The sequence below is a fragment of the Brassica napus genome, chromosome A7 (genome assembly GCF_020379485.1).
Source record: "Brassica napus cultivar Da-Ae chromosome A7, Da-Ae, whole genome shotgun sequence".
Taxonomy (NCBI): domain Eukaryota; kingdom Viridiplantae; phylum Streptophyta; class Magnoliopsida; order Brassicales; family Brassicaceae; genus Brassica; species Brassica napus.
This window is the reverse complement of record NC_063440.1, coordinates 10577985-10719853: the sequence shown is the minus strand read 5'-3', so window position 1 is coordinate 10719853 and position 141869 is coordinate 10577985. Positions and strand designations below refer to the sequence as shown.

The 141869-nt window shown below is 31.9% G+C and overlaps 17 protein-coding genes, 1 long non-coding RNA gene, 9 other non-coding genes and 1 pseudogene across 33 annotated transcripts; 18 read left to right on the top strand and 10 right to left on the bottom strand.

Annotated features, from left to right (window-relative positions):
• Positions 1–10514: 10514 nt before the first annotated feature.
• LOC106358060 (receptor-like protein kinase HSL1) lies at positions 10515–14017 on the top strand. The gene is made up of 2 exons (XM_013797800.3): positions 10515–13243; positions 13440–14017. The coding sequence occupies exons 1-2, from the start codon at positions 10651–10653 to the stop codon at positions 13841–13843; spliced, it is 2997 nt and encodes a 998-aa protein (XP_013653254.2). The 5' UTR covers positions 10515–10650; the 3' UTR covers positions 13844–14017.
• Positions 14018–24439: 10422 nt separating this feature from the next.
• Positions 24440–26400, top strand: LOC106356340 (NAC domain-containing protein 10-like). Of its 2 annotated transcripts, XM_013796105.3 has the most exons (4): positions 24440–24815; positions 24945–25137; positions 25537–25982; positions 26099–26400. In XM_013796105.3, exons 1-4 carry the CDS (start codon positions 24615–24617, stop codon positions 26135–26137), a joined length of 879 nt encoding a protein of 292 aa, XP_013651559.2. In that variant the 5' UTR covers positions 24440–24614; the 3' UTR covers positions 26138–26400.
• A 732-nt stretch (positions 26401–27132) lies between these two features.
• Positions 27133–27990, bottom strand: LOC106356341 (kunitz trypsin inhibitor 2-like). The gene has a single exon (XM_013796106.3). It carries the CDS (start codon positions 27924–27926, stop codon positions 27207–27209), a length of 720 nt encoding a protein of 239 aa, XP_013651560.2. The 5' UTR covers positions 27927–27990; the 3' UTR covers positions 27133–27206.
• A 20576-nt stretch (positions 27991–48566) lies between these two features.
• Positions 48567–49093, bottom strand: LOC106356342 (glutaredoxin-C9). The gene has a single exon (XM_013796108.3). The coding sequence runs from the start codon at positions 49045–49047 to the stop codon at positions 48637–48639; it is 411 nt and encodes a 136-aa protein (XP_013651562.2). The 5' UTR covers positions 49048–49093; the 3' UTR covers positions 48567–48636.
• A 2756-nt stretch (positions 49094–51849) lies between these two features.
• On the top strand, positions 51850–53608 carry LOC106358061 (syntaxin-61). 2 transcript variants are annotated; one of them, XM_013797801.3, is made up of 7 exons: positions 51850–52061; positions 52145–52303; positions 52382–52495; positions 52618–52731; positions 52822–53009; positions 53087–53177; positions 53253–53608. In XM_013797801.3, the coding sequence occupies exons 2-7, from the start codon at positions 52250–52252 to the stop codon at positions 53427–53429; spliced, it is 738 nt and encodes a 245-aa protein (XP_013653255.1). In that variant the 5' UTR covers positions 51850–52061; positions 52145–52249; the 3' UTR covers positions 53430–53608. The 2 variants fall into 2 exon arrangements, with proteins under 2 accessions (XP_013653255.1, XP_048592602.1); XM_048736645.1 differs by having other exon boundaries at positions 51914–52061; positions 52614–52731.
• Positions 53609–53804: 196 nt separating this feature from the next.
• On the top strand, positions 53805–55810 carry LOC106356343 (OPA3-like protein). The gene is made up of 4 exons (XM_013796109.3): positions 53805–54042; positions 54221–54355; positions 54441–54527; positions 54819–55810. The coding sequence occupies exons 1-4, from the start codon at positions 53914–53916 to the stop codon at positions 54999–55001; spliced, it is 534 nt and encodes a 177-aa protein (XP_013651563.2). The 5' UTR covers positions 53805–53913; the 3' UTR covers positions 55002–55810.
• A 1349-nt stretch (positions 55811–57159) lies between these two features.
• On the top strand, positions 57160–58703 carry LOC106356344. Of its 3 annotated transcripts, none has more exons than XM_013796112.3 (2): positions 57160–58224; positions 58503–58703. In XM_013796112.3, exon 1 carries the CDS (start codon positions 57737–57739, stop codon positions 58202–58204), a length of 468 nt encoding a protein of 155 aa, XP_013651566.1. In that variant the 5' UTR covers positions 57160–57736; the 3' UTR covers positions 58205–58224; positions 58503–58703. The 3 variants fall into 3 exon arrangements, with proteins under 3 accessions (XP_013651566.1, XP_013651565.1, XP_013651564.1); XM_013796111.3 differs by having other exon boundaries at positions 57161–58224; positions 58500–58703; XM_013796110.3 differs by having other exon boundaries at positions 57163–58224; positions 58489–58703.
• On the bottom strand, positions 58626–59802 carry LOC106356345 (ras-related protein RABA1i-like). Its single transcript, XM_013796113.3, has 2 exons — positions 59252–59802; positions 58626–59176 (listed from the first exon to the last, which is right to left on the bottom strand). The coding sequence occupies exons 1-2, from the start codon at positions 59470–59472 to the stop codon at positions 58741–58743; spliced, it is 657 nt and encodes a 218-aa protein (XP_013651567.2). The 5' UTR covers positions 59473–59802; the 3' UTR covers positions 58626–58740.
• A 173-nt stretch (positions 59803–59975) lies between these two features.
• Positions 59976–62239, bottom strand: LOC106358063 (GDSL esterase/lipase At1g28570-like). 2 transcript variants are annotated; one of them, NM_001315763.1, is given in 6 exon segments: positions 59992–60142; positions 60144–60368; positions 60454–60727; positions 60813–60961; positions 61214–61429; positions 61847–62112. In NM_001315763.1, coding segments are annotated over 6 exon segments (1122 nt in total). In that variant the 5' UTR covers positions 62094–62112; the 3' UTR covers positions 59992–60131.
• A 705-nt stretch (positions 62240–62944) lies between these two features.
• LOC125576480 (GDSL esterase/lipase At1g28580-like) lies at positions 62945–65183 on the bottom strand. The gene is made up of 5 exons (XM_048736644.1): positions 64822–65183; positions 64096–64311; positions 63840–63988; positions 63445–63718; positions 62945–63367 (listed from the first exon to the last, which is right to left on the bottom strand). The coding sequence occupies exons 1-5, from the start codon at positions 65093–65095 to the stop codon at positions 63087–63089; spliced, it is 1194 nt and encodes a 397-aa protein (XP_048592601.1). The 5' UTR covers positions 65096–65183; the 3' UTR covers positions 62945–63086.
• A 4286-nt stretch (positions 65184–69469) lies between these two features.
• LOC106358064 (GDSL esterase/lipase At1g28580-like) lies at positions 69470–71426 on the bottom strand. The gene is made up of 5 exons (XM_013797805.3): positions 71001–71426; positions 70572–70787; positions 70339–70487; positions 69987–70263; positions 69470–69902 (listed from the first exon to the last, which is right to left on the bottom strand). The coding sequence occupies exons 1-5, from the start codon at positions 71254–71256 to the stop codon at positions 69613–69615; spliced, it is 1188 nt and encodes a 395-aa protein (XP_013653259.2). The 5' UTR covers positions 71257–71426; the 3' UTR covers positions 69470–69612.
• Positions 71427–74699: 3273 nt separating this feature from the next.
• LOC106355175 lies at positions 74700–79718 on the bottom strand. Its single transcript, XM_022688741.2, has 14 exons — positions 79027–79718; positions 78754–78924; positions 78514–78642; positions 78121–78249; positions 77869–77997; positions 77678–77787; positions 77448–77594; positions 76712–76780; positions 76223–76291; positions 75981–76098; positions 75712–75876; positions 75562–75620; positions 75233–75324; positions 74700–75097 (listed from the first exon to the last, which is right to left on the bottom strand). The coding sequence occupies exons 1-14, from the start codon at positions 79117–79119 to the stop codon at positions 75009–75011; spliced, it is 1569 nt and encodes a 522-aa protein (XP_022544462.2). The 5' UTR covers positions 79120–79718; the 3' UTR covers positions 74700–75008.
• A 2842-nt stretch (positions 79719–82560) lies between these two features.
• On the top strand, positions 82561–86856 carry LOC125576479. The gene is made up of 3 exons (XR_007314845.1): positions 82561–86021; positions 86307–86352; positions 86505–86856. It is a non-coding gene; the product is annotated as an uncharacterized LOC125576479 (long non-coding RNA).
• A 774-nt stretch (positions 86857–87630) lies between these two features.
• On the bottom strand, positions 87631–90496 carry LOC106355176 (annotated as a pseudogene).
• A 4963-nt stretch (positions 90497–95459) lies between these two features.
• Positions 95460–97386, bottom strand: LOC106358067 (sinapine esterase). Its single transcript, NM_001315789.1, is given in 5 exon segments — positions 95460–95851; positions 95935–96211; positions 96530–96678; positions 96765–96983; positions 97122–97386. Coding segments are annotated over 5 exon segments (1170 nt in total). The 5' UTR covers positions 97384–97386; the 3' UTR covers positions 95460–95588.
• A 15357-nt stretch (positions 97387–112743) lies between these two features.
• On the top strand, positions 112744–112815 carry TRNAP-UGG. Its single transcript has one exon. It is a non-coding gene; the product is annotated as a tRNA-Pro (tRNA).
• A 552-nt stretch (positions 112816–113367) lies between these two features.
• On the top strand, positions 113368–113439 carry TRNAP-UGG. Its single transcript has one exon. It is a non-coding gene; the product is annotated as a tRNA-Pro (tRNA).
• A 524-nt stretch (positions 113440–113963) lies between these two features.
• Positions 113964–114035, top strand: TRNAP-UGG. The gene has a single exon. It is a non-coding gene; the product is annotated as a tRNA-Pro (tRNA).
• Positions 114036–115173: 1138 nt separating this feature from the next.
• TRNAP-UGG lies at positions 115174–115245 on the top strand. Its single transcript has one exon. It is a non-coding gene; the product is annotated as a tRNA-Pro (tRNA).
• A 1714-nt stretch (positions 115246–116959) lies between these two features.
• Positions 116960–117031, top strand: TRNAP-UGG. Its single transcript has one exon. It is a non-coding gene; the product is annotated as a tRNA-Pro (tRNA).
• Positions 117032–118116: 1085 nt separating this feature from the next.
• Positions 118117–118188, top strand: TRNAP-UGG. The gene has a single exon. It is a non-coding gene; the product is annotated as a tRNA-Pro (tRNA).
• Positions 118189–118723: 535 nt separating this feature from the next.
• TRNAP-UGG lies at positions 118724–118795 on the top strand. Its single transcript has one exon. It is a non-coding gene; the product is annotated as a tRNA-Pro (tRNA).
• A 525-nt stretch (positions 118796–119320) lies between these two features.
• On the top strand, positions 119321–119392 carry TRNAP-UGG. Its single transcript has one exon. It is a non-coding gene; the product is annotated as a tRNA-Pro (tRNA).
• Positions 119393–119927: 535 nt separating this feature from the next.
• TRNAP-UGG lies at positions 119928–119999 on the top strand. Its single transcript has one exon. It is a non-coding gene; the product is annotated as a tRNA-Pro (tRNA).
• A 3033-nt stretch (positions 120000–123032) lies between these two features.
• On the top strand, positions 123033–125098 carry LOC106356187 (heavy metal-associated isoprenylated plant protein 4). The gene is made up of 4 exons (XM_013795988.3): positions 123033–123590; positions 124081–124289; positions 124389–124476; positions 124608–125098. Exons 1-4 carry the CDS (start codon positions 123470–123472, stop codon positions 125003–125005), a joined length of 816 nt encoding a protein of 271 aa, XP_013651442.2. The 5' UTR covers positions 123033–123469; the 3' UTR covers positions 125006–125098.
• A 4375-nt stretch (positions 125099–129473) lies between these two features.
• On the top strand, positions 129474–130716 carry LOC106356189. 2 transcript variants are annotated; one of them, XM_022688737.2, is made up of 4 exons: positions 129474–129805; positions 129909–129985; positions 130140–130231; positions 130403–130716. In XM_022688737.2, the coding sequence occupies exons 1-4, from the start codon at positions 129561–129563 to the stop codon at positions 130415–130417; spliced, it is 429 nt and encodes a 142-aa protein (XP_022544458.2). In that variant the 5' UTR covers positions 129474–129560; the 3' UTR covers positions 130418–130716. The 2 variants fall into 2 exon arrangements, with proteins under 2 accessions (XP_022544458.2, XP_013651443.2); XM_013795989.3 differs by having other exon boundaries at positions 129491–129805; positions 130140–130251.
• A 1111-nt stretch (positions 130717–131827) lies between these two features.
• LOC111199221 lies at positions 131828–132148 on the top strand. The gene has a single exon (XM_048735494.1). It carries the CDS (start codon positions 131828–131830, stop codon positions 132146–132148), a length of 321 nt encoding a protein of 106 aa, XP_048591451.1.
• A 529-nt stretch (positions 132149–132677) lies between these two features.
• Positions 132678–135664, bottom strand: LOC106357755 (protein trichome birefringence-like 38). Its single transcript, XM_013797451.2, has 5 exons — positions 135264–135664; positions 134613–134784; positions 133605–133783; positions 133331–133489; positions 132678–133196 (listed from the first exon to the last, which is right to left on the bottom strand). The coding sequence occupies exons 1-5, from the start codon at positions 135599–135601 to the stop codon at positions 132908–132910; spliced, it is 1137 nt and encodes a 378-aa protein (XP_013652905.2). The 5' UTR covers positions 135602–135664; the 3' UTR covers positions 132678–132907.
• Between the last annotated feature and the right edge of the window lie 6205 nt (positions 135665–141869).

Below are 141869 nucleotides of genomic sequence, written 5' to 3'. Positions count from 1 at the left end.
ATTTTATTTTTTTTATGTTGTTTATTTTTTTAAAACCACAATTTCATTTATTTGAAAAATTTCTAACCCATATCAAACATTTTAACATTAAAAATTTTAACAGTCAAACTAAACCTAAAAATATTAACAGCAAAAGTCTTCAAAGTCTCAAACAATCAACCTGATTGTCGCTGACGTCAAAAAAAAAAAGATTGTCTCTTTACGTAAAACTTAAAGCCATAAATTGTTGTTTTTTGAAAATCATTTACATAACAAACTATGGGAAGAGTATTCAGTTATTGTGGTTTTGCGAATTTTAAAGAAGCTTTAAAGATTATAGAAGCTCTAAAGTTTGATTGGTAATAACTTGACTTTGAAGAGTAGATTTAGGGTCTGACTGATTTAACCGCAGCGGTTGCGGTTGCGGTTGCGGGAGTTTGCGGATGCGGGTGGTTGCGGTTTCTAGCGGTTTTAAGAGATTTGTACGACTGGTTATGCGGTTAGAAATTTGTGAGTTTGCGGGATACTTATGACTGGTTAACTACCAAATGCAGCAGCAGTTAAATAATAAATTAACAATATTTACATTTTATACAATTATAAAAATATCAAAAATAATAATATTATAATAAATATAAAATTTATATTTAGAAAGTTATAGTTTAAATTTTTTTAAAATATAGAAAATATTTTTATTTTAAAGTTTTATAATATTAATTAAAATTTAATTGATATATTTTAGCATTTTTATAATTTCAGTTTAATTTTTTTATTGAATTTTTTATTTTTGTATTTATATTGTTTTGGAAAAAAAATAATTTTTTTTATCCTCCCGCAAACGCCCGCAACCGCAAACGCTAGCTGGAACCAGCTTTTGAATTTATGAGGTTCAGAGCGATTTGGAGCGATTTGGAGCGGTTTAGAGCGGTTTGAGCGATTGTTGCAAAACGCCAGCAACCGCTACCAACCGCAAAAGCTGCGTTTGCGGGTGGTAGCGGGAAAACCAGTCATACCCTTAATCTAAAGTTTCAACAGCAAACTCCAATCGGACCCTCAAAATGTCACAAGTACATTATATCTTCAAATCTTTTATGGCACGCAAGTTCTACTAATGTTACAAGCCAGCAAACTCTTTACCGTACAACTTAAACTTCAGTCACCAATCAAATGTTTTATCTGATACCTTTTGTCCATATATACACATGCATATATCTTTTGAAAGATGGAACATCTGTATGAATTTATTCCAACTCGTCCTAATCTCTACACATCTGCTATTTGCACAAGACACATTCGGTAATGATATACAAACGTATAGACATCTATTATATCAATGTAAGCATATGACATGCATCAAAAGAAGATACAAAAGTTGAACTTTAGATTAGACAATAACACATAGAACTTCAAATGGAGATTGAATAAACAGAAAAATAGTTGTTAGAAGGCTCTCTTTTTTATTTTGCCATCCCCGCCAATCGAAAGGAGGATAGGAAAGTGGGAGAAGGTGGGATGTGAAGTATACACAATATATTCTTAAAGATTAATTAAAGTGAATGATTAAGCTTAATGGAATCATTATGATTACAAGATAGGAGAAGATGACCAAAACTTGAGCCGAATAAATTGGACTGCTGACTTTTCTCCCTTCTTCTAGACGCTTTTCTTATATTTTAGCTCTTTTATTTTCATATTTTAACTTATAAAAATAACTAACTTAACCACGTAGAACCCACAACTACTATTGTTTATACAATTAATTATAAGAATCCAGTGGTCTAGATTAAACATTAATATGATCAAGAAGAAACCATCAACTCTACCTCAAAATCTTGCGGAAATTCTACCTATATGATTTTAGAATACAGTATGATACATAATAGGTAATATTATTATTGACGATTCCTCTTTTGTTTTTTTTTTGTACTTCTTGCTACATATATATTTGAAACTTTTTTTACTTATTATTTGAATTTACACACAAACAACTTGTGATTGAGGAGGCACAAAAATTATCCTTGAAAGTTGTTTAGGTACGGGTTTGAGTAAGTCTACTATAGACTAAGATATATGCAACAGACTATGCTTATAGAAACAAAAATAATAAAAAATCTCAGAAGTGCAGTACGGTCAAAAGCCTCTTTGTTATACACCTTTTGTAATTATGCACCGTGCATGGGATATTTAGGGTCTGGATGGTAACCACGATTTTGATCATATAAGCGGTGTGGTATTTAAGTGTGGTACAGTCAAACGGCGGTTCATGCAATTTGTATAATAATTACGGATTTGATAGTAAAAGTAGTACGGTTTTGTTTGAAAAGCAGTGCGGCTCTTCATAGAAAAATAATGATAAAAATAGTGTAAAATAAATATACTAATACAGTTAAAATTTGAGTTTATTTGTTAGTAATGATGTCATAATAAAAATTAATATTTGATAACATAATAATTAAATTATTATTATTACTATTATTTTATTTTCATTTTATGACATCAATTTATTATATTTTTAATTTAATATGTATGTATTACTTAAGCATTTAGTTAAAGTAATTTTAAATTAAAGTATATTTGATTTTTCAAAATTAACGTATTCTTATAATTTATATAAAATTAAGCAAAAAAAATTAACACAAATTAAAATAATCTATTTCTGTTTCATGAAGAAATAAATGTGTTGAAATATCTTTAAATACAATAGGTATAAACATATTTTAATGAAATTAATTAATTTTAAAAAAGTCTTAAACAAGTGCGTCATTTTCAAAAACGCTAGGTAACAACTGATGGACAATAACGAAGCGCGGTCCAATTGTTCGATGAGTTATTTTGCTCATTTGCGGTTTTAATTTTTCGTTTTTATAAGAAATGCGTATTTCGTTTCGATGGATAAATGTGTTTTTCCTAAAATCCGCTTTGAACTCCGTCTTTGTATTGTCTCCATTCATAACCTTATACTACCAGCATCACAAATTTGAATATAGATCGACAAGGTGACACAAAGAGAGTAGGTGCAAGTCTTCAACATATATATGATTAGGAGGTGTATGATTTAGATTCCCTCAAAGTTTGCAAAAGTGTCACTTTGTAATATTTATCAGGTCCCGCAGATCTTATGGCAAGTGGATACTTCGGACAAGTTTGGGTACAACCACAAAAGCTTATTTGAACATTTCACCAAAAGCAAAAGATGCAAAGGAAAAGCAAAAACACCTTTCAGAATAAATAAATATATATAGAGGAAAGTTTTCATTTGGAGTATTAATATTTGTACTTTATAATGCGAAAAAGAAAGATAATCATGGCTCTATTAATATGCCTTAGTTTTGTATATTTGTATAAATGTGTAGCAACAAAAAAACCAGGTCAGAGCAAATACAAGAAGCATGCGATTATAAGCCATAACATTAAAAAAGAATGAGCCATATAATGAAGGATGTCCAACTACTCATGATTACCGTTACCTTTACGGTTACAAATGTTATAATGGTTTCCCACATGAACCATACACACGATGCATTGCCAAATTATCCTCACACAAATCTTGCTAGCATATGAAACTTTCGATCGAGCTTTTTTAATAGAGAAATTCTTTAAGATAGACCTAAAAAATGATTTTATCACAAATATAGATTTTAAAAATAAAAAATGCCCAAAATAGATTTAATTAAATGTTTTATCAAAAGAAATAAATATACATTTATACATCTAAGATTAATTAATCTAGACATTAGGGTTTAGAATTAAGAGGTGAAGTTTAAGGTTTAAGGTTTAGGGTTTAAGGTTTAGAATTTAGGGTTTAGAGTTGAGAGAGAGATTTTGGGATAAGATTTCAAATTTTAAAAATTAAAAATAAATTAAAATTTTCAAAATAAAAAATGCTATTTTGATCATTTTAGTTTTTGGGGTCTATTATTGTAAGACCTATTTAAGTGAATTTCTCATTATGATAACATACCAAATTATAAAACATTGAGTTTATCACCAATGTTAATTGATCTTCTAGAATAGAATGTCGACAACATACCGTACAGCCAGCACATATATATATATATATACATAGAGAGAGAGAAATTATACGGCAGATCCTTTATGTGAAAAAAAAATGTTTGTTGTATCTATTGCATGCACGCATACATTGCTATATATCAAACCCCATAAATGGTTATGACTTATATGCTTTGGGGATAACATATGAAGAAAGGGGCAACTGCCCCACTCAAACTGTACGTAGCGAATCATACACCTACAAGGCGTATATTTCAGAACAATGACAACTTGACAAGACAAATGAATGGAGTATTACTATGACTGAAGACCGAAGAGGAAAACAGCTAACGAAGCCTAGGTATTTAAGTTGAAACTCGTGTTCTTCTGCTTTGGTAAAAAAATAGACATAGAGATTGCAGGCCGTTTATTTTGTTTCAACAGGCCCTATGAATATGAATGATAAGACACCGACGCGATGTTTCCAACTTTGGCTTTGTCTCTGTCTCGGGAATACTTCTTCTTCTGCTTTTCTCTATTTTCATTTTTTATTATTATTTCTCGATATTTACCCCAAAAATAAGGGCATCTGCATCAGTGAACCCCGTGGAAGGGGTTCACAAAGTATTTTTTTATTATTTTTTTTTTCTTTTTCTGTTTGATTTTTGTTTTTTGAAAAAAAAAAAAAATTAATTAACCGGACCAATCGCGGGCCGCCACGTGCCGTGGGACCCGCGCTACAGTGATGACCCGGGTTCAGTGCAGTGAACCTCTAGAAGCTGAGTTCACAAAAATGAGAATATTTTAATATTTTTTTTTTTTGGAAAGGTGTGAACCTCTGCATTGAACCTTCAATGCAGATGCCCTAAATAAACGTAACGGAAGTGAGATCTAGTTTCCAAAAAAGAGTATCTTTTGTGTTTTTAATCTACAAACATACATCATCTCAAACACTAATTTATAAATTAACTAGGATTAAACCCGCCTTACGGGCAGATGAAAAAATTTCAAAAACAGCTAAAAATATTTCAAATTTTAGTATATATTTGAATATAGCTTTTTATATATAACTATTCATAAATTTTTGTATTAATATTTAATGCTGCAAAAAATTATAATAATTAGATATTATGTTTTACATTATGAAAAAATATATTAATGAATATTTGATTGTGATATATCATTTAATCATTTTTCACCTTTCAAAACTGAAAAGTGATTTTATTTTGTTACTTTTAATCTCTAAATGAATACCAAACCAAATGATTATTAAAAAAAAATCAAATGATTATTAAAAGATACAATTAAAATAACTGGGGTTTATAACTCTAATTGTTATTAATAATTAAATTTGATTTCTAAATTATCAATCTCTAATGAATTTACAGAATTGATTTTTTTGTGTGTGGAAATATAATTTTAACTTACATTATTTATATTTAAAATAAGATATTTGAAAAGTGTTATTGTAACTATCATAATTACCATAGTCTAAGAATGAAAAGTTAAACTTAGGAGTTCATTGAGCTTAATGGAAAAATAACATTATACTCATGTTTTACAAATAAATTTTATTGAATAAATTTCTAAATGTGATAAATTTCTTCACTTGGCGATCTGTTTTCATGAGAAATTGTTTTTTACTATATTAGTAGATTTTTTTTAAAAAAATATGTTTTGATTATGTAATAATCACTATAGTGTTTATCTTTCAATTTTTTCATGTGAATATTTTTAAAATTGAGCATGCTAACAAAAAAAATATTCATGATATTTCTTTCGTTTTTATTTCCATTGTCGGGTTTTGATGAAATGTCAAAAATAATATCATAGATGAATTTTCTATTTTTGTTATTAAAATATTTTGTAGTTTTCTCTAGTTTTATATTTTTGATTAGATCATGTAAATTTTTAAATAAACTATTATTTGTAAATTATTTTTCACCAAATTCAAGTTATTCAATGCATTATTTACAAATAAATGTATTGTTTAATTTATTATATCTTACTAAACTTTCAAACTGATTTTTATAAAATATTTGTTTTGATTATTTACTAAAGCCTCATATTATTTCGCCTAATTACTCATACTGCAACTGAAAAATGTATATTCTTCTTACAATTTTTTGTAGGAGAAAGTGATTTTTTGTGTGCAGGAGAAAGTGAATGCATCCGATAATGTTCCACGCCTCTTTGATCTGATTAAAGATAAGAAATGAAACATCCATTCTTCACTTTTGTTAGCTTAACTTCTATGGTTTTGAATTTGTTATTTCTACTTTCCTCTCGGATTCTAAGCCTCTATCTCCTCGTCAATCAAACTCATTCACTTCTATCAAATCCGAATTATGACAGATGTTTAATGTAATATTTGTATTTCTTATATTGTATGTTTATTTATTTTTCTTATGTTGTATGTTTGTTTATATTATATATTTACTTATTGTTTAGTTTTTTTTATATTGTATATTTACTTTTTTTAGTAACAACGCTCACGTGTTTTCTTTCGAAAGAATAATTTTCTGCTGATATGGACACTGAACCTTAAAAAATTCCTTTTGTTAGTATAGATTTTGGCTATGTTAGAGGTTGGAACACCAATAAGCCGACAGATTAAAACAACAACTACGTCCGGTCAATATGTTTTTAATAGAAATAAGAAAAACATACAGTACTCCGGAATAGTTTACATTAATGGAAAGACGTTCATATACATGTATACATATTTTGTAATAGTGTATATATATATATTAACATATGTCCATTAAATTAAAATACTTGAATGTATTGAATCATTATTGATTCAGTCATAGTCATGGGTAGGACATTACATATCTTTTTGCCTTAATATGTAAACATATCTAAAGGAAATGTAAAATATAGTGTTACGTAGTAAATTTATATCAAAGTTAAAATTATGAAACTTCATTTTCCTATATGGCCAAATCCCGTTGTTTTTTGACTGAAACAAAACACAAAACTCTTGTTGTATAACTTATTACTTGTATCGGATTGTTGTTTAGATTTTATTTTCTTTTTCTGCTTCTTATCATTGTTGTGCTTCTGTCAAAAACTTGAAAATTGGTAATAATATTTTAACATTTTCACCCAAATTTTTTTTTTTTACTTATATAACCACTTCAACAAATATACCCGTTTTTAAAAACTAATTTGAGTGCCATAAAAAAATTTGTAAACTAAATAGGTTTGATGTCAAATAACTATATACAAAAACCAAGAATATGAGACACAATTGTTCATTAACGAGATTCATCCCTATGCTTTCAAACTTTGTTGAAAACTTTTTAAACACATATGTACAATCATTGCATAATCTTAGGTATTACACAGTAAGCCTCGGCGTTTGGGTCTTTGGGTCAGGTTCGGGCCGGTTTGGGTTCGGATCCGGATCCTTCAGGTCCTAGAATTTATCCATTATATACTTGTAAATTTTTGGTTCAAGTTCAGATCTGTTCTTTTTGCGTCCGGGTCGGTTTTGATCTATAATTAAAATATTTATAAATTATCCATAATTTTCCGGGTCTATATCAGATCCGTATCAGGTACGAATAGATTCAGATATTTAGGATCTTTAAAAGATATGAAATACTCAAACCTCATCAAATCTAGTCAATATTTATCATATATATCTAAAATTTTAAAAAATAACTTAAATTAAACTATTAATAATTAAAATAATATATTTTTAAACTCTAAGATTTACATTTTAAAATTTCATATTACTTAAAAATGTTACAAAATAATAACAAATATTGCCAAGGTTAAGTACTGGAGTAAACTCTCTATGATAATGATAATAATTAATCTTTGCCACATTTATTATAAGTTGGCTTCGAACACATAGTTTTCCAGTTATACATTTTCAATTTAATTCTTTACTAAACTTTTTTTTTTACCCTTGCTATCTTAAAACTTTTACTTTTAGTATATGAAATAACTAAAATATTTTTTCTAGAAAAATATAATTAGTATTTAATTTATAAAGAGATATATTTTGCTTACGTAAATATTTTATTACTTGGTATTTTACCCGCGATGCGGACTTAAACGTTTTCATAATTTTTGAAAAGTTCTTTGTATACTATATTCATTATACTAAAATAAATTTTAAAATAACTTAATATTATATTTTTAATTATATAATTAAAAATATTATTTTATTAATATTTAATTATGTAATTTTTGTTTTTAACTTTTTACTAAAATACTTTTTCAGATAACAATACAATATATATATATATATATAGAAATTATCTTTTTTAAATTATATTTTTAGATTTTGGATAATTCAATATTCTATTTTTAATTATATAATTAAGAATTTTATTTGATTAATATTTAGTTATATAATTCATGTTTTTAACTTTTTACTAAAAGACTTTTTCAGATAACAATACAATATTTACAGAAATTATCTCTTTTTAAAATTATATTTTCAGATTTTGGATAATTCTTACTATTATTAATTTTAATCAATTATCTAATCAAATAAATTAAAATTTCGTTTTTATTTTTTAATTTAGTTATACCTTTTATTTTATTAATATTTAGTTATATTATTCATGTTTTTAACTTTTTACTAAAAGACTTTTTCAGATAACAATACAGTATATACATAATTTATCTCTTTTTTAAATTATATTTTCAGATTTCAGATAATTCTTACTATTATTAATTTTAGTCAATTATCTAATCAAATAAATTAATTTTTTTTTTATTTTTTAATTTAGTTATATATTTTATTTATTAAGGGTATAAACATTATTAACCAGTCTAACTAATAACGTGAGAGTTCAATTCCAAAAATTTACTTAAATTATCTTTTCAAATTATATTTTTAGATTTTGGATAATTCAATATTCTATTTTTAATTATATAATTAAAAATTTTATTTGATTAATATTTAGTTATATAATTCATGTTTTTAACTTTTAACTAAAAGACTTTTTCGGATAACAATACAATATATACATAAATTATCTCTTTTTAAAATTATTTTTTCAGATTTTGGATAATTATTACTATTATTAATTTTAATCAATTATCTAATCAAATAAATTAAAATTTCATTTTATTCATTAAGGGTATAAACGATATTAACCACTCTAACTTTTAACATGAGAGTTCGATTCCAAAAATTTATTTCGCAAATAATAGTATAGATAATCCAAATTCTGCATCTAGTTCACCATATTAGAAAAACATAATATAATTAGTTTTAAGTTAATATCTAAATTTGAGGACAAAAAACAAATCTAATTGTCCGTTTCTTGCAACTAATTAAAAAGAAATACTTGGAAAATAACAAAGTACCGTACAAATAATGAATGTTCCCCATAGAGTAGTAGATCATTATTTTGTAACATCCCCTATATATTATTTGAGAAGCATTGCAACATTTTTTTGTAGCCACGTGTCATCACTAGAATGATTCTTAGAATCCTTAGAGAAATATGTTGGTCCATCTAAATATATAATAAACTTTTTATTAAATCACAATAAATACATTATTAATGTGCTTCATTATTTCCTTAAATAAAATAACGAAATTGCCTAATGTTGCTAAAGTATATATGACAATTAATGATTTTGAATAATAAAGATTTGATAACATAAGTGTGTATTATAATTATATTTGTTTAATTTTAAGCTATTAAAATAAATTAAACAATCATAGTAACCATATAAAAAAAATTAAAAAAACTTATTTATATATTATATTTTTAATTTTTAAAAACGAGTATAAATTACTAAAACTGTTAAAAGTTTCACATTCAAATTTTGTGATCTATGATTTAAAACTTTTATTATGACATGATACAAATAATTAAAAATTATATAAGTTGAAAGTCTCATTTAATAAGTATCAAAAATTAAAGATATATAAATATATGTATCATTTTAAATTAAACTATATGCCATATAAAAATACATAAATATCTTAATTTTGAAATTTACTTTGAACATTTTTTGATAAAAAAATTGAAAATATTGACAACTTAATTTTTTAAAATACTATAAATTACTTACACCATTAATTCTACAGTGAAAATTTTGTTATCACTAATTTAGACTTTTTGCTATAACATATACAAATGATAAAAAAATATGAGCAAAAAGCATCATCTAATAAATATTAATATTAAAATATACCCCATATATGTTACTATCATTTAAATTTAATTATATATCATTTCAAATAGAAAAAATATTTTTTTGATTTATAAAATTTATTTATATGTTCGTACCAATTTAATTATATAAGTAGTAGACAATGACTTCTTAATTATTCAATATATATTTATTATTTCATAATATGTTATAAACATATAATATATAAAATAATTTATATATATAATGTTTATTCCGCGCAAGGCGCGGATCTTAACCTAGTTTTCTTTAATTATGAGTAATAAAACTTAAAACAGATAAACAACACAATAATTATCATATATGTTGAAAACTAGACATAGATATTACTAATAATTGCAATCGAATTAAAAAAAAAACTCAATGATACTAGAACCAATGATGTTGGCATTCACAGTCAGTGACACGATAACTAAACCGGTCTCCCGGTCAAAGCTTTTTAGACTCTCTTCTTAGTTTCTCTCTTCCTTCAACTCTCTCATCACCGTGTCTCACACCGGCCGTCTAAGGATGTATCTTCTCTTCCTCTTCCTGCTTTTCCCCGCCGTCTTCTCTCTAAACCAAGAAGGCTCTATTCTTCAGCAGGTCAAGCTCTCTCTCGACGACCCAGACTCTTCACTCTCCAACTGGAACCCCCGAGACGACTCACCGTGCCACTGGTCCGGCGTCTCCTGCGGCGGAGCATTCTCCTCCGTCACTTCCGTCGACCTCTCCGACGCCAACCTCGCCGGACCTTTCCCTTCCCTCATCTGCCGTCTCCCCAACTTGTCATCTCTCTCACTCTACAACAACTCCATCAACTCCACGCTCCCCCTCGACATCGGAGCTTGCAAGACTCTCAAGACTCTCGATCTCTCCCAGAACCTCCTCACCGGCGAGCTTCCCCACACACTCGCCGATCTCCCCCTCTTGACTTCCCTTGATCTAACCGGAAACAACTTCTCCGGCGACATTCCGGCGAGTTTCTCCCGGTTTGAAAAGCTCGAGGTTCTTTCTCTCGTCTTCAACCTCCTAGACGGAGCCATCCCGCCGCTTCTAGGCAACATCACCTCCCTCAAGATGCTCAACTTATCCTACAACCCGTTTTCTCCGGGTCGGATCCCGCCGGAGCTCGGAAACTTGACGAATCTCGAAGTCTTGTGGCTCACAGAGTGCAACTTAATCGGACAGATCCCCGACTCGCTGAGTCGACTCACCAGACTCGTTGATCTGGACCTCGCGCTCAACGACCTGGTGGGCCCCATCCCTCGCTCCCTAGGCGGTTTGACGAGCGTCGTTCAGATTGAGTTGTACAACAACTCGTTGACCGGTTCAATCCCGCGGGAGCTAGGGAACTTGAAATCACTGAGGCTTCTCGACGCGTCGATGAATCAGTTAACCGGGTCTATACCGGACGAGCTCTGCCGCGTGCCGTTGGAGAGTTTGAATCTTTACGAGAACAATCTCGAAGGCGAGCTTCCGGCGAGTATAGCTTCGTCGCCGAACTTGTACGAGCTCAGGATCTTCGGAAACCGTCTCTCCGGCGAGTTGCCAAGAGACCTCGGCCTTAACTCGCCGCTGAAATGGTTAGACGTTTCCGATAACGAATTCTCCGGCGAGTTGCCGCCGGATCTCTGTTCAAAAGGGGAGCTGGAGGAGTTGCTGATTATACACAACTCCTTCTCCGGCGCTATACCGGAGAGCTTAGGAGATTGCAGGAGCTTGACGCGCGTCCGGTTAGCGTATAACCGGTTTTCCGGTCAAGTTCCGGCCGGTTTCTGGGGGTTGCCTCACGTTTACTTGCTCGAGCTCATCAACAACTCGTTCTCCGGCGAGATTGCTAAGACCATAGGAGGCGCGGCGAACCTCTCGCTGTTGATTCTGACTAACAATGAGTTCACGGGAGGTTTACCGGAGGAGATTGGTTCCTTGAACAACCTTAATCAGTTGTCGGCAAGTGGAAACAAGCTAAGTGGCTTTTTGCCTGAAAGCTTGATGAATCTTGGGGAGTTAAGTAGTCTTGATCTTCAAGGAAACCGGTTCTCCGGGGAGTTATCTCCTAAAATCAAGTCATGGAAGAAGCTAAACGAGTTGAACTTAGCCGGTAACCAGTTTTCCGGTTCAATCCCTAACGAGATCGGAAGTTTGTCAGTTTTGAACTATCTTGATCTCTCTGGTAACCTTTTCTCCGGCGAGATCCCGGTTTCGTTGCAGGGTTTGAAGCTAAACCAGCTGAATCTTTCGAATAACCGGTTAACCGGTGACATACCACCTTCTTTAGCGAAGGAGATGTACAAGAACAGCTTCTTAGGGAACCCTGGGTTGTGTGGAGATATAAAAGGATTGTGTGGGTACAAGGATGAAGCCAAGAGCAAAGGCTATGTATGGCTTTTGAGATCGATCTTCGTACTAGCTGCTGTGGTGTTTGTTGCGGGTTTGGTTTGGTTCTACTTCAAGTACAGCACTTTCAAGAAAGCAAGAGCTGTGGAGAGATCTAAGTGGACTGTCATGTCGTTCCACAAACTAGGTTTCAGTGAGAACGAGATTCTTGAAAGCTTAGATGAAGACAATGTGATTGGCGCTGGATCTTCGGGTAAAGTTTACAAAGTTGTACTCACCAATGGGGAAACCGTTGCTGTTAAACGTTTATGGACTGGAGGATCAGTTAAAGAGACAGGAGGAGACAGTGATCTAGAGAAAGGAGAGAGATCTGGTCCCAAAGACGAGGCCTTTGAGGCTGAAGTAGAGACATTGGGTAAGATAAGGCATAAGAACATTGTGAAGCTATGGTGTTGCTGCACCACAAGAGATTGCAAGCTATTGGTTTATGAGTACATGCCTAATGGTAGCTTGGGAGATTTGCTTCACAGCAGCAAAGGAGGAACGTTGGGATGGGAAACACGGTTTAAGATTATCTTAGATGCGGCCGAGGGGCTTTCCTATCTTCACCATGATTGTGTTCCTCCCATTGTGCATAGAGATGTTAAGTCCAACAATATTTTGATCGATGGAGATTATGGTGCAAGGGTTGCTGATTTTGGAGTGGCTAAAGTCGTTGACTTGACCGGAAAAGCTCCGAAGTCCATGTCAGTCATCGCTGGCTCATGTGGTTACATTGCACCAGGTTAGTCTTAATGTGGTTATTGATTAGTTGATAACTTATAACCAGTAGTAGATTTAGTACATGTTGCATGAGAGACTTAAATGAGCATTCATTATCTTATTGAGACATGTCTCAATCATGTCTCTCACTTTTTGTTTAGTGGTTTTAAAGTTATTATGGTTTGTTTCTCTAATTTTTATTTCAAACTACTTTGCAGAATATGCATACACGCTCCGTGTGAACGAGAAGAGCGACATCTACAGTTTCGGGGTAGTGATACTTGAGATAGTGACTAGGAAACGACCCATTGCTCCAGAGCTAGGGGAGAAGGATTTGGTTAAATGGGTATGCTCGACGTTGGACCAGAAAGGTCTGGAGCATGTGATAGACCCGAAGCTAGACTCTTGTTTCAAAGAAGAGATAAGCAAGATCCTCAACATTGGGCTTCTCTGCACGAGTCCGTTGCCTATAAACCGACCCTCGATGAGACGTGTGGTCAAGATGTTGCAAGAAATTGGCGGTGTTGAAGACGAAAGCCGAAACAAGACGAGAGAAGATAAGGATGGGAAGTTAACACCTTACTACAATGAAGAAGCCTCGGACCAAGGAAGTGTAGCTTGAGACATGAAAAGGAAAGTGTGTTTTTGCTCAAAAGCTCTTAATTTTTGGTGCTTGAAGATGTTAATTTAGGGCACTGAATCAAGATTCTCCTCCCCCTTATCTCAAGGGTTTTGGTGTAAAAGAGAGAATCAGAGAGTGTAAGGTTTTTATAATATATATGAAAAGATTTCTACATCAGGAAGTGTGTTTCAGTCTACTGAAAATGCTGCCATCTTCTGGCGTTAACATGCATTTGAATAGTTTCCATATTTAGGGACACAGATTCTAGGTTCTTGAAGGGAACATGCCATCTTCTTGAATTCTCAAAACTTTTTCAAATTTATTTTTAACATTTTCATGTTGTGCTATTTCCTTTACTTACTTTCTTTACATATGCTGATATCACCAGATATAATAAGATTTGGAACATGAGATTAGACTCTTTTTTTTTTTGCAAACTGCAGGAGGTTGGACTTCATATCAACTTTCCTGCGAAATGGTCTCTTCTTGTGATACTTTTGGAAATCTGATTGGTTTTTCGTCAACTAATCAGTATTAAAAAACACTTTAAGATACAAAACACACAAATGACATGCAAACAACGTATAGTTTACTAATCTCTTCTTAAAAAATATTAATAGTAGCAAACCCCCTTGACCAACAGAAAAAAAAAACAAATTTTAACGTTGGAGACTTGAAGAGTTGAAGTTCAAAAACTATTTTTCAGTCTCTTATAAAGTATTTAAGACAGCTAAATCAAAAGGTGGTCGTTGGGTAACGTTTAACTTCCTAACTGCAATTATGATCTTAATAGTGACCTTAACAAGGTTATACTAACTTCTACGTTGAGTACAAAACAAAACAAGAACATTGATATCTCACCAGTCACCATTACATGTGTTTATTTTATTTAAGTGGAGAATTAACTTACGCAGGTCATTTTAAGCTACATAAATAGGTAAGTAAATATTCTAAAAATGAGCATTGCTGGGGGAGGAAACTAGAAGTGGGCCCAGTACGCATTGAAGCCCACATTGGTAGAGAGTACCATTCAGTAGGGACATTGACACCTCATCTCCATCTTTGCCTTGCCTCTGTCTCTTTCATTTCGCTTTCTAAACCATTTCTCATTTTTGTTTTCGTTCTCTCCCTTATGCATTTTCTTTTTGTTCTTGTCAACATGTTTCACAATGAAATACAACAGAGATTCTACATAATTTCTGTTTTTTTATATAAATACTATCATCACTCTTCCTTTTTATTTTTGTGAATTTTTTAAATTTTTTTATTAAGATGCAACTGAGCAAGCAAGTTCTTAAAACCAAAACTAAGCAACTTCGCTCAGTTCGAACTGCTAATGATTTTGGTAGGTAATTGAGTAAGAAAAGAAAGAGAATATACTTTGCGGAAAATTTAAATACTACTAATTTATAAGAACAAATATTTTTTTTTTTACATCTAGATATGTCTTAAATATCTGTGCACCAGTAAAAATTCAGTATTTGTTGGTCGGACGTCGTAGGTGCTGTCAAGGTTGATATCTGGGGGTGCGGGGCCACAGGCTCCACGGTTTGGTATGTCTTTTCGGTTTAAGAAATTTATTTTTTTCTTCTTCTAGATATGTATGTATTCTTATAGAGAAAAAAAATCGGGTTTTGAAGCTGGTATAAATAGGAGTTTAAAAATTTGTAAGATTATTCATTCACATAATAATAAAAAACTTTAAACGGGTATTTGACTCAATATGATTTGATCTTCCTTTTTTTTTTTTTTTTTTTTAAGTTGATTCGCGTTTGAACAAGAGGAAAGCATCTAGTAGGGACTTGAGCTCAATAGATAAGGTCCGGAGTCCGGACTGTGAAATAATGGCAGACACATGAGTTATTGAGTATGATGACCCACGGGCACACGGTACACACTCACACCTTGGACCATGTGGCTTTTAAATGGGCATATTGGACCCACATGTTTTCTTCACATTTTGTCAAATCTTATACATGGACTATATCTCGAATAAGCCCATCAAAATAGGAAAATCCAAAGACGATTTGGTATATTATTTTAGAACTCTTCACCATTTTTCTTGAAATAAATCTTAGGGTATGAATAGTGATCGGAGAATGATGGGGACTAATGTATTCCCTAATGTTCTTATTAAAAAATCACCATTCATAAGGAATAATAATTTTTTCTCATTTCCTTTTTTTGTAGAGAATTAAATGACAAAATTATTCCTTGTTAAATTTGAGAAAGAACAACCATTCTTTTTCATTTTTGCTATTTTTTTCCGTATATTCATTTTCTATTTGTTCCTCTTGTTTCCCGAATGGTCACTAATCAGACCCTTAATTGTACACTATATGAAAAAGTATTAAAGAATGTTTTACGACATGAGCGCAAAGTATGAACAATGCATCTATGGTAAAAATCCTATAAATTAATAATCTTGGGACTATAATAACTTATTATTTTATAGAAATATTAACTTACAAAAAAATTTCTTTTTAATTTGTTTCTACTTTCGAGTATATTTTTTTTAAAAATAAAAAAATATTTGATTTAACAGTACATACATTAACTAAATTTAGAAATTTATATTGTTTTTATTATATTGTTTATCATACATATTGTTTTTATTATATTATTTAGTGTATATGAATGTTTTTTTGTAGAAGATACGTGAGATTTTAAGTATACTTTTACTAAATATTATTAAAAATATATTAAAATTGTTAAAGAAAAATAGAAATGAATTCCCTTTTGGATATAAATAAATAATACAATATTTTTTGTACTCATATAAACTATATATAGGTAAATTATTAATTTATAATTTTACTGGAACCACATATCTACTTAAGATTTTTCAAATAATATTATCTTATTATTTTGTTGATTTAGGTCATATTTTGAATATGCTCATGACCTCAGAAATTCAAAAAAAAAACTTCTACCTTTTCAAATGTGAACAAAGTACCAAAAAAGTGAGTTTTCATAAAATTTTATATGTCCCTGATCCAAAAAATCTTAAAAAGAATATATTTAGTGGTACAAAATAGACTAGCTAATATAATATAAGATCCAAGTTAAAATGTCATTCCACTAATGCTAGAAATAGTCTAACTTGTTTTTTTCTAAAACTTAAATAGTCAACTTTTATGTTACCATTAGGGGTGTCAAAATGGGTCAAATGGGTCAACCCAACCCAAAACCCAAATGGGTTTACTGTTAATGAGTCATGGGTCAACCCAACCCATTTATTAAATAGGTTGGGTTGACCCATGACCCATTAAATTAAAAAGGTTAGATGGGTTAATGGTTGATCCATGGACCCAATATCTTTATAATAAATTATTTTTAAGTTAAGACCAAGTTGATCAAAATGATAAAATGTTTTTTGTGGTTTAGGCGGAAAATAACATTTTTGCGGGAAAGTGAATTTTCCCAGTTTTGGCGGGAAAATGCGTTTTTGCGGTTTTGGCGGGAAAACATGTTTTTACGGTTTTGGCGGGAAAATGCGTTTTTGCGGTTTTGGCGGGAAAATGCATTTTTGCGATTTTGGCGGGAAAATGCGTTTTTGCGGTTTTGGCGGGAAAATGGGGTTTTGCGGTTTTGGCGGGAAAATGTGTTTTTGCGGTTTTGGCGGGAAAATGCGTTTTTGCGGTTTTGGCGGGAAAATGCGTTTTTGCGGTTTTGGCGGGAAAATGGATTTTTGCGGTTTTGGCGGGAAAATGCGGTTTTGGCGGGAAAATGCGTTTTTGCGGTTTTGGCTGGAAAATGGGGTTTTGAGGTTTTGGCGGAAAATGCGTTTTTGCAGTTTTGGCGGGAAAATACGTTTTTGGCGGGAAAATTGGTTTTTGCGGGAATAAATGATTGGACTTTAGAGAAATTCATGATTTTCCAATTTTATCAAACCTTAGAATTGAGTTTACTCATGGTTTTTTTTAATTGAAAACAAAATGGGTGAGAGTTGACTCAACCCAATAAACCCATTAACTTGTTAACCCATTAACTTGTTAACCCATTAACTTGTTAACCCATTAACCTGTTAATCCATTAAACTGTTAATCCATTAACCTTTTAACCCATTAACCCATTGGATCAAAAATAAACAGTTCATTTGGGTTAATGGGTCAAATTGGGTTGGGTCAACCCATGGGTCATGACCCATTTTGACACCCCTAGTTACCATTATGTAAATTACATGGGTTGAAGCCCAAATTTAAACTGGTCAAATAACATCAATTTTGTTTTCACCAGGAATCGAAAGCAGAACAGACATATTTATATCTAGGGACGGATACGAATCAAATATCTGGATTTTTGGTTTTTGAAGTTATTCGTGATCCGATCCGTTCAACTGAATAATCAGTTATCTGATCCGATTCAATTCGTAACCATCCGGATATTCATTTTTCTGAATCCAATTCGATCCGCAAAAATAAATAAAACTTTAAAAATAATATAAAACAGTAAAATTAAATTAAAAAAATAAAAATAAATAATTATAAAGCTAATATATAATATATAATATCTAATATAATAAAGTTAGTAAATAAAAATACTGTAAAGCTTATATAAATTATAATAATTATATAACTTATATATATATATTTTAATGTATGTATATATGAATTTAATGGATCAGACAAGATATACATTCCTAAAAATATTAGTATTTATTATTTACTTTGTTTCTTACGGATATTACATATTATTATTTGTTTTTCTTTGTAGAGTTTCGGATATCCAAATTTTTTTGTTTGAATAAAAACGGATAACGAATCAAATCAAAATTTACAAATAATTTGTCCTGCCCGGACCATCCCCAAGACACTAGCTACTTGATTAGTTTCCAAAACATACAATTCAATTTGGGAATAAAAGTTTGAGTATTTTTATATACCAAATTAAATTCATAATCTCTAGATGACAAAAAAGCATAATCTCTCTCTATCACTAATAGTCGACAAAAAAAACATTATTTGAGAATAAAATTTTCTTTCAATATTTTATGCAGTATCAATAGTAAGATGGATTGTTTAATTTGTAGTTCTATTTTGGGGTTTTTAGATTTTATATATGTAGACATATTTATTACTTAATCATAACTTTATACGCTGAACGAAAAGACATAATTTGAGAAGCCTATAATAATTTTGAAAGCTTTCTCGGTAAGCTTATTAATGTTCTCTTCGGTTTAGTTTCGTACGAACGAAGCTTCGCATCTCCAACGACGGTCATGTGTACGACCGACTTATAGATCTTCTTACAATTTTATCTGAAGTAAGAAATTCATACAACAAGAATGAATACAGCATAATATAAATAGGGATTTTTGCCAAAACTAACCCACAACTTGATTTTAATCCCAAACATATACCCAAATTTGAATCAAATGCAAAACTAACCTAAAAGCCTAGTGAAATTACAGCTCAACCCCTTGTGACCAAACAAAAAAACAGAAGCCATTTTTACGAATATAGCCCCAGTAAATCGTCTGAGTCGTCTGAGATGTTGGAAGTCGTCTTGACGACTGAAGTGTAAGTCGTCTGGTACCCGTTTATTTTAAAAATAATTTATAAATCTTGTAAAAAAATATTTTGATGCGTGAAAAATAAAAATCAAGCAATTATAAACAGTTTTAAGTGATATAAATTAAGATATGATAAAATTGATTTGTTTTGAAGATAGATGAGTGGAAGTAGTGAATCATGAAATACTTTGGTTTAGGAGTTTGGCAAACATATGTTGTAGTATTGTATGTATTGTTAGGGTTAGATTTTGGAAAACTAAAATGTTTTTTTCAAAAATTAGTTTTCACCTACATGTGTTTATTTCTGTGTATAGTAAACACTTTTCAAGTTTGATTTGGTTTTATGAAGTATTTAATTAGATAATTAAGTTTAGGGGTTATGTTTAGGGTGTGGACGACTTATATTTCAGTCGTCTGTTGAATAATTTTTCCGGACGACGTATATTTCAGTCGTCCACATCGTACCGAACCTTTAATTTTACCAATGTACGTTTTAACCTAACCAGATCATTTTACTCGGACGACTTACATTTCAGTCGTCTGGTGAAGAAATTAAAACAGACGACTTACATGTAAGTCGTCCAAATATTCCCGCCTAAATTTTTTTAAAAAAATTATTTTCCCGCTTAAATAATTTAAACCAGACGACTTACTTGGACGACTTACATTTCAGTCGTCTTGTAAGTCGTCTGGAAAGTCTTCTATTTTAGTATCCCGCTAAAAATATTTAATTTTCCGCTAAAAATATTAAACTCTTCTGGACGACTTACATGTAAGTCGTCTGTTTTAATTTCTTCACCAGACGACTGAAATGTAAGTCGTCCAGGAAGTCGTCTGAGTCAAAAATATTTAACCTAATTGGATTTTTTGTCTCCCTATATAAAGAAAAATTTACACATTCTCTCTCCTCCTCTCAAATGGCTGCAACAAAAATGTAATGTTCATCATTCTAAAACTCTCCAACCTCTCTCTAATCTCTTTGACTTGAAAACATCAAACATTATATGAATTTTTCAGTTTTGTCTCATGTATTTCTTACTAATCTATCTCTTTTGCAGGTTTTTAATCAAATGGTACTCATCTTCCACTAATTTAAAGGTAGATCTATTAATTTTAGATATGTATTTTTGTGTGTTCTATAAATGTAGATTTATCTAATCTTCCACTCATTTTCTCTATTTTTAAGTCATTTGAACGTTTTTGGATATGCAGGTTTTTCAGATCTGGATTTGTTATGCAGGTTTTTCAGATCTGGAAGACTTCTGAGACGACTTACCTGTTAGTCGTCTGGACTTCTTGGAAGTCTTCTGACAAAGTCGTCTGGACTTCCAGGAAGTCGTCTGGACTTCCAGGAAGTCGTCTGGACTTCCAGGAAATCGTCTGGACTTCCAGGAAGTCGTCTTGATTTTTCTGAGCGTTTTGGTAAGTTTTTATGTCTGATTTTTCTTCATTTGGTAACTTCTTGTTGTATAAAGTTCTTACTTTTTTCCTAAACTAAAACTCTCCAAACCCACTCTAATCTCTTTGACTTGAAAACACCAAACTTTATATGAATTTTTCAGTTTTTGTCTCATGTCTTTCTTACTAATCTATCTTTTTTGCAGGTTTTTAATTAGATGGTACTCATCTTCCACTAATTTAAAGGTAGATCTATTATTTTTAGATATGTATTTTTGTGTGTTCTGTAAAGGTAGATTTATCTAATTTTCCGCTCATTTTTTCTGTTTTTAAGCCATTTGAACGTTTTTGAATATGCAGGTTTTTCAGATCTGGAAGACTTCTGGGACGACTTACTTGTTAGTCATCTGGAAGTCGTCTGAAAGTCGTCTGGAAGTCGTCTGGAAGTCGTCTGGACTTCCTAAAAGTCGTCTGGACTTCCTAAAAGTCGTCTGGACTTCCTAAAAGTCGTCTGGACTTCCTTGTAAAGTCGTCTGGAAGTCGTCTGAACTTCCTAAAAGTCTTCTGACAAAGTCGTCTGAACTTCCTGGAAGTCGTCTGGACTTCTTAGAAGTCGTCTGGACTTCTTAAAAGTCGTCTGGTCTTGTCTACTCAAGTGGAATCCAAGCTTGTCTTTGTAGAGGAATGATCTATAACAGTTTTGTTTGTGGTCTGTTTTGTGAATTGCATGTCTACTCTTTTAGTTATGAATTTTTTGTAAAATCAGTAATAATGTTTTCCAAGATGTATTAAATGTGCTAACAATGTGTTTACACATTTACAAATCAATGAAATAATAGACTTCAGTAACCTTTTTAATATCTTTGGATCTCTTATATGCAATAATAAACTCCAATGGCTTTTTTCTCATCTTAATAAACAAGAATGTTGGTAACTTCATACTGATACAACATTTTAAGAAGCATTTAACCCTTCTTCCAACTCATAACAATAGTCATCATTAATGTCTATAACAATAATACTTAAGAGATGGTAACTAACAATAGTAACTAGTCAAAGCATATCATATTTTTTATAAGTTTGCATTGAAAAACTTAGTCAAATTTAGTAAAACTAAAGGAGAGAACATATTTTGTAAATATGAGTTTTACATATCTTGAAGTTACTTATCACTCTTTAAAATACAAGTTATTCAAAAACTAACGTAGAAGACTTAAAAACTAGCGGAGAAGACGCAGACGACTTCAATCTAAGTTGTCCAGACGACTAAACTATACGTCGTCTGGTCAACGCAGAGGTTATTTTTGCAATTGACTTTGAAATCTGTTATTTCGGACGACTGAAAAATAAGTCGTCTACTATTGTTTGGTTAAAAAAAAAACTCCAAAAAGCTAGACGACTTACATTTCAGTCGTCATAGGTTAGTTTTGTATTTGACTGGATTATTTCAGAAGTTTGACTTTTCTGGACGACTTACATTTCAGTCGTCTAGTGGAAATTAAAATAATAATTTTTTTTTAAAAGTAGACGACTTACAGTTAAGTCGTCATAGGTTAGTTTTACAACTGAAAAAAAAACTTCAAGATTTAATTATATACAGACGACTTATAATTCAGTCGTCCACGAGACGACTAAAATGTAAGTCGTCCAGGATTTACGAGGTTTGACCAGAATATCGGAAAAAAAAATCCTGGACGACTTACAAGTAAGTCGTCTGGTGGACGACTGAATTATAAGTCGTCTGTGTATAATTAAATCTTGAAGTTTTTTTTTCAATTGCAAAACTAACCTATGACTACTTAATTGTAAGTCGTTTACTTTTATAAAAATATTATTATTTTAATTTTCGACAGACGACTGAAACGTATTTCGTCTGGGGAAGTCAAACTTCTGAAATTATCCAGTCAAATGCAAAACTAACCTATGACGACTGAAATGTAAGTCGTCTAGGTTCTTTGGAAATTTTTTTGAAACCAAACAATAGTAAACGACTTAACTTTCAGTCGTCTCAGGTTACAGATTTCAAAGTCAATTGCAAAAATAACCTCTGCGTTGACCAGACGACTTCCAGGTAAGTCGTCTACAACCAGACGACTTCCAGGTAAGTCGTCTACAACCAGACGACTTCCCAAGTAAGTCGTCTGACGAACAGATCTGGAAAAAAACTCGATGTCATACCTTAAATTGGTGAGATAAGTTTCTTAGCATATATAAGGCTTCTCCAAGCACACAGAATCACAAACGAAAGTCACCCACCCAGAATCGTTAGCTTCTATGACTCTATGAACCATAAAAATTTTAGAATCAAAATCTTGGGTTTTTTTAGCTCATTGTGGAGAGAAAGTGAGAGATATGTTGTGTTTAGTTCACAAGAATAGAAAAAGAAGAAGGGTAAATCGATTTTGGGAGCATTAAGAGCTTCAAATTGGTTGTTCATGGTGGTTGTGGTATTGATGATAATGGCAATCTTGTAATTACTTGAAGATGATGAGGGTGAGAGAGTAAAAATATCATTTTCGAAAAAAAAAAAATTGATGGCATTTTCGTAAATTATATGAATTTGTGGGGTGAATAGGGCAAAACCAATTTTCAAAAAAAAGGAAGGTTAGTTTTGTGTTTGACTTTAAGTTGTAGGTCAATTTTGCAAAAAGCCCATATAAATATGTATAAATATATATACACTATTCGAAAGATTTATAGATCTTCTTACAATTTTATTTGAAGTAAGAAATTCATACAACAATAATGAATATAATATATTTATATAACTTTTGGTGAGGAATCTGCTGTCAAGGAGCAAATAAATGAGAATTTTGGGTATAGGTAACTTGCTAAACACGAGAGTTTGTTCTGTGCTTGAAGATATGGTCTTATTTTTGCTACAACAAGTAGGTCCAACACATATAATATATTTACAAGTAGTGATTTCTTCAAAAAGAGAGTTTATGGATAGTCTAGGATCCAAAATTTTCTTTAAACTATATATTATTCTATAAATGAATTCTGCATATACACACGACCTTATTCTTGGCTGATTTTTTTTCTTTTCAAATGTTGGAGGATTATAATAGGGTTTATTTGCTAAATAACCAAAAAAAAATAATTAGATATGTAGTGAAAAGTTGGAGAGAGATAGGAAGAAAAATGACGAGAGAAATGATGTTTTTGGTTAGATAGTGTATTTGTGTTTTTTTTTTTGTATGGGTTATAGGAGCAAATTTTCTATTATAATATTTTTATGGTGTTTCATATCTTTGTGAATACAAAATTATTAGAAAAAGAAAAAAAGTTTCAATAACGACACTCCATCTCGTCACCTTTCTTGTTTGTGAAGATATATACTCTTTTAGTCATATACAAACTGCAATATCCTGATTGAAATTAATATTTTCTTGTACAAGGGTTTTTCTCCTACTTATAGTTGGGTGCCATTTTTAATTATGTTTACATGAATCTTACTACTAATTTGAGCTGTGGAACTAGAAACTAGAAAAGGAAAAAAATGATCAAGAATAGTCATAATCAAAATTTAGAAAACAGCGTTCAATAATTATATGTCACAAATGTATATACATACACCAATAATTAACGTGACGTCCAAGCAACCCCTCAAATATTATTTTAAAACCATTTTAATTTAATTTATATAATTTTATATAATTTTATATAGTTAAGTGTTTGTTTGTTCTTAAAACTTAACAATCACTTGCCCCTCTTTCTATATCACCTCATCATCTTTAGCTCTCTTTCTCTCTCGTTCTCTCGGTTCATCTTTTGATAGTTCTGCTGGTTCTGACTGTAATTAGATTTAGATATTGGTAGGTTATTGTAGAGGGAGAGATCAGTAATAGAAGAAAGATGAGTTGGTGTGATGATTCAGATGATAACTACGATCCCAATCTTGAAAGAGCATCCAACATTGATCATCCATCAATTCAACTCAAAAACCAATCTCAATCATGTGTCACGAGCGCTCCAGATTCCAAGATTATCGTTGATGCTCCCATCGTCATGACTTGTTCTTCTTGTGGACAAAAGATCCATCAACAAGACGAACAGGTTAATATATTTCAAGACTTGATTCACCTACATAACGTATACTTATCATCATTAATATATTAGGTATACATCATTTAATTCATATTTTGACATAACTGTTAATGTGATATAAATGAAATTTGATATAAGGTTGGCAGCATCAAAGATTTACCAAGCTTACCGGCAGGAGTCAAGTTCGACCCGTCGGATAAAGAGATCCTTATGCATTTGGAGGCGAAGGTCTCATCCGATAAAAGAAAACTTCATCCGTTGATCGATGAATTTATACCTACGCTTGAAGGGGAGAATGGAATTTGTTATACGCATCCTGAGAAACTTCCTGGTAAACCCTTCTCTTTGTGTTACTAAATTACGTAAAGAATTTTATTGAAATTAACAATTCTCACTAAATTTTATCGAAACTTTTTTTTTCAAGCTAACACTTGCTTTCATATGGATTTACAAAAATACTTTTGGGTTTACTCATTTGTATTAGGGTTTTAATTTCTTAAAGAGAAAATTGTAGAAACTGCAATCTTCTGAGATAATGATTATATTAGTTTTTGGTGGTACTAATACAGAAACTTATTAGTTTATCTATAAAAACAAATAATCAAATCTAGTAAAGTTTTGTGATTTGTGACAGATAGATTTTCTCTACAATTTTTGTGTAAGATTATAAAGATTAGAATCAAGTCCAAAATGATTGGTGACAAATCATATGCTTAAGTTATGTCAACAGGAGTAAGCAAAGACGGTCAAGTACGGCACTTCTTCCACCGGCCATCTAAGGCTTACACTACCGGAACACGAAAACGTAGAAAAGTGAGCACAGATGAGGAAGGCCACGAGACACGGTGGCACAAAACGGGCAAGACCCGACCCATTTTTTCCCAAGCAGGAGTAGACGGTTTCAAGAAAATCCTAGTGCTCTACACGAACTATGGTCGCCAGAAGAAGCCCGAGAAGACCAATTGGGTGATGCATCAGTATCACTTAGGCCACAGCGAGGATGAAAAAGACGGTGAACCAGTTCTCTCTAAAGTCTTTTACCAAACACAACCTAGGCAATGCGGTGGTTCGACCGAACCTAAACCGAAGAGTCGGGTAAACCTAAACCGATTTAGTTATGAAAATCATGCCGGTTTTGGGTATGAGCATGAAGGAAAAAATGAAGAGAACACGCAGGTGATTCGTTAAGGAGATGTGTCATGTTCATTTCTTAGTTTTACTTGTAACGCAAGTAAAGGTAAAGAAAGTTTTATGAAGAAGATATGAAACAAATAATATACAAATTAATGCAGGTACTTTGTGGAGTGAAGAAGGGGAAACGAATGATGTGAAAGAGTGAGCACATACTCTGTGTGTAGGTGTTGGGTATCTATCGTAGTAAGTTATCTTAAAGTGTTGGTGAGATCTTAGGTTTAACTTCTTTTTTGGGGATAAAATTGGGGAAGTAACTTTAACCTCAACACATATTACTAATGATCCTTGTTCTTATATTTTTGTTTTGCCTGAATAGATTCTGTCGAAAATACTGTAATAGATCTTCTTTTCATATTATTGAAACAAAATTAAGATAATAATAAAATGAAATTTCTTATTTCGCAAGAAGAGCTATTACAGTATTGAAAATAGTTTTGAAAATATTTTATGAAATCCTTTTAAATTTAAGTAATATTACTAAATAAATTTTGGAGGACAGGAGTAATTACTAAAAATTTGGGGTGCTGTTCATAATAAAATAAGTCAAGATCAGAGTGTCTTGTTTTGGACGCTAACTCTAGACTTGAGCTGGAATGTTTGAAGAAAACAAAAAAAATGGGGGGGGGGGGGGGGGGGGGGGGGCTCTGATACATATATAAATGATGCAGTGTTCGTTGAAGCTCACCTAAATTTAAACTGCTTAAACCCATTTTGCCCAAAATAGCTCTTTCTTTTTTGGTAACTAAGCCCAAAATAGCTTGCCTTGGTGGTTAACTTGTGTGATAAGCAAATATGAACTTGCAGGAATATTCAAAACATAGGAATAACTTCATAAGCAAGCATTCTTTCTCCAACTAAAGTTATAGGTGGAACTCGATAAAAAAGCCCGGTTAGGAATTGCTTCATTTCTTCAATTTATTAGCCTAAAAACGCGTTTCTATAGCTTTTTCACCGAAAGATTAATCAACGAATAGAGATATTGTACTTGTGTTAACTGATAAATTGCTTATTAAGTATGAATATATGATCGAGCAATCAAGGATTGAGATATCTGGAATAAGAAGAGGTTATGCGCAGATTTAGCGTATCCACAACACTGGTTTGCTTGAGTTTGGTTTCTAAGAAAAGGACATTTCATAAATGACAAAGACATATTTAACTTTTCATTACATTTAGTTGGTTTAAGTGATATGCTGTTTCCACCCATTATTTTCCATAATACAACTTATTAAATACCAGTCTCAGAAGCATTCTTAGACTAAAATTCTGAAATAAATTATCCGTGGATGTCTCAACCTTACGGAACTTAACTGGAAAGGCATCGGTATCGTCATCATCATCGTTAAGAACAAGTATGGGGTCACCGTAAAAGCTGGTGGTGGTACCAACACTCTTAATACCGTTTATAGCCGAGTAACTCTGGTAATGAACGAGCTTGTAAGTATTTTGTTCGTTTCCATATTTCTGAATCCTAAAAAAGCTATCTTTCCTGCTAGAGCTACCACCAGTCGTTACATAACGCTTGTTGGTACACGACGACGAGGATTCAACTTTCCATATCTTTGAGGAAGGGCATGGCCAGATCAGTGACTCAAAAGCGATTGTTAGGTTCGTGTTTATCCATATATCATTGCCTCTGTCGAAGAATGGAGTAGAGAAAGTAATAGGTAGGCCTGGTTGAAATGGAAGGACTGTTTGGACAATACCTAGTTGACACAAATGGGCTAAGTCAATGCTTGTTGGGACAAGACCGCCTTCTTTCTTGCCTGAAGCTGGTTGGATGAAGTACAGGGTCTGTCTTTGAATGGGGTTTCCGTTTGCGTCTTTGACGTGTTTTACTTCTGCCCCGGTTGTTACCGCAGCAGCCGAGACTAGAAGGAACAAAGAGATTAATAAGAATGGGATTGCTGTCTTATTGTTATTCATAGTGACTCTTGGGTGACTTGAGTCTGAAGCAAACAATTTGGTATGGTATTTATATCAGCAGACATTAATTTTTTTAATTATAAATGTAAAAAATAGCTTCGGAGTTGTGAGTATATTTTATAAAGTATCGGTGGGAAGGTGTTTATGAAATCTATTTTTGTTTGCTTTAATTGGCAACACGAGAAAGATTATTCACATAAATGAAAAAAAAATCATGGAACCTAGCTAAAAGATGAATATGATAAAGACTAAAGCCACCGACAACTCATGGAAACAAGATGTCCAACGACAGCAGCATCAGCATGTGACTCAACAGAGCCGTGCGAGCCATAATAGCATACATAAGCGATTAAAACAAAATATGCCCTCATTCATAAAAAGATGTCTTAACAAATCAGTCACTTAAATCCTTAAAATGAGATATAAGAAAGAAAAAATGAGATGAAGCTACTTTGTTAATATGAAACCTTGAATTTAAATAAAAAAACTCGAATTTGAGAACATGTTCGTAAGTAAGAAGAAGCCGGTCAGCTAAGTTTAAATCTTTTTTATGTTTTAAATAAATTTTAATAGTGAACTAATAATAGATTAATAAATGTATTTATTTGTTGTGGCTCATATCTTGCTTACTAATATGATTTATAAAGTTTTATAACTGAACCCATATCAACATATACTATTACTCTTCTTACACAGATATTTCATTGAGAAAAGGGATTTCAAGTTTCGATTAAAAAAAAATCTCCAAAGTATCACAACTTACAGCTAATAAGAAACAAGAAAAAGTAAAAAGGAAAACAGAGCAAGAAAGTAATATACTATTACTTGAGATTAGTAAGTACTAGTTACATATATGGTATATGGTATTAAGTTTTATTTTAAAAAAAATTGATGCCCTAAGCCAATGTTTCTTTTTGGTGAAAGGAGGCACGGCTCTGTGACTCAATGGTGGTTGTGCCCCTGAATCCTGATATGCTTTTATGGTAAAAAAACTATGATGCACAAGACGTTGAAATTTAGTGATCGTTCATTTCAAGTATTAAACAAGTACATCATTCACCGTTTCTTAGAAAACCCTACAATGACTCAAAGCCCTACAATGACTCAAAGCTCAAGTTTTATCAAAAGAAGGTGTTGAAGTTTCGTCTTTTACTTAATCCTGCACAAGAGAAATTTGAAACTGAAGTGAAGAGCAAAGACAGAGGCGCATATGATAAGTGCAAACGAAGAAGAAGAAGAATACATCTTTGTCTACACATTTTGTTCTCCTAGTGTGAAAAACAAAGGCTATTAGCCTATTACTATACTCGGGCCTAGTTCTACTTTTCGTGACTTAATTACGGGCCTCTCTTTTTGACATTATCTTCCTCTCTTTTTCTTCTTCAAGACTTTATTGTTTTCGTGTCTATAAAGAGTGAAACGTGTTAAGTTTGCTAATCAATTATGATTCTCATGCTACTAAGAGGAATATACATAAAAGATTTCATAGCGTCACTATAATTCAAGGAAAGAATACATTTTTATTTTGTTGTTCCTTGTAGAAATTAACAAATAAATACCTTTATACCCATAACGTGTTTTCCTTAGATTCAAGTCACTCAAGAATCACTATGAAAAAGTCCGTTAGATATTGAAGATCTAAGATGTCCGTCCTGAAGTAGTCGCTGATGTAGTTGATGAAACAGACGTCGTGGTGAGTGGTAAATACCTTGTGGAATCAATGTTTTGAGCTGGAGTCGTGTAGATTTGGAGAACAAGAGAATATCTTGGAGATAAGGAAAGATGAATAAACTTGAGGAACAAGCTTATGACTTAAAGAAAGAGAAATAAGTGCATTCCAAGAAAAAAAAGTTGCACTTATTGTTATGAAAGATGTCCATACATGTTGTCTTGAAGACTAGAGTTTCGGGAACATGGAGAATAACTATAAGATAGCTATGGGGTCGTCTGTATAGATACAGAGACACAGTACTGGCTAATCTTATAGAGAGAGATAAGCTCTTGTAAGTGTTCTGGGGTCGTACTGAAGCAGTGGCTGAAGTACTTGACGGGATAGAAACATAAGCGGGTAGCTTAGGAATCCTTCAGTGTTGTGTGTTAGGGTGTTAACACTAGACGAGTAAAGCTGAATAAACAAGGTCTTGTAATAGAATGTTTAAAGGAGATTCTAATAAAGCAGAGTGTTTGCTTGTATTATTTTGTCTCTTGAGTTATCTTCTGCAATACTATTATAGTGTCATCTTGCACTAACAAGTGGTATCAAAGCGGGGCACTTAAGTTATCGGTGTTATCCTGAAGGGGAAGATAGACACGATTATTTTTATGCAGAAGGCGATCGTGTTGAATGCGGACCAATATGGTCATCGGAAGGCTCGCATGAAGCAAATGATTCGAGGAATCAATGAAGATGCGTGGACAGCTGTGGAGATTGGTTGGGAAGAGCCTACCATAGTCACATGAGGTGAGAAGAAGCCAAAGCCAAAACAGGATTGGTCAGAGGCAGAACACAATGCATCTAAGTTTAAGGCAAAGGCGTTGTCGGTGATTTTTGGAGCGGTTGAAGCAGAACAGTTCCAGCTGATTCAGGGGAGTACTTCAGCTAAAGAGGCGTGGGAGATCCTGATGAATTCGTTTGAAGGAGATGAGAGTGTCAAGAGGACACGTCTGGATCATTTTGGGTCGCAGTTTGAGAATCTCAGGTGCTCTGATAATGATTATGTGGCGAGCTTCAGTGCCAAACTCAGTTGTATGGTGCATGAAGCATTTGTATTTGGGAATAAGTACAAGGAGAAGAAGCTGGTAAAGAAGTTACTACGCTGTCTTCCAACGAATTTTGTAGCTCACAAGGCGATCTTGCAGATGACTACAAACACGGATGAGCTCAAGTTTGACAAGCTTGTGGGTATGCTGAAGGCAGAAGAGATGGAGACAGACAATAGTTCAGTCTCTACATCAAGCAGTGCACCAAAGAGTGTGGCGCTTGTAGCTGACAGAAATGGTGATAGATCTCTGACTATTGAAAATGCCATGGGTATGTTGGCGAGGAATCTGGGTAAGTATATGAATCCCTCGGGTGGAAGAAATCAGTATGGTCGCCAGGGAGGTGATCGTGGCAATGATAGAAGGAGAGAAAGTCTCAGATGCTATGAGTGTGGAGGCGTTGGTAACTGTCCTGTAGCACAACGAAGAGAACTTAAGTGTTCAGAGTGCAGAAGTGTTGGACACACACATCATGAATATCCAAACTCAAAGAAGGAAAAAAGAGTTCCATTGCAGTCGTCTGATGATCCAGAGTCTGAAGAAGATGGAAAGGTGATGAAGAACCTTCTTGCATTTGGTGCACGCAAGAAGGAATCCAGTGAGTCTTCGGATTCAGATGCTACAGATGAGGAGGAGTATCACGTAGTGCTAAATAAGTGGTTGAATCTCAAGAATGAGAATCTGAAGTTGCAACACGAATTGGTGCAGGGCCGAAAGCAGTATGATGATCTTGCTGAAGAACTTGCTGTTGTCATGAAAAGAATGAGTCTATCGAGAAAGAGATTAGCAAGCTGAGTGAAGTTGATACTGGTGAACAAGAGAGAGCAAAGATGCTGGAAAGTGATTTGGCCGAGAATTGCAACATATCAAGATGCTCAACAGTTGATCCAAGGACTTGGATAAGATACTCTCGATGGGACAACCAGCCAAGGTGAAGTGGAGACTGGGATATCGAGGAGCTGAGAGTACTAAGGAAGTACAACAGAAGGGGCTATCACATCTTGTGCATGAGAGCACATCAAAAAGTGGAGCCAAAGAAGCTTGTCAGGAAGTACGTCGGGACGTACGACAGGGAGTAAGACATGAAGTTCTATAGCGCGCAGCTGTGAGTAACAAGCCGAAAGTAGTACATCAGTGCAACAATATGAAGGTCAGACATGAGGTTCTGAAGCATGGTTGTGCACCTGGTACAAGGAAGGAGATAGATCAGTGTATCAGCAACTGTGTCAGACCAAGTAAGAAGCAACATCGGATGTGATGTTGGTTCTGTGGGAAGGTTGAACACAAGAAGATGGAGTGTTTTGCTCATGAGAAGAGCAAAAACATGGCCAAGAAAGTGAACAAGACGTTCACTAAACCCAAGAGGGTTGGAGAAGTTCTCTTAGCCAAGAGTGGCTTACTTGATGAGGTCAATGAAGAGACGTCATGAGAAGGGTACAGCTCTGTTAAGAGTGATCTTGAGGTTGATCAAGAAGCATAAAGTCTGGAGTCAGGACACGAGGTTGTTTGTGGCACAAAGGGAAAGGAGATCGAAATGCATCAGGAAGTGATGCGAGGTGATCTTCAGGAGTGTGATAGTGAAATCACTCCAAGACAATTGCAACGAGTGCAGAGGGCACTCGGTGTGGATGGGAAAGGGATCATGGTCAAGAAGACGACACATGAAGGAAGCCAGATCCTCAACAAAAGCTGGTCGAAGGGTAGCTTGACAGGTGCGTCAGGTCGTGATGCAGTACTTGTTATTCCGCTGCAGCAGGGACTGTGTCATGATTATACATGGAGAACCAGACGGCTGGGTCTGTATGGCTTGACATCTAAGCATCTGTTTTAGCTTAGTATGCAATCAAGCAAGGGGAGTATGGTGATGTTTTGGTATAGAGAATGCATATCTCATGGGGGAGAAAAGCTTGTGTGGTGCACATCGTGTGGGGGAGAAAAGCACATTTGGTGTTGAAGTTTCCAGGTGGGGAACGTGGTTGCTGAAGCAGAAGAATATTGTGCTTGATCGGCACATAAAGCTAAAAGGGGAGATTAAAGATGTAAGATGTCCGCCCTGAAATAGTCACTGACGTAGTTGCTTAAGCAGACGTCGTGTGAGTGGTGAAGACCATGTGGAGTCAAGGTGCTGAGCTGGAGTCGTGTAGACTTGGAAAGCAAGAGAGTATCTTGGAGATAAGGAAAGAAGAAAAAACTTGAAGGGCAAGTTTATGACTTAAAGAAAGAGAAATAAATGCATTCCAATAAAAGGAAAGTTGCACTTATTGTTATGGAAGATGTCCATAATGTTGCCTTGGAGACTAGGGTTTCAGGAACATGGAGAATAATTATAAGATAGCTATGGGGTCATCTGTATAGAGACAGAGACACAAAGGATGATCTTATAGAGAGAGATAAGCTCTTGGAAGTGTTCTGGGATCGTACTGAAGCAGTGACTGAAGTACTTGACGGGAAAGAAACATAAGTAGGTAGCTTAGGAATCCTTCAGTGTCGTGTGTTAGGGTGTTAACACTAGACGAGTAAAACTGAATAAAGAAGATCTTGTAATAGATTGTTTAAAGAAATTCTAATAAAGCAAAGTGTTTGTTTGTATTGTTTTGTTTCTTGAATTATCTTCTGCAGTGCTATTGTAGTGTCATCTTGCACTAACAGATATCTCACCCTCGTTCATCTTTTTTCTCTTCGTCAGGACCGTGCATTGCTTAAGGTGTTGTCAAAAAGAAAGCATTTGTCCCAGATCCTAAATAATTTATCTCTTTGTTTCTTAAAAGCTATCATCTTCAAAGTGCCATTTCAATTTATATTTATTTTAACTTAATGTATTAATTTTAAAAATAATTTATTTATCGAAAATATTATTAGTTAAATAGATATAATTAATAAAAAACACAAATGCATTTATATTACTTTTACGGCAATTCTCTCAAATAGCAATTCTTAAGTTTTTGTCACAAAATAGACTTCAATAAAGAGAAATCACCAAAATAGCTACTTTTATTTTGAAAATTTTAATATGTATTTTTTAAAAAAAATTTGAAGTTCTATCCTCAAACTTTCACATTTTAACTCTAAACCCTAAGTCTAAATTAGTTAACCTTAGGGTATAAATATATTTTTGCTTTTTAATATAAATTTATTTGGTCATTTTCTTCATTGGGAGCTATTTTTGTTACAAAAAATTAAAAAGTGCTATTTTAGAAAATTTCTTTTATTTTTAATATGTGTGAAAGTGTCAAAATGATACTTTTGATAAAACAGGGAAATAATTATTAGAAGGTTTTTAATTTGGAAATTGATTTAATTAAAAAAAAAATTGTGAATATCTGGTTGGGATAATAGTTAAGTGAGTAAAATTACTCTGAGAAGTCTATAGGTTAACTTTTGTTTTAACTTTTTTTTCTTTGAAGTAAGACTTTTTAAAAAGAAAACTAGCTTTTGATCCGTGCGCCTGCGCGGATGTATATTTTTCATAGAATTAATTGTTTATAGAAATTAAATAATACAGATATAAATACATTTTTCCATATTACATATTTGTTTAATATCACATATGTCTGCGCACATCTTTTTGGTTTTTTTATAATATTATTTTCCGACAATTACAAATATATTTCAATACACAACAAATATATGGTTTCAGTTGTGATACTTTAGTTTATTATTCAGACCATTTTTTTATATCGTGCTATATATTTTTCTTATTGGACGTCTGTTGCATCAGTTAGACAGTAATATTTTTTTAATTTAATTATGTATTAATATACAGTGTTAACATAAATTATATATATATGTATGTATTTTATATTATATATATGCATTATTTTTAAACCACATAAATTGAAAAAATCAAATATAAATTTTACAGAAAGTAAAGTATACATAAATTTTGTATCTGAAATTTAATTTGATAAAAATATACACCCACCCAAATCACTTTCTTATTTATTAATTTCATATTTATTAACATTGGGATATATCAATTGATTTTGTCGTGCATTATAAATACATTAACATTATGACCCAAAATATAAGCTGTTAATTAAGCCCAGTTTACAAGTAAAAAACAGAATTCATTTTTACGGATATATCCCCACTAAGTCTTCTGAGATCCTGTTAAGTCTTCTGGACGACGTCCACGGAAGTCGTCTGGTATAGTTGATCTTAAAAATAATTTATAAATTTTGTAAAACATATTTTGATAAGCGAAAAATTAAAATCATGTAATTATAAACAGTTTTAAGTGATTCGCTATAAATTAAGATATAATAAAATTGAATTGTTTTCAACATAGATGAGTAAAAGTAGTGAATCATGATATTCTTTGGTCTAGGATTTGACAACATATGTTGTAGTATTGTATGTATTCTTAGGGTTAAATTTTGGAAAACTTAAATGTTTTTACATGTGATTATTTCTGTATATAGTAAACATTTTTAAGTTTAATTTGATTTTATGAAGTGTTAAGTTAGTTAATTTAGTTTAGGGGTTATGTTTAGGGTCTAGACGACTAACATGTAAGTCGTTTGGGAAGTCTTCTAACTCCCGCTAAAAATATTTTAGTGTCCCTCTAAAAATGTTAAAGACTTCTGGGCAACTTATATTTTTATATTAGAAATATTTTTCACAGACACACATTCAAAAACTTTAAAATTAACACATAATTGTTATTTTTCGTTTGTACTTTAACATGTAAATGTTGTCAACATATATTGATCTATTAGATTTTTTTTATTAACTGAATTATTTATGACACAAATACTGAAATAATAAAACAAACTAATAAAATAGCTTTAAAAATATTTCACAGAAACACACATTTCAAAAACATTAAAAATAACATGTAATTGTTGTTGGCGTTTTGTACTTTAACATGTAATTGCTGTCGAGATCTTATTCTATTAGATTCTCTAAAATTACGTCTTATTCATCTTATTCTATTATATTTTCTTAAAATTATTAACTAAAATTTTTAATTACACAAATAATAAAAGAACAAAATAAATTAATAAATACTTATTTCTCACAAACACACATTTTGAAAACATTAAAATTAACATGTAATGGTTATTGTTGACTTCAACATGTAATTGTTGTCAACATCTTTTTCTATAAGATTCCTTAAAATTATATTTTTCTATAAGATTCCTTACAATTATATTTTTCTATAAGATTCCATAAAGTTATTGATGACATAAAAAATTAAATGACAAAACACACTAATATAATACGTTTATAAATATTTAACACATACACATATTTTGAAAACATTAAAATTAATATGTAAGTGTTGTTGTCATTTTGTATTTCAAAATGTAACTGTTCTCGACATCTTATTCTATTATATTCTTTAAAATTATTAAAAGAAATTATCGATTACAGAAATAATGAAATGAAACAAACACAATAATTGTCAAAACATAAATAACAAAAGGTTGTCGTCCTTCTATTATTATCAGAAGAGTTTCATGGGTGCTCTTAAGAGGTCCAAAGCCAAGTTACTCTTGCTTAAAAGAAAATTGTCTATTCGATTTTTTGGGTAATCTAGCATAATATTTAATTCTTAATCACTGTACTATGCAAACAATTTAGTTAATCATCATCTCCTGCAATGATCAATTTGTCCTTATCTTAGAGTAGTGACTCAAACACCTCGATAATTGATAATATGTCGGTTGTATATGTTGTTCTCATTTTTCTAATTAAAAGGAAAAAAAAAAGACAATTGAGAAAACTGAAAATTCAATTGAAAAAACACTAAATTGATAATTTTTATCGTCATTGCTATAGTCTTGGTTCAGCTCCCTCAACTATTCTCACATACTTTTAGTTATGTGATTAAATTTAGATATTAAAAACACAATTAGCCACCATGAATATGACAAATGGAGAGAAGACTATCTTTAACATTTTTTGTCAAAGGTTTTCACCTTTTCTTCAAAATTTTCATATGTTTTTGCTCAACTTTTTCCTAATTTTTTTAATGAAATTTTCTTGAGAATCCGCCTTGAATAAACTAACACTAATGCTACTTTTATATGTAAATGACTTTTAAACTATTTTACCTCCACCACTCACGCAAAAACCATTGTCTGAAGTCAGTTAAAGTCATTCTTCTTTCATTTAATGTCAATACCAAAACCCTGATTCACATCCCTAAGATCATATACACCAGTCAAAACTGCACAAAACTTGTTCACTAAACGAAAAATTCCCCTCTCTTCCTTATAAAATTTACAATATATATAATTTCTTAAAACGAATTCTCTGCATTCATTATGAGTTCAAAGCAGAAAGGTAAAAACAAAGCGGCGGATTCCACCTCGACCAAAGTCCCATTGGAATTACCGTTGTTTGGGAACACGAAACTCCCTCCCAACTACGATCCCATGAGGGTTACAAGTTGTAGTAACTTGGCACTGAAGCATTACAACTCAAGATATCAAGTGGGGGGAGTTTATTGCTTATGGTCCCAAAAAACCACACGGTATCGAATCCTACGGTAGCACATACTACAAAATCAAGAGAGAAACTGTTAGATGCCAAGGTGCTCCGAACCCAGCTGGATGTTATGAATTTGTTGTGAATGATCCCACTAAGTAAGCGTTACGGTAGGACAAATTTCATTTTAGTATTTTTAAGTTGCATTTTTAGTTTTTCAATTCTGTTAATCTTTCTTTCTTTTTTTTTCTTTCTTTCTTGTTTTTCAAAAAATTGTTATAGATTCATTTTAGTATTTCATGTCATTGTTATTGACATCTTATTCTATTAGATTCTTTAAAATTATTTAATGAAAATATCTATTACAAAAATAATGAAATTAAAAAACACAATAATTGTCAAACAAAAAGGTTCTCCTCTTTTTATCATTATTAGAAGAGTTTAATGAGCCTCTTAAGACGTCCAAAGCGTAGTTGCTCTTGCTTCAAAAGGAAATTGTCTATTCGATTTCTTTTTTTGGGTAATCTAGCATAATATTTAACTCTTAATCACTGTAAAATCTATGCAAACAATTTATAAATATGTACCTGCAATGATCATTATGTCCTTCTTATCTTTGAGTATTGACTCAAACACCTCGATAACCGATAATATATCAATTGTATATGTCAATGTATATGTTGTTCTCATTTTTCTAATCTATCTATTAATAATAGCAATCCCAATTAATTCTAAAGGTTGTGAATCCACTTATGTTGAAAGGCTGTGTCTTTTGAAAAAGAAGTGTAAAGGGTTGTGTCTTTTCTAAAAGTTATATGTTGTAAGGTTGTGTATTTTCCAATTAATTCCTAATGTTGTGTCTTTTCCAATTAATTCCTAAGGTTGTGAACTCCACTTATGTTGAAAGGTTGTGTCTTTTGAAAAAGATGTGTAGAGGGTTGTGTCTTTTCTAAAAGTTCTATGTTGCAAGGTTGTGTCCTTCTAAAAATTGTTAAAAGTTGTGACTATTCATAAGTATCTTTTAAAAAGTGAGAAGTTGTGAGTATTAGAAGAATGCGACTATTCAGATTGAAGGGTTGTGACTATTCAAATAGAGTTTAAAAAATCTATAAATAGTCTCTCCCATGCATTTTTCAAATTTAAATTTTCACTAATCTACGAGACATGGCAACTGACAAGAGAAGCTGGGGAGCTGTGTACTTGGGGGGCTGGTATTTGGTTCTCTCAGGCTACGCCAAAATTCGTTTTCATGGCTTGGCTCGCAATGAGGAACAGGTTAGCGACTATGGATCGTGTTGCTGGTTGGTGTCAAGGTGTAGACACTACGTGCGTTCTATGTAAAAACGCACCAGAATCCAGGAACCACCTCTTCTTTGAATGTCCTTTCTCATCTCAACTTTGGGCACATCTTACAAGAGGTTTTCTGCAGAGATCTTTCTCTATGAATTGGGATGCAGTTGGGAGGCTGATAATTGCTCCAGGCATGGGAAAACAGAAACGGTTCTGTCTCAGATATGCTTTTCAGCTCGCCTTGTACACGCTGTGGAGAGAACGGAACAAGCGGCGTCACGGTGAGAAAGCTATGCCACTGCAAGTGCTGGCCAAACTCACCGAAAAAGCGATCCGAAACAAGCTGAGCTTACTACAATCCAAACGAGCTAAAGGATATGAAGGAGTTTTGCAATACTGGTTTAGCACACGCTTGTAAATATGGTAGACAGTTTTGCTAGGTCATAGATTCCTCTTTGGATTTCTGTAAAGGGGAAGGTAAAGGAGTAGGAGTAGAAGTTATTTCAAACCAAAGAACCACTTGATGTAAAAAGGATTTTTTGATGAATAAATTTAGCATTCATTCAAAAAAAAAAAATTTCACTAATCTACTAATAATAAAATGATGAAAAAAAAGTTCTACGCAGTTACATGGATACAGATTTTTAAAAGACATTCAAATGAAACGTTATAAACAAAAAATATTAGGAAGAGGTTTGTTTTCCACACATACAAATTCATAAAAATCCAAAACGAAATAATGAAATCATTAGTCTTAACTTTCTTATACTAGATGAAAAGGTTTGTTTTCCACACATACAAATTCATGTTATTGCCGTGATTTTCCTGATATTGTTGCTATTGTTAAACCAATCACAATTTGATATTATTTGTTTTTGGTTGCAGAATGAAACAATTGTTGGTTCTATAAATACTAAATACATTCAACAATTTGAAGAATATTTTGCTGAGGGAAACATTTTATTAATCACTGATTTTGAAGTTTGGAAAACAACAGAAAATTATAAAATTTCAAACCATCGGTTTCAATTGCGTTTAATGATCAGTCAACAATTGAGATTATTAATGATGCCGAAGTTTCAATTGAATATGAGAAATTTGAATTTTTCAACTATGACCAATTTCAATTGATAGCCAATTCAAATAAACAATTTAGCGGTTGGTTCTTATACATAAATAACAAAATAGAGACATATATTAACAATTTATGTATAGTTAATGGTTTATTGTATTACAGATGTAATAGGTGTCATAGAACAAGGAGAAATGTTGAATTTAGAAAACATTGATATGAATTCAAAAATAGTTATTGATATAATAATAGAATGGTGAGAATAGTGTTTTTTTAAGTAATATATTTGACAATAAAGACATATAAATTTAATATTTTTTATTTTTTAAAATACAGTGGGAGTAAAGTACGTCTGACTATTTGGGGTAAACAAGTTACTAATTATATAAAGAATAGGCCAAAAAAATCCGAAAGGTTTAATTATTGTAATAACGAGTGTTAATCCAAAACTATACTCAGGTAAATCAAATTAAATTTCTTGAAATTAAAGTATATTCAATTGGAAAGAGTACTAATTACAATGCAGGGTATTTATATTTGAATACAACGTCTGCTTCAAAAAATCTATTTGATGACCCAATAAATGCAATTAATGATTTCAAACATAGGTAAATTTATAAGTTATCAAACAAATACAGATTAATTAAGGGGGTGTTATTCAATCACTGATTTCAAATCAGTTATTAATGTTTTATAATCAATCAAATTTTAAAGTTTTAAGTTGATGGATTCTAAAATCTCTGCAATAGACCTCGGATTTTGAATTCATTCATTTGTTCATAAGAATCCATAAGAGATAATTTGAAATCAATTTAAAATACAAAGAAATTTAAAATCCTTGAAAGTTGAATAACACTAGATTTTAAAAGTTAAATTTAAATCATTCTTTGAATAACACTAGATTTTAAAATAGAATTTAGAATCATCATTTGAATAACAGTGGATTGTGTTTAGATTTAAACTCTATTAAAATACATGATTGAATAACACCACCTAATTGTTTTTTTCTAGAACTAATACATGTATTCAAATTTTAAAAGAACACTCCCGAAAATAGAAGGCAATATTCTTAATGGAAAAGGTTCTGTTAATTTAAGTCAACATTCATTTATCACAATCTCCAAACTTCTTGATATTCTTTCAGAAGAATTCGAGCATGTATTTATATATATAGTAATTAATTTTTACCTTTCACAAAAATACTACTTGTCTTTACATTTTTTGCCAACAACAATTTCACAAATTATTTAAATTATAGGATAAGGTTTTTAGGTGTCATGCCAAAATTATTGAAGTATGTTCTAGAAGTGGCTGGAATTACATTTCATGTGATAAGTGCAAAAAGAAACTAAAGAAAGATGGAAACACACTTGTTTGTGAAACCTGTCCTCATCAAGATATTACTGGTTCACATTTATAAATATATTTTAAACATCCGTATTGCTTATTTTTTTATTTTTTTACTATATAAAATTTATATTATTGAAAAAGTATCGGATAGAGTTAATTGTTGATGATGGTTCAGATACAGCCTCTTTTATAATGTTCAACAAAGATTTAACCAAGATTCTAAATAAATCACCAGTGGAATTAATAGATCATATTGTAAGTTATTTGATGTTCGAAAAATCAATTTATAATTTTAACAATTTTAAGTTAATAAATCAATTTAATATATATGAAACCATCAATAACGTTGAAACGGACGAGAATGCTATAGTGTCTTTTCTAAATGAAAATCTTGTTGGTGAAGAATTTATTTTTACTATAAGAATAAATTCATATAATTTTAGATCCACTTCTTCTGGTATAACAATCATTGAGACTCATAGAAAAGACTCTGCTACCAACAGTGTATTGTAAAATATTTTTATTATTAAGATTATTGATTATTGATTAATTATTAAATTTATGTTTTTGAGACCTTAAAATTTACCATTTTTGTATATATAGGAAAATATAAATAAGAGTGACAGTCATATTAATTATAACTGTAAAAAAGAGGAGGATTCAAATGAGATGTGAGAAAGATGAAGAGTGGACAGAAGAATGAAGGATCAAGTAAAAACTATGTTAGAAGTTATTTGAAAGCAAAGAAAATTAAAACAAAGAAAACTAATTTAGTGAAATCTGGGAAACAAAAAGTTAACTCAAGTACTGATCGACCAACAAGAAACAAAAGAATGAAAGTTGATTCTTATACATGGATGTAAACGAATTTGTAATTTAAACATACATTGTATTAATAATTTATTCACAATATTACCTGTTAAATATTATTTACACATTAATTTTTATTATGTTACCGATTTTAAAATCAATTCCGTCTAAAGAAGTAGGGACATGTACAAAAATTTTCCTTTTCACAAGTCTCCGTGTAAAGAATTAGTGAGAAAAGTTGGTAAAGAAGAAGAATAATTACTTTTTATAAAATCTCAAACGGTTATGGTTTCATTCGAGGATTAAAAGAAGATGATGTTTCAGTGGTTAAAAGTCACGATCTAATAGCGGTTACAGAATACAGACGACGATCACCAGAAGAACACAAATACCTTTTCATGATCTTGAAACCGAGAGGAACAAAACATAACATCCGTTTTCTTACGACATGAAGCATTGCACTTTATACATACAGTAAGGATTTAGAAACGTTGGCTTAAAACATCCAAATAACTATGTCTATGTTTATCAAATACGGAAGTTTTTTATGGATACACGTGTTTTTTAACCTTACATACATTAAAAGAGCAAGAGAACATGTCTTTTCGTTTTGTGCAAGCTAGCCTCCGTTTTACGTTTTGTACAAGCTACCAATAGCCCCACTGCTTGTATAGACAAGAATGGAAACAATTATAACTATTTTATTTAAAAAGTCCAAATGAAATGAATAGTTGTATTTTGAAGGGTCATGTCTTTTCACCAATAGTTATAAGTTATAACTGATTGGTTCCTCTATAAATACAGTTTGACACTATGTTTTAAATTCAACTTTTTTTCATCATTTTAAAAAACGAAATAACGGGTGGACAAAAAATCTTATTGGGTTAAGCAAAATGGACATAGATCCAGGTAATTTTCCACGTAATAAACTATCTTTGTTAAACCAAAACAGTCAGTTTTATAAAAAGTTATTAGTGGAGTATCTTTACGTTTGGTAATAAAAACATATACATTAATGATAATTATAATACATTAATGGTACATATTTATAGGAACCTAGAAATGTTTTTTATATATTTGTTATAATCGTGAGCATGAGGGTTGTAAACACCTAAAAAATATTTTAAACATTCGTGATTGATATTAGTAAGTTCTCATTTAATTAATAGGTAAAATTAACTACTTTAACATTTCGAACTATTTCATTAACATCGATCTCTACATAAGACATGTATCCCCTTCTTATTAATTGAGAAGCATTCTTTAAAATGAACTTATAGTACCAAAGCTGAGGTGTCAGCTCCTCAGCCCTTCTCACATCTCCTTTTAAAATATCCTTTGATTACTAGAGTAATTATTATTTGTACCATTCTAAATTTTTGGACCGACTACCATCATTTAATAAAAAGACAGTTTAAATATAGTGTTTTAGAATTTGGTTAACGAAATACCGGTTTAGATAATTTGTACATATTAATTTAATCAGATCCATGGTACGATACACGAACAAACATCATATTAACAGAACCAAGCACCATAAAATAAGAAGATCATTATTGACTTTAACGAATCATAGGCAACATTAGGTAGAAATCAAACAACAAACTGAGATAGATTCCAGAAGTCTTACCCAGACCCACAACCTAATGTACCACCAGCATTATGTAGACATTAACCAACAAATGAGTTATTACGTAGTTCTCTCACAATCAATAATCAAAAGTAGACTTTTGCATCCAAAACCATACATGTTGGAGAAATTATGGGTGTATACATGTATCAGTTGTCTCAGTAACTCAAAAGGCAAATTTTTGACCCTAACCTGCATCAGTTGATTTTAACCTTAAACCAAAATTTATGACTTTAACCTGCATCAGTTGTCTCAGTAACTCAATGGCAAATTATACATACAAGTGACTCACAATATTGTAGTTCTTCAGACATGAGATTAACATTATGTGTATTTTCTAACTAATTTGGGAATGAAGGTTGTTGTATACCGTTCTATAAATCACTCAAACTGACAATATTTTTGTATATTAAACCAAAAACTATATTGACGGTTATGGTCACAACAGGTGAGATTGCACATTCACATAAACCAGAATGCAAAAAACAGTTCTGGTCAACAGTTATATTAGAAGTGGTAAAACCGGATAAACCTTCCGCCCAGAAAACTTGAACTGTATACCAATACTATTAATTATCATTTAATTTCTTTATATATTTTACTTTGCGCATAATTTAATTCTAAATATTATACATATATTGTACCGTGTTCCTTTCTTAAAAATGAGCACTTATCCAACTATAGCAACTGTTTAAATTAATTATAAGGTAATAAATATTTAATCGTCCGAACTTTTTTTAGTTGTATTAGCTCTATTAATTATAAGGCAATTATATAGATAGCTTAGTTTTTACTTTTTAGTAAAAGATTTATCTCGCGCAGGGCGCGGATTATCACCTAGTTATAAGATATAAGCCCTTCTCATTCCAAACAAGCATGGTAAAGAAGCAGTGAAGAAAAGAGTAGTAGGTTAATTGAAAATTACACGTTTTCAAAACATGTATCTCTACCTATATATAATTAATTAGCATTATGATCTTATATATATATATATATTTGGTTTGTAAATATATTTATAGATATCATTCAAAACTTAACGATTACTAATTAGCTTATAAACCGTAATAGTAAACATTATGTAAATATTAACTGAATCAAATATTAATGATCTGAGTCTATATAATTAGAAATAAACATTACAAAAAATGGTTTTATTTATGTCATCATCCCAGATAAATGTATCTTTACATTGAAAATTACTAAGAGTGCCTTTTCTTTTATTAAACATCTCAATGGGTTTCTCTTTCATTTATGTCATTCTTTTAGCTACAGTTAGATTACTATAAGTAATAATATTTCAATCAATCTTAAGTGTGAGCTTGCTTCTTTTATTTATTTATAAATTACAATTCCTATACAATTAGTATCCAACAAAATTAGAACAGGTGTTAGACAATAAAATGAAAAGCAGCGATTACACCTACTTAAAATGAGTTTGGCAAGTAACCTTTGAAACAACATAACTCTTCATCTTCCTATATGCACTACCAATTTCAACTAATGAGTTCCAACCCTATCTATATCAGCCGTTTAAAAAAATAACAGTGCATCAACAAGAAAAAAGACAAGCTACCACTTTGTCAACTAGAAAAGCCACAGATTATTCTAGTTTTTAACATTTTATTATAGAAATTAATTTAAAATACAAAATTAGTTAAAAGTGTTATATTAGTTTACTTTAAAATAATAGCTATATCTAGAAAGCTTGTATTTCTTATGTTTAATTTTTTTTTATTATAGTAAGTAACTCAGTCCTTCAATATTAAAACTCGAGACAATAAGATAACAACAAATGTAATAAAATCATCTTGCGATTGAAATTGTCTTATGTAATAAACACACATATTTTTAGCACATTATAACAACTATTACTTTACTTACAAGACTACCACATCAATGAAACTTACATCGTAGTTCTATCAATATAATGTAACGAAATTTTTAATTGCACTGAACTGCCGCGCAACATCGCGCGGATATAATTCCTAGTTAAAAAAAAAGAAAGAGACAATTTAGAAAACTAACAATTCAATTAAAAAACACTCAATTAAGATTTTTTTATCGACATTGCTATAGTCTTGGTTCTGCTCCCTCAACTATTTTTACATAATTTTAGTTATTTGATTAAATTTAAATATTAAAAACACAATTACCACTATCTCTCACATTTTTGTCAAAGGTTTTCACTTCTTCTTCAAATTTTTCAATTTTTTTGCTCAACTTTTTCTTATTTTTTTATAAATTTTTCTTGAGAAACTGAATTAAAAACTAACATTAATACTATTAGATGTAAAAGATTATTGATCTGTGCACCCGCACAAGTATATATTATTATTAAAAAAAATGGTGGACACAGCTCATAATATTCCATCCCATAAGCACATTTATTTCTGTTTTGAAAATTCAAAATGGCACGTCATATGTTTTTTTTTGTTCAACTTGTATTGTTTATTAATGATTAACTAGATTTTGACCCGCGCTTAAAAGCGTGGGTTATTTTTCAGTCGATAAAAATATATGATATGAATTAGTATTTTAGTCTTGTTATACATTATTATGTTACAAAATTATATTATATCAAAAAAAATTATTATTTTTATTTAGTTAGTTAATCTAATTATATTTTTAATCGTTTGATTACTTTTTTCAAAAAAATTATATGGATTGATCAGATTCAGTGCGTCTATTATTTTAAAATAAATTATTTTCAATTAGATGAGAATAATACTTTTATATCAAGTTTGGACCCGTCGTCGAACCAGTAAACACGATGACTTGTACATAAGCTGGTTTAGATTTAATGAAAACTAGTTAATTTAAAGCATGCAAACTTCGAAAAAACATGCAATCAAGTGTGACCCGGCATTTGGTTGACATGGTAGAAAAAAATAATCTTCAATAATATTTTAATAGATGAATGAAACTTCTAATATATTAACCTAATAAAAAAATAATTTAACGTAAATATATATAATTTTTTTTTAACAAATGATTTGCTAAAGTGTTTTTTTATTAAATTTGATTTTGTAAATATTTAGAATTATATAATGTTAAATGACATGATATAATATTTTGTATGATATATGCTTTCATTTTAATAATTGATATCTAAATATTATATATCCATCTTTGAGCATAATATATGATGTATATAACGTTATTGAATAACAACAATAACATTGGATTTGGATGATAATAAGAAAAATAATTAGAGAAGTGTATCATACAAAATGAAAACTAATAATAGGATTTATTTAAAATATTTAAATTATTTATAGTTATTGTAGTTAATGGTAGGATAAAAAATAAAGAGTTTTATATAGATGTTATAAATTCTTTTATAATATATTTTTAAAAATATTTTCTTTTAATAATATAAATTTTCAATCGCATCTATAATATATTCTTATCAAAAATCATCATAACAATATATTTAGAATATATATATTTAGAATATATTGTTAAACTAAAGTACACAAAATAATCTCTAACAATATATTTAGAATAAATTATTAAACTGTATGCAAAATAACTTCCTTTAAAATATAGTCAAAATTATTAGAAGTGTTAGTCAAGGAGAATCTATGATGTATAAGTTGTGTAGATAAATATTTTCGAAAGGTCAACATATTCATTTGAAAAATCACATTTCAATCAACGAAAAAATGATAGAGTGAAATCTTTGGTCAAAAAATAAATGATAGTGTAAAATATTGCAAAGTTGGTGGCACCAAGGAACAATATAGTTTTGGTATTTAAATTTACCAGTCATGTTTTGGTTATGGATTCATGAGACATGTTTGTATAAGATGATATTTTAGTATAATAAAGTTATGTATAATTTTTTGGTGTATCATAGTAAGTTGAGTAATAAATAAGAGCATTGATTATTTTATAGTTAGAGAAATATAAGGTAATTGATTATTGCATAGTTAAAGAAATATAAGGTGAGACTAAAAAAATAATTAAGTCTAATGAAATGGTCCAAACAACTTGTATAAGTAGATTTATGTAGACTGCTTCCCTTTTAATAGAATAGATAGGATAAGATATGCACCTTGCGCGGAATGAATATTATATATATATAAATTATTTTATTTATTATATGTTTTTACATTTTATGAAATAATAAATATATATTGAATAATTAAAAGTCAGTAACTATTACATATATAATTACATTAGTGCGAACATATAAATCAATTTTATTAATCTAAACAATAATCTTTTTTCTATTTGATAGAATATGTAATTAAGTTTAAATGATATTAACACACATAATATATTTTTAATATTAATATCTTTTAAATGATGTTTTCTACTCATATGTTTTTTTGATCATTTGTATCTTTAATAACAAAAACTTTAAATTAGTGATAACAAATTTTTTATTGTGAGATTAATAGTTTTAGTAATTTTTATTTTTTTTTAAATAAAGTTGCCAATGTTCGTGTAAAGCTTTATCAAAAAACTTATTCAAAATAAATTTCAAAACTAAAATATTTATGTATTTTATATGGTTTTAGTTTAATTTAAAATGATATATATATATATATATGTATATATGTATATATTAATCTTAATATAGTTGAATTATACTTTTTACTTTTATGATTTTTTAATCATTTATATTTTGTTATAACAAAAAAATTTAAACCATGGATCACAAAATTTGAATGTGAAAATTTTATCAATTTTAATAATTTATAGTCATTTTAAATAATTCAAAATATAACATATACATAAAAATCTAAACTTTTATTATATGGTTGTTGTGTTTGTTTAATTTATTTAATATTTTAAAATTAAATAAATATGATAGAAGATACACTAATATTTATTAAATCTTTATTATTCAAAATCATTAATTATTATATATATATTTTAGCCACATTTGGCAATAGCGTAATATTTATTTAAATAAATAATAAAGAACATTAATAATAAATTTATGGTTAATTTAATAAAAACTTATTATATAATTAGATGAACCAACATATTTCTCTAATGATTACAAAAGAAGTTGTAATGTTTCTCAATTAATATATAAAAGATATATAATTATTATATGTTGTGTTGTCAATTGGACTATATATTAAGCATATATATATATGTATATATGATTCTATGTCTTGGTATATTTTTTAAAAAAACTATCCCAAGTCACAACAGAGAAATACTGACGTTTTTTTTTAATAATTTAATGAATACATATTCTTGTAACTTTCTCAACTTTAGAACTTTTGTTTTTTTTATCCGAGTTATGTAAAGGAAAAACATTAATCCGTTAAAAAAACGTAAAAATGAATTAATTATTTACTGAATCAAGATTTAACATAAGTTTAAGATTTCATTTGATATATTCACAGCCACAAAGCTCCGACCTCCTTAAGAATTGGAACCAACTCACCGGAGATATGAGTTGCCATAACCCTATCTAACCCTCCAAACAACACCCCTCCTATATAAACCGCCGGTAACATCACCGTTTCTCTGCCGTCTTTGGCGCCAATCTTCTCTAGTTCACTCGTAACTTCCACTTCCCTCTTCTCATCGATCTCAAGAACCGCCGGATTTACTCCAAGTCCAAAGAGCAGCCTCTTCACAACGATGCACATACAACATCCTTTCCGTCCAATCACCATAACCGCGTTCTCCTCCACCAACATCCGAACGCTCTCATCGTTTCCCTGCGTTCTAAGCGGCAGCGGCCGCAGAGATTCCGCTGCGGGGATCATAGGATAGTGCCTTGAACAAGAAATTGTTCCTTGCATTTTTTCAAATATGCTTTAAATATGCCAGTAATGGGAAGGTTTAATGTTATATATATAAAGAGAGAAAGGAACATCTTGCGTCAACGATGTTACGTGAGGATGTGCGTCATAGCAAACGTTGGCTGATGCAGATCTACGTCACCGGGTGAGAGTAGACTTAGTCATAGGACCGTGTCTTTATACCGTATCACATGATTCACGCTGACTTTTTGTCATCACTCTATTATTCTAATAAAAATCAGCACGTTTTTTATTTCCTTTCGACGTGTTGTGTTACATAAAATTTAGTAATTTAAATCAATAAAGAAATGGGAAAATATTTGTTTTCTTTTGAGTTATTTTGTGTTAGACGGTTGTATAAAAAAAGTTTAATTACTGGAAATACAGAATTAGCATGTGACAGGTAGTGATAGTGGGTGCTTATTGGGATTACCGAGTACCGACCAACGCACCGGAATCATGGGACTATAAGTAAACATTTGATAATCTAATCATTTTATTTTATTATTTAGAAGTCTCGAGTTTATATCTATCATCTATATATCTCAAAAGTTTCTCTTGGCTATATGGTTCATCCGGGGGAGAGATTTCTTTATCAAAATTTCCAAATAGCCTTTCATAAAGTTATAGTTTCAACAGGAATTAAACGTGTGACCTCTAAATACCTACGTTTTTGTTTATTGGATTCAATTACTAACCCAACTCAATGTTGGTAATCGAATAATATTGTTGTATATACTTAAAAGATAATTTCTAAATTTCCAAACACAATAGAATATAGAGAAGTCTAATGTAATCATGTAATCAGTAATAAATCTTAGCTGGGAGTGGATTATGAGACGTGTTTTTGTGAGAAGTAGTTGAGTCTCTCTTTTAAACCATTAGAAATTTAGAATAATTAAAAGGATTTTCACGTGAATGTCATATTATTTGTAGTCAGAATTTTCCGCATAGTGGAGCCTTGTTAATAATGCACACAAGAAAAAGAAATATTAGAAGATCCCCCACAAAGAACCATCTTCTTCTCATGGACGGTAGAAAAGTCGGTATACGTTAGCACCAAGCCAACAAATTAGCATTATTAGTTAACTTTGACGTCATTGCTTTTTACACACACGTCACCCATTTCATCCTCACCTCTATTATTGGGTCATTTAGGATTTAAAACGTTTTAAAGTTCTTTCAGGACTCAAACGCCCTTTTCCAATTGCTAAATCCTGAAATGGAAGTGTTGACATCCAACGTCCTAAAACGTTTAAAATAAAGGGGTTTAAAATGCATGTCCACCAATAATTGTATATACTTTCAAGCAAAATAATTTTAAATAAAAATAATATTCTTAAAGAGTTCTAGTAAAAAAGTATTTTAAAATGCTGATAGTGAATCCGAAAAGGTGTACCTAAAATATGGTAAAACGCACTAGTCTCCAACACTAGTAATATCTTTTTTTTTTTTTTTTGAATCTGTATCTACTAGACTACTATAGGCCTGCATCTCTTCACACACACAAAAATACAAAATGCAGTATTACTGAGTAGAATTCTAATACTTGCTAGAAATTACAATTGCTTTTCAATGAGCACTTTATTATTTTTCACAGTAGCAACAACAGCAATCAATTAAAAAGGTATCAAATTTTGTTTTTAACGAACTTCTCTATACATGAACTTGGAAAAAATGCCAATTTCGACCCTAACAGTTTCAGTCGTGCCAAATACGACAATAACAATCCAAACTTCTTAAAATGCGCCTAAATTTACATTGACTTTAACATAAGTTAATCAATCGTTAACAAGATAAAACAACATCATTTTGATATACGGAGAAAAGTACAAATTTTGACCTCAACAATTTCAGTTGTACCAAATATGACTCCAACAAATGGCCAGTGCCAATTATGACCTTAACTCAACTATAATTAATAAAAATTATCTAAACTTTTTAAAACGTACCTAAATCTGCATTGATTCTAACATAAGTTAGTCAACTGTTAACAAGATAAAAATACGTCGTTTTGATATATATTTTTTTAATATATGTTCATTCCGGGACTCAAACCAATGCGTGATATCCTTTTAAAGGGGTACACTAACAACTAGACAAAAATAACTTTTTAAAATATTATTACAAATTTGAAACTATATAAACTACTATTCTTCATCATTTTATCCAATATAAATATTATTGTTTTTATATACATATCAAACAATAACTAAAATATATAAAAACAATCACTAAAGGGTATCACATCATTGGTTTGAGACCCAGAATGAACATATTTAATATATATATATATATATATATATATATATATATATATATATATATATATATCAAAACAACATTGTCTTATCTTGTTAATGGTTGACTAACTTCTGTTAGAGTCAATGTAGATTTATGCACGTTTTAAAAAGTTTGGGTAGTTTAAAAAAAATTATAATTGAGTTGAGGTTGTATTTTGCATTGACCATTTGTTCGGTAGTATTTGGCACAAATAAAATTGTTGAGGTCGAAATTGGCACTTTTCTTCGTATATCAAAGTGATGTCGTTTTTTTTTGTTAACAGTCGACTAACTTTTGTTATAGAATCAATGTGGATTTAGAAACGTTTTAAGAAATTCATATAGTTTTTTCAAATTATAACTGAGTTAGTGTCATATTTAGCACTGACAATTTGTTCGGGTCGTATTTGGTATTTAGCACGACTGAAATTGTTAGGGTCGAAACCAGCCTCAATAATAATTTTGTTGTTAAAACAAAACAAGTAAAGGCTTTATGGGTTAGTTATTGGGCTTTATGATCTTCTTCTCCAGGTAGGCCCAAAGTTAAGCAGTCTGTAGATCCTCCCCCGCCAATAACCCAACCGCAGCAGCAGCAGCAGCAGGAGGTGGTGCTTTTCGCTGTGTCAGAGGAGACGGATCTCACGCTGGAAAATCTTCTTTACTTCCACCGCCGTTCTTTCTGCTTCCTCGATCTGCACCGCCTCCGTCTTCCGATTAATCTCCTCCTCCCAGGTAAGCAAACAACCCCTTCTTCACGCAAGTTTTCTTCTTTCAAAGGTAGAGAGATTGATAAATCAAATCCCGTTCTACTGTAGAAAGTTTCAACCTTGCGACTCTCTGAGATCTGCCGAGTTGATCATCGTCCCAATTGTTAGAATCTGGGATTTGATTGTGTGTTCGACCCATCCTTGGATTACTCAATGTCTTCAGCGCAAGATCCTTTCTACATTGTTAAAGAAGAGATTCAGGACTCTGTAAGTTGTTTCAGCTGTTTCTTTGTTAGATTGTAAGGACATTGATTGATGTTTGGTAATGAATGATGCCTTTGTTAGATTGATAAGCTGCAATCTTCATTCCACAAATGGGAGCGTATCTCTCCAGGCATGGGGGATCAAGTTCATGTCACCAAGGAGCTTCTTGCTAACTGTGGAAGCATTGAGTGGCAGGTACTTGTATTTACTCAATCAGTACAATGTATAGGCTCTTGTTTAGTAGAATAATAACTAAGTGAAGTGTTCAAAGTAGAGTCATTTTCATGGCTATTGAAGCTGTTTTTACTGATAGGAAGGTAGATGAGCTGGAAAAAGCGGTTAACGTAGCAGCAAAAGATCCTGCCTTGTATGGCATTGATGAAGCTGAGCTTGAAAGACGCAGGAGATGGACTAGTAACGCTAGGACACAGGTACCACCACCACTCACAAGTTTGTTATGAATAATACTACTGAGCTTTAGAGAGTGGCATAAGTTGACTTGTGCGAGACAATTACGACAGGTGCGGAATGTGAAGACTGGTGTGCTAGCTGGTAAGGGTAGTGCGGGAGGTGGCAATGCAAGTGAAGTGCGGAGAGAGCTAATGAGAATGCCAAACTCGAGTGAAGCAAATAGATACGATCAGTATGGGGGAAGAGACGATGACGGTTTTGTACAGTCGGAGTCAGATAGGCAAATGCTGTTGATTAAGTAAAAGCTCTTTCATTTTTTTCTATTTATTTTGCAGTCGCTTCTTTGCTTGACATCAACTTTTTGCGGAACTTCAGGCAGCAAGATGAAGAGTTGGACGAGCTGAGTAAAAGTGTAGAGAGAATAGGAGGAGTGGGGCTTACTATTCATGATGAACTCGTTGCACAGGTTAGTAAAATATGAGAAAGATAGATATAACATCTTGAAAGATCAGAAGCATCAAGTTTTGTGTTGGTGGTGCAGGAGAGAATAATAGATGAACTGGGAACGGAGATGGACAGTACAAAGAACAGGCTAGACTTTGTACAGAAAAAAATGGGGATGGTGATGAAGAAAGCAGGAGCGAAAGGGCAGATGATGATGATATGTTTCTTGCTCGTCTTGTTCATCATTCTCTTCGTTCTCGTCTTCTTGACCTAAGACGGTCTTTTGATGTTACTTTATTTTATGTTTTGTGGTTGAAACAGAAAGGATTGAAAGTCTGTATTACCATTTGGTTGCAAATTCAGAAGAATTAGAACATTGCTGTTAAAATCTATCTTGAAGTCAAATTCAAGATTGTCTGAATTTTGCACATAAACAAACATTTACTTGGCAAAGTAGCGTTTGGTTTCCGTCAAAACTGGGTCCAAAATCATAAAATAGTCAACAAATGGAACTTGGGAAAGAAGAAGAAGGGTTCCCATTTGAGAAATAAACAAATAGATATTAAATACAAGACAGAGTAGCCTCCCTCCATCCCCCAAATTTGACTTCTCTTTTTCTTTCTTTCTTCTTCATCATAATCACGATCCTGCAGTATTCGAAAAACATTTCATCTCTTAATCACAAGTTTGTGCATTGAAGGAATCATAAATTTTGCTCAGTCACCCGAGTTTGTTAGTTGGGAAAAAGAAAAGAAGAGATGGTGCTTCCGTTGATGAAACTGGGTACCCTATTGGTCAAAACCGTAAGTAAGCCCTTAGCTAGTCAGCTTAAGCACCAAGCCAAGGTTCACCCCCAGTTTCGTCAGTTTATCATCAACTTTGCTCAGGTGATCCTTTGCAATCCTCTTTTTCTTCTAACTCAACTTCGCTCAGATTCTTGGTTTTCTGAAAACAAAAAAAATCATCTATCTGGGATATGTTGGTTTTTAGGTTTTGGATAATAGTGATTGTTAACATTTTTTTCTCTATAAATTGATGTTGTTGTTTGTTGAAAATGTGAAACAGAGAAACCATAGAATAACGACGCAAATACAAAGAAGGATATATGGGCACGCCACTGATGTTGAGATTCGTCCCTTGGACGAGGAGAAGGCTGTTCAAGCTGCTGTTGACCTTATTGGAGAGCTCTTCATCTTTGCGGTGCCTTACTCTCTCTCTCTCTCTCTCTCTCTCTTGAGTTCATTCTTCTTTGCTATTCTGGAACTAATAGATTATATATGAGCAGGTGGGTGGAGGCGTTGTTGTTTTTGAGGTTCAGAGAAGTTCACGCTCAGAAACTAGAAAAGAGGAAGCACGTAAGCAGGAACTAGAGGTAACGTCACTTTATCTTTCTTTGTTACATACTGTCTGTTAGTTAGTTGTTCCACTGAGAGTGGGATGCATATATATATGTGCATCCAGATCAGCATATACCACAGATGTATGCTGTAGAGGATTGATTTATCTGCAACATTCTTGTAAATAGTTAAACCAAGTAGAATTGTACTAGTTAAGAAACCGGGGGAAGACTTGTGTGTTTGTTGAAAAAAACAAATGAGATAAAAGGAATAACAGTGTTGAGGTTTGGTTATTGAGATATATGAATCTTTTTGGGCATCTACAGGAGTTGAGAATAAAAGATGAAGAAATGGAAAAGAAAATGGCGGATCTTCAGAGCAGACTAGCTGAGGTTGAACAACTTGCCAAGGCGCGTGGACTGACGGGTATGTTCAAGTTAAGACAGCAACCCAATACTAAGGGTAGCGAGAATCCAGCTGATACATCCGGCCAATCATCATCATCTTGATCAACTTAATCATTCTCCAAGACTCATCCAAAGTTAACAACAAATACAGTAATGATTCTTTTAATGGGGAGGACGCGTTTCCAATTCTTTCCTTCACATTCTTGTAAATCGACCATCATATATGCATACTGTATCACCATCATTCTGCTTTATAACAACTATCTAAGTCAAATTTGGTGACAAATAAAAAGGTTTTGATGTTGAGGTTGTGGAGCTCATGCTATATTGTCTTTTCAACATTCGTTTTTTTTTGGGCAACTTAAAAAGATTCATATAATTCTGAAAACCAAACTGGTAATTCCGCAACCATATGGATAACAAATGACGATTGATTTCTTGTATTGCATGTAAGATTGTCCGCCTTTAAATTTTTATCTTTGAATTTTATGTATGTGGCATATAAATGAGCTCTGAATTATTAAAACTTCTCTTCAAAAAATATTTCTTTGCTTAGATTTTGGTCTTTCAAAACCCTTTTTTGGAACATAAATATTTGATATGCTTTATATGTTCTTATTAATAACAAAAAATGTACAGTACAAAACTGTAGCCTTACCTACTTTCCTAAATTTTGGATTATTCTTTGTAATAATTAATAAATACGGTAAATAATAAATTTATTAACTTTAAATTGAACCATGTTTGATAATATATTAAATGTTTGAATTTTTTATATAAAATATATAGTTTCAGTGTATATATAAATTAACCATGTTCGAAACTATGCTAGGCATAATGCGTGCGATTGAGCAGCGCCTAGCCCGTAATTAATTAATCAGGAATTATACGGGAATTAATCGGGAAGTTATTTTAGGGATATATACAGATTATAAGGTTATATATTTAAATATGCTCAATACTAGCGTAATAAATTGCAGTTACCTTATTTCTCTGTCACAACCCGGATTCGAGGGGACGTGTGTCTCATTTCCCTATTTCTTAAGAATTGGGTTAAAAAAAATTAGTAAATGACAGAATTGTTCTTGTCTTCTACTTTTTTTCTCTGAAACTGTAGCCGTTTTTTTTCTTTTTTTTTCGTGATTTCAACGTTGTTTCATGCTAATCTTGTAAGTTTTGGTCTAAATAACAGAAATCTATGACTTAACATATGATATCAAGTTTCAAATCTATAAAACAATGAACTTGAGATTTTTTTCCGAATAACTGATCGATTCATGCCAAATCGCGGCGGTCACCGGCCGTTTCATGTTTTTTCCGGCAATTACGCGGGTGCAGAGAGCGCATTTTAGAACATGGTAAATTAATAATTAATATTAATTTTTTATAAAAATAGAAACAATTTATTTTACAATTTATTTTTATTCGTAATAATGTTTATTTTTAATTTTGATAAAAATTCAAAATATTTAGATGTTATTTTATCATTTTAAACCTAAAATACATATATACTGATGATAAATATATTTACATAATTGAATAAAAAAACAAAATATTTATATCTATAAAATTTAATCAATACACATATTATAAATTAAGTATAATTTTTTTTTATAAATGAATAATCATGTAAATTAATAAAATATTATAATGCTAACATTATTATTTTTTAAAATTTTCTGTTTTTTTTGTCACAATAAAAATTTCTGTATATGATGCATGTTCGGAAACTCGCTAGGCGCTACGCGTGCGGCACACTAGGGCACAGCGATTTATTGAAAAATCGGGAAAAAATCGGGGAGTACGCGGAGAGAAATTTTTGGTACTTTTATGCTCTATTTATATGTGTATTACTAATTTTTATGCATAATACATGTTTATGTAAAATAAATTTTTATGTCCCATGTAAATGTATTGATTTTGTGCATTCATGTTTATCTTTAATCATCAATTTGTATATACACAGTAATATGTCCCACAAAAACTAGCCTCTCACTTATTTACATCATCTGTATTATCATTAAACTATCCTCTTACTTATACTGTAAGAGTTACAAAAGCAATATAAGACCACTAGCCACTCTAATGATATCGAAACAACAAAAAATAAGCTTTTGGAGACTTAGTTTGTGGAAATGGGTCGTACATATATAATTGATTGTTTGGCCCAATAGATGATTTGGAGGAGACTAGTAAAGCCCAAAAGAAAACATCAGATTGTGGAATATGAAGAGAAGGAGATGATCGGTGTTAGCACACACACACACAAAAGGACATGATCGGTCAGACGAGTGATGATAACCATAGCATCGTGTAATAGCTCGACTTTTCTGGGTTTTACTTTCTGTTTTTTCCTTTAATTTTCAAAATCCAAAAGAACCCAATTGATTTCATCCATGTTCGAGGTCGACGAAGCCAAGCCACCAACAGTCACAGCTCACCGTACTTTGAGCAGTTGGTTGGTTTTTACCTGAATCTGCTTCAATTTGGATTTTGCAAGTGATGGATGAGCTTGATTCTGGTGATTTGGTTTCGATTAAGTGAATTTGAGGAAAATCAATCACAACCTTTGTTGTCTTGTCGGAAAAGAGAGAAGACGATTGTGTATAAACGTAGAATGACCGATTTTTGGGTCACACGATTTCACGTTTCAACGGCCGCATAATGTTAAACCACACTTTCTGCGGTCAAGAATCGGTATGGCGTTGAAAGCAACCGTATTGGCTCAACTCGCCTCGGTGAGCTCACGTTTCACGAGTACTCGGCCGATTACGCGCCTACTCGGCCGCGTTTTAGAACTGCAGCCTGCAGTTTATATTTAATAAATTGAATTGGACATGGATTCAGAATTTTTGGATTCGATCTCAGACAGGGGAGAGAGAGAGCCACGTGTTTGTTTCGACACGCGCCAGCGTGTACGATGTCAATGTTACATTACATCGGGAGGCATAACGAACAAGACAACGACAATGGCGGAGAAGAGCCAAATCCCCGATAATAATAACAGCGCCACGTCTTCGTCGGGGAAGAAACCTGCGGCGGAGGTCGGATCCGGTTCGAGCAATCCGGGTCAGAAGATGTCGTATCCAAACCGACCGGAGTCGGTGAATCCGGATCAGGCGACGCTGAGGGAGCAGTGGAAGTTCGCAATAAGGCAGTACAGCAAGTGGTACTCACACGCTTGGGGCACTGCTATTCTCGCCGGCGGCGTCTTCTTCGGACTCGGTTGGATCATCAAAGGCTCCAATCCTCTTCCTTCACTCCAATCAAGTTCTAAGCATCCTAAACGCGATGAAGACAAATGATTCCGCGTCTGCGTTTCGGGGTGAGACTCTTCTTGGTTCAGTTGAGTATCGCGAATCTTAGGTTTAGGACTATATGGACTCTGTTTTGTTACTGATTAAGCTCAGAATATGGAAGATGATTATACTATCTTACAACTCACATCTTGGAGAAACTATACTAAGTGATTGCATTACACTTTGCTTGAGTTTAGCTTTGTCACAAGTCATTACAAAGACAGAAGGAATATTACAAAACACAACTGTTCCTGTTAACTGATAATGCTGTTTTAACCTTTTATTTGCAGATGTGGGAAAGAAGCATAAGATGAGAGATGGTGCATCAACAATGTCACATCTGTATGTACATTTCAAGGATCATCGGACGTAAGAAGCAAAGAGAGAGAGAGAGAGCACAAAGCGATTACGGTTGTAGAGTAGAAACTTTTAAAAAAAAAACTTGAATATAAACTTTGTTTTGTATACAAATTTGCAAGAAATTAGTGAAAATGTTAATGCTTAATAAATAAAATACAAGAAAGAAAGAGAAACGAGTGTATCTAAGCAGAGCAGCAACCAGGTTTTTTAACGGCTGAGATATCATCTCGGCCTCCGACATTAATCGTCTGTCCTTTAGGCAAAGCTGTGGTTGGATCATCTCCTGCTTCAAGAGCTTTCTTGCTAACCACTCTGTAAATCTCTGTGAGAACTTCGGTGAAAGCATTCTCAACATTCAGAGCTTCAAGTGCGGATGTCTCCATGAAAAATGTGTTCTCTCTCTCCGCAAAGGCCTTAGCTTCTTCGGTAGATATGGCCCTTAGATGACGAAGATCAGCTTTGTTACCAACGAGCATTATCACAATGTTTGAGTCCGTGTGGTCCCTTAGCTCCTTGAGCCATCGCTCAACGTTCTCGAACGTTACGTGACGTGTCACGTCGTAAACCAGCAAAGCACCAACGGCTCCTCGGTAATATGCGCTCGTGATGGCTCGGTACCTAATGTTTGAGTTTGGTCAATCAAGAAAACGCAAGTAATGTGTTGAAACACGTTCTTGGATGTTTTTTGTTTACCTTTCTTGACCGGCTGTATCCCAGATTTGAGCTTTGACGATCTTGTCATCGCATTGGATGCTACGTGTGGCGAATTCTACACCGATGGTTGCACGTGAGTCGTTGCTGAAGTCATTTCTGGTGAAACGAGATAAAAGATTAGACTTTCCGACACCAGAGTCTCCGGTTAAGACCACCTTGAAGAGGTAATCGTAATCGTCTTCTGCTCTATATGCTCCCATGTTACGTCCAAAACTAACCTCTTTTGTCTTTATGAGTTTGTTCTTGAGACAGTTTTATTCAAGAATGAGAATGTTATTTGGCTGTTCCAAGAACTTGGGTTGACAATACTTCAATCCCAAATGCTTTTTTGTTTGGTTCTAAAAATAATATTTTTTGTCTTCTGTTGTTTGTAACGTTTTCTAAATTGAGTTTTGAGTTTGGGAAGACAGCGAGAGGTACCAGAGAAATTCAAGGAATCTCCTGTATTTGTTTGTGTTATATTTGATTAATGATCAGTGGTACATTTCTAAATTTGTTTTTATTGTGTAAACGAAAGTCTTTGACAGTGGCTCCCCAACATGTGTTTAAACACAATCCTAAACATAATCATTTCTAATTTTGTTTTTATTGTGTAAACGAAACGAAAGTCTTTGACAGTGGTACATTTTAATTGTACATACTATAATTATTTGATAAGCTTAATGTCTCATACATACTATATCAGATTTTTGTTCTTACAGAATGAAGAAATATTCGCATTACCATAACAAGAATACAAATTGTCTATTAGTACAATACATGAACCAATACAAGCACTGAAGAACATACATATTTTTTTATCAGTATCCATCCATCCTTCTATGTCTCAATTTTCAGACCAAGCTATATTAGTGGTTCATCAAATGATACTTTTTTGTGTCAGATGATCCACTGTTCTTAATTTCAGGGTTGAGGCAAGACCAATCAAAAGGTGGAATGGCATAGGGTCCCTTAAGAACCCCCTCAGCCATAAATCTGTACGCAGCCTCAGTCATATGAACAGAGTCCCAACTCACATACTTTGAAGGATCACTACAACATTCCATCCCCTTCTCACCAAAACCGCAGCAAGCAGGCAAGCGTCTGTCTATGAACCCTGATTGAATGAATAATTCGGTTAGCAAATAAAAACAAAGAACGTGGTCGTGTAGGTTCAGTAGGAAGGGTCAAGAAGGCTAAACCAAATTTGGTTGGTTCTTGGGAAAGGCGTAACAGAGCGTTGTAATAGTCTGCGTATATGATGTTGACATGAGGGTACAGCTTCCGGAGCTTGTTGAGTTCTGCCTGAAGCTGGTCGTCGTGGTATACTGCAAACTCGTTCAGCCATTTCAAACAACCTGAAGAATCGTATGCTTCCTTGTTTGGTGTTTTATATAATGTCAAGTAGATTACTGCGCATCCGATCGGGAACTCTCCTGGCACCAGAAATGTTCTTCCCCCCATACTAATCAACTCCTGTATTTTATATTTTAATCCTTGTTTAATGTTTCGAGAGGTATATCAAGAATTTGATGAGACATTCGCAAAGAGAAATGTTTACCGTGATTGCAGAAGAGATAGTAGTGATCACAAGTGGAACCAGCTCTCTGATCTCTTCAATGGGTTTGCCAAGAAAGAGTGGGTAATTATAGTCATTCCCTCCAATTTCTCCCATGAGAATCAAAGCATTTTCGATCATATCTCTGCAGTCTAAAACCATTATTACAAGTGAGTTTGCTGGAGGTTAACAAAAGCTTGGAGCGTTCTAAAAATTAGTATAGACAGCACCTAGGCATCTGTTAGTAAATCGATTATAAGCGAAACAGTTTTTCTACACCAAATTAAAAAAAAATAATAATAATTCTAGGCCGATAAAAACTGCAGAGCGATTTTTTTTAACATTAGAAACTTTATGACATCTAAGCACAAACCAAGAACAGAAAAAGAAAAGGTTTAAAACACCTGTTGGGGAGCCACAAAGGTTAGGCAAACTATCCTTGAAGCTCTGGAGCTGAACTCCTAAACTGACGTTGGTGTAAGCAAAATGAATCCCTCTCTCCTCGAGAACTGAAGGCTCAAGTGCCGTTGCTCCCCCGACCGCGAAATTAACTCCTTTCTCAAAGTTTGCATTTTGAGATCCGTAAAAAGGTGGTACGAGCGGAAACCCCAAGAATTCAGCTGATAACAGAACCAAAGAAAAGAACATGAAAACGAGAGAGAGAGAGATATGTAAATTGAGGAGCCAACCGATAAGGCTTAACAACAATTAATGGTTTTGTATTTAGATGCTTTCTAATGGAGTCTTAATATTATACAATCAATCAACATGACAATCCAGAAGATGTTATACGTTGGAGTGACACAAAAGCAATAAAATAGGGAAGAGCAGAAGATAATTATTAGTAATTCTTCTTTTTGTTTATTCTCACAGATTCCGACAAGAAGCAGAAATTTTTTTTTATCTTATGTTTTGTTTTTGTTTTTGTTTTTGTTTTGTACAGCAATAATAGTACAAGCTTCGAATTGTTCGGAAGATGTATACTCGCTCATTCACATTACTTTGAAGTAAAGACTAAAGAAGTAGAGAAACGGTACCAATGAAATCGATGATGAGGCGACCGTTTGAGAAACGGCCTGTGGGATGATGGAAGAACGTTTCTCCGTACGGCGGAAACGCTACTTTAGGAAGATTGTTAGGATCAGAGAGGCCGAGCAAGTTTCCAGTGTCGGCAATGGAGTCGCCGAAGCTGATGATCGATTTGAAGTTCCGGCAAGTCGTCTCAGAGTTGACGACAGTGAGTAGGAAAAGAGTAGATAAAAAGAAGCTAAGGAGCTTCTTCATCCGTGGAGGAGAATCTAGAGACGTCATGCCAAGAGTCTTGGAGGTTGCTTGCTCTACCTCATCCCTTTCTAGTAATAAAGAGCCAATTACTCGGGGACAACAACAAAAAGGGAAGGCTCAATTAGTGAACGCAACTACTAGATGGGGAGAGTGAACAATACTAGTGTTTTATTTCCATTCCTCAAAATTTATCATTTTCGTTATTTCATTTTCTAGTTCATTTATTTTCTAGTTTTGGTAGCCACCAATGGTAGATGTACTTTACCATGAAGGACGTTACGTGTCACGGTTTAATTTTAAATTTTAATCTTCGTATATAATTAATATTTTAAAAAAATATTTAGCTCAAACTCAAAATAATGCCTTCAACTAAACTGACTAACACAAAATTCGTGATAATATCTCCCGTTAAAAGTTCTCCCAGTCATAGATCCATCATTGGTAACCCACCAACCGAAGTCTTTGTACAATGGGATTGGTAGTGGATACCTGATACATATCTACCACAAAGTGTGCATTATCTCTACCTAACTCTCGAAGTATTCCACTTTCCAAACGATGAATCTTCGATCCTTCTAATCCATAATCTCTCAAAGATATCACATGATTCTGCTACTAACACGAACCACTTTCTTCCAAATATATAATTACTTTTTGCAGAACTATTATTATATGATCTTACGTAATAAAATAATAACATTTGAACAAGCTTCATGCCTAAACTTTTTCTGTTACTTTTTATGTCATTTGCTAATAGCCTTTTCGCAAATTTTCATTTAACTAAATATCTTTTTTTTTGTTCTCGCCATTTTGCAAATTAATTTTGTATTTCTTTTTAAATAGAATGAAAAGATATTCAAATACATATTCACATTAGCATAACAACAATCCAATTTTTCAAATATTACAACACATGCTCTAAGACAAATAAACATACATGATATTATTGGTATCCTTATTATTCTCTCTCAAACCTCGGAACAACTTGATCAGTTACATCGAAGAATGCTCTGTATCAGATGAGCCACTGTTCTTAATTTCAGGGTTGAAGCAAGACCAATCGAAAGGAGGGATGGCATAGGGTCCCTTAAGTACACCCTCAGCCATCAATCTGTACGCAGCCTCAGTCATATGAGCACTGTCCCAGTCCACATACTTTGAAGGATCATTACAACATTTAAGTCCTTTTAAGCCAAATGTCCTACCAAATACGGAACTGTACGATCCTCCAGTACCGCAGCAAGGGGGCAAGGGTGAGGGTTTGCTTAAGAACCCTGTTTGTACATTTGATTGGATAACTAACTAGGTTAGAAATCTTGTTGGTTCAGTAGGAATGGTCAAGAAAACTAACCGTATTTAGCTGGTTCTTGGATAAAGCGAAGCAAAATGTTGTAGTAGTCTGCGTATATGATGTAGACATGAGGGTACAGCTTCTGGAGCTTCTTGAGTTCTACTAGAAGCTGGTCGCCCTGGTTTTTTCCAAACTCGTTCAGCCATTTCAAACAACCCGTAGAATCATATTCTTCAGCGTTTGATGTTTTGTATGATTGCAAGTAGGTAGTGGAGCATCCAAGCGGGAACTGTCCGGGCACAAGAAATGTTTTCCCACCCATACTGATCAACTCCTGTATTTTTTAAGCTTTAATATTCATTCCCAAAAAGCAAAACAAATATATTTTTTTTGCTTATGGTATTCCTTGTAGAGGCAGATCAAGAATTTGATGAGGTATAAAGAGAAATGTTTACCGTGATTGCAGAGGATATAGTAGTGACCACAAGTGGAACCAGCTCTCTGACCTCTTGAATGGGTTTGCCAAGAAAGAGTGGGTAATTATAGTCATTCCCTCCAATTTCTCCCATGAGAATCAACGCATTTTCGATCATATCTCTGCAGTCTAAAAAATCTTTACAAGTGAGCTTGCATCTAGGAGGTTAACAGAAACAAGGATGGGATCTTTAAGCACAAACCAAGTACATAAAAGAAAACGTTGAACTTCCACACCTGATGGGGAACCACATAAGCTAGGCAGAGCATCCTTGAAGCTCTGAAGCTGAACTCCTAAACTAACATTGGTGAAATCAAGATTAATCCCTCTCTCCACGAGAAAGGAATGTTCCAGTGCCGTTGCTCCTCCCACAGCGAAATTAACTCCCTTCTCAAAGTTTGCATTTTGAGATCCATAAAAAGGAGGCACAAATGGAAGACCCAAGAATTCAGCTGATAATAGAATCAAAGGAAATGGCTTGAGAAACATGTTAGTTGATTAAACATTAAGTGGTATTGTGTTTAGATGCTTTCATGTTTCATAGAAACAACTAACCATTCAAATAGGGAAGCGTTACATCAAAAAACAAAAAAAACAAAAAGAAAAAACAAAGAAAGAGCCCAAGATGATGAATAGTAATCCTTTTGGGTTTCGTCTCACAAGAAGCAGAACATTTATCATATGTTTTGTTTTCTTGTATTACAAATGGTCTACCAGGCTTTTAAATTAACCAACAAATTACATAATATTTTTTTAGAAATTGTTTTTTCAAGAGGGGTGAAAACAAGATATACAATAATTACAAGCCAATGATTAGACTATGATTGCTCTTTCCAGAGAATGTGGAGCTCTCTGGACATAAGAAACAAATGTCTCTCACAAACCCCAAGAACTTCACTAACTCACTCACACTAGTTCAAGTAAGGACAAACAATGACAAACAAACACAGTAGAGACTGTACCAATGAAATCGATGATGAGGCGACCATTTGAGAAACGGCCCGTGGGATGGTGGAAGAATGTTTCTCCGTACGGCGGAAACGCGGCGGCAGGAAGATCGTCAGGATCAGAGAGACCAATCAAGTTTCCGGTGTCGGCAGTGGAATCGCCGAAACTTATGATGGATTTGAAATTCCGGCAATGCGTTTCCGAGTTGACGACGATAGTGAGAAAAAGAGTAGACAAAAAGAAGCTAAGGAGCTTCTTCGTCAAGTGTGGAGGATCTGGAGACGCCATGCGAGAGTCTTGGAGGTTGCTTTCTCTACGTCATCCCCTATCTCAATTTCTCTTATATTTTGTGTTTTTTTTATCAAACAAAACAAAAATAATAATTGTATTTGTCCTTTCATTGACATTTAATTATGATGGTTGCTTGTCACTTTAATTCAGTGGCCCCCGTCGTCTCTTCGAATTTAATTGATCGAAGTCGCTTTATTGTTTTTCTGTTTAACATTTTTATGAAAACTAGATTTTTTAACCGCGCTACGCGCGGATAAGATATTATATGTATTTCTCAATTCTAAAAAATAATGTATAATATTGTATTATATTATTTAAAGAATAAAAAATAAGACTACATAACATAAATATATTTTTTTATATTTTCTTTGTGGAAATCATTATGTTGTTTGATTGTTGTACTTAATTCACATATTTGCATAGATATTTGTGATAGATGAATAACTATATTTTTATTATCAGTGAATAATATATATTTATTATATAATATAAGAAAAATGGAATTATTTACTTTTTAACAAACTTGTCTCATGTTGGGGACTCGGTTATAGACATATCATATTCAAATGAAACATTTTTACATCTATCAATCTTCTTAACAATCAAGAAACAAATCTGAATATCAAAACAATATCTCATATGATCTCTTTGTGAAATAACTGCTCTGAATAAATTGAATTTATGCATCAAAAAGGACTGGAAATGGATGTGCATATGTGTTATCTAAGTCAGTTTTACAAAAAACTATTTATAGTTCATATATCATTTATGTCCATCCTATTTTTTTGTCCATCATTTCTTAAACATCTTGAAATAAGTAATGCTAATTAATAATAAACTTTTTGCTCACAAAATAAAAATCAAATTTGTCTAATTATCGCTTAATTTGTCTAACTGATATATGTATTTCTCAATTCTAAAAAAATAATGTATAATATTATAATACATTATTTAAAAATTATAAAATATGACTACATAACATAAATATATTTTTTAAATTTTCTTTGTGGAAATTCATTATGTTGTTTGATTGTTGTACTTGATTCACATATTTGCATAGATATTTGTGATAGATGAATAACTATATTTTTATTATCAGAAAATAATATATATTGATTATATAATATAAGAAAAATAAAATTATTTACTTTTTAAACAAACTTGTCTCATGTTGGAGACTCGGTTATAGACATATCATATACGAAGGAGACATTTTTACAATTATCAATCTTCCTAACATTGAAAAAACAAATCTACATATCAAAACAATATCTCATACGATCTATTTGTAGAATAACTACTCTGAAGAAATTGAATTTAGGCATCAAAAAAGACTGAAAATGGATGTGCAGATATGTTATCTAAATCTGCTTCACAAAGTACTATTCATAGTTCATATATCATTAATGTCCATCCTATTTTTTTGTCCACCATTTCTTAAACATCTTGAAATAACTGATGTTAATTAATAATAAACTTTTTGTTGGAAAAAAAAATCAAATTTGTCTAATTATCGCTTAAATATTTTATTAATATGGTCTAAGAAGCTTTTAAGTGATATCATAGTTTAATTTATTAGTTTTTTTGTTAATTTTTAGAGGTTTTTGTATTTAAGATTTTTTTCCATATTAAGCTTTATTTCTTTCACAGAATTGATATATATATATATATATATATATATATATATATATATATATCATAAAAATTACCATCAAATCAGTTTTACTTATTTATTATTTTGTTTTAACGAAAATACACTTTTTAAATAATTTAATTTAAAATAAAATTATATATTAATTTGTTGTATTTTAACAATTTCATTGATTTAATTAATTTGCTTTGGTGGATAATTTAAAAAGTTTTCATATGAATCGGGGAAAGCAAGCTTATGTTGTTATATTATATTTATTTTGTGTATATAGAATCTATATATAATGCTAGTGTAATAAAGAAAGAACATTATTTTTTTGTAACTTCAAAAAGATACATTATTACAATTTAAAATGAATCAAAATTGAATAAAATGGTAACTAAATATTTGTAAATCTAATGGTTTAGTTGGATTCTCATGAAAAAAAAAATCGATTGGTTAAACAAATGTTTCAAAATTTGTTGTGGTATTGTTTTGTCTATAAATTATAAAATTTATTGAATTAATATATTTAATTATTGCATCCTTAAATAATATTTTATTAAGACATTAGAAAAATATGTTTTGAGTTGTTTTGTCAAATTGTACAAAAATCTATGCTTTTTCATATTTGTAACTTCAAAAAGATACATTATGACAATTTGAAATTAATCAAAATTGAATAAAATGATAATTAAATATTTGTAAATCTAATTATTTTTTTTATCTTGTTTAGTTGGATTCTCATGAAAAAAATTTGATAGGTTTAACAAATGTTTCAAAATTTGTTGTGTTATTGTTTTGTCTATAAATTACCAAATTTATTGAATTAATATATTTAATTATTGCACACTTAAATAATATTTTATTAAGACATTAGAGAAGTATGTTATGAGTTGTTTTGTCAAAATTTTACAAAAATCTATGCTTTTTCATATTTGTCACGAAAATTTATATGTTAAACTTACTTTTACAAAATTCTTAACTTTGTCACGAAAACAAAAATATATGATTTTCCATATTTGTCAACGTTCTCACACTTTCTAAGAATATATTAGCTTAGTCACTTACTTATTTTTTTTTTACAAAACAAAGTATCGGAGTCTTGAAAGTTGAATTCATATTATTGTAAATGTACATAAGAGTTTGTGATTATATACTTAGTGGTTCTTGTATATGTGTCCAAGAAAGTTTCAATGGCTTAGTGGTAAATGTCCTATATATATATCATACTAACCCGGGTTCGATTCTCACCTTCGCATTGTTTTTCTATTTTTTGCGAAAAATAAATGAAATGACATGGCAATTTCGGGTTTTCTGATTGGTTGATTTTTCTATCTTATGTGGACACTCTCTCCATGGCTTATATCCTCCTTTTAGTATAGTATAGATGGTCGGAATAGTCAATGACCAACTTATGTGTGCCTTTTTCAGTGAGCACTAAACTCTCCAAAAACAGATTTTGTTTTGCCTCTTAGATGATGACGAGTATTGAGTACATATGTCATATTCACTGAATACTAGTATACTATCTTTCCAACCCAGACAAGTCATAATATTAGTCTTAAAATTAAGAATAAACAAAAACAAATTATTTAAATTGAATCGTATGTAGCTTTGGGTGATAGTAATTCAGCTAAGGTCTTTTTTATGTCTCTTCTTTTGGTTTAATGTTTGTGTTTAGTTTTAGCTGTATGGTGTTGACCTCCTTATTATAGGTGCATCCAGATTTTGAGTTATGGTTTTTGTAAATGGCTAACACTAAATGAAAATAGAGAAATTTCACCCAATAACTCACCAAAAAACCAAAATTAACAAACTAACCAAAATCACCTTCTCTTTCTTCTTTTCTTTTCCTATCTCTCTCTACCCTCTTTCTAAAAAACTAATTTTGATATTTGTTTTGGTTATTTCACAAATAACCCCATGAATATATGACCCACAAAACAAAATCATGGAATTTTGTTTCCCTGATTATTTTTTTTCCAATTTATACGCAACGTCAGATCCGTGCACTACTATCTATAACATCGACATTCGCTTAAATTTTTTGAAAGTTATATAAGATTTTCCAAAATTGTGAAATTACTTTTATTGAAGTATTTAAGAAATGTTTGTAACCTGGAAATCTTAAATCCGGCCATGTTTACAAGCATTTTTTAATTACCACTAAAAAAATAGTGTTTCATCTCCATTCCTCAAAAATTCTCTGTTTAATCTCTTTTATTCATTTTCTTTTTTATTTGTTTTCTATTTTTGGTAGCCACCAACCGAAAAACTCTCATATTCATACAATCGATTTAGTAGTGGACACGAGACATCTAACTACCGCCCATTTTATAAGGCCATCTCTACCTAACTCTTCAATAATTCTACTTTCCGAACAGTGGATCTTGGATCCTTCTAATCCAATATCTCTCTGAAGATATCACATGGACACGAACCTAGAATCGATCCAAGTATGAAGTATAAGAACTTAAGAACATCTGAATATGTATGCTGCTCTTATATATTGATTCTCCTCTTAAGAACTTAAAAATTTGCCAGATCTTCATCAAAGAAAACCGTGTCTAGTGATCCAATATAATGTTTTTGTCTGTCTTCAGTTTCCATTTCCAGATGTGTTTAGGCTTTTATACAAATTAAGAGCTGACAAAATCTTAAACTGGGTTACATAACCACAACCTATTATCTTAGAATTTTACATTTATGTAAATCATTGTTATAACCATCTGCAGATATATCAAATGAACTATATATAGAATGAATAAATCAGCTGAACAACATAATATAACAATACATGATCCAATAAACGCACTGAAGAACATAGATGACTTTATCAGTACTCTTAATTCTCTCTCTCTCTCTCAATTTTCAGACCAAGTTATATCCAGTTGTTCACCAAAGAAAACTCTGCGTCAGATGATCCATTGTTCTTTTTTAATTCAGAGCTGAGACAAGACCAGTTGAAAGGAGGAATCACATAAGGTCCCTTAAGTAAACCCTCAGCTATCAGTCTGTACGCAGCCTCAGTCATATGAACACCGTCCCAGTTCACATACTTTGAGGGATCATCACAATATTCAACTCCTTCAAAGCCACATTTCTTACCAGGTGTGTAGTTGTACTGCCCTCCCAAACCGCAGCACGCAGGCAAGGGTCTGTTCATAAACCCTGATTGGATGACAAATTTGGTTAGCAAATCAAACCAATGAACTTGGTCGTGTAGGTTCAGTAGGACGGATCAATAAGGCTAACCGAATTTGGCTGGTTCTTGGAAAATGCGTGACAGAGCGTTGTAGTAGTCTGCGTATATGATGTTGACATGAGGGTACAGCTTCCTGAGTCTGTCGAGTTCTGCCTGAAGCTGCTCGTTGAAGTATTCTGCAAACTTGTTCAGCCATTTCAAGCATCCTGTTACAGGATCGTACTCTTCCATGTTTGATGTTTGATATAATGTCAAATAGGCTACTGAGCATCCCAGTGGGAAATTCCCAGGCACCAGAAATGTTCTTCCCCCCATACCAATCAGCTCCTGTATATATTTTTTTTTGTAAGTCCAAATCAAGAGTTTGACGAGAGGGTATTCTGAAAGTGAATTTTTTTTTACCGTGATTGCAGAAGAAATAGTAGTGATCACCAGTGGAATCAATTCTTTGATCTCTTCAATGGGTTTGCCCACGAAAAAGGCGTAATTCAAGTCATTACCTCCAACTTCTCCCATGAGAATCAAAGCATCCTCGATCATATCTCTGCACTCTAAAACCATAATTACAAAGTAAGCCATTGTTTTACATGTGAGCTCAAGATTACAAAAAAAAAAAAAGTGTTGAAATTGCACACCTGAAGGAGAGTCGCATAGGTTAGGCAAAAGATTCTTGAAGCTCTGAAGCTGAACACCTAAACTGACGTTGGTGTAAGCAAAATGAATCCCTCTCTCCTCGAGAAAAGAACGTTCCAGTGCCGTTGCTCCCCCAACAGCGAAATTAACTCCCTTGTCAAAGTTTGCGTTTTGAGATCCGTAAAAAGGAGGAACAAGCGGAAGACCCAAGTACTCAGCTGACAATATAACCAATAGGAAAGAGCATAAGTACAACTTTTTGTGATTTTTTTTGTAATTCAAGAAAAGTCAACGATATAATTTCAAGAAGATGCAGAATCTTTTCAGTTACAAGTCAACGTTACAATTTAAAGAAATTGGATCTTTTCACCAACGTACAACGTACACTAACTCGTTCAAACTATTTATAAAGTAAAGACAAGAGACAGTACCAATGAAGTCGATGATGAGTCGGCCGTTAGAGAAACGGCCAGTGGAATGGTTGAAGAAGGTTTCTCCATACGGAGGAAACGCGACGTGAGGAAGATCGTTAGGATCAGAGAGGCCGAGCAAGTTTCCGGTGTCGGCAATCGAATCGCCGAAACTGATGATCGACTTGAAACGTGATTCAGAGTTGGCTTTAGCGAGAAAAAGAGTAGATGATAAAAAGAAGGTCACGAGCTTCTTCAACAACGGAGGAGACGCCATGTGAGAAACGGAAACTCCAAGGTTGGACCAACACTCGTCCCTTCCCTTCCAATCTGAGATCTCTCATTTATTTATGATTTATTTAAAATAATAATAAATTGTACGCAGTGGGTAGAGAGTAGAGAGGGAGGATGAACTTCTCTTGCTGTGTTTGTGTTTTTTTTTTATTCGACTCAAAAATGTTATTATACTCTCCCAATCATTTAATAGAGGGGTTAATTTGTGAACTAGCCATATATCATGTATAAATTAAGTAACTAGCATTGAGTTTCCTCAATTCACATAATGTAATGTCAGGTATTTAAAACATAATTCATCCGGTTCTACCTCTTTTCTTAATAGGTTACTAGTTACTACAAAATTTGTAATGTCGTTGGTTCTGTGGCGTTATGTGAATCACATGTTACAAAGTGAGTGGTATATACTTGTTATTCTATATACCCAAAATAATATAGAATACACATGTATAATAGAAAAAGGTAAAACATGATGAAGAAAATTGTTCAAATTTTGTAATGTTTATATGCTGACACTGAATTATTTACTGCTTTGTCAAAGTGAACCCAAACCATCCATGCTAAACCCAAAAGCATTGATCACTAAACCCAAAACAGAAATATAAACCCAATCCAAATAGCATAACATGGAAATAATACACTATTTTGTTCCATTCCACATGGTTCACATAGAATAGATAAACTGTTGAAGTATGTGAAAGTATATGATTGGGAACGAAGTCACCAGATGTGAGAGAGTACGACTTAATCGATGGAATAAATGACAAAGACTTGCTAACAGATTTGACATATGCCAAGAAGCCACAATGTTTATATGTTGACAATAAATTACCTATTGCTTTGTGAGAGTGAACCCAAATCATCCATATTAAACCCAAAACCATTGATCACTAAACCTAAAACAGAAATATAAACCCCAGTTCAAATAGCAAAACATGGAAATAGTACACTATTTTGTTCCATTCCACATAGTTCACATATAATAGATAAACTGTTGAAGTAGGTAAAAGTATGTGATTGAGAACGAGATCACCAGGTGTGAGAGAGTATGACTTAATCGATGGAACAAATGGCAAAGACTTGCTAACAGATGGCATATGAAAACTTTCGAAGAAGGCATATGCTGACAATGAATAATTATCTACAGTTTTACCAGAGTGAACCAAAATCATCCATACTAAATCCAAAACCATTGATCACTAAATCCAAAACAAAAATATAAACCTCAATCCAAATAGCAAAACATGAAAATAGTATAATATTTTGTTCCATTCCACATGGTTTCACATAGAATAGATAATCTGCTGAAATAGGTAAAAGTATGTGATTGGGAACAAGATCACCACGTGTGAGAGAGTACGACTTAATCAATAGAATAAATGGCAAAGACTTGCTAGCAAATTTGGCATATGAAAAAATTTCAAGAAGCCACATAATAAGATGTAATTACTAAAGATAATTTTACTCTGTTAAGAAAAAAGTAGTTCTTGTTCCATGCTACATGAGACACATAAAAAATAATCTGAAAAAGTAGTCAAATATAAAGTTAGTTGCATAGGATGTGTGATTATTAAAAAGTCACGAGTTACTTTTACAATTAATAATTATTAATACAATTTGTTTTTGTTGCAGGTTCTACCGGTTGCATACAGGGGTAAAAGTGCATTATTATATAAAAGACACACTACATATGGATGAATTAGGGTAATTGGTTATGGAATGAATTATAGTTTTTTTGAACGCCATACAATGCAATTTCCCTTTAATAAATGCAGAGTATGTTCATAAAACTATATTCTCAATCTCTGAGTTGAGATAGGACAAATCGAAAGGAAGATCGCGTAGGGTCCTTTGAGTAAATCCATCAGCTATCCATCTATAGGCAGCCTTAGTCTTGAACGCCGTCCCAATTCACATACTTTGAAGGGTCATCACAATATGAAATAACTCTTCCACTCCCACATTTTATACTAAAGTCGAAGTGGCACGGTTATCCTAACAGCAGCAAGGAGGTAAGGGTCTGTTCATGAGCCTTGAGCAGTACCATTAGTTATCTAGTTCCATAGTAACAAGTAGGAGCACATTTCAGTTTCTGACAAGTTAATTAGCATATATAATCTGTCTTTGACTTCAGTGGTGGACCAAACTTTTCTTTTAACATGGGTTCGAACCCTGGTTTAGATGGACCAACTAAGAAAAATAAACCAAGATAGTTTTCGAATCTTAACAATTTGCATGTAACAAATTAACTTTATATCATTTAAGGGATTTCAGCTGATCCACCATCAATGCATGTAGATCCACGCCTCTGTTTCACTTGTTCATCCGACTAAGCAGATCAAAACATCTTATTACCATGCCTCCTAGCTACCCGTGTTCAAAGTCGTTCTTTTTTGCTAAATTGTAAATATCATATAAATGAAACAAATAATTTTACATCTTAAGTCTGAGCCATCTTGGCAAAAATAAAATAAAAAACAAGATAGATCAACAAATTAAACCTACAAGCAAGTGCTTATCTCAACCATAAGGTCATCAATGACCAGAACTTTTTGCTGTGTCTCCTAGCGGAAATAATGTTCTTTATGTCACGATCAATGCCATGAAACACAGCGGGAGCAGTAAGTGGGGTCTGGTTGTGTACAAGATTGTTCCTCTGTTTCCATAGATGGAACACAACCGTTTGGGTAGCTAGCTTTCTGAGGAGATACAAAGTCGTTCTAATGCTCCATTTGATCCATTTTGAATTCCAAGCCGCTCTAAATGTTTAAGAAATTAACCACATGAAACACACAAATGCATATGCACTATAGGCACTTAAATGCAAACTAAGTGGACTCAAAACAGATGAAAAGTTGTAAAAACACAAGACATCAATGATGTGTGTTAAAAGTGTGTGTGAGTTGACATGAACCTCTTCTATTTATCACGATTCTTATTTGTCAGACACTGAAGGTGAATATTTATGTATGGCCTTGAAAAAAAATACTGTATGTGCAGAGGTGGACTTTATAAGGGAAATCTTTTTTAATACGCCTCCTCTAGAGTTTTGGTCTTCCTTTTTTTGTAGCTCTCTCTCGATCTCTCCCATCTTCTATTTATTGGAGGAATGGTCGACGATCTTGTCCATGAGTTGGTTATCTATGTCTGATATGTCTTATCAGTCATCATTAGCTAATAGTGTTAGCCAAACTTGAGCGGTTTCTAGGTTCATGGTGTTTCCAATGATTTTGCGGCGCTACAAATCGTTTCTGCGTGTTACCTTTCTCCTATATGTTAAGTGGCCTCTAGGGGGACTTCTAGCAACGTATCACCATGTAAATTGATCATAACACATCCAATATATTGCAATAGTCAAACGTATCAATAACAACTTCAAGTTTTTACGTATTGTAAATAATTTCATATAACTTTTCTTTAGATATCATCATTTTATTTTAAAAAGAAGATTATGCACTAAGAATATGTTTTGCAACACTTTTTTTTGGGTAACACATGCACTAAGAATAATTTCACAAAATAACTAGTTAATATTAAATTAGTAAATCTTTTTTTTTCTAAACTTAAATTAGTAAATTTTCAAAGTTCCAAAGTTATAGTCTATTTGAAACATAAATATTTAGGGGAAAGAGAGCGAATACAGTTCCTCAATGCACAGTTGGCTGAGTAGAGTAGCGCAAAGTTCTCCTCTCATAACCGCTGGTGATGAGCCTTCGTCGGATTTTGGGAACGTTCCTAAATCAGTCTCCGATCTCTTTTGCCAGTGGACGGTGGTCTCTCATCCGGTTCTTGCCGTCGCTGGTTTTCTTTTGGTCCTCTACCAACTTGTAATCATAAACCATTGCCCGGTTGGAAAAGTTAATATATATATATATATACTTAAAAATTGCGTAATAAACTTAAATTAATTTCGTCCGTAAAAGTCTATATTTTATTCAAAGTAAATAAGAATTCCTTACCATTTCTTTTGGGTGGGAAGAAAACTCTCAAGTGAGGATCAATTTTTAATCCGAGGCTTTCATACAATGGATCATATAATTTATTTTGTAGCCTGAAATACAAAGTGAAACGTATTGATTAGTTATATTTTATTTAGTTCATAATTAAACTACTTATGTATGAGTATGAGGCATGCTAGCTTGGTAGTAACTAAACGTTTTATCTGGATGGAATTAATGAGGGACGATGAATAAACCATTGCAGATAAATATGATGAAATCAGTTATGAAAAATAGATGGATGAAACATGTAGAACAATAAATAAAAAAGTAGGTGGGGCAGTATATACCTTTTATCACCAAGGTCGTCTGCAGTTAAATCAACATTTCTTTTTGGCGAGACGGTCCTCTGCATTGTTTAATTGAATCATATTTATCTTCTTTTTCAATTGATTTTGTCTATTTTGTAGAAGAAAATGTATGTGTATTTTGAATAATACCCTTCGCTGAGCAGCAGATGATGATTCTACATCTTCAATGCCACTTGAATCATTTCTTTGGCGACGCCCAAAAACGTTACGCTCAAATAATCGACTTTGGCCATTTCTGTGTCGACTCTCAAACCGACTTGGGTTATTTTCTTGTTGACGCCACAAAACGTTGAACTGTAATGTGTATGTTGTCAATAAGTTTTTAATAATTCAGTTTTTATATATTTACGTGAAAAAATCCCAAAATAGTTTCGTTCATCTCATAGAAAATATGGTACCTCTATGGGAGCGAATGCCTTCGTGCTTGGAAATAGATGTGCATAATCTTTGAGGGTTGGGTATTTAACACCCGATGATGGCTTATTCAGTAGCTCTTGCACGTTTCCTTGATTCCTACTGAATTGAGGACAAAAATAATATTAATTTAACAGCTGAAGAATATTGTGGAGCACAAAAACTTAATTTAACCTCCTTTGTATTAGCTAGATCAAGCGATCTATTTTGTTGGACTTGATGATACCTTGTAGAGCTCGACGGTATTTGAGGTAGAGGAGGGGTCACAGAAATCTGATTCTGTAAAGGGCATGTCCTACATGAACCCCAAATCGATTGACCTTTTTCATTCTTTCAAATAGAAAATTATAAAAACATATAGATTTGCATATAGTAGTTAAATAGTATTAAAATTAAACTTGAATTAGGTAAGCTTAATTATAGGTTCATGAGTTATATTTTATTGGATCACACCAAAAAATTAAACCAACTTCAAACATTTCTATACAAATTAACATTCTAGAAGGTTTCTCTTTAAAGTTAATAGAAAATTATATAGGATCAATTTAGATACTAGTGCTAAAAACTATAGCTAGTTTTTAGCATAAATAACAAAGATAATAAAATCTCAAAATTATAAATTTAACAGCTGAAGAATATTGTGGAGAACAAAAACTTAATTCAACCCTTTGTATTAGCTAGATCAAGTGATCGACTAAGTTGGACTTGATGATACCTTGTAGAGCTTGTCGGTATGTGAGATTGAGGAGGGGTCACAGAAGTCTGATTCTGTAGAGGGCATGTCCTACATGGAACCCAAATTGATTCTTATTTTTTTCATCCTTCAATAGAAAAAAAATTAGAAACATACAAAGTTGCATAAAGTTTTTATTGAAAATAGTATTGAAATTAAACTTTACTGGGCCAAGCTTAATTATAGGTTCACGAGTTATCTTTTATTAGATCACACGCCAAAATAACTAAGCCCAACCTCTTGCATTTCTATACAAATTAACACTCTAGAAGGTTGTTATCTCTTTAAAGATACATAAGATCAATATTTAGATATCAATTCTGAATATTCTAGATAAAAATGAAATTTAAATACATATAACATTATTTATGCTTAAAATTACTATAATATTTATCAAAAGCTATGGCATATACACAGTTTTAGGTAATATTATAATTAACCAACGTTAATTTTTAATAGAAATTACGATAAGATTTGTAAAATATTTGTAGATTTGGAACTTATAAAAAGCTCCATATCCTATTTTATTATAACCCAAGAAAAATCCAAGTAAATCAAAGAAATACAAAAGGGTGTTTAATATTCTTAAGTGTTTTTTTTTCAAACGTCTCCCCTTTTTTAATGTATCGATTTACTCTTTGGTTTCTTTCAATTTTTTTTATAACAATTTCTTAAATTAGCTAAACAGTATTAAAATTTCCTTACAAAAATGTCTTACCTAGCCACCTCTGTAACCATCCTTGGGACTAAAGCTTCGTCTTCCCTATTAGCTTGAACTAATGGAGGCGGTTGCTGGTCGTATATGTTGGAATGTGAATCAATTAGGCCGTTCTGGTACCTTAAATTTGATGGGTAACTTTGTGATCTGTATTTCATGAAAATTATATGTATTAAAAATCTACAGAAAAATGTTTAGTATACAAAAAATTGGAATTAATTAGAACATACAAAGGTAATGAAAACTGCTCTTGGAGATGATTTGGTAACCCAAAAGATTGAGTCATTACAGGATGAGCATATCCATTGTTTTCTTCCTCGATTTGTTGACCAACTCCTATCTGGTTCATGAATAAATATTCATCAAAACTAGTTCAAAGTAATTGATGATTAAGAACACATAGATAAGAAGATGTATTTACCATTGTAGAATCATTTAGTTCCTGAAAAGGATTCATCGTATTTTGATTGAACAAAGATTGTTGATCTAATTGTCCGTTTGCGTTTCCTTGTAAAAGTCCATGTGGATTGCATCCGAAATTGTGATCTTGCTGCTTAGAGAAATTGCATAAGAATTATCATTCATTAGCTATGTCAAAAGTTATACCTTCTCATGATAGTTTACTTTTGCTGGTACATAGTAAAGATTCATATATGTAAGAAGTTTTATTTACCATTGCAGAATCATTTGGTTCCTGAAAATGATTCATTGTTTTCTGGCTGAACAAAGATTGGTGCTCTAGTTGACCGTTTGTGTTTCCTTGTAATGACCCATGTGGATTGTATAAGAATTGCTGATCTTGCTGCTTTGAGAAATTGCATAAGAATTATCATTTAATAGTTATGTCAAAAAATAGACCATTATCAATGATATTTTACTCTTGCTGACACATGTAAATATTATATCTAGATATATAGCTATGTTTAGCCAAAGCTAATTAGGAATACTATTGACCAACAAAAAAACTAAGAAGAGGAAAAAGAAAATAAGGAAAAGAAAAATAAATTAAAGAAGGAAAGAAAAGATATAGAGAGAAAATTAAGATAAACTGAAATGTTCACATTACCATTGTAAATACATCTTGCTCTTGAAAAGCATCCAACATGTTTTGATCGAACAAAAATGGTTGATCTGATTGTATGTTTGGCAAGTTTTCTTGCATATACCCATGTGGACTGCAAAATAGCAGTTGTTCCTGATTTGATAAAGTGAAAACGATTTAGTTATTATAATGTATTTTAATTAATGTTTAGTTTTATGGCGTAAAATAAAATTCAATTTTAAAAAAGAAATGTAAGTAGCATACGACTTCAGGTGGAGATTGCACTAGTGTTAATGTATCCGGAAGTGGGATTAGATCTGGGCATTGTGCACTCCTTGAGGGGTTAGCCTCGCTTATAGCAGAATTGTTGATTAAACCAACAGTCTCTTCCCGCACATTCTCAGTTTCTTCCACTAGAGGATCTTGTAAAACACCCTTTATATTTCACAAGCCAACGTTTTAATTTTATCATCATATATATCATCATAGAAATTTCATAGAAATTAAAACGAGAGAACAAACAATTGAAAAATATACCACGATCGAAGTAAATGGTTCTGGTGACGGTGATAATCGCAAAGGACTAAATTGCAACGACTGATCGTTGAAGATATCTTCATACAAATCCATATTGCCTGCTTTTCCTAAGTGAGATAATTAAAATGAATAAAAATTGATGGCTTTGATTAACATTGTAAATACAACAATTCTTCATAAATGTTAGAAATGTTGAATCATCTATTGTACACAAATCATGCTACTTAAACATTAGTCAGAGACCCATAGTCGGGGAATATAACAAATTGAAACATTTTCAACAATCGAACCTTGAAATAAATCATGAAAATTAATTTGTAGGCATCTAATTAGTATTTTATGTTAAAATATTAAAAATCAAGTTACATATAGGTTATGTATTCTGAATATCGTTAATCTAAAAGTTACATAGTATTTTATATCCGCAGCCGAAATCCGTAACATTTATATGGGGTTGAACTGGAATAACGATAGTATCAAAACATTATGTAAAACATGTACTTCAAAGAGGCTTAACAATAACATAAATCCAAAAACATGAAACTCCAATCAGTGAATCCATCATCAAAACGAAAAAAATCATGAAAAATTCACTTGAATATGCAAATAACAAAATACAAAACAAAAGTTATTTAAACAATGAAAGCTTAAAAAAACTCAGATTCAAGAAACACTATAAGCAAAATATAAATCAAGATCAGTGAAGAGAAGAAGAAAAGATTCTGAATAAATTGAAACAATGAAGAAAGAAACTCAAATCTGAATTGAAATAAAATATATAAAAATTGATATATATATATAATCAGTATGAATAAGAATTGTATATGCAAAGAAACTGAAAGATAGGAGAGAGGCTTACTGCTACTGGGGAAAACTGAGAGATATAAGAATTGGAAAAGGGGAAAACTTAGAAGAATACCATATATATATACACCATGAGGTCTTTTTCTTCTTTTTGTAATGACACGTGGTGAAAACTTGTTTTTTAAAATATTTATTTATTGTTTTGATTAAAATCTTCATTTATTGTTACGGTGAAGAAATCAAAATAATTTCACTAGTTCAAAATTTCACTAATACATTACTAAACTAGCAATATACTTGATGTCAATCATACCAACTTATTCTTCTGATATTTTTGTGTGAATATATCATACTAGTTACTACGGGTAGTTAGATTTATAAATCAAAATTCACTATAAACTTTAGTACGTTGGATCGAATGGCGGCGTTGTATATTAATTAATCATTCTAAATAACGACATTGGATAAGTTAATGATAAATTTTAGTGTCACAATTAATAATAGAATGTTAAAATAATATTTTATATTTTTTAAATAAAATATAGTAGATTATATCAATTGATTATTCGTTAAATTAGATATTTCTATGTCATTCAAATTCGAAGTGTACTACATTTTCATTAAAATTATTAGTAATGCTTGTGAAATCTCTAAGGTATACTAATTTTTTTTTTTTGTCAAACAACTACTTGCATTAATAAGATAGAATCCAGACTACAATAGCAAACGAGAGGTATACTAATCTAAAAATGTTAGTTATACGTGCACTATTGATAAGGCATACTGCATTTTTCATACAAAATATTTATTTTTGGTTAATTTTTTCATTTAACACTTTGTTAATGTTTTATTCTTAGCTATTCTATAACATGTATTAAATACCCTTTATTCGTAAATACCCTTTAGAAAACAACTAATTAGTTTTTTTTAACTTAAAAAAGCTAATTATAGTTGCATTGACAAAGATCTATGAATTAATAAAATATACAACTATATAATTCAAAATTAAGACTAATATTATCCCAAGCTAAAAAGGATGATAGACACCGAGTAGTTGATAAAATCAATATCTTGACTTAAAATAGATATGTTTCTTTTGTTTTTGTTAGAAAGAAAAATATAAAGAAATTTTTTATTTGTGTAATTTTGTTTTTTCTTCTCAAAATCCTAATGTTATTTAAGGGTTTCTATAAAGAGTAAAGTAAGATTGCACCAAATCTCAGTAAAAAAAAAAAAAAAAAGATTGAACCAAATTTTAGCAATAAAAAGAGTAAAATAAAATTTGTTATATACGGAAGAAGTTGACAAAAAGAAATGGTTGTTACTTGTTACCAATGGATTCACCCAATCAGTCGCCTTTCATATCTTGTGACAGCAATTCTCTGACTGACAAGAGTATCTATGCTTTAGCATTTTTATCTATATTTTGCTACCGTTACTTTAAAAAAAAATTCTATCAGCAACCGTTACTGTTTTGAATTTTATGTATGTTGTCAGAATGTGGAAAGTCTAAACCTTTTGAGATTTTGTCAGCAGGTAAGAAAAGATAAAGTATTATGAGATTCTTTTCCTTTTTCAAAAAAAAAATTTTACTTCGTAATTTCTATTTTCTTTTATGTTAAATACAACATACTTAGCTGGACTTGAAACAAAAATGTAGTAATTAGCTGTAATTTAAGTAAACCAATGCTCTACCTTTTTTATTAGCATTGTCGATAATTATTGACAAAGAACAAAAAAAAACTAGCTTATAAAAAGAGAATTTGCATTGTATAACCATCAAAAAACTTAAATAGGTAAGTAATCATCAAATACATTATTCTGTATATTTCAAATTTACCCTTTTCACATTTTCCATCCAATCTTAATCATTTTTATATCCTAAAATAATGATTATTCAAAATTTTAATTTACATATAAAAACATAGATTTTTTCTGAACATAATAATATGTTTCGAAAATTTGAAATTGGACACATAAATTTACATATAAATATTTTTACCCAATCATTAGTATAATATTAGAATAACAATATTACATATACTTCTCATATTGTATATATTAGGTGATTTTCTGCACCATGTGCAGTAATAATTATTTTCATTATAATTATATTTAAAATAAAATTTTATTAATATATATATTATTATTTTCTTATAAATATTTTAATATCAATTTGATTTAATTAGGCATAAATTAAGATAAAATAATTTTGTTTATTTAAATTATATTTAAGAAAATATATACGTATATATTCAAAATTATTATCTTATATATTTTTTATCTATTATTTTTGATTAAAAATATTAAATCAACTTGTATAAAATTAATAAAAAATTGTTATAAAAATTGCATAATTATGAAAAATTAAAGCTAAATAGTATTTAAAAATTTGTAGATACATAAAAGAAATAAATGATATTACGATAAAAATATCATTTAAAAATGTAGAAATTTTTGAAAGTTTTAGTAACAAAAATTGTATAGCTATGAAAAATAGAATAAATAATAGGAAATTTGCCAAAAATGACCTAAAACTTGATTTTAAATGCAAAAGTTTACACTACCTTGTGACCAAACAAAAAACAAGTATGCATTTTTACAAATATAATCCTCAAAACTCTTCTGTGGTTTTTTTCTGGAAGTATTTTCATATAGTAGATCTTAAAAGTAATTTATAGATTAAAAATATTTTTGTGGGAGAAAAATTAAATTCATGTAATTATAAGTATTTGTAAATGATATAAATTAAGATCTAGTAAAATTGAATTGTTTTCAACATAGATGAGAGATGAGTGAATGTAGATTGAGTCATGATATTATTTGGTTTGGTGACATATGTTATAGTACCAATTTTGTTTTGGTCTGTGCAGAGTAGTCCGCAGAGGGTTGTAGTTTGAATACACATGTCCATACATGCCGTTCTAATGGGCTACTTAGACATAGTGTGCGTGTTGCGTTCTACTTTGACATCTACGTGGGTTGCACTTTCCTTGTGGATTAGTCTGGATCCTTCCATAGGCCCAAAGAAATCTCCATGTAAACAAAAAAAGAAGAATTGGTCGGATTTGAACATAGGAGAGCATATAATGATAGTCAATTCTGAAAGGACGAGGTATCATATATGTTCATATTGTCTTTACCTATTGTTGACTGACATTATGAGTTTTTGGTTTTTAATATAACTTATAATCTTACGTTTGTTGTTTCAAATTTCCCAATACTAAATAGTCTATCTACGATGATAGTGAATAGTTTTGTTGTGAAATTAAGTCACCTGAGCATATATAGAAATCCATAGTTCATGTGGTAACGTAGCTGATGTTTAGTTTTTTTTTTTGTATAGCCATATTGTTTGTTAGTTATGCACTATTTATTCTGGAAATCTGATCATTTAAGGTGTTAATATAATGTAGTGATCCGGTCAATATTAAAGAAAATGTGTAACATTCTGATATATTGTCATGTATGTTAAAAGGTTTAAGGAAACTGATTTGGTTGATGTGAAAAAAAAAACTGATTTGGTTATCTATGTCAACAAAGTACATTTATTATTTTTGGACACATATCTAAAAACATCTTGAGTTAAGTGTAGTTGAATTGGAGTAGCCAAAAGATGTGTAACATATCTGGAAGTGATTCGCAATATCATGCGAGTAATACCAAAGCACGGAAAAAGATCACAGGATAATTGCATAGTCAATAAACAACTACTTCGAATCTCTGGAAATTACACACCGACCGTCGCACGGAGTGGACCTATGGGCCAAGTGAACATGCATAGGAGGCCAAATAACCGTGGGCGGCTAGGGTGTTACAAGTGGTATCAAAACCGAAGAAGACGAGTGTGGAATCATGTGTGGGCACACATCAACATTAGTGACAATCTTGGGGTGCAACAAAAAGAAATTGTGTTTTTGTGAGAGGGGAAAATGTAATATTCTAGTCTGTGGTATGTGGTAGTGTATGTTGAAATTCTTAAAATAACGGATTTAACTATCTATTTCAACAAGATGCACTGATCTTTTCGGCTATACATCCATAGAAAACTTCAGAGTTAAACATATGCTTGAGCTAGAAATAATCAAATGATGTGTGACTTAGTAATTTGCAATATCGTGGTGATTGCAGAATCAGTAAGCAAATATTTTTTTCTTCCAAAATTAACGCACTGTCCATTGCATAGAGTGAACCCAAAAACCGAGTTAAGCGTTGAGGTCTATTAGCCTTATGTAATCAGGAAATTACAAAATGTTACATATAATATGTTCTATTGTTTGGTGGGTATGCTACTTGAGAGCTGGTGGTAGTTTTCCCAATCCTTTATGAATAATGTCCTTCCAACATCTTTAAAACTCCATCACGTATTCACATCTCTTAAACAAGTTCTTGGGTAAGAAAATATATGGATTCCAATGTGATTAAGTATAATTTATTAATGATGTTAAGTTTAAAGCAATTCAAAATAGCCCGGGTCAATTTCTAATGCTCAAATAACTTCGTTTCATGATTTTGCAAATAAATTAAGAAAAAAATTAAAAGAATTATACTATATATTTTTTCTCAATAAACTAATATTCTAAAAAGTATGGATTATTTTTTGAACACATCTAAAAGAATATGGATAAAACATTAATTTTGTTGAAAAGTCTGTCTTCTTCATGCAAAACATCACCCTTTATGATCATGAAACATAGCTAGTTTATAAAAAATGTTATCTGTGAGTATATTCTTAGTAATTATTGTTAAGTATATATCTTTATATATAAAGTTGAGTTTCCTTTCTTCCTAGGCTGTCCACGTAAGCGGACACGTCACTAATTCAAGTTTTGAGAAGCCGACACGTGTCCCGGTTGTATTAAACGCAACACTTCATTAACTTTGAAATTTATGGGCTTTTGTTTTCCGTGTATATTTGAAGGTTTTTGGGCTGCTGATATAGATTTTTTCTGGAAGCCCAATAAGCTATTGTCTTCATCTTCTTCTCTTTCACGGAATAGTTAGGGTTGCCGCTGTTGCTTTAATCCGACAATAGAGCTCCTTCTTTGGTGGTATCCGTCTTCTGCATCGATTCGCTTGCAACTCTTCCCATCCTCTTCTGAGAACGCGCACCATTATGAAATTCGGCTGCATACATTCATTATCATTAAAATTATAATTAACTCCATCTACCCCATTCATTCCACGGTTTTACAATTAATACGTCCTCCTACCTTCCAGTCGGTGAATCTGTATGTATATAGGTTAGTTTGCATCCGTAAAATTCATCAGGTCTTTGCTCACAATCATTATTAGCCGATAAACTCTCGCATGAGGATTAACTACGCGGACCAACCAGGATCCTATTTCTATCTCTTATGCCAATGCTTCCAAGACGGGTTCATTCATCATGTACCAATCTCGGTAAAACCAAGCTAGATTCTTTTTTTTTCTTTTTTTCATCGTAATTCAATTTTTCTTCATGATTTTAACACCATCGTAAGTTACTTATTGTTAGCATCATCTTTAGATTTTAACTTTAGTAGAGAACTTCCACAAAACAATTCTTTATATATAAAGTTGAGTTTCCTTTCTTCCTAGGCTGTCCACGTAAGCAGATACGTCACTAATTCGAGTTTTGAGAAGCCGACACGTGTCCCGGTTGTATTAAACGCAACACTTCATTAACTTTGAAATTTATGGGCTTTTGTTTTCCGTGTATATTTGAAGGTTTTTGGGCTGCTGATATAGATTTTTTCTGGAAGCCCAATAAGCTATTGTCTTCATCTTCTTCTCTTTCACGGAATAGTTAGGGTTGCCGCTGTTGCTTTAATCCGACAATAGAGCTCCTTCTTTGGTGGTATCCGTCTTCTGCATCGATTCGCTTGCAACTCTTCCCATCCTCTTCTGAGAACGCGCACCATTATGAAATTCGGCTGCATACATTCATTATCATTAAAATTATAATTAACTCCATCTACCCCATTCATTCCACGGTTTTACAATTAATACGTCCTCCTACCTTCCAGTCGGTGAATCTGTATGTATATAGGTTAGTTTGCATCCGTAAAATTCATCAGGTCTTTGCTCACAATCATTATTAGCCGATAAACTCTCGCATGAGGATTAACTACGCGGACCAACCAGGATCCTATTTCGATCTCTTATGCCAATGCTTCCAAGACGAGTTCATTCATCATGTACCAATCTCGGTAAAACCAAGCTAGATTCTTTTTTTTTTCTATTTTTTTCATCGTAATTCAATTCTTCTTCATGATTTTAGCACCATCGTAAGTTACTTATTGTTAGCATCATCTTTAGATTTTAACTTTAGTAGAACTTCCACAAAACAATATATATATACACATATATATGATGAAGCAGCAGATGTGTTAGTTGAATTTTAGCTACTTGCTTCAGATTCTATGATTTAAGTTGAGATCCGTATGGAGTAATGGAATCCCAAGGCTTAAAGAACGGGTCTTTCTGATGATCAGGTATCTCTTTTGTACTGGAAACAACATCTGCAACAACAAATAACTGGTGAGTGTCTATGGGAAGCTTTTGGATGTGTTATGTTAGACAGCTTGAAATATATACTTTTCTATGCTATTTCGGATTTAGTTATGTTAGAATACGCAAAGCGTACATAGTCTTGGTAATTCATAATTCTTCTTCTATTTCTTATAACACAGTGATTGGTGAGTCTCTATTGGAGGATTACAGCATTTTAAAGATTCTAAAGTGTCAGTGATTCACACTCAACTTACTTTTTCAAGAACAATTAATCTCGAGGAAGCTGCTCAGATTCTGGATAGCATGAAACGTTAAATGTGGTGAGAGTATAATATTTGCTGGGGATTTTCCGTGGAATCTGCAGTGGTCGTGTTACTGATGTTGTAGCTCTGAATCAGCCTACAAACAAGAAATTTGGCATGAATACATTATTTCTGTAGTTTTCTGATTTTTCCGTATCTACCTTTCAACAATTTTTTTATTTGATTATCTTGTCCAATTGGGTTAAGAACTTAAGAATCATAATATTACGAGTGGATGGATAACTCTTCTATTTTGTTCTATTTTATGTTTCAATTGCAGGATTCAATGAGAAATTATGATTTTTGGTTTTGATTCATAAATCGAAGATTAGTATTTTGTTTTGGTGTTTTTGGCTTTATATATATATATATATATAGATTAGGGTTATTGTGACTTTGCATCAATGTGATAATGGGATCATCTAAAGAAAGAGCAATAGAGCATTGTGACAAAGAACATCACATCGTGCTTTTTTTTTTTATCACATCGTGCTTTGTTGAATGCAAAGATGCTGAGAAATGGCTTTATCACGAACTGAAGAATAATCAAATAGAGAAGCCGAATAAATCAGGCTAGCTTAGCTGTTTGGGTTAGATTTGGTTGAAATTAGACTTTGGTTTGGTTAATGTGATTGAATATTATTTGGTAGATAGTAAACCGACTAAAAACATAGTGTATAGATTATTAGATTTTAACTACTAAGTCATGGAGAAATGAGTTTGTAATTTTTAATTTGCGAAGAAATAAATTAATTAGTTTCAGTTTGGAGAGATCTAGCAGTAGGTTGATATTTGATTATATATGATAACTATTCGTAGAAAATAACATGTTTTCCTTATCCAGACCAAATTTTTAATACAATATAATCTATCAATTTTATAATTAATTGCACAATGTCAACTAAATAAATTTATATCATCAGTGTATTTGCAAAAAAAGAACTTAATTAAAACACATAATATAGTTCACAATATTATGAAATTAGAGAACAAAATAAAATTGTCACAAAAATAAAGAAAAAAAATAAGAACAAAAGTAATGTACATTTTTTCATGTACCATCACTCAACGATCAAGAAAACAAAATTAGGCAATTCTCCATAAAATTTAACAAAATGATGAAAAAGTACATCCACAAATTAACTTATAATTAAAACAGTGATTTTCAGAAACTAAAAATTTTTATTAGGAAAATGAATCAATAACATTCATTCTGAAAATCAAAATCCTCTATTCAGATAAAATAGTTTACTTGATTTTAAAATATAATGAATTAAAAAAATTCAAGCAACATATGAATATTAATTTTCTTATTTGTGTAAAATATATTAATAAAATATTAAAATATATTAATAAAATATATAATATTACATAAATAATACTATAATTAATTATACATTTTACCTCAAATAAAATTTCAACAATAATCTATTGTAAAATTTAGTAAATTTATAATCAAAACAATGACTTTTATTATGAAAATTAACCAGTAACATTTTTCCAACTAATCAGTAACATTTATTTCAAAAACTATAATCCGTTAACATAGTTTCACTGATTTTCAAATATCTTTATAAATATAAAAAGTTATAGCAAACATGTATATTTTTTATTATCTGGTCAAATATATTAACTAAATATATAATATTACATAAATAATTTTATAATTAATTATACATTTTAACTCAAACAAAATTTCAACAATAATCTACTGTAAAAACTAAATTTAGTAAAAATATAAGATAAATACACTAAAGTATATAAAATTAACAAAAAATATTTGCAGGTTTGTTTCTTTTCTACTAACAAAAATGTAAAAAAAAAAGAATCTCAGGATTTTTTATGGTCGTCCAACTCAGAAAATAACAAGAAATGATGTAACCTCACATCCAATTCTTAATATATAATTAAAACATAAATTACTCAACGAAAGCAAATCATCTTAAATCCTTTAATAAAAGAAAAATGAAAATCATATTTTTTAAAATAACAAGTAATAATTATTTTAAAAACTCATAACTAATTTTCAGATAACATGTTTTATTTAGTCTACAATATCATGTACAAAATTTAACTAATACGTATATTTTAAAATAATAATTTATATTAAATATTTACTCTAACTATTTAAATTATTTGTTAATTTTTATCTCACCCGTAGGGCAGACCGGCCCTAGTGTATATATATATTTATTTTTATTTTTTTACCCTGATAGTATTTTTGCATACTTCAAAGTTCAAACCTTGTCGTTAAAAAATAAATAAGTTAGATATAAACGAAGCTGATATTTTCTCTGCATCTACCTGCATGTTTTTGTCATTGATTGTGCCAAAATTGGCCTGCATCTACCTGCAATATTTTCTTGTTGTTTGTATCATAATCACCATATTTTTACACTAATAAAGACTGGTTTTTAACTGCTGTAACAATACTCTTTATCGGCTGATCCACAGCTAAGGCATGACCAGTCGAATTACATAGGGACCGTTGAGTAAACCATGAGCCATTTTCAGGTGCGCGGCTTCGGTTAAATGATAACCATCCCAATTAACACACTCAGATGGATTTTGACAGTAACTAACTCCTTTGGATCCACATTCTTCATCAATAGTGAAGTTGTATTGACCTCCAACACCACAACAAGCAGCCAAATTAAGGTCTATTCTTGAACCCTACAAAATGATCCATAAAAAACATTGGTTAAGCAATCAAACCGTGAGGGTCAAGAAAATAGTTTTAAGGTGCACCGACCGTATTTGGCTGGTTCTTGGAAAAACGGGTACATAGAGTTGTAGTAGTCGGCGTAAATGATGCTGACATGAGGGTATAGCTTTTGGAGCCGTGTAAGTTCTGTCTTAAGCTGTTCATTATGGTACTCTCCAAAGTCGTTGAGCCATGGGATACAACCTGTAAAAGGGTCGTGTTCCTTTTCCGAGGTGTCAAATAGAGTAAGATACGCTGGGAAACATCCAAGTGGAAAGTTTCCAGGAACCAGAAATGTTTTGCCTCCCAAATCGATCAATTCCTGTAGTTTTGTTGCTAAATTTGTTAAATTATAACAAAAGTATTATTTCTGTGGGTGCCAAGGTGGAAATGTAAATTATTTTTTTTACCACAATTGCAGAAGATGTAGCTTTGATGACTAGAGGAACTAGCTCTTTAATCTCATTGATACTTTCGCCTTAAAAAAACGGGTAACTATAGTCGTTAACTCCAATCTCTCCCATGAGTATCAGCGAGTCTCCGAACACCTCTCTGCAATCTAAAGAACCATTAGTAGCGAGCTTGATTTATCAATTATCATCATAGATACGGTAGATAACAAGGCTACATTTCTCACCACGAGAAGACACACTTAAACTAACATTGGTGAAATCAGATTTAATTCCTTTTTCGACAAGTAACGCACGATCCAAAGCGGTTGCTCCATACACCGCGAAATTGACCCCTTGATCAAAGCTCACACTTTTAGAGCCAAAGTAAGGTGGTACATAAGGCAGTCCTAAGAATTCAGCTGCCCAAGTAATGAACACAAGTAGGCTTTTAACTTGCTGTTCAAGTAAAAAAGACCTAAACCAGAGTATAACAAACGGTTCTGCCTAAATGTTTTATAGAGGTTACCAATAAAATCGATAATGAGGCGACCGTCGAAGTAATGGCCGGAGGGAGGATGAAAGAAGGTTTCACCGTATGGAAGGAATGCGGCTTGAGGAGGATGGTTGATGTCATACGAGAGACTGAGTAAATTTCCGATGTCTGCTGAAGAATCACCAAAGCTGATGATCGATTTGTAACGAACAGAAGGTGGTTCTGATAAGTTAACGATGGTGGTGGGCGAGAAGATAAGTAGAAAGCTTGATAACGCATTAATTATTCAATCTTTACAGTCCTTCTCGACCACTAAATAACGCATTAATTAGTGGAAACAGCTAAGAAAATAAAAAAGGAAAAGAAAATAAAGACAGCCAAGAGCAACATTCGAGCATCCGCAACGGAGGTTTATCACGAGTACTTAGCACAAAATCCTAAGTTAATATGAATACAATAATATTATAAAACTTAAGTTAGCTAAGAATTGGTCCTTAATTAAGGATTATAAGAATTAGTCTTTAGAGACGTGGCATCGTGCCATTGGGTCGGTGGAAATTTTTATTTCACATGTTTTAAAATTTAATATTTTATCTTTATATTTAATCATGTATCTTTATATTTAATCATGTAATAAATAAAAATTTTAATGGAGTTAAATCTATTTAATATTCACCAAAATTTAAAATTAAATATTTTATCTTTACATTTTATTGTATCTTTATATTTAATCAAGTAATAAATAAAAATTTTAATTTTACATGTTTTAAAATTTAATATTTTTTAATTCCTAAGAACTCCAAATTGGAGAACACCATTGGATATACAATTTTGATTAGAGACCTTAACTATTCAAACAAAAAAAAATTATAAAAAAATTAGTTTATTAATGCTAAGGACTCTAATGGTGGTAACACCATTGGAGATGCTCTTAATAGTAGAAAATCATTAAGTTTCTCACAAAATACAAAACTCAATGGGTGCTTTTTTTTTTTACCAATGAATACTATGCACAACTTTATTTTTTTGTTCATAAATCAAATAACAACCCTAAATAATTTTATGCAAGGTTAAATAAAAAAAATGCTATAGTTGATGTTATTTTTGTTGACGCTGATTAACATAAATAAACTAATTACAGTTGTGAACAAAATTTAAATATCAATTATAATATTTTTATAGAAATCATTTAAATAAATTTATGCACTTTATTGACTGCTTATATTTGTAAATTTAAATAGTTACTTTTATAGAAATCATTTAAATGAATGTATGCACTATATATATGTATGTATTAATTTTTATAATATTTTTTCGTAACAACTTATGTATATGTTCTTTTTGACAACAAGAATATACTCTATGACAACACCACCGGTTCACATAGCCAAACCAAAGGTATCGAATCAACATATAATATAGTTGATGGAGAACTCCTCGCACCGTGTGCAAGCTTGTCCGCGATTATATTTTGTGCCTTTGGAATATGTCTGATCTTGAAATTAGGGAAGAAAGCCTTACTGCGGCATAATTCTTCCATGTGTGTAGTAAACGCTGGCCATTCTTCATGTGACAACACCATCTTCACCAATTGAGAATAATCCGTCGTGAAAACTACATATGAGAACTGTAGGGTCTTCACACACTCCATAGCCTAAATCATAAATTTAATATAATTTCTATAAAATGTATTTAGACACATTATTTTGTAATTTAAATTACACTATATTTATTAAAATGATTATTTTTGTCAACTTCGTATTTACTACTTATTTATAATATTTTGTATTTTGTTTAGATATTTAGTTTTCATTAAAAAATTAAAAATTTATTTAAATACAATAATTTATTAAATTAACTTGATCGACAGAAATGCATAATGAAACTAAGGGTATGATCGGTAAAAATTGAGTAATTGGGAGGAATAAAAATTAGAGTAAATGGGTGGAAATGAAATAGGAGAAAAAAATAAAGTTGGAGTAAAAGTTTACGCCATAAGAAAGAGAAGAAAACTTTTACATTAAAGATTCACAAAATACAAAAAAAGTTACTCTACATAAAATTATATATTTTTATTGTGATTGGTTTTGTGTCACTGCAACTCAGCTGAAAACTAATTTTACTCTAAAATTTTACTCTAGAAAAGCTATTTAGTTAGACTCTGAAAGAAAAAAAAAAAGCAACCTGGACTATACGCGGCTTGATTTTTTCTTCCTGAACTTTGTATTAGTGTGTATTCCATACTGAACTAAACAACAACTAAAAGAATTTTACATGAACTTTATGATTTGTGCATTTTCATTCCCAAACTTTATAGTACTGCAAAGTTAAAAAAATTTTTTTATAGTAGTGCATATTCAATACTGAACTAAAAAAAATTAAAAATACTACATAAACTCAAAATCATGCTTATATATATATATTAACCGTCAAATATGTTAGTCATCCGTTAATTTATCAAACAACGTCATTTTAGATAAATTGTGTAAAATTAAAAAAATTAAAATAATACATAAACTCTCAAAATCGTGCTTATATATATATATATTGACCGTCAAAGTTGTTAGTCATCCGTTAGTTTATCAAAATGACGTCATTTTGGATAAATTCTGTAAAAAATTAAATTTTAAAAATGCTAGATGAACACTCAAATCGTGCTTATATATATATACTGACCGTCAAAGGTGTTAGTCATCCATTAATTTATCAAAACGAAATCATTGTTGATAAATTCTGTAAAATAATTTTTAAAAAAAAATCTACATGAACTCTCAAAATCGTGCTTATATATAGAGCGTCAAAGGTATTAGTCATCCGTTAATTTACCAAATAACGTTAATTATCAAAAACAACGTCATCATTTCAACTAACACAGTGTAAGAATTCAGACCTTCCAAAAATTAATTTTTCATATTACAGAACTTATCAAAAATGATGTTGTATTGACAAATTAACGGATGACTAACACCTTTAACGGTTATATATATAAGCATGATTTTGAGAGTTTGTATAGTAGTTTTCAATTTTTAATTTTACATAATTTATCCAAAAGGACATCGTTTTGATAAATTTACAGATGACTAATACCTTTGACGGTGAAAAAAAAAATATATATATAAGAGAACGATTTTGAGAGCATGTAGTATTTTTGAATTTTTGTTTAGTTTAGTATGGAATATGCACTACTATAAAGTTTGTGAGTAAAAAGGCACAACACGTAAATTTTATGTAGTATTTTTTAGTTTTTGTGTTAGTTTAATATAAAATACGCACCACTACAAAGTTTGAGAAGGAAGAAACACAACGTGTATGTTCAAGTTAAAATATGACATTTTCCCTGAAACTAAAAAAGAAGAAGTTGAAACACAACAATACTAACACTCTAAGCAAGGATCAGGAGCTGGGTGAATGAAAATGGAAGCCAACAAAATGGGTTCCAACCAGTGAGAAGGAAAGGGCCACACAATAAAAACGGTTACCACGAGTATTGAAAGAAAGGCGGTTCAAACCGTAAATGTAGTGGTTATCTACAGCTTCCGGAAGCCGACGAGCACAATCTACTCCAAGAGTTACAAACACAAACTTATAAACCAACTCAAAGCCAATGAGCACAATCTACTCCAAGAGTTACAAACACAAACTTATAGACCAACCTAATATCGACTTATGGAGTTTAACATATTTTTAGACCCAAAAAAAAGACATATGGAGTAACTGATCAATTTAACTGTGAATCAGATTACTAATTCTTTAATCTCTTTAATACCATATGGAGTAACCGAAGTTTAACTGTAAATCAAACATAAAATTTATCTAAAGTTTAAATCATCCTCTGGTATTTTGTCGGATTCTATAAAATTAATTACGTGAAATATGGCAAATCTCATAAAAGACCCTAAAACGAGTTTTTACCAAAAGAACACGTAAAGAGAAGAAATACCAAAATATTTTTCATTAGAGAGGTAAAATATCATGATACCCTTATTCTATAAATATAAATATTTAAGAAAATCATTTAAAAATATATTTTGAATTGAAAGTTTTTTAAAAAAATTCTTTTTTGATTATTTCAATTTTTTGGAAACTTGATTTTGAATTTGAAACTATTTTTAAAATTATTATTTTAAATTTAAAATCTCAATTATCATTATTTTTTAAAAAAATTCTAAATTTCACTTCTCAAATATAAACTCTAAATCTGGATTAGTTAAATTTAGAAATACTAGTGTTTTTTACCTCGATAAAAAAAATTAAATTATTTTGGTCAATTTAATCTTTTGTGTGTTATATTAATGATATTTTTATTGTTATCATCGAATATTTTTCTTCTAAATATGGGAATGTGATTTTCTAGAAACATACCAAACTTCCAAAAGCAGCACTTATGATCCACGTCGTTCTTGTATTTGTTTACGCCAACTACCCAATTAAATATTATACGGTATGGGTTGTCCAAAGATGCAGAAAATACAATTTGACGATAAGAAGATTTTGGACCAAAGTTCATATCTTTCCCCATATCCAAGATTTTTTTCCCCATACCCAAGATGAGAATATGTTATATGGTTTCATCCTAATTATATCATTTGATTTTGAAAATTTGATTTTTTTTTTCTCCTTGGTATTTTGCAGTCGAGTTAACAATCTTAATATTTAGAAATATTTACATTCTAACATGAAGGACCAAACGTTCTGCTTGAAGTTTTTAACAATATTTAAATTATTTTTGTATATACTTTAATATGTTTAAATTGTGCTCGACTGCTTTCTGTTAAATTATATAACTGTCATATGATTTGAACTAATATATCAGAATCTAGAATTTTATATTTGGGCAATTCTCTCAAATAGTCATTTAAAAACAAAATTCACAAAATAGTTCTCAATAAGGAAAATGACCAAAATATCTCATTTTTATTTTAAAAACTTTAATATTTATTTTTATTTTTTTAAATTTGAAATCCTATCTTCAAAACTCTACTTTTTAACTCTAAACTTTAAGTTTATATTAGTTAAACTAGGGTATAAACATACTTTTACCCTTCAATAAAACTTATTTTGATCATTCTCCTCATTGAATACTATTTTCGTGACAAAAACTTAAAAACGTTTTCTTACGGAATTTTTCTTTATATTTTATAGTTTGTATGCTAATATATCAATCAGGAATCAGTTTTGAGTTTTGAGTTCATCTGTTTCATCAAAAGTAAATTATTTGAAAATGTACCTATTGAACGGTAATAAAAAAAAGTTTAAGTTATTATGACGTAAAATATATTTGTGGACAATTTGTTTTGGCATTTATAAACTACGGTTTATTTTTTAAGAAAATGCTGAAAGAATTTGCACTGACAAAGAAGAACAGATGACTTTCAACTACCGAAAGAAGATTCGTTATCCACTGATGCAGCGTCAAGGCAGGACCAGTTGAACGCAGGAGCTGCATAGGGACCGTTGAGTATGCCATGAGCCATCTTCTGGTGTGCGGCTTCGGTTAAATGATAACCGTCCCAATTAATATACTCAGACGGATTTTGACAATACCCAACCCCTTCGTATCCACACTCTTCACCAATAGTGAAGTTATATTGACCTCCAACTCCACAACAAGCAGCCAAAGGTCGGTTCTTAAACCCTAAAAATGTATCCATATAACCATCAGTTAAAGAATCAAATTAACCGTGAGGGTCAAGAACATGGTAGTAAGGATGTGCGGACCGTATTTAGTTGGTTCTTGGTAAAGTCGGTACAGAGAGTTGTAGTAGTCGGCATAAATAACGTTCACATGAGGGTAACGTTTTCGGAGTCGTTTAATTTCTGTCTTGAGCTGTTCATCGTGGTGCTTTCCAAAGTCGTTGAGCCATGGGAGACAGCCTGTAAGAGGATCATAATCTTCTTCTTTTGCGGTTTGAAATAGAGTAAGATACGCGGCGCTACATCCAGCTGGAAAGCTTCCGGGCACCAGAAATGTTTTGCCTCCCAAATCGATCAAATCCTGTAGTTTTGTTGATTAATACTATTTTTTTTATTTTTATTTTTATTTTAAAAAGAGTGTAATTTTATATTTTCAATGCAAGTATATATATATATATATATATTATTTTTTTATCATTTTGAATAATCAACATATTTTTATTTTAATTAATTTTATTTAATTAATTTACTTAATAAGGGTTTACTAATATATATTTTGCAAATTTTGAAATTTGTTCGAAAGGTGTCAAAATAATATTTTTTGCGAAATAGAAAGAGTATTGAATCATAAAAAGATCATCTGATTTCCTCTGTTGGAAAATATAAAAAGATATGTTACCACAATTGCGTCAGAAATAGCTTTGATGATTAGAGGAGTAAGCTCTTTGATTTCATTAATACTTTTGTCTTCGAAGAAGGGGTAGTTATAGTCGTTCCCTCCAATCTCTCCCATGAGTATTAGCGAGTCTCCAAGCATCTCTCTGCAATCTAAAGCCGAAATGTTAAACCATCAAAACTAAGCTCAAGTCATCACCATATACATACATGAGAGAACAAGGATAAAAGTTTCTAACCACGAGAAGACGAGGCACATAGGGTAGGTAAAATCTGCTTGAAAGTGTTAAGTTGAACACTTAAACTAACATTGGTAAAATCAGAAACAATTCCTTTTTCGATAAAAAACGCACGATCCAAAGCGGTTGCTCCATACACAGCAAAATTGACTCCTTGCTCGAAGCTCACGTTTTGGGAACCAAAGTAAGGCGGCACATACGGTAGTCCCAAGAACTCAGCTGTTACACGAACCAAAAATGAACACAACATTACAAGGAGGTAGAAGGGTTTTCTAACTCGGTATCCAAGCAAGAAAGAACTAAAGCAGAGGATAAGAACGGTTTCGCCAAAATGTCTGTTACGTGAGAGTTAGGTACCGATGAAATCGATGATGAGGCGGCCGTCAGAGTTACGTCCGGTGGGAACACTAAAGAAGGTTTCTCCATAAGGAAGAAATGCGGCTTGAGGAGGATGGTTGACGTCGGAGAGATGGAGATAGTTTCCGGTGTCAGCGATGGAATCACCGAAGCTGATTATCGATTTGTAACGGCGACATGATGGTTCTGACGAGGCGACGATAATGGTGTAGAAAAAGAAAAGTAGAAAGCTTGTGATAAGCTTCTTTAGTGAAGAAGCCATGGGAAGATACGAGTCGTGTCTCCGTTGCAAAATCCTTATGTTCCTTTTAGACCACTAAATAATGCAAGATTTCAGTTTTCAGGCATGAATTATTAGATCTTATCTCGTTATAAAGAGAGATAAGATTCATGCATTGATACACATGCTGTAATCTTTTACCCATTCCTTCCGGATTTCAGCCCTTAAAGTTAATCTAGTTCTGTACGTTTCTTTAATAGTTAATTGAAAAAATCTTTCCCCAGACGTACCAAACTTCCATAATAGTCTAATTAAATGTTAATTAAAACATTATCTGACATTTCTTATAGTTTACTACTTACTAGTATGATAAACATCCACGTGATATTATATATTTAGCATGTCGACCACAAAATTCAAATATACTTAGAATGGTTGTCCGATCCGAAGATTTGGAAGTTATATTTAGCAACAATTCTAGCATTACGGACAAAAGTCCACTTGCAAATTTAATATATAGAAATAAAGAGAGAAAAGCTCACTCAGAACCATTTGCTGGGGTGGAGTCATGGAGATGCAGCTATTTTTTTGGTTATATAGTTCAACCGTAAATTGATCAAAAAAAAAAAATAGTTCAACCGTAAATATCAAAAATTAGTCATTAAAATAGTCAACAATACTATATTGAAAACTAGATGATTTTCCAGGCTATCTGCAGAAATTTAAAACAAAAAAAAAACTATAAATATATATTAATTTACAGTTCAACTAATTTATCGTTAAGCTTTTAAGTTTTATGAATCTAAAACAGCACAAAAGGAAAAGTTTTTTTTTGGTTTCAGTTAACAACATTTAAGTTTTTTTTTTCAATTTTAGTATTATGTTTAGATTCATTATGGTTTTACTTAAACATAATTTAAAATAAAATTAATAAATTTAGCGTATAACTTATTTTTGTCTTATTATTTATCTCTAAATTTATATGATTTTATAAAATGCAGTTTAGTTTATTTATTTTATTTTAGCATGGATTTCTTTAGTCAATTTTTATCAAACATGCAAAATTCTTTATTTGTTTATTATTCAGTAGTTGCTTAAACCATCATCTATTCTATAAAAACATGAACACAACCTATTGATATTGAAGTGATCTAACTATTTTAATACAATTATTAAAATATTTTACTAATCATTTAAGAGAAATATTATACAAATAAAAACACAAATATGACTAAAAACATAAATATAAAAATTAACATTCTAAAAGAATGTAAAACAAAAAAAAGTATCCGCTCTTTTAAGAGCGGGTCAGAATCTAGTTTACTGTTAAACCAAGATTTCATACTGCAGTTAAGTTTTTTAGCCAGTAGTTAGATAATCCTATGTCTAAGATAAATCTATACTGTAGTTATGTTAATTCTGACTCTTTGATCAGACTCTTGTTTTAACTCTTTTCATAAATTTAACATATTAAATAAAATAGTTTATACATAAATATAACTATTTAATCATCATAAATATTGACATTTCAATAAATATCGAGAGAAAATTATGTTGAGATTAGTTACAAAAATAATGTTTTCTTTGCTAAATGAAAAAAGTTTATGTTGAGTGAGCTTCTTTATTAATGGAGAATCAATGGGAGAGTGGTCGTCGTTGTCTTTGTCACTCAAAAATGCAGAGTTGAGGATTTTGTTGAGTTTCATATATTATCTCGATAGCGGACTAATAATGAATCAAACAAATAAGAGTAGAGTAGCGGAAATGGGTCGTGTTTATATGGTTGAAATTGATTAATTTCCACTATGATATTCCATGTTTAAACTTTTCCTTTTAGTTAAATAGATCATAACAATAAAAAAATTAACAACTGAAATTTTACTAATTTTTATTTTAAGTATTTAAATCTCAACAATTATTAGTTTCAAATTCTGTTTTTAAACACACCCAAATATATATACAAAATTATTTTTAAAAAGTAAATAGAAAAATAAAATAAAATAAATATAGTTACTTTAGTTACAATCAAAGTTATTATTAATATTTAGTTAGTGAACTATAAAAGATACAATTTGAATTAGAAATAGAGAAGTATGGTGTTGAATTTTATTAAACATAACCACTGTAAATATTAAAAATTAAGTGGGTGTTGAATAATTAAGCAGAAAAAAAATGATATAGAATGTTAAAAGAAAAAATGTAAGGTGTTGAATTACAAACCATTGTACATGGCCTAATACAAATGCATCCATTGGAGTTGTCCTCAATGGTCAAAACCATTGCCTGCGTATTACCAATATGCAACAAAATACGTCCCATCGATCGAAGAGGCTGTATGGATATGGTGATAGGAGTTTCAAGGCTTCTAATCAAATGTTGTAGTATAAAGGATGTCAAACCAGTTCTAAGTGATTATGATGCAAAGGGAATGCAAGACCATGCTTAATCTAAGTGCTATCAATTGGTGAGATGTTTTTGAACTAGAATACTACTAAAATGCAATAAAGGACAAAGCTTTCTTTCTTATAAGATGGGAGAACTCATGGGCTATGGGAATTGATCTTGGGTGATCAAGATTCAACCTAAAGGTGTCAACTTTCAACCAATCTATATCTACCTTAGACCTAGACACAATCCTAAGCAAACCCTATCCCTAGATGAATGCTCATTTACCTAGATAACTCAAGCATCAAATTCCTTTGGTTGAATGTTATCTAAGTAATCATTAATCTCAAGTCTACTAGTCATCTTAACACCTTTAACAACAAATCCCTTTGGTAAAGAATGTTAAAAGCTTAGGAGAGTTGGTTCAGGTATTTCATCAAACACCTTCCGGGTATGAAATACCTAGAGCTCAACTTTAGAGAGATCAACTCTAGAGTTGCATTAAAAACACTCTACTAGCAAAGAATAAGATTGATCTATACCTAAACACCTTAGATCTAGCTTAATCACCCTTAATCTCCCTAACCCATGAATCCAAAAATGACTACTCACTACCCTTCATGATGAGCCCAAGAATCAAAAATGATTTGGTGCTAATCATGATTAGTGATCAATATAATCCAACAAACACAAAGAAAATAGATTTAAGATTTAATCTTTTCTCCAAAATGTTCTTTTATTTGATAGATCATAAGATAATCCCTAAAATTAGGTCTAAAAAGTATTTATAAAGGTCTAAAACTCGAACCGGGTCAACCCGACAAACCCGGGTTTGACCCGAAAACAAATGGATTGGCTGATCATGTCATGACCGCGGACGGCTCCAACCCGCGCCCGTGGTCCGCGGCCTGTTGCTTCAGAACTCGACGTCTCGGATTGAAATCTGCGGCCTGTCTTGACCCGCGCTGCATGGCCCGCGTCCTTCGTCATCGCCTATACCCGCGGACTGAGCTCATCCGCGTCGTACAGCCGTGGCGTCTCCTCCAAACCACTCAACTCTCTGCCTCGATTCCACGGCATCTCTTACTCCGCAATGGCCACCCGCGGTTTTCCTCTTCCATCATTGGCTCGATTCGTGAGCAAACCACAGCACGGAAGCTCCAAATCAAGCTTCTCCGGCGAGTCCTTGCTTCACCACCGGCGTGTCCGTCTTGTTCTTCTTCGTTCTCGCCGTCACCGGAATCAAGTCGCAGATCAGTTCAGCATCAGTCTCACACCGTTCGTCTCTTCGTCGCCGTCGGGACTGAGCCTCACCGTCGGAACTCCTCATCGGAAAGCTCTCATGTACAAGTCGTCTCCTCCTCGCCGTGATCGGATCTCCAGGCCGTGGTATCCGCCTCCGCCGTCGTGCTCGTCATCTTCTCGCAACGGAGAAGTCGTGAAGCAACAATGGTGGATTTGGGATGTTTTGCACATCTGGTCCCTCTTCTTTTGGATATTTACGAATTGACCCCAAAACAATCAAAAGTACAAAATGGTCCACCCGAATCAACCCCAAAGTTTCCAATTGTGCGATTTAGACCCTGTCAAATGCAATTATGTATGCAACTACAATTTAAGACCTAAATGCAACCTAGAATGATCATAATAAGTATAAAATATGAATTTAAAACTCATCAAAATCAAGAGATATCAGGATATATTATTACTAAATAGGCATTGGGATTAATAAGCGATTGTCTCCGATGCATTCAAAACCAACGCCTTCTTTCTCTTTTGGATCTCACTTTAGGTTTTGAATGGTAAAAGCAGTTCAAGCAGATCACGCAGATCAAGCATGACAAGTGTAGATCAAGCGGATCATACAGGAGAGATGCAGATCAAGCATGACAAGTTATTTTTGAAGTTATGAATGGCAAAAGCAGTTAAAAATGCATATCATATATTTAAAAAATAAAAATTACACCAAAATATCAACATATAATATAAATAATACATAACAAAGATAAATGAATTTATTGAAAAATATTTAAATTTTCCCATAACATATCTGCAATATTAAACTAGTGTTTTGAAAACCGGACCGGCTGATCGAACCAGTCCAACATGACTCAGTGAAAAAGTCGAGTCTGGTTCAGTTTAAAACATGGATTTCAGAAAAAACAAGTAAAGCCGGCTAAAAACCGATAAAACCAGTGAACATGTTCAATTTCAAAACCCGGTTTTAAAAAATCAACATAGAATTAATGTGCTTTCAATTATTATTAAATTTAATATTTACTAGTTAATGTTTAACTATCACTATTTAACTAATTTCCTCTTCAATTTTATTTTCTTAAGAAAGAATGTAAAAATTCCTTTTTGGTTCTCATATACTATTCTTATTTTGTTATATTCATAAAATTTAAGACTTCAATTGTAAGAATAAATAAATATGGTAATTTGAGCCGTTAATTATTTGGTTTTTATCAATTTCAGTTTACATAATATTTTCTTGTTTATTATATAGCTAGACTTATACTTATTGTATATATATATATATATATATATAAATTTTAAAAAATAAAAAACCCGGTTGATGATTACATATTTAAAAATATCTAATACATATATTCCATGTAATGTATGTGGTTTCTACGAAAGCTTCATTGTTATTAAACTCTGTGGTTCTAAATTTGAAGCCTCATAAATATTAGTCGTTTTTTAAATTCATATATTATAGATAAAACAATAAAAACATTAATTTGTAGAAAAATTTACTATATGTTGACAAGAAAAAAAAAGAATTAAATCTACTGTATTTGTATTTGATAAGTGAAGTTACCTAATAATGGGAAATAAGAGAAAAGAGTAAAATAATTTTTTAAAATTTAATTTGTAGAAAAAAAATTTATTGGTTAGAAGAGAGAGACAATGGTGAACCTCTTTAAAAAGTGGGTGTTTAGAAAATGAGGCAGGAGAACTGCCTTTTGCACAAAAAGACAAAAAAAAATCAAATATGCAGTTGTCCTACCTTTTATTTTTAGAAACAGAAAAACAGAGAATGGAGATTTAAAAGCAGTTCTCCTGAAACACATATGATCTGTCATTGTCCTGCCCCTCCCACTCATAACCTTAGTATTCATCGTTTTGAATTTCCAGCTGACCATTTGCAACTCCTCATTCATACTGTGGCTTTCGAATGTTTACAACCGCTCCGCTCCGCACCGCAGTTAACAGTAACAAAGATCTCTATATATACTATATATCTATACTTTTTTATAACTGTTAAAACCGCACCGCAAGTGAACCGCTTGTCCCGCACCGCTCAAACCGTAGTCACCATTCGGAGTCTGTATTTAATATTATCCCTATCTTATCTTATCTTAGCAAAATCTCTACAATTTTGAAGAAGTCTCACATTTGATTGTGATTTCATTTAAATTCGAATTTACTAATCAACTAAAAAACACAAATATAACATTCTGAACGTTTTTCTAGCATGAAAATACATGATATAAAGTACTAATCTTAGCAAAATTACACTTAAACACAAACTTGTTGTGGAGGAGAAAAATAGTCAAGATTAAAAATTGTCTAACAATATTTCAATTAATATTTAAATAGATGCGTGCAAAACAGGGCCATAAAATGAATGATTTGGGTGTGAAAAGAAAAGAGAAAAGGGAGAAAACCAGATCTAGGGTTTGACGGCGGTCGACTCTGCTGGCTCTCACAGCACCGGAGTCGAATTTCTTTGCTTTGTTGTTGTGTTCTCTGGTTATCCTTTGAAGGTGTGGTGAGGATCCGACTTGTTGGATGGGTGTGAAGATTCCGGCGTGGAGGAGTGTGGTGGCGTGTGAAGTTCGTTTACAGAGTCCTACGCTAAAGGCGGGTCTTTTCTAGATAATGAAGACGTGTACGGTTTGTTTCTCACCGGCATCAGATTTTGTTTCTCCTTTTAATCTCTAGATCTACTTGTCTTGGCGCGGGACTTGTGCTTAAAGAGTATGGAGCCTCTTCTCCCTATGGTCTCTGCGGTATCTATCCTATAGTGGGTCTGTTCTCGCTCACCTTTGAAGTTGTTCGTTGTTAAGGTCTCGTTTAGTTTGTGGCTTTTCTGCTAGTCTTCTGAGATTGATCTTGATTGATCTGTCATGGAGTTTAGAAGCTGGCTTTGTATGTCTGCGATACAACAACGGTGTAGCTGAACAATAGTGGTGTGTGGAGAGCAGCTGAAGGTTATTGTCGAGAAGAAGAGTTGGTTCAGGTTACGTCTCAATTTCCCAGGTTCGAGAGAATTCATCTCCTTCCCTTTGAATAAATGCTATTTCTAGGTTGTCCTCGGCCTCTGGATTTCCTCAGTGGCTTCTTCGTGTTGAAGCAATAGAAAGAGGTGGTAGTTTTGAGGCTCCGGATGAAGGTGCGGTTGAGTTGTGAGTTCTCTTGGGTGTTGTTTCGTTAGTGTTTTGGTCTTGGTTTCGCCATAGTGTTGGTGTGTGGTCATCGTGAACGGGTGGTTCAGATGAGGGTTCCTGCTCTTCACAAAGTTCTTCTATGGTTCATGCTTTTTTGCTGTGTTTGTGGTAAAATTTTCGGCTTATCGTAAGACAATTAAGTTTAGTTTCTATCAACTTTTGATAGGTTATGGTTTAGTTGAAGGAATTTAGTTTGTATCTTGCTGTTCCAGTTGGTCTTTAGTTGCCTGTTTCTTGGGCTATCGTCTCCCTCGTTTGGGCTTGGTTTCCGGGGAAGTTCATATGTTCTTCCGGCTCTAGTATTTCACCCATGTATGTTAACAAAATATCAATGAAAATTCAGTTGGGAAAAAAAATGAATGATTTGGTAGTAGCATGAGTGAGAAACTACACATAATTATTGTTTCAACTGTTGTAGATGAGATTATGGTCATGGAAATTGACTTTTTGGGATTCATGAGCTGTCTTCGTCAGTGGCAGATCTATACTTCCTTTGTTCCTAAAAGATTTTTGTTTTAAAATTTTCACATTTTTTAATAACGGAAATTTACTCCAATAACTCAACAAAAAACACAAATTCACTAACTACCCAAAACAACAACCTCTCTCCTACTTTCTTTTCCTATCTCTCTCTACACTCTCTACAAATCTAATTGTTCTTTTTATTTGGTTATATGGCAAATAAGCCCTTCTAATAAAACATATTAAAATTTAGCTATACATGCATAGTTTTTTTTGTAATTTTATATTTTATATATTTTTAACCAGTAAGATTTTTAAAAAATGCAATAAATGGTCTTAAACTTCACAATTTATGATTATTAGATGACAAAAATTGCATTAAAAATATAAAATATGTATCTTTTTGAAACAAAAGTTTTCTCTAGAATATGGATCTTTTAGGAACGGAGGGAGTAAACAATTTTGATTGGGAATATAATTTTTTTTATGTTAAAATTTTAATTATAATATACATAATATTATATTTAAAATTTACATATTAAACTTCTACTTTTCTGAACATATAATTCCCATACATTTATTAGGTTTAAACAAGATAAAAACCTGAGTACAAACTTTTACCCAAAAAACTGAGTACAAACAAAATTACACATATTCATCTAATCATATTTTCAACATTATATCATTGTTAGTAATTATTTTGATGATTTGTTATAGAAATTATGTATAATATGTTACAAATTTTTTTTATATAAAGTACAATTTTAAAAATAATCTAATATACTAGGGCTAGGTAAAATGTTTGGATCCTACGAACCAGACATGCCTACAACATTGTAGTGAACCCAAACTGAAACTTGAAGAATATCCACGTATCCAAAATTTTAATATTTGAAGAACTGAAATCGAACACGACAGATCCAATATATTTTGGGTACCCCAAAATACTTAATCACAGTTATATACATAACTATATTAACTATTGTTTAAGTTTCATTGTCTACAAAATATCAAAAATACTTAATATATCCAAAAATTATCTAAAAATAGCCAAAATTAATTATTCCAAAACATTCAAAAATATTCAAAACATCAAAACTATTTGAAATACCTATATGTTTTTCATCCAAATATTAAAACTAAACAAACTTATATGTTAATTTTAGGTATTTGGTCATATATTATTCAAATTTACATGTTATATTTTTAGTTTGAATTCTGACGATTTTAATATATTGTGGCTTTGTGAATTTTTACATAATCTAAATAGGTACCTGAATCCGAACTCATAAAGGTTTGCTCCAAACCTAAACCGAAATTTATAAATATTCGAATGAGATTGAAATCTCTATTTTAAAAAATCTGAAACTTGAATAATCAAAACCGAATTCAAACGGGGACTCGAGCACCCACCTCTATAGTATGCTATCCAAATAAACACATTATTAATATATAAGAACACTAATCCATATAGATGATAAATAATATTTTTTTTAAAAAAAATAGAATGTTATCAATAACTGTCTATAAAGTATGGTAAAAAGGAAACATTAATAAAGATTAACCATTTATGTGGTTATGGGGGCATAAAAAGAGTTATTAGTGGGAGCAAGAATTATAGGTCTTTGTAACTTGCACTAAATTTTAAAAGTTGAATGGTGGCAACTGCCCCAATCTAAGACTAAGTAGATCCAAAATTTTAAAAGTTTTGGGGCAGTTGCCACCATTCAACTTTTAAATAAATAAATTTTAAAATGTATTACATATCCCTTATATACTAAAGTGCAAGTCGCTTGGCGAATCAAATAGTGACACATGGCATAAATGTTTTTAAAAAAGAAAAGAAATGTTGATAAATAAATGTGTTCGACCAGATTTTCTAAAGCACAAATAAATTTTCCTAAAATCTCTCACATTATCACCACGTTCTTGAAACTGTTTATCATCTATATCTCTCTCTTCATATCTCTTTCATATCCTCCATTTACTATTTTCTGTTGCGTTCTTCACTGATCAAACAACATTCCATACAAGTTTTATGATTACTCTTGATTAAGATTTAGTTTCCTCTTATTCTCAACTAAACAATCTCATAACTGTTCATCTCAGGTTAAAATTTTGAAACTAAAAAGTACTATGTTCTTTTTTTAGCCAAAAAGTAATATGTTCAAAAAGCTTATTTTCGGTAGAAGATTGAAAAATCAACGTTTTATCAGCAAATAAGGTAACAATAAACATCACCAACTCCTATCTACAAAATGGGTATTTATATATCAGTTCTTTCAATTGCTTATATTCATGAAGCTATTTTCCTTGCTTTTGCATCCGAAAAAATACAGGAACATAGAAAGAAGAAGACAAAGTACAGACAAAAGAACATAGAACGAAGAAGGCAAAATACAAACTAAACAAATAAAAGAGCTTTCTCTGCAACAAACTTAGAACAAGGGCAGAACGTATATAATCTGAAAACAAGCGGTATATTTAGTTCTTCTCTTATTTTACTATTTAAATTATTTATTTTGTTTTTGTAGCTTTGAAAAAATCATGGCTAACATATAATAATACGATGCTACTATACCGAGTAAAAAATATATCAACAAATATCTTATAATTCTTTTTTGAATAAGCATAATAAATTCAATTTTGGTAAAAAACAACAAGTAAAGAACACTATAATCCATTTTTTAAGAATTTAGATGCAAGCATAAATTTACCCGGGGACATAATACTGTAAAATGTATAAATTAAAGAAGAAACATATTTTGAAGGAGGTTTTCTATTTGATTATCAGATTATTATTTTATTGTACCTAACTCAAAATATATTCGTAAGTAATAAAAATTAATAAAAAAGTGAAATATATTAAACAAATCACTATATATTAATAATGTCGAATAAAAAATATAAACAATAATTTTATAGAGTTACACAATATATAACACTAAAATTGAAATTATATATTTAAAATACTTATAATAATATCAAATACATTTATAAAATGGAAAAATATCCGCACAAACGTGAGGGTCAAAATCTAGCACCAATATTATTGGTGAAGCATGGAGACACTGAAAATTACAGAAATCCTCTGGTTCATCCTAATAAGAACTATATAATAGTGAATTATTTTACAAAAAATTAACTATAATTTTTAAAAGCTATATGAGATTTTGAAATCATGCTAAATGTGGGTTAACTCAACTGCACTCAACTAAATGGACATCTAATTAACGTGACGTTATCATTTAAAACAAGTAATTTCTTCTTAGATCCACTAAAACACTCCTGTAATCTTAGATACTTCCCTGCACCACCGTCATTCTCGATGTCCAGAATCTTCGCAATGAGTCAACGCAGATGACTGCCTCACCAAACAGAGAGTTAAGCTATACAATGCAACGGGTAAAACCAGAGAGTTCGTTCGCCTTTTAGTTAAGAAATATACCTTACACGGGTCCCTAGGCGCCATCCTCAGCTTGACTTCTAGACGCCGGTGCCGACCGAGCTCACTGTAAAGTATAATAGAATAGATATATTATTGTGTTGTATTTTATAAGAGAATACAATATGCATATATATAGTGGTAACATTAACATAATGTTAACACTAGATAATGTTAACTTTCTAACACTTAATGTAAATATGCTAGAATATCTTGAGAGTAACTTGTTCTTCAAATCTTTCCTTTTATTCTTGAGGGTCTTCATGGGTTTCACAGACTTCACAGACTTGGTCCTAAGATACATATCTTCCTGCCCAACATATCTCTAATACTCACCGGCTTCGCCGTTGGTTTTTTCTCCTGTTCTCCCTCTTGCTTAACGCCGTCGTCTTTCATCACGTCGCTGTTGTCTTTCGTCAACTTTCTTTGCCATAGTATCGCCTATCCGTGAGCTCCTCACTACTATACACCTCACCTCTGTCGCTGTCTCAATCTATCTCATCGCCACTGCTTCTTGCACCGCTCCCATCGTCGTCGTCCCTCCCACTTCCCTCTTCGTCGATGTCCACCCTACTCTGTTCCTCGGCGCCCGCTCCTCTCTGTGCAAGAAAAACCACCGGATCTACTCAGTCCGAGCTTGGCTCACCAGATCTGTTAGGTTCTGCATTTCCGAGGCGTCTATATCATCACTCTACGCTGACTCGGATACTTTCACCGGCGACCAGACTCCCTTTGGCTGTGTATCCACGCCGTTCCTGACTCAGCCTCCTTCACCTCCGTCATCGTCGCCGTTTGCTGTTCTTGTAACCGACCCAAGTCTTAGTTCGACACAACTCATGGGGTGTGTGCTTTCATATCAAGCTTGGCAAATTATGATGACAAGCGGTCTTGGGTGTTTTCAGTCAAGTCTCTAAGGATTCAATATTATTGTTGAATCCCAAAGTCTCAGCCTGATTGCAACAATCGCTCTCCTTTCAGCTTTCGTCAAGCACATACATCAGGTCGTCGTTAGGCACCTTGTACCAGTTCTTCCACCGCTAGTACTCCATTTCTTCTCATCTAAAATTCATGTTCCTCCTCTGCTTCACAGCCTCTCCGCTCTGTCACTTAGAGGTCAACCTTTCTTTATCAAAAAAAAAAAGTGGAGGTCAACTTTTCACCTTTGCCATGGCTGAACTCACGCTCTCTACACAATTGTTGTCTGGTTGTTTAGAATTGCCCATTGACTTTTTTCAAAAATATGTTGCATTCATACGAGCTCATCTATATTATTAAAACCCTAAGTGACTTTTGAAAACAACCCTTAAAATTAACTATAAAATTACATTCTAATGCCACTGAAAAACTCCTTAATCTTAACCTTTAAAATTTACTGTCTTTTTTATCAATTAGAACAAACATCAAACATGCCTAATTTGATTTTCAAAATAATTTGAACACCATAAATTTAAAATAAATATTTACTAAACATGATAAAAAATTAATTCTATATTGATTTGTAAACAAGATATACCCATGAAAAATCGTTTTAAATATATTAATGTTATATTATTAATAACTAATTAATTAAAATGACAAAAACAACTATAAAGCCACCTAAATCTATTTAAGCATTCATTTACTAAATTTAGAACATAATATTGTTTTAAAGATTAGTTATATTTCTTAGCACTTATTAGTAATAACTAAAAAGCAAAAGCCACATAAAAATCATTTATATAATAAATAATTAAAATATGAATTAATATGAAATATATTATTTTACGTATATTTCATATAAATATTAACCCAATATAAATTCAATATGATAAATGTTTGAGAGTATAAAATATATAGCACCAAAGTTTGAATAGGATATATAATTTTTTTATCATACATTGAAATTTTGAACCGAAAAAATAAAAACACATTCCTGTGGATTCACATGTTATATTCTTAAAATATAGATGATATAATGGACGGTTTAAGAGACAAAGTAAAATTATTCAATATAAACTATAAAAATTACTGTATTTAGAAATTTCATGTTAACAATGATTTAATACTCATAAATATAAAAATTTATATTGCAATTTATAAAAAATAAATATTTATTTATAAAATAAAACAAAATGAAACATCTGTGCGGGTGCACAGATCAAACTCTAGTAGGTATTACATGTGTTTCTTTGGTATGGTTTTGTAACTAACCAAATTCAGCAAATCTTAAAAATAACCTAGTCTATATTACTAACAACCCTTTCCAGATGTTTATGTACTAGGTCCAAAATTCAACAGACTGAACTAAATCCATAAACAACTTTTAATCATAATTTTGAAAGAAAAAAAAAACAAAAACATATTGTACACTGACCAAACGGGCTTCAACCATGAAAAAAAAAGTTGTTTGAAAAAACTAACCGTTAAACTTTCATACTCGTAAAAAACAAACCCTTATTGCAGCTAATTTCTTACGAAAATAATCAAACTGGCAGTTTTCTCTTGTCACCAAAGACTGGTAATGATATAAAATAATGGTGAAATAGATTTAAGAATATCATATTCAGCCTTAATCATTTTTCTAAATTCTACTAAGAGAACATGCTCACAAAGTGCCAATACTGTGTGACCTTCAACCTTATATCTAATATCCTTAGAAATAGGGCATTTGGTCTAGTGGTATGATTCTCTCATTGGGTGCGAGAGTTTGATTCTCTGAATGCGCCATTGATCTTTCTGGAAAAAATGTTTCCTTCATACAAGCTCATAGGTGTTGCATGTGAATGTTTCCCTTGGTTTGGTTTTGTAAGAAATCACATTCAGTAATGCCTAAAATTACCTAGCCTTATAAATACATATAACCTTTTTCCAAAATTATGAATTAGGTGCAAAAAGTAGCTGATTGAAATTGAACCATAAAACCTTTTAATCCTTGTTTTGTTTGGGAATAGTAGAAAAATATTGCACTTTGAGTAAATAGACTTCAACCATAAAAAAATACCCTTTGAAAAACGAATTGTTAAACTTCGAGACTCTTCAAAAACAAACCTTATTGTAGTAAATTGCTACCAAGAAACGTCAAACTGACAATTTTCCCTTGTCAACCAAGGCTGGCAAAGCTAAAAGAAAATTGTTGTTGCATATATAGAAACATATCATACTCAGCCTTATATCATTTGGCTAAAGTCAATTAAGAGAACATGCTCACAAAGTGAAAATACTATTATCTTCAACCATGTATCTAGTATGCTTAGCAATCGGAAATTTGGTCAAGTGGTATGATTCTTGCTTTGGTGCGAGAGGTCCCAAGTTCGATTCTCAGAATGCCCCATTGATATTTTTTGATAGTATGTTGCATTCATAAAAGCTCATAAGTATTGCAAGTAAATTTTTCTTTGGTCTGTTCATGTAACAAATCACATTCATTATTTCCTAAATATTTCCTAGTTTATATCACATACAACCAACCTCTCCAAATAAATTATGTACTAGTCCGAAAAGTTAACTTATTGAACTAAAGCCATATACAACTTTTAATCCTAGTTTTGTTTGGGAAAACATAAAATATTGTACACTAAGTAAACGGGCTTCAACAATGAAAAAAATATAGTTTAAAAACCTAACCGTTAAACTTTTAGACTCGCCAAAAGCAAAAATTTTATTGTAGTAAATTTCTTACATGAACCATCAAACTATCAGATTTCTCTTGTCACCAAAGGCTGGTAAAGAAAAACAAAAATGGTCACACAGATTTCTGAAAATCATATTGAGCATTCATTATTTGGCTAAAGTCAACTAAGAGAACATGCTCACAAAGTGCCAATACTGTATTTCTGAAAAACTAACCGTTAAAATTTTAGACTCGGAAAAAGCAAAACCTTTATGGTAGTAAATTTCTTACATGAACCATCAAACTGGCAGTTTCTTTTGTCGCCAAAGATTGGTAAAGATAAACAAAATAGTCACACATATTTCTGAATATCATATTTAGCCTTTATTATTTGGGTTAAGTCAACTAAGAGAACATGCTCACAAAGTGTCAATACCGTGACCTTCAACCATGTGTCTAATAATCTAAGCAATCGGGCATTTGGTCTAGTGGTATGATTCTCGCTTTGGATGCGAGAGGTACCGAGTTCGATTCTCGGAATGCCCCATTGACATTTTTGATAGTATGATGCATTGATAGAAGCATATATGTATTGCATATGAATTTTTCTTTTGACTGGTTTTGTAATAAATCACATTCTGTAATTTCTCAAAAATTACCAAGTTATATTACATACAACCCTCCCAAAATATTTATGTACTAGGTCCGAAAAGTAAACTGATTGAACTAAAGCCATATGCAACTTTTAATCATAGTTTTGTTTGGAAAATATAGCACACTGAGTAAACGGGCTTCAACAATGAAAAATATAGTTTGAAATACTAAACGTTAATATTTTAAAGTAGCCAAAAGCAAACTTTTTATCATAGTAAATTTCTTACAGGAACCATAAAACTGGCAGGTTTCTCTTGTCACCAAAGGCTGGCAAAGATAAAAAAAATTGTTCACAGATATCTGAAAATCATATTCATCCTTCATTATTTGGCTAAAGTCAACTAAGAGAACATGCTCACAAAGTGCCAATACTGTAACCTTCAACCATGTATCTAATATGCTTAGCAATTGGGCATTTGGTCTAGTGGTATGATTCTCGCTTTGGGTGCGAGAGGTCCCGAGTTCGATTCTCGGAATGCCCCATTGATATTTTCGATAATATGTTTCATTCGTACCAGATCATAGGTACATATTTCATGTGAAATTTTCTTTTTTTTTCTGGTTTTGCAACAAATAACAACAAATCACATTATGTAATTTCTAAAAGTTATCTAGTCTATATTAAATACAACCAAACTCTCCAAAAAATTTATGTACTAAGTCTAAAAGTCAACTGATTGAACTATAGCCATGTACAATTTTAATCCTAGTTATGTTTGGGAAAACACAAAATATTGTAAACTGAGTAAACGAGCTTCAAAAATGAAAAAAAAAATTAATAATTTGAAAAAATTACCATTAAAATTTTAGACTCGTCAAAAGCAAACCCTTATTGTAGTAAATTTCTTACAGGAACCTTCAAACTGGTTGTTTTTTCTTGTCTCCAAAGGCTGGCAAAGACTAAAATAATGGCCGAACAGATTTATGAATGTCATATTCGCTCTTCATTATTTTGATAAAGTCAACTAAGAGAACATGCTCACTAAGTGCCAATACTGTGACCTTCATCCATTTATCTAATAAGCTTAGCAATTGGGCATTTGGTCTAGTGGTATGATTCTCGCTTTGGGTGCGAGAGGTCCCGAGTTCGATTCTCGGAATGCCCCATAGATATTTTCGATAATATGTTTCATTCATACCAGCTCATCGGTATTGCATGTCAATTTTTATTTTGTCAGGTTTTGCAACAAATCACATTCCGTAGTTTCTAAAAATTACCTAGTCTATATTACATACAACCCTCTCCCAAGTGTACTAGGTCCCAAAAGTCAACAGATTGAACTAAACCCATAGAAAACTTTTAATCCTAGTTTTTTTGTGGAAAACAGAAACTATTGTACACCGAGTATACGGGCTTAAGAAAATGAAAAAAAATAGTTTGAAAAACTAACCGTCAAACTTTTAGACTCACCAAAAGCAACCCCTTTATGGTAGTAATCTTCTTACAAGGGCCATCAAACTGGCAGTTTTCTCTTGTCACCAAAGTTTGGTAAAGATAAACAAAAATAGTCGCACAGATTTCTGAATATCATATTCAGCCTTTATTATTTGATTAAGTCAACTAAGAGAACCTGCTCTCAAATTGCCAATACCGTGACCTTCAACCATGTATCTAATAATCCAAGCAATCGGGCATTTGGTCTAGTGGTATGATTCTCGCTTTGGGTGCGAGAGGTCCCGAGTTCGATTCTCGGAATGCCCCATTGATATTTTTTTTATAGTATGATGCATTGATAGAAGCTTATAGGTATTGCATGTGAATTTTTCTTTTGGCTGGTTTTTTAACAAATCACATTCCGTAATTTCTAAAAAAATTACCTAGTCTATATTATATACAACCCTCTCCGAAAATATATGTACTAGGTCCGAATAGTAAACTGATTAAACATAAGCAGTATGCAACTTGTAATCATGGTTTTGTTTGGAAAAACAGAAAATATAGCACACTGAGTAAACGGGATTCAACAATGAAAAATATAGTTTGAAATACTAAAATTTAAACTTTTAGAGTCGCCAAAATCAAACTTTTTATCCTAGTAAATTTCTTACAGGAACCATAAAACTGGCAGTTTTCCTTTTTTCACCAAAGGTTGGTAAAGATAAACAAAAATTGTCCCACAGATTTCTGAGTATAATATTTAGCCTTTATTATTTGGATTTAGTCAACTAAGAGAACATGCTCACAAAGTGCCAATAATGTGAGCTCAACCATATATCTAATATGCTTAGCAATCGGGCATTTGGTCTAGTGGTATGATTCTCGCTTTGGGTGCGAGAGGTCCCGAGTTTGATTCTCGGAATGCCCCATTGATATTTTTCGATATTATGTTGCATTGATAGATGCTTATAGGTATTGCATGTCAGTTTTTCTTTGGTCGGGTTTTGTAACGGATCACATTATGTAATTTGTAAAAATTACCTAGTCTATATTAAATACAACCGAACTCTCCAAAAAAATTATGTACTAAGTCCAAAAGTCAACTGATTGAACTATAGCCATGTACAATTTTAGTCCTAGTTATGTTTGGGAAAACACAAAATATTGTAAACTGAGTAAAGGAGCTTCAAAAAATGAAAAAAAATAAAAATTTGAAAAACTAACCGTTAAAAGTTTAGACACGTCAAATGCCAACCCTTATTGTAGTAATTTTCTTACAGGAACCTTCAAACTGGTTGTTTTCTCCTGTCTCCAAAGGCTGGTAAAGACTAAAATAATGGCCGAACAGATTTATGAATGTCATATTCGCTCTTCATTATTTGGATAAAGTCAACTAAGAGAACATGCTCACAAAGTGCCAATACTGTGACCTTCAACCATGTATCTAATAAGCTTAGCAATTGGGCATTTGGTCTAGTGGTATGATTCTCGCTTTGGGTGCGAGAGGTCCCGAGTTCGATTCTCGGAATGCCCCATTGATATTTTTGATAATATGTTTCATTCATACCAGCTCATAGGTATTCCATGTCAATTTTTATTTGTCAAGTTTTTCATAAAATCACATTCCGTAATTTCTAAAAATTACCTATTCTATATTAAATACAACCCTCTCCCAAGTGTACTAGGTCCCAAAAGTCAACAGATTGAACTAAATCCATAGAAAACTTTTAATCCTATTTTTTGTGGAAAACAGAAACTATTGTACACCGAGTAAACGGGCTTAAACAAATGAAAAAAAAAATAGTTTGAAAAACTAACAGTCAAAATTTTAGACTAACCAAAAGCAAACCCTTTATGGTAGTAATCTTCTTACATGGGCCATCAAACTGGCAGTTTTCTCTTGTCACCAAAATTTGGTAAAGATTAACAAAAATAGTCGGACAGATTTCTGAATATCTTATTCAGCCTTTATTATTTGGATTAAGTCAACAAAGAGAACATGCTCACAAAGTGCCAATACTGTGACTTCGACCGTGTACCTAATAATCAAAGCAATCGGGCATTTGGTCTAGTGGTATGATTCTTGCTTTGGGTGCGAGAGGTCCCGAGTTTGATTCTCGGAAAGCCCCATTGATATTTTTTATAGTATGATGCATTGATAGAAGCTTATAGGTATTGCATGTGAATTTTTCTTTTGGCTGGTTTTTTAACAAATCACATTCCGTAATTTCTAAAAAAATTACCTAGTCTATATTACATACAACCCTCTCCGAAAATATATGTACTAGGTCCGAATAGTAAACTGATTAAACATAAGCAGTATGCAACTTGTAATCATGGTTTTGTTTGGAAAAACAGAAAATATAGCACACTGAGTAAACGGGATTCAACAATGAAAAATATAGTTTGAAATACTAAACGTTAAACTTTTAGAGTCGCCAAAAGCAAAGTTTTTTATCCTTGTAAATTTCTTGCAGTTTTCTCTTGTCACCAAAGGTTGGTAAAGATAAACAAAAATAGTCGCACAGATTTCTGAATATCATATTTAGCCTTTATTATTTGGATTAAGTCAACTAAGAGAACATGCTTACAAAGTGACAATAATGTGACCTTCAAACATGTATCTAATATGCTTAGCAATCGGTCATTTGGTCTAGTGGTATGATTCTCGCTTTGGGTGCGAGAGGTCCCAAGTTCGATTCTCAGAATGCCCCATTGATATTTTTCGATAGTATGTTGCATTGATAGATGCTTATAGGTATTTCATGTCAATTTTCTTTGGTCGGGTTTTGTAACGGATCACATTATGTAATTTCTAAAAATTACCTAGTCTATATTAAATACAACCAAGCTCTCCAAAAAAATTATGTACTAAGTCCAAAAGTCAACTGATTGAACTATAGCCATGTACAATTTTAGTCCTAGTTATGTTTGGGAAAACACAAAATATTGTAAACTGAGTAAACGAGCTTCAAAAATGAAAAAAATAATAATAATTTGAAAAACTTACCATTAAAATTTTGGACTCGTCAAAAGCAAACCTTTATTGTAGTATATTTCTTACAGGAACCTTCAAACTGGTTGTTTTCTCCTGTCTCCAAAGGCTGGCAAAGACTAAAATAATGGCCGAACAGATTTATGAATGCCATATTCTCTCTTCATTATTTGGATAAAGTCAACTAAGAGAACATGCTCACAAAGTGCCAATACTGTGACCTTCAACCATGTATCTAATAAGCTTAGCAATTGGGCATTTGGTCTAGTGGTATGATTCTCGCTTTGGGTGCGAGAGGTCCCGAGTTCGATTCTCGGAATGCCCCATTGATATTTTTGATAATATGTTTCATTCATACCAGCTCATAGGATTCCATGTCAATTTTTATTTTGCAAGTTTTGCATAAAATCACATTCCATAATTTCTAAAAATTACCTATTCTATATTACATACAACCCTCTCCCAAGTGTACTAGGTCCCAAAAGTCAACAGATTGAACTAAATCCATAGAAAACTTTTAATCCTAGTTTTTTGTGGAAAACAGAAACTATTGTACACCAAGTATACGGGCTTAAACAAATGAAAAAAAAAATAGTTTGAAAAACTAACCGTCAAACTTTTAGACTCACCAAAAGCAAACCCTTTATGGTAGTAATCTTCTTACATGGGCCATCAAACTGGCAGTTTTCTCTTGTCACCAATAGTCGCACAGATTTCTGAATATCTTATTCAGCCTTTATTATTTGGATTAAGTCAACTAAGAGAACATGCTTGCAAAGTGCCAATACTGTGACTTTCAACCGTGTACCTAATAATCTAAGCAATCGGGATTTGGTCTAGTGGTATGATTCTCGCTTTGGGTGCGAGAGGTCCCGAGTTCGATTCTCGGAATGCCCCATTGATATTTTTTTTTGTAGTATGATGCATTGATAGAAGCTTATAGGTATTGCATGTGAATTTTTCTTTTGGCTGGTTTTGTAACAAATCACATTCCGTAATTTCTAAAAATTACCTAGTCTATATTACATACACCCTCTCCGAAAATATATGTACTAGGTCCGAATAGTAATCTGATTAAACATAAGCCGTATGCAACTTGTAATCATGGTTTTGTTTGGAAAAACAGAAAATATAGCATACTGAGTAAACGGGATTCAACAATGAAAAATATAGTTTGAAATACTAAATGTTAAACTTTTAGAGTCGCCAAAAGCAAACTTTTTACAAGGACCTTAAAACTTGCAGTTTTCTCTTGTCACCAAAGGTTGGTAAAGATAAACAAAAATAGTCGCACAGATTTCTGAATATCATATTTAGCCTTTATTTTTTGGATTAAGTCAACTAAGAGAACATGCTTACAAAGTGCCAATAATGTGACCTTCAACCATGTATCTAATATGCTTAGCAGTCGGGCATTTGGTCTAGTGGTATGATTCTCGCTTTGGGTGCGAGAGGTCCCGAGTTCGATTCTCGGAATGCCCCATTGATATTTTTCAATACTATGTTGCATTGATAGATGGTTATAGGTATTTCATGTCAATTTTTCTTTGGTCGGGTTTTGTAACGGATCACATTATGTAATTTCTAAAAATTACCTAGTCTATATTAAATACATCCAAGCTCTCCAAAAAAATTATGTACTAAGTCCAAAAGTCAACTGATTGAACTATAGCCATGTACAATTTTAGTCCTAGTTATGTTTGGGAAAACACAAAATATTGTAAACTGAGTAAACGAGCTTCAAAAATGAAAAAAATAATAATAATTTGAAAAACTTACCATTAAAATTTTGGACTCGTCAAAAGCAAACCTTTATTGTAGTATATTTCTTACAGGAACCTTCAAACTGGTTGTTTTCTCCTGTCTCCAAAGGCTGGCAAAGACTAAAATAATGGCCGAACAGATTTATGAATGTCATATTCTCTCTTCATTATTTGGATAAAGTCAACTAAGAGAACATGCTCACAAAGTGCCAATACTGTGACCTTCAACCATGTATCTAATAAGCTTAGCAATTGGGCATTTGGTCTAGTGGTATGATTCTCGCTTTGGGTGCGAGAGGTCCCGAGTTCGATTCTCGGAATGCCCCATTGATATTTTTGATAATATGTTTCATTCATACCAGCTCATAGGATTCCATGTCAATTTTTATTTTGTCAAGTTTTGCATAAAATCACATTCCGTAATTTCTAAAAATTACCTATTCTATATTACATACAACCCTCTCCCAAGTGTACTAGGTCCCAAAAGTCAACAGATTGAACTAAATCCATAGAAAACTTTTAATCCTAGTTTTTTTGTGGAAAACAGAAACTATTGTACACCGAGTATACAGGCTTAAACAAGTGAAAAAAAAATAGTTTAAAAAACGAATCGTCAAACTTTTAGACTCACCAAAAGCAAACCCTTTATGGTAGTAATCTTCTTACATGGGCCATCAAACTGGCAGTTTTCTCTTGTCACCAAAGTTTGGTAAAGATTAACAAAAATAGTCGCACAAATTTCTGAATATCATATTTAGCCTTTATTATTTGAATTAAGTCAACTAAGAGAACATGCTTACAAAGTGACAATAATGTGACCTTCAACCATGTATCTAATATGCTTAGCAATCGGGCATTTGGTCTAGTGGTATGATTCTCGCTTTGGGTGCGAGAGGTCCCGAGTTCGATTCTCGGAATGCCCCATTGATATTTTTTGATAGTATGTTGCATTGATAGATGCTTATAGGTATTGCATGTCAATTTTTCTTTGGTCGGGTTTTGTAACGAATCACATTATGTAATTTCTAAAAGTTACCTAGTCTATATTAAATACAACCAAGCTCTCCAAAAAAGTTATGTACTAAGTCTAAAAGTCAACTGATTGAACTATAGCCATGTACAATTTTAATCCTAGTTATGTTTGGGAAAACACAAAATATTGTAAACTGAGTAAACGAGCTTCAAAAATGAAAAAAAAAATAATAATTTGAAAAACTTACCATTAAAATTTTAGACTCGTCAAAAGCAAACCCTTATTGTAGTAAATTTCTTACAGGAACCTTCAAACTGGTTGTTTTTTCTTGTCTCCAAAGGCTGGCAAAGACTAAAATAATGGCCGAACAGATTTATGAATGTCATATTCGCTCTTCATTATTTGGATAAAGTCAACTAAGAGAACATGCTCACTAAGTGCCAATACTGTGACCTTCATCCATTTATCTAATAAGCTTAGCAATTGGGCATTTGGTCTAGTGGTATGATTCTCGCTTTGGGTGCGAGAGGTCCCGAGTTCGATTCTCGGAATGCCCCATAGATATTTTCGATAATATGTTTCATTCATACCAGCTCATCGGTATTGCATGTCAATTTTTATTTTGTCAGGTTTTGCAACAAATCACATTCCGTAGTTTCTAAAAATTACCTAGTCTATATTACATACAACCCTCTCCCTAGTGTACTAGGTCCCAAAAGTCAACAGATTGAACTAAACCCATAGAAAACTTTTAATCCTAGTTTTTTGTGGAAAACAGAAACTATTGTACACCGAGTATACGGGCTTAAGAAAATGAAAAAAAAATAGTTTGAAAAACTAACCGTCAAACTTTTAGACTCACCAAAAGCAACCCCTTTATGGTAGTAATCTTCTTACATGGGCCATCAAACTGGCAGTTTTCTCTTGTCACCAAAGTTTGGTAAAGATAAACAAAAATAGTCGCACAGATTTCTGAATATCATATTCAGCCTTTATTATTTGATTAAGTCAACTAAGAGAACCTGCTCTCAAATTGCCAATACCGTGAGCTTCAACCATGTATCTAATAATCCAAGCAATCGGGCATTTGGTCTAGTGGTATGATTCTCGCTTTGGGTGCGAGAGGTCCCGAGTTCGATTCTCGGAATTCCCCATTGATATTGTTTTTTATAGTATGATGCATTGATAGAAGCTTATAGGTATTGCATGTGAATTTTTCTTTTGGCTTGTTTTGTAACAAATCACATTCCGTAATTTCTAAAAAATTACCTAGTCTATATTACATACAACCCTCTCTGAAAATATATGTAGTAGGTCCGAATAGTAAACTGATTAAAAATAAGCCGTACGCAACTTGTAATCATGGTTTTGTTTGGAAAAACAGAAAATATAGCACACTGAGTAAATTGATTCAACAATGAAAAATATAGTTTGTAATACTAAACGTTAAACTTTTAGAGTCGCCAAAAGCAACTTTTTTATCCTTGTAAATTTCTTACAAGGACCTTAAAACTTGCAGTTTTCTCTTGTCACCAAAGGTTGGTAAAGATAAACAAAAATTGTCGCACAGATTTCTGAATATCATATTTAGCCTTTATTATTTGGAATAAGTCAACTAAGAGAACATGCTTACAAAGTGCCAATAATATGACCTTCAACCATGTATCTAATATGCTTAGCAATCGCGCATTTGGTCTAGTGGTATGATTCTCGCTTTGGGTGCGAGAGGTCCCGAGTTCGATTCTCGGAATGCCCCATTGATATTTTTCGATAGTATGTTGCATTGATAGATGCTTATAGGTATTGCATGTCAATTTTTCTTTGGTCGAGTTTTGTAACGAATCACATTATGTAATTTCTAAAAATTACCTAGTCTATATTACATACAACCAAGCTCTCAAAAACAATTATGTACTAAGTCCAAAAGTCAACTGATTGAACTGTAGCCATATATATTAAAAACATCCAAAATATATAAGATACTTTTAAGTTATCTAAAATACTTGAAAATATACATAAATAGTCAAAAGTAAATGTCTAAAATAGCTAAAAATATATTCAAAACACCAAAATGCTTGAAATAGCTATTGATTTTCTATCCAAATATTCAAATAAAACTAATTTAAATGTTAATTTTAGGTATTTTGACATATATTATATAAATTTATATGTAATATATTATTTTTTTTATAGATTATGAGAAATTTTAAGCATATAATGAATATTAAAATTTTAAATATAATTTAAATGGGTTATCCGAACCTGAACCGAACCCGAACCGAACTTTAGAAATATCCGAATAGGGCTGAAATCTTTAAAACCAAAAACCCGAATCCGATTAGATCTGAACCAAACCCGAATGGGTATCCGAACGCCCACCTCTAAACATGTCTATCAAGATTGGACTCACCAGTGGTGCTCCATCTTGGGGGGCATTTTAGAATATTCCTTCAGTCCCCTTGATTGATACAATATTTACTCATATTTAATTGCACACTATATTATTTCCTTATGCTATTATTATGCTCATGTAAATAAGTGTATAACCAGTCTATCAATAAGATCATTTTCCATATTCAATAAAAAGCACTGGAATCTAAGGGCATCTCCAACCCCACTCTATTTTTCACTCTAAAATAGAGTTTAGAGTAAAAATGCTCCAATGATACTCTATTTTTCACTCTATAATAGAGTGAAAAATAGGTTTACTCCAAATATAGAGTAATTTGTTTTTTTGTTTGTTCATCACTCTGTTTTCTACTCTAAAATAGAGTTCAATTAGAACAAACTCAAACTCTATTGTAGAGTTATTCTATTTTAGAGTAAAAAATAAAATAAACCATTGAAGATGGTTTAAGTCCAGGCAGAGTCTAGAAGAAAGAGTAAAGGTTGATGAGAGAGAAACAAATTTGCAAAGTTCACTTTCGCGCGTCCAAATATGAGTCGTCTTTGGTAGATAATCTACCGTAGGCTGTATAATCTACACACTACACTGAATCAAATCTCACATATATAATTTTGTCAGCAAGCTGAATAAACTAAAATACGAATTCAATTAGAACTGGTGACCCACCCTTAGGAAAATTCAACCCAAGTAATGGAAGAGTTGGTACGGTAAAATGGACTGTTTCCTAGATATATACAACCAGATCTGTGAGATCATTCTACTATTCTGATATATGTTAAGCAAAATAAAATCCTAAAATATATATTCTGTGATCAAAATTTTAAGTTTATTTTAGTCTTCGTGCATGGCTCATAAACATATGGATCGGTGGTTAAAATCGTGAGGATGTGTGAATCCTCAACAAAAATACCTTCGAAATGGTGTATCCCGTATATGTGGGTTAATATATAATGTGTAAAACATATATACATATATAAGTACAATTCTCTCGAATAGTTCTTTTTAAATTTTTGTTACAAAAATAACTATTAAAAAAAGAAAATGACCAAAACAATTTCTTTTTATTTTGAAAATTTTAATATTTATTTTTGTTTTTTTTTAATTTGAAACTCTATCTCCAAAATCCTACCCTTTAACTCTAAACCCTAAGTTTAGATTAGTTAATCCTATTTTTACCCTTTAATAAAACTTATTTTTGTCATTTTTTTTTTATTGAATGCTATTTTTGTGATAAAAACTTAAAAATTGCTATCCTATAAAATTTCTCTATATCATAATGTTATCAACTATTTTCATATGAATTAAAAGAAGAATTGTTAAATGTCTTTTTCATAACGAAAAGGAATAGAACCAGTCTTTGTACCTTTAAACTCGAACTAAACCTATTTATTGTCTCTAGTTAATTGTCCTTTTTCAAATTATACTTTAAGTAGTTTATAGATAACTTCTATTCTATCAGACTATTTCTTGTCGTGATTGAGTTCCTAATATTTGTGTTTCTTGTCATTGGCGTTTTCTACGAGCGGTTGTTTTGACCAGAGACTAACCAATGATCAATACAAAGTAATAATATTCGAATCAGACCAAACTGATGTTTAGAGTTGAAGAACGAACAAAACAATGGGAGAAAAGGAAGAGAAGAAAGAGAAAGGCGAGGAAATCATCACCGCCGTTTACAAGGTTCACCTTCACTGCGGGAAATGTGCATGCGACATCAAAAAGCCTCTCCTTCGTTTTCAAGGTTAGGCCTCTTTGTTTAAGTTAATGTCCCCAAGTTTACAAGTTAATAGCATGTAACTACAAAGTAGTAGTTCAACTCGTTTAAAGAAAAGAAGCAAAAGATGCTTATTATAGTCTCTCTTCCTGAGGTATAAACTTTGAGCCTTGGATGTGTAGTAATATTTTGATTTAATTTCATTTGAATTTTCCTTCATGTTCGAGAGTTTTCTTAAAAATGTTTTTTTTTATGGTCTCCAGTCCAAACTGTTTTAGACATAATTAGCATGGCGGTTTAATGTTAGCGGTACATACAAATTATCCATAGGCAAATGAGGCCGTAACAAAGCTTGACACAAATTTTCGTCCATCAATCCAAACCAACAAGCAATTATATTGGATAAGAGCATTAGATTTATCACATTTTGGTTATTCTTCAGACTAATTCGTTTAATCACAATCGTTGTGTTTTTTAAATAATTCATATAGCATTTTGGTTAATAATATTATTTTAGGGGTACATGGAGTGGATGTTGATTTGGAGAAGAACGAAATCAAAGTAAAAGGGAAAATAGAAGTGGTGAAGATTCACAAGCAAATCGAGAAATGGAGCAAGAAAAAAGTTGAGCTCATCTCTCCTAAGCCCTCTGAGGTTAAGAAAACCACCACTACAACAACTACAACTACTTCTGTGGTAGAGAAGAAAACCACCGAGGTGAAGAAGGTTAGTTTGCTTGCATAATATCATTACCATATTTACCCTTATTCATGTCAGCATGTGAATGGATTTTAATTTTGGGAGTTTTCATACAATTATCCACAGGATGTTATTCGCACTACAGTACTAAAGGTACACATTCATTGCGCCAAGTGTGACAAAGATCTTCAGAACAAACTCTTGAAGCACAAAGGTAAGTTGAATAGGATTTAAATATTTTTCAAATGAAAGGGAAAGCATATATAGCATTCAAATTCAAACGATCCTATTTTGTTTTTATATTGATTAGTATGGCTGTTCGATTCTAAATTGATTATTTGGCAGCTATCCACATAGTGAAAACTGATACAAAAGCCCAAACGCTAACGGTACAAGGGACGATAGAATCTGCAAAACTTTTAACCTATATAAGGAAGAAAGTTCACAAACATGCAGAGATAGTAAGCTCAAAGACAGAAGAAGAGAAGAAGAAAGAAGAAGAGGAAAAGAAAAAGAAGAAGGAAGAAGAGGAAAAAAAGAAAAAGGAAGAAGAGGAGCAAAAGAAGAAAGGAGAGGTCAAAGTAGAAGTGACCAAAACGACTACTCAAATTGTGGAATTCAAAGAGAAAGTGAAAGTTGAGGGCCAGAAAGATAAAGATGGAAACATACCTTACTTCGTCCATTACGTCTACGCTCCACAGTTGTTCAGTGATGAAAACCCTAATGCTTGTTGCATTGTCTAGTTACATTGTTTTTTTTTGTAACTGGTCTACTTACATTGTTAAATGTTCGTGATGCCGTGCTTACATGAGAAATTATACAATTAACCCTCAAAATATTATGATACAAATTAGAATGATGTGTTGACATGCTGTTGAATATGTATTAGAAATGAACCAGTCATAGAAGTGAAAATATTATTTTGTTATTGGATCACTAAAAATCGACATGATTAAACTAGAGCTGTAAAACTTTTAATATAATTTTACTTTTGTTTATAAAATCAGAGTAAAATCTATTAGCACAATTTGGAAATAATGTGTTTCAGATTTATTTCACAATGCATTAAAGTGTCTTTTTTATTATAGCAAATGTAAATTGAAAACACTGGTGATGAGTAATAGAGCACCTGATCACGTTTTCACGTTTGCAAAAGTAATTCCTCAATTTTTACATTCACAATATTAATCAAAAATGTATGTCTTCATGTTTCTGAGAAGTGAATTATATACATAGCGTATTTTAAATAGAATATTAAATATGTGATTAATGTATTAAAAGCTAGAACTAAATTTTCAAAATTTACTCTTGGGTACATTTTTATTAGATTATCCGACTAAAATTTTTAACACTATAATTTATTAGAATTAAACAAAATTGTCTACATTATATATATATATATATATATATATATATCTTTATGCTACATGTTCTCTAAAAGTGTTATATAGCTGATTATGTTATTAGTCATGTTTGACATGTATTTAGGGTTGGGCACAAATACTCGTTACTCGCTTTATACTCGTTACTCGTTCAATACTCGTCTCAGTTTTTCAAGTACTCGTCGTTGTCAAGTCGACCGGGTACAAAATAATAGAATTTAGATACTTGAAAATACAAATCAAGTAACAAGTATGAAAAAAAATTAGTTAGTCGGCTTGATATTACATGTTACTTGTTCAGAGAAGATATTTTTGTTATTTGTGAGAAGTAAATAATGCTCTTACAGAGAGAATTATGCTTATTCATTTTTCTCCTTTGTGATATTCACAAATATTTCGTTAACAGTAAGTCTTATTTTTTTCCTAGTAGAATAAACAAAATAAACTCTTATGCTCATTTTTAGTAAAGTATAATTTAGCAGGTAATTCTTAAATACTCAAAACTACATGTGCGTAGCTCACAAGTACTTGTACATAACTCATAAATACTCGCAAATAGTAATTAATAGATTGGAGCAAGTATTTTGCAAGTAACTCATTTTTCAGTAAATACTCGAAATAACATATAATTGTTTTTAACTAGTCAAGTACAAGTCCAAAATTTTCGTTACTCCTACAACGCAAGTATCAAATATTGCATGATTTTTTGGATTGCAATATGCAGCTCCACTCTCCTCATAATCATAAAGGAGCTAAGCTCATTGCAGATAGTGTGATCTTAGAGGATAGATTTCAATCATATATTGGAGTCTCCTTCATGGCTTAGTCATTTTTTTTTGTTAAGTCTTGTTTCTACATCTCCTAAGTTTTCTGATTGTTTTCATTACAGTGGCGGACCTAGAAACGTTTTCAGTTGGGGGCACACTACTTAAAAGAACAAAAACAAATTTAAATTGGGGGCACTCTTTATGTTTCTTCACTGAACTACAAACAATTTAATAAAATTTGCCTAAGTTATTCAAGGAAAATAAAAAATAGTAGGGGGCACGTGACCCCGTACCGGTACACATGCATCCGCCCCTGGTTTTCAATCCTTGTAATTTCTGTTACTTCTATTTTAATGAAATACTAGTGTTAAAAGAAAAGATTTTCACCCGCATGTCCGTGCAGATAACTTATTATTTTGTTTATTTATTTAAATGAAAATAAATTTTTTAATATGTAAAATTTACCAATTTAATATAATCTTCATATTTAATACATATATTACTTTAATTTTAATTTAATATAGACTACAATTATAAAACTTATAAAATAGCATAGAATTTCTTTCTTTTTGTTTTGTAATAAAAACATTTATGTAACATTAATTTATAATAATACTATATTACTAATTACGAAATTAATCAATGCATTAATTTAAATTAATATTTAAAAAATTTAGTAAGATTTTGCTAGATTTTGTTAGATTTTTTCTAAACAGAGTTTGTTATACCTAAAAGTAAAATTTAAATTTACTGTTAAAATTAATCTATTATAAATATCCTTATGATTATTAGGAGTTTTTAGAAATGTTATATATTAATATAAATAATAAAATAGATGTAACTGATGAAATATATCTAGTATGACTTTTTATGGTAGATAAAAATTGCATTTCTCTTTTAATAGAGAAAATTTAAATTTACAGTTAAATTAATTTATTATTAATATTCTTATAATTATTAAGAGTTTTTAGAAATGTTATATATTTAATAGATTAATATAAATAATCAAATAGATGTAACTAACGAAATAGACCTAGTATGATTTTTTTTATAGTAGATAAAAATTGTACTTCTTTTATAATAGAGAAGACTAGATCTCGATACGCGCAGCCGCGCCTGTTTTGTTTTTCATTTATTTTTATATAAATATTTTGTTTTCAATTCTAAATTGGTATATATTATAATATATATGTGTCTATCAATTTTTAAAATATAATAAAATTTACGGTATATTTTTTCATTGAATAGATTGTTTCAAACTTTCACATGTATTTGTATTTTTTCTATATATATATTTTTGGATTAATATTTCATTATTAAAATCGTAACTATATATATAAAGATTATTAAAATATTTTTTTATTGTAATATTCAAAAATATTGTAACATTTCACAACTTTAGAAAGTTTTTAAAAAATTAATCTTTTCGCTTCACAGATTTATATTATCGAGTAAATAATTAAACATTTAGTTTTGGGAAATACCCTAGGATAGCACTAAAAAAGTTTATATCACAAATAGAGACTCTAAGAATCAAAATGACCAAAATATTTCATTAAAGAGGTAAATATACACTTATACCCCTAGAGTCAACTAATTCAAACCTTAGGGTTTAAAGTTAAGGGGTGGAGATTTGGTATTGAGGTTTAAAATAAAAATTAAATATTAAAATTTTGAAAAAAAAAAATTTAAAAAAAATTACAAAAAGAAAATTTCAAAAAAAAATTCAAAAACAAAATTCAAAAAAAAGTTTAGAAAAAAGTTGGAATTTGAAAACATATAATCTAAAACTATAAAAAAAATTATATTTTTATATATCTAGGGTATTAGTGTCCTTTTACCTATTAAATGAAACATTTTGGTCATTTTCCTCCTTGTGGTCTATTTTTGTGACCAAAACTTGAAAATGGTCTATTTATAAGAATTGTCCTTTAGTTTTTGTTTAATTTTTAAAATAAACTATATAGTTTAAAATTTGTTTTCATTGGTTTAAGGTAGTAAAGATTAATCATTGTTAGATAATATGATTTTTTTTATTTAAAAAATATTCATAATTTTAAAATTTAACATCCACAGATATTTAAATAATTAACATATGGAGGTATAGTATTACAACATTAAATTATATCTATTTAATTTATACTATCTAAAATATAATGGATCATTTATTGTTTAAATCCAATTATTGATAGCCTAATAAAAATTTCTGGTAGACCCAAAATTTAAATGATAAGATTAGAGATTAAATGTAATATGATTTTCTAGGAATATTTTAATTTTTCTAAAAAACACACATGAATCAAGTTGTTACTTCTGTTTTAATATATAAGGTATATTGCTTATTGTTCTCATTTTCTTATACGGATAAACCCAATGATCTTCGCATAAATTCTGAAACAAATTTCAGAATTCATCTAGCTACGTCATAAAATGATAATATTACAGTTTGAGTCAGTTAGTTGTTAACTGGAGTGTTTCTTGAATCTTGACCTAATCAAATCTTATAGCATACAAACAAAGTTGGCCTTGTCATCTGCACGTGATTCTGTTTTTTTATTCTTTTGTTGTAGTACACTTGTCAGTTAATCAAAATAAGTGTTTTTGCTAAACAAAAAAATACGGAAAAATGTGATATGTTATTTCAAGACATATTAATATATGTATCGTTTAATAATCTTGCTAGGTTATAAACTTATAAAAGTTTGCTCAAAAAAAGAAACTTATAAAAATACGGAAAGACAAAAAAAAAATTAAAAAACTCATCTTGCTAGGTTATAAAGTAAACTCAGTTCATGTTTCGTTTAATTGTTAGCCATATTTACAGACTTTCTTTGAGTTTATTTATACAGATGAAAAATGTTGTGCTCCTTACATTTTTTTTCCTTTGGTTCTCCTAACATCACATCATATGTGTTCGTTTTGCAGCCATTTAGCACAAGGGTCGACATTCGACAATAGCGAACAGCAGCAATTATTAATATGTTTTTGTTTGGTTTTAGTCGCTGCGTGCTCACTAACAACAATGATGATAAACTGTCGTTTCATAGAAATTTAGCTTTGAAAAACGACACCCTTGTTTATTATTTCTTTCAAATTTGTCCTAAACGTTTAGAATAGTGCAACAATCAAGAAAAGAATTGAAATCAATAATGTCTCTTTCCTTGGTTACTGCTGGCTCGATACTTATCCGCCCCAATCTTCGTCTCCGTCAATCTCATTTGACAATCTCTTCATCGCCATCGCTTTCTCTCTCGTCAAGTAGTCACCGCAAGATCTCACGCCTGATTAAAGTCAACGCCATGGAGACGAAGGCGGAGACAATTTCCGGTGGTGTTCCCAACAACACGATGAAGCTACTGTTCGTTGAGATGGGTGTGGGTTACGACCAACACGGGTACTGGCAAATTCAGTTCTTTTCTACTCTCAAAAGTCAAAAAGGTAGTGTGTCTTGACATAGAGACCGATGTGAGATTGAATGTTCAAAAATGGTGAAACAGGCAGGACGTGACTTCTGCGGCCATGAAGGCTTGTAAGAATGCAATTTCTTCCAATTCGATTCCTGCTTTTAGGAGAGGTGCCATTCTATTATTACCGATTAGTATAGTTCTAAAACTAAACTATAGTTACTCTTTACTCAAAAATGAAAGAGTTTCTTTTAGCAATTCCGACAGAAACCCAATTGGCTTTTGTCTGAAAATATAGTGGATGTTTTTGTATATGTGTTAAAGGTTCGATTCCTGGAGTTTCATTTGGAGAAATGAAGTTACAGATAAAGCTTGGAGTGCCTCGTTCTCTTCACCACCAGCTGGATCTTGACAAGGTCAAATCTATCTTCCCCTAGTAAGTTTGTCTTTTAGAATTAATTGAGTTTATGTTACAAGTAGTTTTGTGGAACCATTGGAGCTTGGAAGTTTTGAGGTTGGCTTGTCAAGAAAACTCCTATGTTTTCAAGATTGTTCGCTCTTTAATCGTTTGTTGATTTTATTTGAAGTGGGGAGATTGTTAACGTGGAGGTGGTGGATGGAGGACTGATCTGCTCAAGTGGCGTTCTAGTTGAAGAAATGGGTGATAAAAACGAGGACTGCTACATTGTGAATGCCGCCGTTTACGTTGGCTACTAGTGTCTCTTGTTCTTTGGGTATTTGAGTTAGAACAAATGTCCTAGTGGAAGAAGATAGGTGAAAGGGATAACTTTGCAGACTGTTTTTAGAACAAAAAAGTTTGTTTCTCACTATCTCAATTTGCTTATTGTTCTCATTCAATTTGTTTAAACATTGAATCGTAGAAACAAATGTTTCAGTCTCAGCCACGCCTGGACATTTAGGTTTTTGGATCAAGTCTGAGTCGGTTCTAATCTAATCAGATCCACACCATCTTCGATAGTTTACTTTATTTTTCACTCTAAAATAGACTAATTCTATAATAGAGTTGAATTATACTCTAATAGTACTTTATTTTAGACTAGAAAATAGAGCGATGAACAAATAAAAACAATTTTCTCCATATATAAAATAAATTCGTTTTTTTTATTATATTATAGATGAGAAAAATAGTATACTATTAAAACATTTTTACGAGTGAAAAATAGAGTAGAGTTTAAAAATGCCCAAAGAGTTTTGGACTCATATAGGAATGCATGTGTTTTGATTGGCTTTCAAGGCTGTTCTTGATTTGGGTTACAATTTTTAGAACTGCTAATATCCTAACTTTTCTGATCAGATTAGTTTCGGGTATTTAGAAGTAGAACCCATAATTTGAATATCCAAAACTATATCTAACAATCTAAAATTTATTTAAACTCTTAAAAACATTTAAGATATAAAATGTACCTGAAAATCTGGAAATAAAACCTAAAATAATATTAAGAATAATAAAAAACTATATCTGAATAGTTGCAAATATATATTCTTTTCAGTTCATGAAATGTTTTTATTTTGAGTATTTAACCCGAGTAACATAACCGACCGTAAAATGTTCAGATCTAAACCCAACTGGAAAAATGTTTTTTTGGCTAATTTCAGTTCGAGTTTTACATGGAATGAAAGCGTTTTGGTGTGCGTTCAATGAATAAAGGCGTTTGGTAGCAGACCGCCTCGAAAGTAAAGTGAGCGGGAAAAAGCTTTCACTCCTTAAACCCTAGAAAGTTGTAAATCGAAGCATCCCTCCCTGCGAGACAACACTTTGTTTGCAGAGAGAGAGAGAGACGATGGAAGGAAACAACAACAACAACAAGATCAGTTCCATCTTCGATTACTGCCACGAAACCGCGTCTCAGGAGATTTTCCTCCGGAGCTGCGGCTTCGCTCAACGAGGCGTTCCTCCAGACTCCGATCCCTCCGTCCTCGGAGCCTCGCCGTTAAACGACGGAACCGCGCCTCGCCGTGATTCCGATGATTCTGATAGTGTAAACGGTTCGATGGGTTACGAGGAGGAATTGGTGGAGAGCCACGCGGTTCGATTCGTCTCTCCCCCGGAAAGCCCTGATACCGTTGATTCAGAGGAGGATCGTACGGCTCCTGTTGATTCGATTCCTTTGGAGAAATCGGCTACTCTCTTGCCATCATCTTCAAGATTGGAGTCTCCGGCGAAGAAGCTTAAGATTCCTTTGAGTGATGTTGTGAAGGCCATTGTTCTGAACTCGAGGAGCACAGATGAGGAAGATAGAGAGATTGAGAAGAAGAAGAAGAAGACGAGCTGCGTGCAGATCCTCATCAATAAGGGATTCAATTTCCCTTGAGGTGATTTCAATTGAATTCTCAAATTGCTCTCCTCTAGGGTTCTTCAAGATCAAGTTTTTTTTCTTCTGTAATTCTAGACGCAATGGTCTTCTTGTACAATTGAATATCATATAAGAGTACTGTTATTGGTTAGATTCGTGTTATTAGAACCGTGCATGGAGAGAGTTGAGTGTGTGACATTCTTCACTTTTGAGGTAGTTTGGGAAGTGGTTATGGCACACTTTCAGTTTCTTCGGATTGTGGCCCACGTGTGGATGTCTAGTGTCACAAACTTCACGTTCTGATGTCTAGATCCGAATGTGAGAGGGTCTGTTAGGATCCCACATGGATAATTGAGTGAGAATGTGAGTAATATAAGTGTATGGCACTCCTCTTCAGGTAGCTTTTGAATGTGAATTTACATATGTTCATGGTACATTGATACAATATTAGTGTTGTTAATGAGAATGTCAAAAGTCTACATAAATCTATTTCAATGGAGATCTACATAAGTACAGCTTCGCTCTTCAAATCAAAGTAAGCCAAGAGTTACCAAAATAGTGTATTATTATTGAGTATGTTTCTATATAGTCACACAACACTAGACAATTTGAGATTATTGCTTCTCCCATACAAAATAATATAAAGGCGCTTTGCAATCCAATCTTCTTTATGTCTCTAGTCTTCACTTAACTCTCCACCCAACGCAAACTGTCAGATTCTTTGCACCTCCAAGAATGTAATTTACAGAATGAAGGTGTGTTTGCACTTTACTCAATTCACATGGAAAGTGCTGCGTAGAGAAGTTGGTTCCAAGTATCAGGCAACCCGGGGAGGCACCAATGGCTGCAATCATTTCCTCCATCGCCACCGTAAGTAGAAGGATGAGCATCTTTTCTCAGCTGAGACAAAGTGGTGATATCTAGCAAGAACACGCGTTTTTTCATCGAACTCAACACTTTGGACACAACTCCTGCAGATGGAGGCTGGCCACTTGGGTAATTTGATCCATCCAACGGCTGCATTTGCCCATTACAACTCTTTCTCGGCTCGTTCCATTCTCTTCCCCTGTCATCCACAAGAAAGACAATGGTACACAAATGCATCTTGATTGTTTGTTTGTGTTCGCTTTTGCGTGTGCATTTTACATAACGAATACGCAAAATAAAGTTTGGCAACAGTCGCAATTTAAATGGACTTACTCGTAGTGGGTGGGAGAAATGCCTTGGAAGAAAACTTTGGTCTTGGTGGTATCGACGTTTTGATCAACCCATCGACCCCAAGTGGTAAGTCCTTTGTAGAAAGCGTCAAGACGGTTCATGTCTCTTACCAAAGAAGACCCAACTCTAATATAATCCCACCTAAATTTAAATTAAACATCAAGAAAAAAGAAGAAGAAAGATTCAACATTAAGTTGTACAAAGGATAATATATATAGGGTTTAAATTAAAGATGTGGTTAATCATTGGTACGGACCCTTGAGATTGGCCTTTGTGAGTCCACCAATGCCAAGAGTTAAAGACAAGGACGTCCATGTTTTTCCAAGCATCAGCACCTCCTTCAATGGCTCCAAGGTTAAGCACACGCCCTATTTTCTCTTTGGATATATCCACTATGTATGTTGTTCTATATAGGTGTAACGTCACTCCATATTCCTGTTTTTCATAAAATGAAATAAAATCAGGGGTTTTCAAAATATCTATTTCCATTAAAAATAAGAAAATTATTAAATGAAAGGAAAAAAAGGTTTTGCAGAACAAAGAGAACAGTAGAAAATTGTCAGAGGGAAAAGTAAAGAACAAGCTGGACTGTTGGAGTTGTTGTTAGTGTACTTCCTTTACGTATTACGTCCTTTATATTTGTTTTTATTATTATCTATGGTATCAAGATTATAAAAACAAAATTTTGGCACAGTGGTGTAAATACATAAAAAGTAAACATTATTTAAATTTTAAACAAATAAAAGAAAAAAGTTTGGAGGTCCACATCAAGTGAAGAAGACATGTCATTTCACATTGTTTTTGGTTTCATGAATGATAGAGAACTTTGCACATTTATGGTTAAAATAAAAAATAGCTTTCGAATGAACAATAACAAATCAAAATTTTCACTAAATGGAAAACTTTATATGTTTCTATCAAATATCTTCTTCTAGACGTATTAATACTCATGTATGTGTCACTTTTCTCATAATGTAGAATTGTAGATTGAAAATCAAATAAACTTTAAAGGGGATGTAGGCAAGTGGGTGTGATCGAACACTAGCAACAATATGTTAATAAGCATTATTAGCACCATACAGCCTTTTCATCTCTTTTCTAAATACGAATATATTAAATAGTCCGTGACTAATAAGCATTCAGTATTTATGACAAGCCAATTCATTTTCGTTAATGACAACTATTCCTCGTGAGGATTGATAATTAGATTTGTATTTATCCGGAGAACACAGTTTTATAATTTTATTTAAGAGAAGAAAGAGACCTGGAAAGTGATAGTAGAGAGTGGGGTTCCCTTAACAAAAGTTGTCTTGGTTTTTGGTACCGACGCATGTATCATACAACCCAACGATTCCCACATGTTCAGACTCAGTGAGTCTCCCACGAACATGACTCGCTTCCCTCTCAATCTCCTCAGAAACGCCGCACCGTCGAATCTAATTACGTGATTAAACAAAATTAAGTAATTAACATTGATCATCATGCATTTATACTTTACAATAATTTATCACAGCTTGTTGCCACTTTAGACAATTCTTACAAAACAATCCACTTGATAACTTCTTTTATGTATAACATTAATATAAATACTCGTTTTCATTGTGAAGAGAATATCTTCAATGCGGTGCTCTACAACCACGTTTACGGTTTACCAAACAAAGTACATATATACATATCAACACTAACTTTTAATAAGTTTACAAAACATAACGTACGACATAGGAAATTACGTTTATTCAAATTATAATTTTTTAGCTAAACAAATTCGTATTAAATAGAAAAAAGGTTATAAACAATGCATGGAATGAGATTTTATACATACCCACCAATCAAATTTTTGTTAACTATATGGTTAGCTCAATTTTATTGTTTCGTTAAAAACGTTGGACATATAAGGGAATAGTTAAATAGAAACCTTGGGATGGTGCAAGATTCAGGTTGCCATGAGTACTTGAGGAACTGTTTGTCTGGTCGACCGAACTTGAGACAGTCAAACTCGCCGTCTATGAATGGACACGAGAACGAATCATAGAAAGGATAAGAAGCATCGAAGACCCATCGGCCTTGGAACAAGTTACATCCACTCCTCTGCTTCTTCCCTCTCAGCGACGACATCCCACCGTCCGCGGTGCTGTTGCGGTGGTTGGTGTTCTTGAGGAGTGTGTTGTCGGAAGCCAAAGCCTGCTCGAGTCCCGACAAGATTGTGACTGATAGAAGTGGAAGAAAAAGGAGAGAGATGAAGTTGAAACCCATCTTTTTTTTAGTAAACAAAAATCTTATGTTTTGGGTTTTTGTGAAGAAGCTTGCTGATGGGTTCAAGCTTTTATACACATATTTGTGTACATATATATATACAATAATGTTATATACATATTATTTTCCTTGCTTCGACATAGTATCATACTATCACTTATATGTTTCGATAAATAAAACTAGTATATATTATAATATGTTAATGCACACAATTGTGCCAGTTATTTAACCCGGCCTCGTGGCACGGTGAACTCGGCTCTAAAGCTAATTAAGGATGTAAACTTGTTATAGCCCATATTGCTTGTCGGGAAAAAAAGAAGTTGAAAGTTAGTATGTCTTAAAACATGTTTATCACAAGATTATCTCTAAGTTGCTAGCTCTCCATAGACCAATCATCATTTATCCCTCGAAGAGCCATAACTGACAATGTTCTCATTACCCACGAAGTCTTATCCTACCTTAAGATTTTAACAGCAGCAAAGAAGTGTTCCATGACAGTCAAAACTGACATGAGTAAGGTCTATGACCGTTTGGAACGGGAACTCATTTGACAAATTCTACAGAGGTTGGGTTTTGATCAGAAATAGATCAACCTAACTATGCAATGCATCACTACTATAACCTACTCCTATCTGATTGATGAAGCTGCCTACGGATCAGTTTCCCCACATAGAGGTATCAGACAGGGAGATCTCATGTCTCCTTATATATTTATCTTATGTGGTGAGGTATTTACCGGTTTATGTAAGCTGGCGGAGAGAAACAGTATGTTGTCGGGGGTCAGAGTAGCCAAGGGATCACCACGAATAAACCATTTGTTGTTTGTTGACGACACAATGTTTTTCTGCTATGCTACTCCAACTTCTGTGCAAACATCAAGGATATCCTCCAGGAATACGAAGTTGTCTCTGGTCAGAAATCAACAACAACAAGTCATCAATAACATTCAGCTCTAAGACACCCATCACTATAAGAAACTCTACGAAACATATTCTAGATATTCAAAAAGAAGGAGGGTTAGGAAAATATCTGGAACTACTAGAACATTTTGGGAGAAGGAAGAAGGATCTTTTTATCTCGGTGGTTGATCGAATTAAGCAACGAGCTGCTAGCTGGTCCACTTGCCACCTATCAATAGTATGAAAAATGACAATGGTTAAATCTGTCATAACCGCTGTCCCAACATACTATATGTCATGCTTCCTAATCCCTGTCGGTCTATGCAAACGTATACAATCTGCTCTCACCAGATTCTGATGGGATGGAAATGATGAGAAGAAAAAACTATGTTACGTTTCCTGGACTGACCTTTCGAAGCCTAAAAACTGACGGAGGATTGAGATTAATATATATCCAAACCTTCAATCAAGCTCTCCTCGCGGAGATTGCATGGCGCCTGATTACTGCTCCGAATTGTCACCTGGCACAAACCTTGTTGGGTAAATATTGTCACAACGGCTCTTTTATGTACATCGAGTCGTCAGCTTCATGCTCCCATAGATGGAGAGGAATTATCAAGGAAGAGACCTCCTATGCGACAACCTTGGAAAAGCCATCAGAAATGGAGTTACTGCAAAGATTTGGCACGATTCCTGGATCTTCCTATTAAGCAATGTTAGATCCTATGGACCTATTACAGAGGAGGCCAGTGATTTTAGAGTATCAGACCTCCTCACTTCTGATCTAAAATGGAACACGGTGAGAATAGTGGAATTATTACCTAGCATGTCTAAGAAGATTCAATGCATGCGGTCCAGTCAAGAGGGAGTGGAAGATACCTTCATCTGGCAACCACTTATATCTGGAATTTACTCCGTAAAGTCCAGATACCACTCAGCCGTGACATCAAGTCACACCGTGAATACTCCCACCAACATGAACTGGTACAAAGACGTTTGGTCTGGAGCTTTTTCTCCTAAACTTAAGGTATTTATCTGGTCGATCATTCAACGGGCTCTGCCCTTTGGTGAGAATCTACAGAGACGAGGCTTCACCATGAACATTTCCTGTCAAAGATGCGCATCTTCTTCAACTGTGCGTACACACAAAAAGTTTGAAGATTGGCTCCGGTTAATAACGCAGCTCACCTAGCGGCACAAGTCAACTTTGAAGGAGCTTTGGTGGCCTCTCGAGACACAACCTGCTTACCCCCTACTGGGATCTCGGAGAACTTCCTCTCATGGGTCTGCTGGCAATTGTGGATCTCAAGGAATCAACTCCTCTTTGAAAACATGGATTTCACGCCAGAGGAAACAATCCTCCAAAGCATAATTTCAGCTCGGAAATGGATTTCTGCACAAGTGACAACTAAGCATATCATAAATACTTTCCACATACACAAGAGATGAGAAATCAACAGATAGAGACCCAACGCCTTACCAGAGGTCATTCGGACGCAGCATGGAACAAGGACACTCTAAAGGCTGGTCTCAGATGGATCTTCTACAACCAGACAGGACAGATAAGGAAGGGCTCAGAGGTTCATGAATATGTCAGCTCCCCTCTAATGGCAGAAGTGCTTGCATGCAAAGCGATGCTTCGCAACGCCCTATCAAGCAATATCGAGAATCTTAGGGTCTTCGGTATTGTCTCGAACATCAAGAGTCTCTCAGATTTGTTCAACTCTATCTCCTTTTTTTTCTCTCGATCAAAAAACGTTGAAGCCGATCGTTTAGCAAAGTCGGCCTTTCGCGACCCCTCTACCGTTTCAATTTCTGTAATGGACCAGGCCTCTTTCGTGGGCCAGGTCACGAACATGGACTGATTCTTGCTCTTAGTATGAATGAATTATGTTGATCAAAAAAAAAGTTAGACGACAGACACATGGTAATAATTAAATAAAAAGTCATTAGCTTTTTTTTTTGTCAAACGTCATTGGACTTTTTTGTATTTACTATTTAGAGGATTCTATGAAGCTATGTAAATTGGCATATATTTTTTAAAGCAAAAAATTGCATATCTTGCTAAGATCAGCTTATGTTTGTGTATTTAATAACTAAATACTCTCTCCGTTTTTAATACACGACGCTTTAGAACTGTGAATGTAAATTAAAAATAAAATTACATTAATTATTTATCTAACTACAGCTCAACCAAATAATAAAATAGAATGTATAATATCACTAGTTATATAATATTAATTATTAATAATTTTTTACATAAAAATAAAAAACATCATATAATTTGGAATAATTTTTTCTCTAAAACTTCAAATACTAAAAATGAAAGGGATATATAGTTTGGGATTTCAGACGGACGTGACTATATATGTCGTTGATCCCGCCTTTAGTAACAAAATTTAATTATGTTTCGTAAAATTAAATTAACTCTCGTAGATATTAAGTCCATCTCAATGATTAGTTTTATTGTTAAAGCAGCGCTATAAATTTTACTTAATATGAGACGAATGCAAAGTAAAACATAAGCTAATTAAGTACATGCAATGCATCTATATGTGGTAGTATTAAATTACTAGATCATTTATGTACATGTCTAGCCTTTAATACTATAAATTAGAAACTTAGACAATTGCTTGTATTAAAATTGTGTGTCAAAATATTTGGATCTGATGGTCTGCATCTACAATACATTTTTTAATCAGAATAGACAGTTCAGGTTGAGCTTTCTGGTTCAATTATTTTAATTATTTTAATTAATTTAGTTTGTCGAAGTTTATTAACCAGAATCACTTTTGAGAGTATAAGACAAAGATGAGTTTTCACTGTCGTAGATTCACAAGTCACATGAAGAAAACACGTATGTTAGGGAGTGGTATATGTAAGATAATACATGTGTGAGTGTGAATGGCAAAGAGAACGATCTTGGATGAAATAGAGGATATTTCGTGAGTGGAAAGTGGAGCAGGCTTTGTCTTCTTTTAGGGACTATAAAAATCCTTTTCCTTTTTTTCTTTGTTATCTAGCCAATATCTAACAATGTTATAAATAAAAAAAATTCTAAGTATAGTTTGTTTTCTGTAAGTGTTAATTTTCGCTTTAGAATTATTATATTAACCACAAAGATTACAACACAAAAGTACAATGCGAAAAAAAACAAAATCCGAATGTTTTATGGAAAGCTAAAACTTTATTGTAAAACCAAGATCGTCAGTAACCATTTCTCCGGAACCATAAACTTATTTAGCTGTATTCTGATTTTCATATGTTCGAAATATTTAGATTCATATAATAAACAAATTTAATGATGAAAAGTGTTTTATACTATTACTATATGTATTTTCTAAAAGTTACAAAACCATAATTTCTTTGCTGTGAAGCAAACATAAACTTGTACCAACCAATCACCTCGTGTTAGCAATCATATTATTGCCTAATAATTTCTACACTAATACTCACGCAATCTTTTCAACTTCGATTTGCTAGCTCTTGAATTAGGACAACTATTGCATATATGATCGTTTCGATGAGATTTATGCTTTTTTGTCTTTGTCTCTAAATCTGAGACTCCATTTTGTGTAAAAGAAACCCATTCAAAATGTCACAACACCAATTTTAAGAACGCATGTGTCGTGGGGTTAAAAAAGAAGAAGAAGAATGCATGTGTCGTTATCGTTAGGAGATCCAAGCTTAAGTCCAATGCTACTATGATAGCCTATGGTTATATTTTTTTTTCTCGATGCAAAGAAAGCTAATTAACTCGGCGATTTTTATATTTGGTTTTCTCCAATAGACCACTAAGATAAAATTATATTATATATGTAACGTTCTCTTTTATTGAAAATATAATTTTGTTAATTCAATGGAAAAGAAGATTTCCAATGTATTTCTTTTGGATGGTTACCAATTATATATCTTGGGATGTCATCACAAGTCATAACTACAAACATCGTTATCGATTTGTTAACGAGAGATTGTGAAGGATTCTTCAAAGGAAGCGTCTGCAAAAGTTGACACGTAGGGAATTTTTGATGTTTTAAGTCACTTCTTTTGTATGCTTTATTGCCAAGTATTCTGACTATTTAGTTCCCAAAAAGATTTATAAGAATTAGAGCACGTACTATTGCTGTCTCTTTGTGTCACGGACCGCAGCTCTCGTGAGACTTTTATATGAAGGATAAAATTAACTTTGGCATCAATGGTTGACAAAAGAATGTAGTTCAATATGTGTAAAATGTACAATTTATATAAGACATTGTTAAGAAAAATCAAATAATTATCATCTATCTATTACACATCTTGGAAACCAACGAATTTGAACGTGATGAGTAATAGAATTGTGTTAGCTTTTCAAGACTTTGTGAGTGGCTCAATTTGCAACGCCAATGATTACTACTTTGAGAGTTTCAATTCAGTAAAAAACTGGATATGGTTTGAATTTAGTAATACTGTATAAATTGAATGGATGTTATTTTTAAAAAATCATACTATATAAATATGACTCTTTATATAAATAGACCAAACCGAATAAATCGATTAATTAAAATATAGTAGTACAATTAGATATAAATTATATAATATAACTCATAATATATATACACTTTATTTTATTCATATAATCTTGATATTTAAACATTAATTTGACTATTTTTTTTCAAATTCAAGTTTATGTTGAAAGACATTTGTGTTTTATTTAATAATCTTATGATATTATTAACTTAGTATTTTTTTAATTTTATTAAAACTATTATAAAATGTTAAGTAATATTTTTGATGTATTTAAATATTTATTTCTAACAAAATATTTAAAAAATATTAGTAAATGTATTTTTTAAATTATTTAATTTCATTTTATTTAAATTTTCGTTTATAAACCAAAACTATATTCAATTTTAATTTATAATTATATTTTATGATAATTTAAATTAAACTAACTAATTTTTGAAAGTAAATTTAAAAAGATTATAAGAAGATTTTAAAAAGATTTTGTTACAACATTTTAAATATATTCATTTGTCTTTCAAATAAAGAGATAAATATATTAAAAGATATAATAATGAACTTATGTAAAATATGGTATTTTCTAGGAATGGTCTAAATTAAAAAAATCAAACATAAAAAAGTCATAACTTCTGTTTTAATATATTAAATGAAATGAAAATTCGAATAAGTATTTAAACAACTTGTTATTTTTCAAACTTTTGGGTCGAACAACTTGTTCTCTATAATTAGCTAAAAAGTTAGGAAACCAGTTGTTTTAAAATATATCTCAACCGATTCCAATACACATGATTTCCAAGTTGTTCATCAATTGTTGTGACTGAGTATGTGAAAATTACATAGTAGTCTCTCAGATAAGTAAAATAACCAAA

Excerpts from the sequence above, each read along its gene's own strand:
- LOC106358060 (XM_013797800.3), top strand. The coding sequence starts at position 10,651 with ATGTATCTTCTCTTCCTCTTCCTGCTTTTCCCCGCCGTCTTCTCTCTA. Across the intron at positions 13,244-13,439 it reads ATGTGGTTACATTGCACCAG|AATATGCATACACGCTCCGT; the intron begins GTTAGTCTTAAT and ends ACTACTTTGCAG.
- LOC106356340 (XM_013796105.3), top strand. The coding sequence starts at position 24,615 with ATGAGTTGGTGTGATGATTCAGATGATAACTACGATCCCAATCTTGAA. Across the intron at positions 24,816-24,944 it reads TCCATCAACAAGACGAACAG|GTTGGCAGCATCAAAGATTT; the intron begins GTTAATATATTT and ends ATTTGATATAAG. Across the intron at positions 25,138-25,536 it reads GCATCCTGAGAAACTTCCTG|GAGTAAGCAAAGACGGTCAA; the intron begins GTAAACCCTTCT and ends TTATGTCAACAG.
- LOC106356341 (XM_013796106.3), bottom strand. The coding sequence starts at position 27,926 with ATGAATAACAATAAGACAGCAATCCCATTCTTATTAATCTCTTTGTTC.
- LOC106356342 (XM_013796108.3), bottom strand. The coding sequence starts at position 49,047 with ATGCAAGGAACAATTTCTTGTTCAAGGCACTATCCTATGATCCCCGCA.
- LOC106358061 (XM_013797801.3), top strand. The coding sequence starts at position 52,250 with ATGTCTTCAGCGCAAGATCCTTTCTACATTGTTAAAGAAGAGATTCAG. Across the intron at positions 52,304-52,381 it reads AAGAAGAGATTCAGGACTCT|ATTGATAAGCTGCAATCTTC; the intron begins GTAAGTTGTTTC and ends TGCCTTTGTTAG. Across the intron at positions 53,178-53,252 it reads ATGATGAACTCGTTGCACAG|GAGAGAATAATAGATGAACT; the intron begins GTTAGTAAAATA and ends TTGGTGGTGCAG.
- LOC106356343 (XM_013796109.3), top strand. The coding sequence starts at position 53,914 with ATGGTGCTTCCGTTGATGAAACTGGGTACCCTATTGGTCAAAACCGTA. Across the intron at positions 54,356-54,440 it reads GAGAGCTCTTCATCTTTGCG|GTGGGTGGAGGCGTTGTTGT; the intron begins GTGCCTTACTCT and ends ATATATGAGCAG. Across the intron at positions 54,528-54,818 it reads CACGTAAGCAGGAACTAGAG|GAGTTGAGAATAAAAGATGA; the intron begins GTAACGTCACTT and ends GGGCATCTACAG.
- LOC106356344 (XM_013796112.3), top strand. The coding sequence starts at position 57,737 with ATGGATTCAGAATTTTTGGATTCGATCTCAGACAGGGGAGAGAGAGAG.
- LOC106356345 (XM_013796113.3), bottom strand. The coding sequence starts at position 59,472 with ATGGGAGCATATAGAGCAGAAGACGATTACGATTACCTCTTCAAGGTG. Across the intron at positions 59,177-59,251 it reads GATACAGCCGGTCAAGAAAG|GTACCGAGCCATCACGAGCG; the intron begins GTAAACAAAAAA and ends CTCAAACATTAG.
- LOC106358063 (XM_048735423.1), bottom strand. The coding sequence starts at position 62,120 with ATGACGTCTCTAGATTCTCCTCCACGGATGAAGAAGCTCCTTAGCTTC. Across the intron at positions 60,962-61,213 it reads CCTTTGTGGCTCCCCAACAG|ACTGCAGAGATATGATCGAA; the intron begins GTGTTTTAAACC and ends TAATGGTTTTAG. Across the intron at positions 60,728-60,812 it reads CTATCTCTTCTGCAATCACG|GAGTTGATTAGTATGGGGGG; the intron begins GTAAACATTTCT and ends TATAAAATACAG.
- LOC125576480 (XM_048736644.1), bottom strand. The coding sequence starts at position 65,095 with ATGGCGTCTCCAGATCCTCCACACTTGACGAAGAAGCTCCTTAGCTTC. Across the intron at positions 63,989-64,095 it reads CTTATGTGGTTCCCCATCAG|ACTGCAGAGATATGATCGAA; the intron begins GTGTGGAAGTTC and ends AAGATTTTTTAG. Across the intron at positions 63,368-63,444 it reads CCAAGAACCAGCTAAATACG|GGTTCTTAAGCAAACCCTCA; the intron begins GTTAGTTTTCTT and ends ATGTACAAACAG.
- LOC106358064 (XM_013797805.3), bottom strand. The coding sequence starts at position 71,256 with ATGGCGTCTCCTCCGTTGTTGAAGAAGCTCGTGACCTTCTTTTTATCA. Across the intron at positions 70,788-71,000 it reads ACTCATCATCGACTTCATTG|CTGAGTACTTGGGTCTTCCG; the intron begins GTACTGTCTCTT and ends TTATATTGTCAG. Across the intron at positions 69,903-69,986 it reads CCAAGAACCAGCCAAATTCG|GGTTTATGAACAGACCCTTG; the intron begins GTTAGCCTTATT and ends TCATCCAATCAG.
- LOC106355175 (XM_022688741.2), bottom strand. The coding sequence starts at position 79,119 with ATGGATTTGTATGAAGATATCTTCAACGATCAGTCGTTGCAATTTAGT. Across the intron at positions 78,643-78,753 it reads TGCAATCTCCACCTGAAGTC|GAACAACTGCTATTTTGCAG; the intron begins GTATGCTACTTA and ends TTATCAAATCAG. Across the intron at positions 75,621-75,711 it reads CATCTGCTGCTCAGCGAAGG|AGGACCGTCTCGCCAAAAAG; the intron begins GTATTATTCAAA and ends TAAACAATGCAG.
- LOC106356187 (XM_013795988.3), top strand. The coding sequence starts at position 123,470 with ATGGGAGAAAAGGAAGAGAAGAAAGAGAAAGGCGAGGAAATCATCACC. Across the intron at positions 123,591-124,080 it reads GCCTCTCCTTCGTTTTCAAG|GGGTACATGGAGTGGATGTT; the intron begins GTTAGGCCTCTT and ends ATATTATTTTAG. Across the intron at positions 124,290-124,388 it reads AAACCACCGAGGTGAAGAAG|GATGTTATTCGCACTACAGT; the intron begins GTTAGTTTGCTT and ends AATTATCCACAG.
- LOC106356189 (XM_013795989.3), top strand. The coding sequence starts at position 129,561 with ATGTCTCTTTCCTTGGTTACTGCTGGCTCGATACTTATCCGCCCCAAT. Across the intron at positions 129,986-130,139 it reads GATTCCTGCTTTTAGGAGAG|GTTCGATTCCTGGAGTTTCA; the intron begins GTGCCATTCTAT and ends TATGTGTTAAAG. Across the intron at positions 130,252-130,402 it reads GTCAAATCTATCTTCCCCTA|TGGGGAGATTGTTAACGTGG; the intron begins GTAAGTTTGTCT and ends TTTTATTTGAAG.
- LOC111199221 (XM_048735494.1), top strand. The coding sequence starts at position 131,828 with ATGGGTTACGAGGAGGAATTGGTGGAGAGCCACGCGGTTCGATTCGTC.
- LOC106357755 (XM_013797451.2), bottom strand. The coding sequence starts at position 135,601 with ATGGGTTTCAACTTCATCTCTCTCCTTTTTCTTCCACTTCTATCAGTC. Across the intron at positions 133,490-133,604 it reads CACAAAGGCCAATCTCAAGG|GTGGGATTATATTAGAGTTG; the intron begins GTCCGTACCAAT and ends ATTTAAATTTAG. Across the intron at positions 133,197-133,330 it reads ATTTCTCCCACCCACTACGA|GGGAAGAGAATGGAACGAGC; the intron begins GTAAGTCCATTT and ends TGTGGATGACAG.